Here is a 144,179-nt window from a genome sequence, read left to right on the forward strand (position 1 = left end):
GAGAGAGCAATTTACTTTGGAAGAATTCCCAGGATGAGTTGATGTCAGAGGTGGTAGAGATGGGAGACCAGTCCAGATGATTGATGGCTGCTTGAAGACCGTGCCAGTTGGCCTGAGTGAAATGCCAGACTCGTCGACGCTGAGCAGGCTCCCTGAGGATGGTCAGAGAGATGTCCACTTTAACAAGGACATGATCAGATGATCCGATCGGAGCAGAAGAAGAGCAGCAGACATTTTCAGGGAAGTTAGTCATAACCAAGTCCAGAAGAGAAGATGTTCCGTTGACTGAGATCCGGGTCGGGAAATTGACAGATTGTGTCAGTCCCAGTGAGTCGCAGAAGTCCTTTGCTGAGGAGCCATGGCTGGTGAGAGAGGTACCCACACCCAGCCAACTGGCATGATGACAGTTGAAATCACCACATATGAGGAAGAGAGAGTTGGGATGAGTAGATAGAAGTTGGTCCATATCATCAGACAGCGAGATGTAGATGGAGTCATCACTGTTTGGTGGACGGTACAACACACATATGAACAAGAGGTGGGAGCGAAGGGGAAGCCGTAGCCAGAGGTATTCCTGGGGGTGAGGTGGAGAGAGTGCAGTGCAGGGCGAGTGAGGAAGAGAGTTTTTGATAAAGATAGCAACCCCGCCTCCAGGACGAGGCTCAGGTCTATCATACCGGAGGAGGGAGTAGCCCGGGAGAGATACTATGGAATCAGAGACATCATAAAGGAGGAAAGTTTCTGTTAAGCAGATCACGTCTGGTTTGACAGAAGCAACCTGTATGGAGAGATCAGTTAAGTTTGAACGAAGGCCCCGGATGTTTGAGGTCCATACCGTTAATGAAGAGGAAGGGGGAGCATCAGATACAGAACAGGGGGGAGGAGGGGTAGGGTAAGATGTGGAAGAGGTGGAAGAGGTAGGGAGAGCTGTTGAAGGTGTGTCAGAGATTTCAGAATAGCTCGGAGAAAGGGAAGGATGGGGTGGACAAAAGGTTTGATGGTGATTGGGTGAGCCACAATGAGGTGTTATTTGAGGAGGGGGAAGAGCGAGGCAGAAGGTTGGGGGAGATGGAGGTGAGAGTTTGAAGGGGGAAGAAGCGGGGAGGACGCTTTGAGGAGGGGGAGTGAGCGGGGGGAAATTGAGAAGCAATGAGGGTGGGGAGATTTGAAGGGGAGGGGTGAGGGGGGAGTTTGGGAGGGAAGGGACAAGGGGAGGGATTTGAAAGGGATGGGATATGGGGGAGATTTGGAGGGGAGGGGTGAGGCAGGAGTCTAGGAGGGGAGGGGCGAGGGGGCGTCTTGGCGGGGAGGGGTGAGGGAGTAGTTTAGGAGGGAGGGGGCAAGGGGGGAGATTTGAAAGGGATGGTTGATGGGGAAGATTTGGAGGGGAGGGGTGATGGGGAAGATTTGGAGGGGAGGGGTTATGGGGAAGATTTGGAGGGGAGGGGTGAGATTGGATTTTTGAAAGTGTACGATTTATGGGAAACGAACATTTATTGCAAAATGAGTTTCTTGTGACCTTCGAGTTAAAAATACGTTTAAGGACGCTGGATGGAGGATGGAGTGCAGGAGAGTTTAGGGAATGTAGAACAAAGGCACTATAGGAGATGGATATTTTTTTTGGGATGAATTGATTTGGTGAGCAAGTCGAAAGCAGCCTTTTAAAGAAGAAGAAGAAAAAGGTGTTATAAAATATGACGGAATACATAACTTGAGGGGAAAGTGTAAACATTGAAGGTTAATGAGTGAAAACTATCTGGGGAAATGGGGGAGAAACACGTGGTCGAAGAACGAACGAACGAATAAGAATGAATAAACGAATGAGAACAGAGAAGGAAATGTTGTTTTTTTTTTTGTTTTTTTTTGAGTTGAGATTTACACAAGGAAGTAGGCTATGGGTGAAAAGACTGGGAATACAGAGAACGAAAGTTATTGGATCACAAACGACGGACCACTGAGAGAAAAACAAAGCCTCAAGGTTGTACAGTGCACACTGTACAAGGCCTTGCTCGCGACACGGCAAACAGACGATCAATTTATGAAAGATAAACACCGAGAAACAACCAAAGTTGCACACAATAACTTCACACGCCGAAAGATAAATACAGTTTCGACAAAATACAATTGTGGACAGACTTAACTTCGAAAAACGTAGAGACCGTGTGGAGCTTCGAAAATCCCTGCCGCCGTCTCCAAGATCTCGCGAGATCTTTGGATTCTAAAGCAATGAACAATGTTCTTTATTTAATGACGCTTGATTTAAGCAATATCAAGAAAGTTCGAGGAAGAAAATGCTGGAAAATTCTTTCTTCCCATTTCTACTTCTTCAAACTTAAAAGCCTTGAAAGACAGAATTGGAGGAAGAGGAAAAAAAAAAAAAGAAATACGTATTTAAAAAAGAAGAAAAGAAAGATTATGTTAGGGTTTGGGTGGGATTTTGAATGTGAGGGTTAGGGATGGGGTTGGGTTAGGGTTGGGATTTTGAATGTGAGGGTTAGGGTTGGGGTTGGGTTAGGGATGGGGTTGGGTTAGGGATGGGGTTGGGTTAGGGATGGGTTGGGTTAGGGTTGGGATTTTGAATGTGAGGGTTAGGGTTGGGGTTGGGTTAGGGATGGGATTGGGTTAGGGTTGGGATTTTGAATGTGAGGGTTAGGGATGGGTTGGGTTAGGGATGGGGTTGGGTTAGGGATGGGGTTGGGTTAGGGTTGGGGTTGGGTTAGGGATGGGGTTGGGTTAGGGATGGGGTTGGGTTAGGGATGGGGTTGGGTTAGGGATGGGGTTGGGTTAGGGATGGGGTTGGGTTAGGGATGGGTTGGGTTAGGGATGGGTTTGGGTTAGGGATGGGGTTGGGTTAGGGCTTGGGTTGGGTTAGGGTTTGTATATTATTATGACTCACTCGCACATACACACACACACAAAAGTTAAGCCCCAACTAAAAAGTTGTGGGATTCTGTGTTTGGGGTTCACAGATTTAAAAACGTATCCCCATTATACACACACAAAAGTTAAGCCCCAACTAAAAAGTTGTGGGATTCTGTGTTTGGGGTTCACAGATTTAAAAACGTATCCCCATTATACACACACAAAAGTTAAGCCCCAACTAAAAAGTTGTGGGATTCTGTGTTTGGGGTTCACAGATTTAAAAACGTATCCCCATTATACACACACAAAAGTTAAGCCCCAACTAAAAAGTTGTGGGATTCTGTGTTTGGGGTTCACAGATTTAAAAACGTATCCCCATTATACACACACAAAAGTTAAGCCCCAACTAAAAAGTTGTGGGATTCTGTGTTTGGGGTTCACAGATTTAAAAACGTATCCCCATTACATTTTATTTATTTATTTATTATTTTCAAGGGTATTATCTGCTTACTTGTGTTTTTTGTAATTCTTGTGAGTAAAATGAACCCAAGATTTCTTCTCCATTTAAATCATATAATTTGTAGGTCCAAGGGACTGTATCCATTACATCAATGATTTTAAATAATTCACGAGTCCATTTTTGTGTATAACCTTTCTCAAAATGACTTTTCCATTTGTATATTCTTACAATATCACCAACTTTAAACTTGGGCTTTCTCAAATTAATCTCCTTTTCATATTCTAATTTTGTAAATGTTTCTGATGGTTTTGATTGTGTTGATGAATGAACTGTATTATTGTAATTATCTACAATATCCTGAATTAAATACACCCATTTTTGAGAACCGAGTTGTGTGAATTTTTTATATAATTTCTCTTTTAAAGTACGATTAAAACGCTCAATAACAACTGCCTTTCCTTCATTAAAGGTGCTGTATAATTTAATACCCTTCCCCTTAAGAAATTTCATGAATATTTTGTTATAGAACTCTGTTCCCTCATCAGTCCATAACTTCTTTGGTTTCCTTTTATCCCGATCAAATATTCGCTTAAAGGCTAACATTAAAGTATCACCCCTTTTATTTTTTAAAGGGACAACCCAGGCAAATCTACTCCTCAAATCAATAACGGTTAAAGCATACCTGTATCCCCTGTCATTATTCAATTCAATTAAATCAGCGGACCATATGTGGTCGGTGTATTTAGAATAAACCTTCCTTCTTTTAAACTTTGTGATTATAGGTTTGTGTAATTCTTCAGCCAAAAGCTCCTCAGTCTTGATGACATCATTAGAGCCTAATAGTTTTTTGAGGAATAACCAAGACCAAGTTTCAATTTAGCATTTATCAAATTTCTCACAATAAACCTATCAACTTTCTCTCTCAACGTTGGATTTTGTATCAAAGACAAATTATACAACATTTCGCTGTCGGCTTTATGTTTTTCAGTCAACGTAGTGGTATCCCCATAAGCAATATCATGCTTCATACACACTTCATCAACCCTATTTGTAGGTTTAGACCAAGGTTTAGGATTGTTAGCCTCATCTAATCTTTTATCCAAGTTTGTTCCTGGACCACAGAAAGAATACCCTGGAAGGTGTAATTCCCCTGGAATTCCAGTTGTTGTAAATTTACTTCCTGACAGAAACTTTTGTATGTCTCCTCCTCTTTTAGGAGAGATGAATTGGCACTTTTTAGAGCCACACACTTGACATATTCCTTTTTGACAAACTCTATTATTTTTAGCTTTAACATAAGAGATATTTTTAGATTTAGTTTTCTTTTTACATTTGAGACAATAACTCATATTTATTTATCAGAAAAATTCCGACAGAGTATCAAAACCTTTTTGGTTTTCAACATATACATTTCAATCTTGATTTTTAAAACATAAAGAATCCTAAGGAATGCCTTCACTCTCTCCTCCATTTATTTACAAATAAAAACTAACTAAAGTCAATGACACCAACATCATCAATCACATAATCTTTTCCTTCTTCTTCTTCTTCTTCTTCACCACTTTCTCGTTTAAATCTCCTCCCTGAAATTGGAGACATTGACGTTCTTATTTTTGAAACCATTATCTTTATAAGAGTTGTTAATTCTTTAATTTCCTCTTCGGTGCGTTGAGATTGATTTATTTGCTTTAATACACTCAATCTTTTATGAATCTCACTGATTTCCATCTCCCTTTCCTCCTTCTCCCTTTTCTCCCTTTCCTCCTTCTCCCTTTTCTCCCTTTCCTCCTTCTCCTTTTTCTCCCTCTCCTCCTTCTCCTCCTTTTTCTCCCTCTCCTCCTTCTCCTCCCTCTCCCTTTCCTCCTTCTCCTTTTTCTCTCTTTCCTCCTTCTCTTCTTCAACTCCTTCCTCATCCCTTGCTACCCTTGAGTTTGAACCCCAAAGAATATTATACATATACTCATCTGGATTTTGAGATATTCTTGTATCTATAATTATTTTTCTCATAATAGGATACCAATAAGATTTGTTGACGATTTCTAAAAGAGTTTTATATTTCATAACTTTGAGAAGTTCATTTTTATTTAATATTTTAAACAAGTCTCTATTTGTGGGTTTAACAATATCAGTATAAGGCCAGTTTTTAATGACAAAATTCCCATGTATATGCTCCAAATCATAAGGTATGTAATACCGAGCACCCTTTTCTTGTAGGTATCCTTGAATACAAAAATTATAATTCTCTTGTAGTCTTCTTCCTGCCATTTATGTATCAGAAATATATGTGAGATTAATATTATGACAGGTAATACCACCCCATCTTCCCACTACCAAATCGGTTTGTATTCCTCGGCTTTCTATCCTTATCTCATTACCTTCCTTCTTTGTCATGCGAACCATCGCTATACTATCATATATTTTTATTTTCTTAAAATCACGTATTTGTTGTTTACTAATTGTACTTCCACATAAATCCTTATCTTCACCAAGTGGATAATATTCTTCTTTACGAGACTGATTTAAATCATGTAGGTCTTCTAAGTTTATTGAAAAAGACCAATTATACCCTAAATCAGGCATATCATACCCCCATTTATTAATTCGCATATTAACTAAATGTCCTTCTTTATAAAATTCAATTGTAAGCAGGTAGTTAAATTCAATGAGGAAAGGTGTATGGTCAGTATAACCAGGTGTTGTGGTTGTAAATTTTACTTGTTTCACAAAACGTGCTGTTTTCTTTAAAGATATATATTGTGATAAATCACTGAATCTAATCAAGTCATTCGCATCTGTAGGGTTTGGATAATTGATTAATTTATAAGTATTCTTCATATTAATATTTTTACTTACACTATATTTTTGTCGTTCAGCCTGTGCCTTTGTATAATAATTTGATAAATCAATATCCTGAGAGGATTTTCCAAAGATAGAACCATCTTTTCCAACATAGGTCATTTATATTAGATAAAAAATGATATCATAAAAATTTTCATTATTGTTGAGTTGAAATAATACATATAAACATAATTGACCACAACATTTAGAATTAATTTCTTGAACTTGAAATGTTTGATAAACACCATTCTGTAAGAATTGTATTACTTCAACAGGTGGTGGCATACCATAACTATCAAAATAATATTTATCCTGACTATTATGAATACAAACCCAATGAGAACCATTCTGTGTGTCTAAATTCATAATAATATTCTTTGTATTCTTATTTATATGTATTAATTCATCTCTCATACAAATAACCACATTATCAATTTTTAGTGTTTTACAATACTTAGCTAGTTCTATATTTGACGTTGTATTCTTTCCAAATTGTTTAAACCATTTATCCATTTATTTATGAGAAAGATACAATCCATTACCCCGTTTAGTTAGTTTAACACCCGCTTGAGCGATAGAGGAAAGCATATCTCCAACCAACAATCTAGCTTTATCAGGTAGACTTTCAAGTTTTTGAGCAAAATCTACAATTACACCACTTCCACTAATTTGTTTCTCCAACTCCTTGTTATGTCTTTCCAATTCTTTTTGAGCTTTTAGTTGTGCCTTCCTTTCGTTAGCAGTTTTTACCGCTGCTGAAATACCACCAGTCAATGCTCCCGCCGCACTTAAACCAGCAAATAAAGGAATTAGAAACGGGAGAAATCCTCCTCTTGACTCGTCTATTGAATATTTCTTTAACATAGGTTTCGTCATTTTAATTTTAAGTGATCCAACATCATTTAGTGTTTTTACTTGTGTGTGTGTGAGTAAAACATCAATTCTTACAGCTCCTTTTCTTTGAATTGTATTAACATTAATAATACAAGGCTTTTGATTTTGAATACAAGATGTTAATTTATTAAGATTGATTTGATTAACATATACCCCAACCATTTATTTATGAGAAAAAACCTATGTGATATTAATCATAACACCATTATCTGTATTAATCTGTAATTCTGTTTCCTCCAAAAGCAAACAATATGCATTAACCTCTTCACTCTCCCCTCTTTCAATGTATAGAGAAGTATCCACTCGATTAGACTTTATAGTTTCCTTTTGAGAACTCAGGTCAATTGCGTAGATTGTATAAAGTTTTTGAAACGCAACCATATCCAAAATAGGATCATTATTACCATTACTTTCACACACCTTTTGGTAGGACTTGTAGGCTTCCGCATAATCATTTTTTTCCCAATCAATTTCCAATCTATCTCGCGGATAAAATGTGCCATCAAGAGAAACCCGAAGTTGTTTCACCTTAGCATTATCACTCAGGGCATTATTCTTATTAGTACCGTCCTCTCCATCTGGTTTTTTAAAAATGAGCCAGAGGTATCGTGGCTTTCCTTGAAGAACACCCAAATTCCAAGTGTAGGTAGTGTGTTCCAGTTTAACGTGTTGACATCTTCTTTTAAGGTATGATACATTTAGCGGTTTCTTTGAGTTAAGTCTTCTATTTAACATCTCTTCCGTTTTAAGATTAGGAGTATATTCACTGATATACCAACACAAATCATTAATAACAAATTTATTATTTTCTCCAAAAGCATTTTCATCCCCAAAAAGCAATCTATTTACATTATCATTCCTTTGTAGTTGAAATCTAATTTTAAGCCCATACAAAACTTTATCATAATCACAAAATCCAAATATACCTTTCAGAGGTACTGCTACGGTAAAACTATTCTCAGCTTTTGCGTCATCATTATACATTGACTTCCTTTGACTATAACCAGGGTCTGCGTTTGTACCCGTTGACATATCAGGAATAAAACCTTCAACAGCTCCCTTACCCATTCTATCACTAAACGAATATAGTGTAAATTTCATCATTTCAGATGTAGCAGAGACATAATCAACCGCTTCAACCTCTTGTGTTCCAATATACAGGCGGACACTGTCAAACATTTTCCAGAAGAAATCATTTACGAGTGTAGCATTAGTATTATTCGCAGCCTTAGTGAATTTAAATTTACACAGCAAGAAACTATCAGCTATATTCAAGTAAGTTTGTTGATTATTTATTTCAAAACTTTTTGTTCCGTTTGAATTCCAGTCTGTTCCTGTTATAGCATTTACCTTAAAATAGTCTTCCTTTTTAGTGGAGTTTGAAATGATAATCGTATCATCCAAATCATAGATACTATCAATCGCTTCCATACTTGTATTTATATAGCATTAAAATTGTTGAAACCCTGACCCAAGTATTTTAATGATTTTTTGTCGTTCTTGTGAAGATAGTTGAGTTTTACCTTTTTTTATTTCTTTGATTGCTTGTAATTTATGAGACTCCTTTTGAGCATCTTTTATACTCTTTATAGCACCCGCAACGGAGCCCACGGCAGAAGCAGTTGAACCAATTAGGTCTTTATGTTTAAGGATGGTTGAACCAATACCCATTAGAGTATCAATTATCCCATCTCCTTTATTTCGAAATTGATGACCCACACCCCGTTGTCTCTTAGGTTTATAGTACCCTTTACCCACATACCTTGTATAGTCTGGTGAAAGGAACATGCCCTCCCCTGTAATTATTTTATATTTTCCCAACTCGTGTTTTCTTACAATAACCATTATTTATTTATTGAAAAACTTCACGTAGGTGAATTCTGATGGATATAATTTCATCATTAAAGGATATCATACGATTATCTTGGTCGGTTATCCTAAAATTTACTCTGTATATGGTTTTTCCTGACACAGGTAAATAGACAAGATTTTTTGGTTCCATATTAAATTTATAACCAATCGGGGTTGAGTATGCACTGAATGAAAATATTGTATTTGTTCTTATTCCATCGTTATAAGCACCATCAATCAAATCACAATGAATTAATACTGAATTTATACCGGAGGATATTTGGATAACATTATCACTGTAAAACGTCCCGTTATTTTCAATCTTTTTTGAAGAGAAACCCAATAGCTCTCTAAACGAATTTTCAATCGTGAAATCAACTTTATAATTATTTTTAAGTTTAATAGTTGATTTTGAAGTGTGTTTTTGAATATCTATTACAATATTTTTTGGTTCATCACCTTTTTCTTTCATAAGGCGAGAGACTTCTGAAGATATTTGAGAAATCTCGTAAGCTCCAGGTGAAACGGTTATAGTTTTATATCCACTTCCTGGATTATAACTAAACTTGTTGTTTTTCTCTGTGATATTAAAAAGGGTATTGTAAGTTTCCATTGACAACAAAGATGCCTCATATGAGGTAAGGGGGTCAAGTTGTAGTGGGTAAGGGAATGAAGCTGTGTAATCGCTCGTTGTGAAATTAAAACTAAGAATTGTGCTTCTCATCTTATTTAATATCTAATAAAATATCTTTGTATTGACATTTATTAATTATTTTCATGTTCATCAACTGATCTAAAATGGCTGAGGATTCATTAAAACAATTGTTGTTTCCAGCCTTCTTACTACCTAACAACAATAATAGCCTATTAACTAATTGTGATGGGTCATTTGGAAGAAAACTAACACCCGAACCAAGCTTACTTAAAGCATCAATAATATGTTTCTCCTTCTCATTCTTCTTACTTTTACCAGCAACAGAAACTCCATAATCAAGTGCATTTAGCAACTCAATATATACCCTATCTTCCTCTCTTTCCATATCAAGTGGTTCCTCAAAATATTTTGAACCGCTGAATCCGGGGTTTGTTAGAAGAAACATTAATCTTGGAGTTAATTTAACATTTGGTTGAGTAGAACTCAAGAACATCAATTCATCATTAAATATCAATACCTTTTCTTCCACAAGATGAAACACTGCTGGTTCTTCTGTTGGAATGAGACCTGCTCTGGTTTTTGAACCCGCCGAATATTCATTGTTTTGAAGAGCTTCCACAACATAATTAGGGGGTTGATTTACCTCCTCAAGTTTCCGAAATAATCCCTCGTCATCATATTCTAATTCACCAAGTTCTTGTTTTGTTATCTGACTAAAATCTTTGAGCATTTGAAGTTTTTTCGGAGTAAATTCTACCGTGGGAACTGTAGGTGAGTGTTGAGTTTTCAAAAGTGGTTTAAAGAATTTCTCTTGTTTTCTTTCAAAGGCTTCTTCACCAGTTAGTTTCTGTCTCCGTTTCTTCTTTATCTCTTCCTGTTGTTTAACAACTTTTGAAACTAATTGTTGATGTTCCTTAAACTTTCTTTCTCTTTCTTCGGTATTCATTTTCTGTATTTATTTATTGAAAAATATCATTTAGTATCTCATCTTGTTTCACAACAATATATTTATATTTTCCAATCGTGTGTTTCATATAATTTTCAAATTCTTTTTTACTACATAACGTAGAGCAATTATCTCTCCAAAAATTATTTACATCTATTGAATTTAACTTAAATAAAATAAAAGTATTGGCATTGTTTCTTATTGAGCGTCGAGGGAGTTGAAAATATGATTGACTAAGATATATACAATTACAAGAAGAATGTCTCCCTCTTGTATAGTAGCTATCCATTACTGTTTGGTTTCTCTCATTAACACAATCATCAAAGATGACGAGGTTCTTTTTTGATTTATCTAAATCTTGAGGTGAAGGTATATCATCCGTATTATCACTGAGAATACAAGTTATGGGTTTCGATTTTGATTTCTGTGTATCACAAAATAATTGTATTATATCTTCAATATTATAATCATTCAGTTTGTTTTGAAGTTTAAATAAACCGATAATGTCTTCCTTTTTAAGACCTGCATTAAAACCCTGTGAGAGTAGTTGATACTCGGGTTGAAAACTTGACTTTGTAAAAATTATTAAATTATCATAATCTAAAAAATTAGGACCAAGGAGCATCTTTAAAAGTAAACAGGTTTTCCCACATCCGCTTGAACCAACTATTAGACATCTCAATGAATTTGGAATGTTTTTATGGTTATTAAATTTTATCTTATTTTCCCAAACGGGTAAAAAATCATTCATTTATATATTTGGAAAACAAGTCATCCAACTTTTTTTGAGCTATTTTAGAAACTCTATATTTTATCCTGAGTTCGGGTTTAATTTCAAAATAATTCATTATTTTATTTATGTAGTATCTTGTATTAACATTTCCATTAAAATTATTTTGAATAATAAATATCATTAAACCCTTATACATTTCCTCAATACAAAGAGTCTCTTTCCTTGTAAGAAATGGTGTATTATCACCATAATGCTTAACATTCATCTCTCTTATTAATCTTGTAAAGTAATTCATTTTTGGTTCTAATTTAAAAGAGTTATATGTTTTTTTATATTTCTTATTATCATTAATTAGAATATAATCACAGAATAAACATTGTTTATATGAATCCTCATCATTAAGCCCCACTCTATCACAAGCCGGACAATTCTCTAATTTATCATATGGAGAGTCTGGAAATTCTAAATATCCTTCAGAACTTATCATATTTATGTGGTAAATTTTTACTTAAACTAAACGCAAGTTTATTCATTAATAAATACAATGTTTCAAAGCACAAAAGACAAATTTCAATCAATCTCTACTTCGGTGGAAGATATAGAAAAATATGTCAAAGATGTTAAATTGAACAAAGATAAATATGGAAATTTTTGGGTAAAACCAGTTATGGAAAATAACATGAGCCCCTCTATTTCATTTAAAGGAAGAGCTCTAACTATACCTGGAAAGACATCCATTAAAGTAAATCTAACAAAAGTTTCTCCTCTACTCCTGGCAATTTATTCAAAGCTTGAAAAAGTGATTGACCACGATACTTTGAAAAAGAATGATAAGACCATTAATAATTCTAGAGGAGACATTTGTATTTTCTTTAATAATCCAAAGGGTGTAGATCTAAGTAAAATGAATGATGTTAATATTTCTGGTGAAATGTCATTTCGTTCTATGATAGTTAGAGATTATTTAAAGATAACTTTTGATATAAAAATTGTAGAGATTGAATCTGTTAATGAAAGAAAGTATATAGATATTGATGGGAATATTTTTCTTGCTAATTAAATATGAGTCAATACAGCAGTGAAGATTTTACTATTTCATTGAACTCGGACGATAGTGATGATAGTATTTCATTGAACTTGGATGATGGTGATGATAGTATTTCATTGAACACAGATGATAGTTATGATACTAATAGTTTGTGCTCAAATGATAGTTATGAGAGTAGCTTTATTGATGACTCTGAGTATGATTCTGAGTATTCATGTGATAGTTATGACTTAGATGATTCTGAGTGAAAAAGTGTTTTAGTTTAAGCACAGTGATATATATAAAACGGAGCTGTAAAGCTCAAAAGTGTTTTATTTTAAGCACAGTGATATATATAAAACACCACGTTTTCTCACGCTATAAATATGGTTTATTGTGATACTTGCGAGAAGGAAGTAAAATATTATAAACAACATATTCTCACCGCAAAACATACATACAACATTTTAAACAAACTTTCCCCTCTTCCACCTGAAACAAAACACTGTTCTACATGTAATAAAAATATCCTCAAGAAAGGCTTCAAAATACATCTTAAAACAAATCTACATTTATCAAATTTTATCACAACTAAAAACTCTGATGGAGCATTCAAAGGACATATTAAAATAAGAGTCTTTAACTTCAAACCTCCTGAACCAGAGTCTATAGTTGATGCTGTAGAAATAGTTAAACCTGCTGTTCAAACGTTGATTGAAAAAACACTAAAGGAAATGAAACCACTTAAATTTTATATGGGAGTAAAATTAGAAATGACAAAGGATGAAGGAGTTATAGATGCACCATACATGAGAACTGAGCCACACTTTATATCTTCATATCAAGATTTTAAAACATCAGGAGTCTATGATGAACTTATTAAACAAGAGCAAGATGTGGATAATTCAATCGTAGGAAGTGGATTCAATATAGGAAAAATTATTTACATAGACATTCATATTCTTAAATCAGATCCTCTAAAAGCTTCTTCTTACATTGATTTACCCAGTGTTATCAAAAATAGAAAAGCAGTTATCAATATCAAAAATAAAGACAATAAATGTTTTCTCTGGTCTATTTTAGCACACTTACATCCTCCACATTTTCATGATGAAAGAGTATCTCATTATAAAAAATATGAGAATACATTAAATACGAAAGATCTAAAGTTTCCGATGACTTTAAATGATATTCCTAAATTTGAAAAGATGAATAATTTATCAGTTAATGTTTATGGTCTAACAGAAACAAACAACATTCAGGTTTTAAAGCTTTCTGACAATTGTAAACAAACTCATATTAATCTTCTATATTTTAATTCAGACGAAAATTCACATTATACATACATCAAAGATATTGCTAAATTAATAAAACCACAAGTCTGTAAGAGAACAAATAAAATATATATTTGTTTGCGTTGTCTTAACTTCTTCAATTCACAAGAAAGATTAGATAAACATTCAAATTATTGTGGCGAACATAAATCAACGGTAATCAATATGCCTAAAGAAGGCTCAAAGATCACATTCAAAGATGAAAATAAAAAGATCAAACATCCATTTGTTATATATGCTGATTTTGAAAGTATTTTAGAAAAAATTGATACTGCTTCTCAAGATCCAAAAGAATCATACACAAATAAATATCAAAAACATACTCCTTGTGGTTTTTGTTATTATATCAAATCATCCGTTGGTGATAAATATAACAAGTTAGAGATGTATAGAGGCTCAAATACCCCAGAGGAGTTTGTGAAACGACTAGAAAAAGACTGTGTTCGATTAACCAAGATAATGAGAGAAACCAATAAACCAATGTCCTTAACAAGTAAAGAAAAAAGGGAATTTATAAAAAACAATGTCTGTCATATTTGTGAGGAGAAAATTGGTAAAGGTCTAAAGGTTAGAGACCATTGTCATCTCACTGGTAAATATAGAGGTCCGGCTCATCAAAGTTGTAATATTAATTATCAACTCCCCTCTTTCATTCCTGTCTTTCTTCATAACAACGCTCATTATGATACACATCTATTTATCAAGGAACTCTCAAAGACTTCTGGAAGTATCTCAGCAATTCCAAACACGGATCAGAAATACATTTCATTCACAAAAACAATTCACACATCTCCTATTACTCATATCAGATTTCTTGATACATTTAAATTCATGGCAAGTCCATTGGTTAACTTGGTTCAAAATCTAAAAGAGTTTCCATGTCTTTCAGAGTATTTTTTAGATAAAGATTTTCTAACACAAAAGGGAATTTACCCCTATGACTATATGGACTCATTTGAGAGATTCAATGAAACACAACTTCCTTCAAAAGAAAATTTCTATAACAAATTAAATAATAGTCATATATCTGATAAAGATTATGTACACGCACAAAATGTTTGGGAAAAATATAACATCAAGAATCTTGGCGAGTATCACGATTTGTATCTCAAAACTGATGTGCTTTTATTGGCCGATGTATTTGAAGCCTTTAGATCTGTTTGTCGCACTGGATATGGATTGGATCCTGCTCACTACTACACAGCACCTGGATTGGCCTGGAGTGCGATGTTGAAAATGACAAAACAAGATTTGGATTTGATAACCGATGTTGATATGCTTTTGATGATTGAAAAGGCAAAAAGAGGTGGAATTTCACAAGTCTGCTCGAGTAGATACGCAAAAGCAAATAACAAATATCTTCCAAATTATGATCCAACGAAAGAGAGTTCTTACTTGATGTACTATGACGCGAACAACCTGTATGGCTGGGCAATGTCTCAGGCTCTTCCTTATGGAAAACTTAGATGGGTAAAGGAAAAAGACTACAAAAACGTTTTACAAGATGTATGTATCTCTACACAAAAAGAATTGGATGAAGAAAAAGTTGGTTATTATTTTGAAATTGATTTAAAATATCCAGAGGAACTCCATAACCTACACAAAGATCTCCCATTTGCTTGTGAGAAAGAAAGTCCAAAGAAAGAATGGTTGAGTGATTATCAACGATCGTTTGATATAGGTGAATCAACAGAAAAATTACTTACTACATTATATAACAAGAAAAATTATGTTCTACACCAAAGAAATTTGCGACAATATTTATCAAAAGGTCTAAGAGTAGAGAAGATCCATAGGGTTCTAAAGTTCAATCAAAGTCATTGGTTAAAGGGGTACATTGATTTTAATACACAAAGAAGAACAGAGTCAAAAACAGATTTTGAGAAAGACTTTTATAAATTGATGAATAATGCGGTCTTTGGTAAGACTATGGAGAATGTGAGGAAAAGACAAAATATCAGACTATCAACATCTTGGGAACAAGCATCAAAATTAATTAATAGACCGAGTTTTACTCGAGCTGAGGTCTTTACTGAGAACTTTTGTGCGATCCATTTGATTAAAGAGAGTATTGAAATGAACAAACCTATTTATATTGGAACAACAATTCTTGATTTATCAAAGTCATTAATGTATGATTACTTTTATAATAACTTGAGGAAGAAATATCAAAATGATGTTAATCTACTTTATATGGATACAGATAGTTTTATTTTGAAAATTAATACCAACGATGTTTATTCAGACATGAAAAGAGACATTAATATCTATGACACGAGTAATTACAGTCCAGAGAGTGAGTTGTTCTCTTCTAAAAATAAAAAGGTGATTGGAAAGTTCAAGGATGAATTAGGAGGAAATGTTATGAGTGAATTTGTGGGATTGAGGTCAAAGGCTTATGCTTATAAATACATTGTGAATAACGTTGAAAAGACTGATAAGAAGTTAAAAGGTGTAAAGAAAAATGTTATTAAAGAAACAATAAACTTTAAGGATTATTATAACTGTTTAACAACAAAGAAAGAAGAGTTTAGAAAGATTAATGGAATAAGAAGTTATAAACATCAATTATATTCAGAAGAGATAAATAAGAAAGCATTGGGGGCTTTTGATGATAAGAGGTTTATTTTAGAAAATGGAATTGATAGTCTCCCTTATGGTTATATAAGTATATAAGTGATAAGATATATATATAAGTGATAAGATATATATAAGTGATAAGATATACATAAGTGATAAGATATATATAAGTGATAAGATATATATAAGTGATAAGTTAAAAAGGGGGGGGTTGGGGATTTTAACGGGCTACCGCCGCCTTTTTTACTATTATATAAATGATAGAACCAAGTATCAACCAGACTAAAGAGTGGAGGTGTAATCAACCTTGGTATATAAATGGAAAACATAATGAATGTGAAAAATATCAAATAGGTATAATTGAAAAGGCAACTGGTAAAAAAGTTCACAAAACAAATAAGAGAATTAATTTAAATACCGGTGAATTGGGTAAAAAAGATGGAAATATTTTTGAGTGGACGGAAAACTTTGATGGTTGTCAGGAAAATATATACTTTAATTTTAAAATGGTATGTGGCACTGGAGGCGCTCAAGCAAGAACATTGAGGGAGGTTTACCATTTTATCTTAGCTCAGTTAAAATATCTTAATAAAGAACCAAACTCAAACATATTTTTTGTTAATATATTAGATGGTGAAGAGAGTTGTAGGAGAATTAAATTATTTCCCACGCATAAACAAATATTTGTAGGGTCGTTGTTTGAGTGGGTTATATTCACCAGATGATATTAAGAGTAAAAGGTTAAAAGGTCCATGAGGTCAGAAGGATCACAGGTGTTTAAGTGGTCTAATGAATAAGGATAACATGTCAAAAGGTTAGAAGGTTCGTAAAGAACAGGGTGAGAGAAATAGAGGTCTTTAGGGTCAATATGGAAGTGAATGGGTCAAAGATTAATCTGCCAGATGATATGTAGAAGAAGGATGATAGGTCTATAAGAGAAAACAAATATTTGTAGTGTTTGAGTGGTCTAATGAACAACATTAAGGATAGGTACTACAGACAAAAGGTTCATAAAGATGAGGGTGGGAGAAATAGAGGTGTTTATGATTTTTGAAAAAGACAAGGGGGTAAATGACATTAGATAGGGATTTCCCATGTTAAACGGAGGTGTCCCAGAAGCAACATTATTACACTACTTATATATATATATATATATATAAATTATATATATATATATATATACAGACTTGGCATTTAATATGGAATATTTTTTTTGTGGGGGTGAACTTGCTTTTCAAGATGTCTTAGAACCAAAAGTTCATTGGAATTATGTTTAAATTATTCTAGATTTTGTTAATGTGACCTTTAAAAGAAACAAAAACCACATTTGACATTTCGAAGCAAATAAATTGATCCTTGAAAGTGATGATCGAACTCAATTCATGGACAGTACTGTGTTAAACCTCTGTACGTTTTCCAGAAGTATCTCTTTATTTTGCACATTAGCCAAAAATTTTTTTTAACAAAAACAAAAGTTAAATTCTGACTGGGATTACGGACAGTAAAATTACAGTTCAGTACTTCGTGTAACCCCCACGAGCATTCAGGAGAGCACGTACACGTTGAGGCATGCTGTTCACGAGATTTGCCAAGGTTTGGACAGGAATCGCTTGCCATGCAGTGACAATAGCCTGCTGCAATTCACGCACAGAGGTCGGCTGCTGGTCCAAGTGGTCGATTTGACACGTTGATTCTGCCCACAAGTTCTCTATCGGATTCATATCCGGGGACAAGGCAGGCCACTCCATATGCTCTACACCACAGTCAGCAAGAAAGTGTTGGATCATGTGAGCACGATGAGGCCGTGCATTGTTATCTTGGAAGACAAAGTTTCCTCGAAAGGCTGCACGAGCAAATGGAAGCAATGTTTCTTCCAGAATAGCCCTGTACTTGAACTGGTTCAGGTTTCCATTCAGAACAACCAGGTCAGTTTTGGCCCCTGCATGGAAAGCAGCCTAAACGGTCACCCCACCACCTCCAGCTTGGACTCTTGGCACTATACAATCTTTGTTGTAGGCTTCATGCACTTGTCTGTGCACTCGGACGCGGCCATCTTGACGATAGACCAGAAATCTAGACTTGTCACTGAAGATCACGTGATTCCAGTGTCCTGGCTGCCATTGACGGTGCTCTCTGGCTCACTGCAATCGGCGCTGGCTGTGTTGTCTGGTCAGGCGTGGCTTTCTCAGGGGACACCTGGCACGATAGCCTGCTTGAACCAGTCGTTGGTTGACTAGCCTTCTGGATACAGGCACATTTGTCAGTTGCTGCCACTCAGCCCTAAGCCGATTAGCTGACTTGGTACGGCCATTGCGGACTAACCGGTGCAGCTGGCGATCTTCTCTCCTTGTGGTTTTGCGGGGACGTCCTGGCCTCGGTATTGGAGTAGGGACACCCCTCTGAGAATTTCGTTTCAGGATCTTTGACACCTGACCTTCAGTGATGCCATACTGCCGAGGAATAGCACGCTGTTTCATGCCGTAATTTCGTAAAGCCACCAATCCATGACAAACAGCATTGTTGAGTTGACGGACCATCTCCAGTGGAAGCGGCAATAACTTTTGGAGATGTGCAGCAGTTGTTTTCCACTAATACAGAACGCAACAACTCTTGTATACCGGACTGTGAAGCCAATCATCAAATGCACCTGTCCGTACATTTTGCCACGCCACCTGTGATATAATCCTATTGTTGACTTCTTGCTGCGACAGACAATCAGTGACATGGTTCTTTTAACAAATAAATCACCAAAGTGTAAAAGAAACTCACCAGATTGATATACTGAGTTAAGAAAGTAAACCCAAGTCAAGAAAAAAAAAAATTCCACATTAAATGCCAAGTCTGTATATATATATATATGAAATAGACTGCCTACCAAGCACCAGGAAGATGGTTTAAAGTGTCAAGTGTTACGGGGTCCTCCCCTATCCCCTGGTCTCGGTAAACCTCCGAAACCCGAGAGGGTCCCCGGCAGAAAGATATGTTATCCTTGGTTGAAATCAATCAAATCAATAATGAAACCACACCAAGGGTTATGAACAAACAATAATATATTATAAATCACACCGGAATCAGGACACAAATAATCTATCTATAATTCCAGTAATCTCTGTGTGTCTGTGTGTGTGTATGCGACCGCTGTTTCTCGACAACCACGGGTCCGATATACTTGAAACTTGCCAGGTATATTGCTGGGGACCCGAGGATGTGCCTTTTCAAGGTTTCATATTAATCGGAGAAGTAGTTACCGAGCTATGGCGATTTCTTTACCAAACTCCGCAAGCCGTTCGCTTTGGACCAAACCATTTCATGTAAATAGAGGGGGGGGGGGGGGATTGTCACCGTACTCGCAAGCCGTTCGCTTTGGACCAAACCATTTCATGTAAATAGAGGGGGGGGGGGATTGTCACCGTACTCGCAAGCCGTCCGCTTTGGCTTTGCGAATGGACCAAACCATTTCATGTAAATAGAGGGGGGATATAATTTTGTACGGGCATGCCCTAGTAATAACAATTCGCCCTACAATCAGTATTTTAAAGATGGTACCACCTTATCTCGTCCTTTAACCCAAACTCACAGTACTCCCCCAATGTCTCTGTACCCCTCCAAGGCGAGGTCGATTCGCTCCAGCGATAGTTGGATCAATGTCCGATCACAATCAATTGAGGCGTGGACGATCGAAGCAACCCACAGGTCACGTGATCCACACCCAGCACAATAGCGGTGGAATGGGAAACCTCCCAAAGACGTGCTCCGACGTACACGTTTGCGGTTCAATCAACGAGTCTCCGTATAATCCTCAAAAGCCCCTTTCTTGCACAGCCGTCCCCGGCAACCCACCGGGGAATAATGTCCGGCCAACGCGACAAAAACCTGTTCACTGCAGGTTGCGCGCTTGGCGAAGATGGCGGACGGCTTTCACTCGAACCGGGGCTTTGTGGCAGGGATACTCCGGAACCTCAATGAGGATACCCGACTACACAGGCTCCACAGCACTCTGGCGATATCTCCTATTGCCCGAACTTCCTTTCAAGGACGCAGGGTCCACTCGCCCTGTACGCTCCACCAATCGGTCCGGAGCTTCAACCAAAACGTCTCTTCACGATCTCCTCCCGCCTCTTCTTCTTCGCTCCACCTCTTCCGGTCACGATCCGGATTTCCGGCCACATTTTACCAGGAGCGCTTTTAAACCTTTTAACCACAATAACCCTTTCCCTTAAGCCACAATAAGCATAATATCTAGAACCAACAATGATAACAATAACAACCATAATTAGGGCCGAATCCGTAACACTTCCCCCCCTCAAGAAAGAAAGTTTGAACACAGCGAAAACTTTCTTTGTAGACAAATTCTTGAAACCAACACAAGTAATCAATGTTTCCCCAAAAATAAAGCAACAAAGCTTCGAACAACTTACAGAGATTTCCAAAGTTAATTCACTCTGGACAAAGCATCAGCAACGACCTTGTCCCTGCCCTTTACATGTTCCATTTCCAAGTTACCCCTGCAAAGCCAAACTCCATCTCATCAACCTCTGATTTTTACTTTTAGTTTATTTTGGAATGAAGGTTAAGGGGATGATCAAAAATCCCAAAGTCAAGCAAATCGATAGCACTTTTTCTGGGAGGCCGTGCTGAGTGAGGGCCAGGTTCCATGGTGGTTGGATGGTGAGGCCTGGACATATTCACTACATGGACGCCTTTAGGAACGTGGAGTTCACGGTTAGTCTGTGTAGGAAAGTTCACTACATGGATGCCTTTAGGAACGTGGAGTTCACGGTTAATCCATGTAGGAAAGTTCACTACATGGACGCCTTTAGGAACGTGGAGTTCACGGTTAATCCGTGTAGGAAAGTTCACTGCATGGACGCCTTTAGGAACGTGGCGTTCACGGTTAATCCGTGTAGGAATCTTGGCTCGGCTGCTCCGCAGCATTCAGTGCTTCAACTCTTTCTAACTTTCCTAACAATCACGGTTGGACCAGTTGTCACAGTAGTCACCTGAATGGCGGTCTCCCTCTCGGCCACTGCTCTGATAATCCTTCCTTCGGGAGCTGTCATAACTCTGGAAGGATCCAAAATAATATCGATTGCGGCCACCACCACTACTACTCTGTGGTCCTCCTCTGTAGCCCCCTCGACCCCTAGGAAATGCCTTCCCTACTGTGATGGTCCGACCCTCCAACTCCTTGCTATTCAGATCGTTTTCTGCCTCTCTGGCGTCCTTTGAGTTTTCAAACGTGACAAACCAAAAACCCTCTTGACTTTCGTGTCTCCCTGTCTTTTATCAGCAGCACTTCCAAAAGCGGTCCATATTTGCTGAAGGCAGACTCCAGAACATCTTCCTTTGTTTTGAAGTTCAGTCCACCTACAAATAACCTGCTAAATTTGTCGCCATCCCTAACTGGTGTGGTGTTATTTTCCCTACTGGGCTTTTTAACAACCATCGGGTTACCATAAACTTGACCAGCGGCCAAATCATTCCCGATAACAACAGATACTCCCTCTACAGGAAGCGTGGCTTGTAAACCGACGGTGACCGGTTCTGACACCAAATCACACTCCAACTGGATGACATGAAGTGGAGCACTAACACAGCCCCCAATCCCCTGTAAACGAACACCATCCCCAGTTGCTGTCTCCTCGGACAATGGCAAGATGCCTTCAAGCACTAAAGATTGATGTGCTCCTGTGTCCCTCAATATCCTAACAAGTCTCCGGTTAGTCGAGGCTCCATCCAGTGACACAAACCCCTCTGAGATAAATGGTTGGTAACCCTTTTGAGGGCAATTTCTCACACTGGCCATTGCATTTGGAGTCGTACTAGTCGAACTCCGCTCCTGATTTTCCTTTCCCAGAGCATAACAGTTGGACATCAAGTGTCCAGGTTTATGGTAAAAAGTGCAAGTAGGCCCGGAGGAGAACCTCGTGGTCTGCCAAGGCATGGGGGCGGCGGTCTGCCTCGAGCCCCCCGGACGATAGGTCTGTCTTGGAACCGCAGTCTTCTGATTTCGAGAAGTCGTGGTGTCAGAGTGGTCCTCAATTTCATCTCGAGGCCGCCCCCATGGATTTTCATTCTCCGCCCCTGATGTACCATAGCTCCCCTGGCTAGGTCTGGGCGAGAAGTTCGGTTTGTGGAACCCCATCCTGTGTGTTAAGGCATAGTCATCTGCCATGGTTGCTGCCTCATACAGCTTTGGTACTTTCCTTTCCTCCATATGAACTTTAATGTCCTCGTCACACACTGTTGGAATTCCTCGACCAGGATCAATTGTCACAATAGTTCGAAGTCTTTTCCAACTCCTTTTGAATCACACCACCTATCAAACATGGTTTCTTTCAATCTGGCAAACTCCACATGGGTCTCACTCTCCCTCCTCCTGGCATTCCGGAATTTTTGCCGGTAAGCTTCCAGGACCAATTCATAGGCTTTGATAATGTGTTTCTTCAATACCTCGTAATCTGCACATTGGTCAATCGGTAAAGCCGAATAAATCTCTTGAGCTTTACCCACCAGAACACTTTGCACTAGTATGGACCAGTACTCCTCAGGCCAGTTTAACAGTCGAGCCACTTTCTCAAAGTGCGGAAAAAACTTGGCTACCTCCTTTTCATTGAAGGGTGGAACCAGCCTCACATGTCTGCCAACATCCCAGGTGTTCTGACTAGGTGTCGAACCAGTCGGCATGGATGGTACCTCTCCCCGTTCTTTCAGTACATCCAGCTCCTTGAGTTTAATTTCCTGCTGAAGGGCCATTTCACGATCCCTTAACTCCCTTTCGGCTTTTCTCTCCTCTGTTTTTTTTTTCCTCCAACCTTTCCTGGAGTTCTCTTTCAACTCTCCTTTCCTCTGTTTTTTTGTCTTCTAACCTTTCCTGGAGTTCTCGTTCCTCTGCTTTTAATCTTTCCTGGAGTTCTCGTTCCACTCTCCTTTCCTCTGCTTTTTTGTCTTCTAACCTTTCCTGAAGTTCTCGTTCCACTCTCCTCTTCTGCTTTCCTTTCCTCTGCTTTTTCCCTTTCCGGGCTCTGTAATTGCATCTCCAGTTTCCGGAGCTCCACATTTTCTTGTTCTTCTGGTAACCAATCCCAAGCTACCTCTTCCCATGTTCCTAATCCCTCCATAGATTGTATCACCACTGTCTGCAACTCTGCCTTCTTCATATTATTTCGGACCTCCAAGCTAAAATGTTTGGCCAATTTCAAGAGGTCCGATTTTACTAACGCTCTGAACTGTGCTTCACTAGGGGTCACTGTAAACCTCACTGCGTCAAACTCCATGGTGACTACTGTTAACACCTGTGAACCTTCACACAAGAAATTTAAAAAAAAGATATTTTTTTGGGGAAAAATTTGGGAATGTTGGAAAAAGTTCCAAATTTGGGAATTCTGGGAATGTTAGGGAATTCTTTCCCGGACTAAATTTAGGAAATTTTATATCCCGGACGCAGACCCAATTTCGAGCCCATGAGTCAATTTGACGGGCCCCCAATTTCTGTAACGGGGTCCTCCCCTATCCCCTGGTCTCGGTAAACCTCCGTACCCCGAGAGGGTCCCCGGCAGAAAGATATGTTATTGTTACATATTTATGTGAATGTATGTGGATTACCATTCAGGTCTTTGCTTATCCGTGTGTAGTATATTAAGGGTTGTTGTGATTGGAGGGTCAGGAGCCCTTCTGAACCAGTGGCCGGAAACGGAAGTGACCGGAAACGGAAGAAGAAAAGACACGAGGAGAAAAAAGGACGGTTATTATTCTTCCTCGCCCCGCTCCGACAAAAGGTGGAATCGACCTTGCGCGGCGTGGAAAACCGCGGCGTTCCGAAACCTGTCCGGCGAGAGGAATTCCCGGGACGTGTACCGGCCCGGTGGAGACGTCAAGTTGACGTGGGGCCGTGCTTCGACCCCGCGTCTGGAATCGTTCGCGGCACCGTCCAAACAGACGCGTGCGGGTCGCACGTTGGGGCCTAACGCGCCTTGCAAGCGGCGTGGGGTTTGGCTTGCTCTACCGTACCCGCTCCGCGTGGCCACGAGGGGCTGCAGCCCCGGTGCCTGGTACAATACCTGCCCGGTGGAGAAACGTCCACCCGGGGTTCGTTCAACCGCCCGAGTGCGGAGACGCCGACCAGTAGCAGTATCTTGGTCAGGAGGGGCCCAGAGACATTGTGAGTACTCACCGGGACACACATGTATAAGATGGCCATCTTAATCATAGGGAATTGATTGTGAATTGGGAATTGGTGATGATTATGTATTGTTGATTGCTCGGGGAAAATCTCCGTGGTGGTGTCCTTGAAATATTGTTGATGGTAGTGTCATTGAAATTGTTTGGTATCATTACCATTGAAATATATCCTTGAACGTCAGTTGTCTCTTGGGTGAAATTCATCTGGCTTGCGTGGCGAAAGCGCATATATAATACAGCTTTCTGGCGAAGTTCCTCTCACGGTCCGGGGGTCACTGAGACCAGGTATTCACCGAGGGGACCACGTAACAGAATTGGGGGCTCGTCCAAATTACGATTTGCGGTTTCGCAATTGGGTCTACGTCCGGGATTTAAAATTGTATAAAATAATAAAATAATAATTTTTATTAATTAAAATTTATTAATTAATTATTAATTGGTAAAAAAAAATTTTTTGAGAAATTGGGGTAAAATCTTGGGTGAAGGTTAACAGGTGTTAACGATAGGCACCATGGCGTTTGTGGCACAGAACTTTGGGGTAACACCGAGTGAGGCACAGTTCCGAGCGTTGCTAAAGTCGGACCTCTTGAAATTGGCCAAACATTTTAACTTGGAGGTCCGAACTAATTTGAGGAAGGCAGAGTTGCAGGCCACGGTGATACAATCTATGGTGGGATTAGGAACATGGGACGAGTTAGCCTGGGAGTGGCTACCCGAAGAACCAGAAGACGTTGAGCTCCGGAAAATGGAGTCCGATTTGGTGTCAGGACCGGTCACCGTCGGTTTACAAGCCACGCTTCCTGTAGAGGGTGTATCTGTGGTTATCGGGAATGATTTGGCCGGGGGTCAAGTTTATGGTAACCTGAGGGTTGGTAAAGAGCCCAGCAGGGAAAATAACGCCACACCAGCTCGGGATGGCAACAAAAGTGCCAAGTTATTTGTAGGGGGACTGAACTTCAAAACAGAGGAAGAAGTTCTGACCTCTGTCTTCAACAGATATGGGCCGCTGGTGGAAGTGCGGTTGGTAAGAGACTGGGAAACGCAACAGTCAAGAGGATTCGGCTTTGTCACGTTTGCCAGCACAAAAGACGCCAGAGAGGCAGAGAAGAATTGGAATGGCAAGGATTTGGAGGGTCGGACCATAACAGTAAGGAAGACATTTCGTAGGCGTCGAGAGGTCTACAGGAGAGAACAACTGGGCGGTAGTTTTGGTGGTGGCCGCAATCAATATTATTATGTAGGCTACCGGAGTTACGGCCGCTCCCGAAGGAAGGATGGGCAAAGTAGTGGCCGAAAAGGAGACCACCATTCATGGGACTACAGGGACAAGTGGTCCCACCCTAATTATTAGGGAAGTTCTGAGAAGTTGAAGCACTGAATGCGGCGGAGCCGCCGAGCCAAGATTCCTACACGGATTAACCGTGAACGCCGTTCCTAAAGGCGTCCATGTAGTGAACTTTCATGCACTGACTAACCGTGAACTCCACGTTCCTCAAGGCGCCCGGGTAGAGAACTTTCCTGCACGGACTAACCGTGAACTCCACGTTCCTAAAGGCATCCATGTAGTGAATACCCGGCTTGGCCTCCCAGAAAAAGTGCTATCGAGTGGCTTAACTTTGGATCTTTGATCAACCCCTTAACCTTCATTCACAAGAAACTGGCGGTCAAAGTCAGAGGGTCATGAGATGGAGTTTGATTTGGCAGGGACAATGTCGTTGCTGGTGCTTAGTCCAGAGTGAGTAATCTGGAGGGGTTGTGGTGAAATTTTGGTTGTTTTAGTTTTAAGTGATAACTGTGCCCGGGGGCAACTGATAATGTGGGGGGGTTGAATTATCTGGTTTGTTTCTCCAAATTGGCCGGCAAAGAAAGTTTTCGCTGGGTTCAAACTTTCTTTCTTGAAGGGGGGGAGTGTTACATATTTATGTGAATGTATGTGGATTACCATTCAGGTCTTTGCTTATCCGTGTGTAGTATATTAAGGGTTGTTGTGATTGGAGGGTCAGGAGCCCTTCTGAACCAGTGGCCGGAAACGGAAGTGACCGGAAACGGAAGAAGAAAAGACACGAGGAGAAAAAAGGACGGTTATTATTCTTCCTCGCCCCGCTCCGACAAAAGGTGGAATCGACCTTGCGCGGCGTGGAAAACCGCGGCGTTCCGAAACCTGTCCGGCGAGAGGAATTCCCGGGACGTGTACCGGCCCGGTGGAGACGTCAAGTTGACGTGGGGCCGTACTTCGACCCCGCGTCTGGAATCGTTCGCGGCACCGTCCAAACAGACGCGTGCGGGTCGCACGTTGGGGCCTAACGCACCTTGCAAGCGGCGTGGGGTTTGGCTTGCTCTACCGTACCCGCTCCGCGTGGCCACGAGGGGCTGCAGCCCCGGTGCCTGGTACGATACCTGCCCGGTGGAGAAACGTCCACCCGGGGTTCGTTCAACCGCCCGAGTGCGGAGACGCCGACCAGTAGCAGTATCTTGGTCAGGAGGGGCCCAGAGACATTGTGAGTACTCACCGGGACACACATGTATAAGATGGCCATCTTAATCATAGGGAATTGATTGTGAATTGGGAATTGGTGATGATTATGTATTGTTGATTGCTCGGGGAAAATCTCCGTGGTGGTGTCCTTGAAATATTGTTGATGGTAGTGTCATTGAAATTGTTTGGTATCATTACCATTGAAATATATCCTTGAACGTCAGTTGTCTCTTGGGTGAAATTCATCTGGCTTGCGTGGCGAAAGCGCATATATAATACAGCTTTCTGGCGAAGTTCCTCTCACGGTCCGGGGGTCACTGAGACCAGGTATTCACCGAGGGGACCACGTAACATTATCCTTGGTTGAAATCAATCAAATCAATAATGAAACCACACCAAGGGTTATGAACAAACAATAATATATTATAAATCACACCGGAATCACGACACAAATAATAATAACAATTCGCCCTACAATCACTATTTTTAAGATGGTACCACCTTATCTCGTCCTTTAACCCAAACTCACAGTACTCCCCCAATGTCTCTGTACCCCTCCAAGGCGAGGTCGATTCGCTCCAGCGATAGTTGGATCAATGTCCGATCACAATCAATTGAGGCGTGGACGATCGAAGCAACCCACAGGTCACGTGATCCACACCCAGCACAATAGCGGTGGAATGGGAAACCTCCCAAAGACGTGCTCCGACGTACACGTTTGCGGTTCAATCAACGAGTCTCCGTCTAATCCTCAAAAGCCCCTTTCTTGCACAGCCATCCCCGGCAACCCACCGGGGAATAATGTCCGGCCGACGCGACAAAAACCTGTGATTGTTGGGTTGGCACGGCAGGTGGGAGGCGAACGCTTTGATGGCATTCCGCCTGAGGAGTTGTAGGATCTCATTCCCTCACATGGCGACAACCTCACCGAAGAGGAGTTGGAGGCCATTATAACGGTTTCTGAGGAGGAGGAGGCAGGCAGTGATGAGGAAGAGGTGCCGAGGTCTAACCTCACAGTCAAGTTCCTGGGTGAGTTGCTGCAGGACATGCGGGCGATTGTCGACAGGTTGGAAGATGCTCCCTCCACCTCAAGACCATCAGCACCCTCTACTGCCACTCTCAGTGTCCTCACCAGCGTCCTCACCAGCGTCCTCACCAACACCCTCAACTGCTGCCTCTTCTGCCTCTCCCTCAGTGCCCGACGTTGCAGCACCATCATTTGGGTCATCCTCAGTGTTCGAGGAATTCATGGGATTTTAATTAATCACTATTATCATCATTTGATAGTTGCGTGTGTTTGTATAATAAAATTTTTAAATGCTACATGATGGTGTTGTGTTTTTTTTTGTTTCATGGAACGGTATGGTTAAGCTGGTTAAGCACTTTTAATAAACTGTAAGCGCATTCCTTCAATAAATTGGAAATGGTACCTGGTGTTGTCGTTTTTTAAAATGTGTAAGCATTTTTAACGAAACTGTAATCATATGCATTTGCGGTCGAAAACATTTTAAACTTTAAAATTTTTCCTCTGAATCAGGATCCGCCAGGAACCTATAACGAACACCCATTTCCCCATTGAAACAATGCCGTGGCATAAATTCACGGGATTTTTCATCGACCTTCGTGGGTTATCGTTGACATTCACGAGATTTTCCTCGCCATTTGTGGGATTATCGCCGACATTCGCGGGTTTTGCCTCGCAAATTTCCGGGACTTTCTTCAACCTTCGTGGATTATTGTCGACATTCGCGAGATCTGCCTCGCAATTTGCGGGATTATTGTCGACATTCACGAGATTTGCCTCGCCATTTGTGGGATTATCACCGATATTCGCGGGTTTTGTCTCGCAATTTTCAAGGGACTTTCTTCGACCTTCGCAGATTATCATTGACATTCACGAGATTTGCCTCACCATTTGTGGGATTATCGCCGACATTCGCGAGATTTGCCTCGCCATTTGCGGGATTATTGTTGACATTAGCGAGATTTTCCTCGCCATTTACGGGATTATCGCCGACATTCGCGGGTTTTGTCTCACAATTTTCCGGGACTTCCTTCGACCTTCGCGGATTATTGTCGACATTCGCGAGATTTGCGTCGCCATTTGCGGGATTATCGCTGACATTCGCGAGATTTGCCTCGCCATTTGCGGGGTTATTGTCGACATTAGCGAGATTTGCCTCGCCATTTGCGGGATTATCGCCGACATCCGCGGGTTTTGTCTCGCCATTTGCGGGATTAGTCTCACAATTTTCCAGGACTTTCTTCGACCTTCGCGAATTATTGTCGACATTCGCAAGATCTGCCTCGCCATTTGCGGGCATTCGCGAGATTTGCCTCGCCATTTGCGGGATTATCGCCGACATTCGCGTGTTTTGTCTCGCAATTTTCCGGGACTTTCTTCGTCCTTCGTGGATTATTGTCGACATTAGCGAGATTTGCCTCGCCATTTGCGGGATTATTGCTGACATTCGCGGGTTTTGTCTCGCAATTTTCCGGGATTTTCTTTGACCTTTGCGGATTATTGACGACATTCGCGAGATTTGCCTCGCCATTGGTGCATTTTGCCTTGCCATTTGTGGTTTGTTTCTCTCTTTTACCTTTCCAACAGTAGTTAGGGCAGTAATTTAGAATTTATTCTAAACATGGCGACAGAGCTCACCTACTCTTTGTGAATGACCCCGTGGTATCTTTAATATCGACTAAGTAATGTTGGCATATGGGATGTCAAGCTTAACGTCCATCTGAGGGACACGGCACACACATTAATGAATCCCACTACCTGTCAAACACAGGGATGTTCGTTTATAGCTCGGTCGGGATTCAAAATTGGGCTAGACAGCTTGTTTTTTTACCCCTCACCTGATGTCCAAAAAAGTATTTTTGGCCCCATCTCCCAATGGTGAAGAATCACTTTAAAAATTCTAGTAGCCGGATCCGAATCCCGATCTTCACCAAAATCTAATCATTTCGTCCCCACATACGCTACATCTCTGTCAAATTTCGGCCGAATCCGTTCACAACTTTTGAGATATTTTGTTTACAAACAAACAAACAAACAAACAGACAGGGGTGAAAACATAACCTCCATCCACCTTTGGTGGCGGAGGTAATAATGTCATTGGAAGGAACTCGCAAAATGAAAACCCATACATATACTCTCAGAGGTCTTTCCTCCTTTTCACACACACTGGATGGGGAAGGGAATGATAAAGGAGGAAGATAATGATGAATATGTACAGATGAGGTGGGAAACAATGCTCCAGACTGAGACATAAGCTAGGAGTTAGCGTTGTTTTGTTTTGTGTGATATGTTTTGTCATTGTATTTGTAGAATGTACATTCACATAAAATAAAAAAATTCATTTTCAGTGTTTTTGTGTTTGAAACTTTGCTAGGTGAGACATTGACATTCCATGGAATAAGGAATTTGTAATTACTGTAGTAAATCACATTAATATTTCAGTTCGTGCCTCTAGTTATTCATTAAGTTTGTGTCCCGTGTCTTTTGTCTTCGGTGTGAACAACGGTGTTCATTAATCGAATGGACTGTCTACTGTTCATTAATCGAATAGCCATATGTATAGACCATCCATTGTGTTAGGAGTTAGGGACAGGTGTAGATGTGAGCACGGATAGGCATTGGCGAGCTCACCTCATGTCCATGGGGTAAATGCCATCCTCAAGATGCAATGTACTTGCAAATTACCATGCTCGTTATGGCCAAATCTGGCGATGCTCCATTGCGGTGGAAACTACCATGTCCGGCTTTACTCTGCGACAGGGGAGCAGCCACCTGACCCCTCCCCCTCCCTCCCCCCCACCCCAATCCCTGAGAACACACTCATCAGCCAAGGTATATAGTAATTGCACATCTTTTGGTGGTGTTGGAACAGAGGAAGAGAAGAAGAACCACACATTTGAAGCGATGTTGGATGCAGAACCACAGGCAACAGAGAGGAGATTGAAGAAGGAAAGTGAGGCCTACACGGAGCAACCAAAGTCTCCCGTTGTCCCTGTTTTCTGCTGTTGTGCTTGTGTGCTTCCCTCTCTCTCCCCAACTTGTCTCCCTCTCCCTTTATTACATGTTTAATGTGTCGGTTTGTTTTTTTGTGATTAATGTTAGCTCTTACACGAGCCTCGATCTTGTAAACAACAACAACAAAAAAATACAGTGGCCATTGGGAGGAGGTCCAATCGGGATTGAACATCACCAGCGGAGCAGCATAACCACCATGCCTGAGGCTGTGCCAGTTACGACGATGCGATCGTGACCTACAGCACACACCATTTCCACATATCATGCAGGAGGAATTGTAAACAACCTTTCCTATCATGGGTCTTCGGTTTAACATCCTTCAGACAGATTGGCGTGCACGTTGATCCATCACCTTGCATTTGAAACACCAGGGGAGACCGTTTATAGATGTGTGTGCCCACCTACCTCGCTATATCGTGCTAAGCCCCGTTTGCAAACACATGACTAAGATATTTCTGAACTGTGAATCCATCATTTGTTTCGCAATTTTAAAGTGGTTGCACTTCTTGGTGAGGAGTACACAAGTGTAGTGCTACGTTGCCAAACAACTCGTGTGCCTCCGAACTATTTTAAATGCACGAATCCCAAGCTAAATGACTCGTATCGGATTGACTATTGAACTGGGTACCATTCATGACTCTGATTGTAGCATTAGATCGTTTAATAAACACGTTTACATTCTAGTTGTGACTGCACTCGGCCGTGGTGCAAAGTTCACTGTGATTGTCGTCGTTGGATAATTTCAGGAAATCACAATTGGTAGGAATAATCAGCTCGGCCTTTTTTATGATTCCATCGCAGCGAATGGGACATTTGGGACTATCGAGGCTGTGGTGCACCCTTGCCCAAGATTGCCAATTGCACAGACGGCTGGACAATGCCACATACAGTATATCATATATGCCACGCATATTAATAATCTAACATCATTATATTTTGCATGGCATGTATGATATCTTGCATATATGCTATGCATAATCGAACATGCTAAACAAGTATGTGCTTCATGTGTACCCAATAAAGAAGTAAATAGGTAAGAATCCATCTGTTTATTCCTTCTTTATTAGTCCCCTATCGGTGTACACCGAAGGGGACTATAGGTTTGCACTCCGTCCCTCCGTCTGTCCGTCCGTCTGTCAGTCCGTCACGCAAAGAACAGCTTTCCGGACTTTTATTTCTAGACTCTTAATGCTAATGATTTCAAACTTGGTACATGGTTTCCTAATGATAAGCTACAGATCAAGTTCGAACTTCACGACGTTTCGATCATTTTTGACAAAGTTATGGCACTTTGAACTTTGGTAATTTCCCCAACAGTTTTCTGGACTATAATTTGGAGTGCGGTAAGTCAAAGCTGTTAATATTCCTTGTTTTAACTCCAATTTACATTCTCTTTCCACTTTTAGTGAGAAGTAGGGGGTCTGTGCAACCATTCATGAACTTTATTTGGTGCAAATCGGATAATTTTTAGCCGAGTTACCTCAGACCGTGAGTTGGTAATTATATAATTCACACTGCCGGTACCTGGTAGGGGACATGTATTGCAGCGCAATACTCAGAATGCTTGTTTATACGGAATCATTTCTGACATGTCAGTGCAAGCACTGGCTTGAATTGCCCACCTCCAATGCAAGGCATCAACGAGGGAGCTGTGTAACATTTACCTGAAATGTCACAGTGAGATGTTATGTTATTTCATTAAAACATGTGTATCAGGAAGTTGCGAGCCTTTCTATGCAGGGATGGTACGAATGACACTCCATATGTTTAATACAACACAAATCCTAAAAAAAAAAAAAAAAATCGACAGAGAACCACACATACATGGACATGGATACTTTGAGGCCTGATATGTCCCCATTCCATCTTTTGAAACCCACCCATGTGTACAGCAACTTTGAAGCACACACAGTCACACCCATACATATGTATATATATATAATTTTATATATATATATATACAGTCACGTGAAAAAGTAAGTACACCCCATCTAAAGTTTTGACTTTTTCAACATATTTCATCATACAGCTATTTGATCTTCATTTCAACAATATTGACAGATAAAGGTGATATAATACAACAAATATCATGAAACATTTACATTTTGTAGTCCATTGTATAATTTAAATAAACATAAATGCAAATTTCGCATGTGGAAAAAGTAAGTACACCCTTGGCTCTAATAGGTGGTATTGCCCCCTTTGGCAGAAACAACCTCAAGTAGGCGTTTCTCATAACTGTCTACCAGTCTCTGACATCGACTGGAAGAAATTTTTGCCCACTCCTCCATGCAGAATTCTTTCAGCTGTGCGATGTTTGAGGGGTTTCTTGCATGCACAGCTCGTTTCAAATCCCCCCACAACATCTCGATGGGATTTAGTTCCGGGCTTTGACTTGGTCATTCCAGAACCCTCCATTTCTTTCTTTTCAGCCATTCCTTGGTGGATTTACTGGTATGTTTAGGGTCATTGTCATGTTGCAAGGTCCACCTTCGGTTGAGCTTCAACTTTCCGACAGATGGCCTCACATTATCCTCAAGCACCCTCTGGTACAATGAAGAATTCATAGTGGATTCTATGATGATGAGCTGCCCAGGCCCTGATGCAGCAAAGCTGCCCCAAACCATAATATTTCCACCATCATGCTTTACAGTTGGTATCAAGTTCTTGTGGTCAAATGCTGTCTTTGGTTTTCGCCAAACATGTCTTCTGGTACTGTGGGCAAATAGCTCTACCTTTGACTCATCTGTCCAGAGCACATTGTTCGAGAAGTGCTGGTCTTTGCCTAGGTGTTCAATGGCAAACTTTAGTCTTGCCCTGATGTTCTTTCTGGACAGCAAAGGTTTCCTCCTGGCACACCTCCCATGTAGATCAAATTTGTGCAGCCTCTTTCTAATGGTAGACTCATGCACTTTGACATCAACAGTGGCAAAAGCTACCTGAAGGTCCCGTGATGACATTCTGGGGTTCTTAGAGACTTCTTTCAGCATCTTGCGGTCTGCTCTCGTGCTGAACTTGCTGGGGCGGCCTGGCCTGAACAAGTTGGCAGTTGTTTGGAATCTTCTCCACTTATAGATGATCTTCCGGACAGTCGAATGATCGATTTCAAATTGTTTGGAGATCTTTTTAAATCCCTTCCCAGACTCGTAGGCATCTATAACCTTCTTTCTGAAGGCCTTGGAGAGTTCTTTTGATCTAGGCATGGTGATGCCGCACACTTCAACAACAAAGAGAAAACCAAACTAAATGTCTGAGGTTTAAATAAGACAGGGTCCTCCAATGTCCTCTCTAACGATGTTCTAATCATTTGCACCTGAGCTGGTGCACCTGATTCTAATTTTAGGTATTTGAAGTAGTGATAAATGTAGGGGTGGACCTACTTTTTCCACATGCAAAATTTGCATTTATGTGTATTTAAATTATACAATGGACTACAAAATGTAAATGTTTCAAGATATTTGTTGTATTATATCACCTTTATCTATCAATATTGTTGAAAAGATAAAATAGCTGTATGTTGAAATATGTCGAAAAAGTCAAAACTTTACATGGGGTGTACTTACTTATTCACGTGACTGTGTATATATATATATATATATATATATATATATATACATATATATATATATATATATATACATATATATATATATATATATACATATATATATATATATATACATATATATATATATATATACATATATATATATATATATATGCATATATATATATATATATACATATATATATATATATATACATATATATATATATATATACATATATATATATATATATATATATATATATATATATATATATATATATATATATATATATATATATATATATACAGTATATAGTTGTGGTTTTGAGAATAAAGACAACCCACCTTTTAGTTAGTTGCACCGCAACATGTAGCCTCGCTTTAGCCAGTTATTTCTTATTAAATGTGACGTATAGTCTCCTTCCCAGTGTTCGTATGCGTTGAGGCAGGTAAGTAAGGGTATGCCTCATTGGGCCTGTAATGCCATGTGCTGGGCCTAGGACAAGTCGAGGAGGCCTGAGGGAGGAGTCGGAGGGCATGGTGGTAAGCAGCAACAGCCAATGGGAGCTAAAGGGGAGTGGCCAACAACGGCGGCCAATGGGAGCTAAAGGGGAGTGGCCAGCAGCAAGCGGGCAATAAGAACTAAGGGGAGTAACTGACAGGGGGGCTATCACGACACGTGACCCCCAGCAGCCAGTGGAGGCCTTTGGAACATTCTAGTGGGGCTCCAGGGGGATATAAGATCTGCCCCGGACCCCCGAGGAAGGTCTCGCTGTCTCAAGTCTAAGCTCGAAGCTCTCAGCGCTCTGCCCAGGCTCCCTGCGTTCTGTCCCCGCTCTCTTCTCCCTGGCTCTGCCCTCTTCTTTTGCCCTCGCTCTCTTGGGAAACGCTCTCACAGGACGATCTCTCTCGTGGCCCTATACTCCGGCGATCTCTTTGCCTGGACTCCCTGCACGTGCGCTTTTGCCTCGCCGACTTCGGGACACACTGCGGAGATTCCCGCATGTGCACGGCTGGAGCTGACGTCCCTGCCGCGAACATCACCAAGGGGGAACGCCCAACAAGCCATCCGGCGCGAGCTGCACCAAGTGGCCACGCTTTGAGCGCGTCCTCTTCTTCCTCCCTTTCCCCGAGTGAGTCAGAGGGCCCTTGTCTGGGACCCGTAAGTAAGAACGGTTAAGTTTCTCTCCTGTGTCTCTTTTCTCTGACCATTGTACAATTGTTAATAAACCAGTGTTGTATCCGACTTGGCCGTTGACGTCTCTTCACCATTGGCCTCGCATTGCACGAGATAAAACCGCTCATTCGGGTTAATAGTGATTAGCGGCACAAGTTACGTGACACGCAAACCGCTCAGACATATCAGACCAGCGTGACTCGTGTGAGGTTCAGCCCCCATCCTTGTGGCGGCGTGTGTATCGAAGGTACGCGGGTTATTGACCGGAAACCCTTCCACGCGTTCGCTGCGGGTTTGGCGGCTGGAATTGCTCAGCAATCCGCCCCCACGAGTGCAAAGTGGGTAGTGGCTTCGTGGACACGAAGCTCGAGGGGGAGAAGGGCTTAATCCCCCCTCAGTACGTCGACGGGCTCGAGATCCGCAACAATATATATATATATATATATATATATATATATATATATATATATATATATATATATACATACATATATATACATATATATATACATATATATATATATATATATATATATATACATATACATATACATATACATATATATATATATATATACATATACATATACATATACATATATATATATATATATATATATATATATATATATATATATATATACAGACTTGGCATTTAATATGGAATATTTTTTTTTCTTGACGGGTTTACTTTCTTAACTCAGTATATCAATCTGGTGAGTTTCTTTTACACTTTGGTGATTTATTTGTTAAAAGAACCATGTCACTGATTGTCTGTCGCAGCAAGAAGTCAACAACAGGATTATATCACAGGTGGAGTGGCAAAATGTACGGACAGGTGCATTTGATGATTGGCTTCACAGTCGGGTATGCAAGGGTTGTTGCGTTCTGTATTAGTGGAAAACAACTGCTGCACATCTCCAAAAGTTATTGCCGCTTCCTCTGGAGATGGTCCGTCAACTCGACAATGCTGTTTGTCATGGAGTGGTGGCTTTACGAAATTACGGCATGAAACAGCGTGCTATTGCTCGGCAGTATGGCATCACTCAAGGTCAGGTGTCAAAGATCCTGAAACGAAATGCTCAGAGGGGTGTCCCTACTCCAATACAGAGGCCAGGACGTCCCCGCAGCACCACAAGGAGGGATGATCGCCAGCTGCACCGGTTAGTCCGCAATGGCCGTGCCAAGTCAGCTAATCGGCTTAGGGCTGAGTGGCAGCAACTGACAAATGTGCCAGTGTCCAGAAGGCTAGTCAACCAACGACTGGTTCAAGCAGGCTATCGTGCCAGGCGTCCCCTGAGAAAGCCACGCCTGAGCAGACAACACCGCCAGCGCCGATTGCAGTGGGCCAGAGAGCACCGTCAATAGCAGCCAGGACACTGGAATCACGTGATCTTCAGTGACGATTCTAGATTTCTGGTCTATCGTTAAGATGGCTGCGTCCGAGTGCGCAGACAAGTGCATGAAGCCTACAACAAAGATTGTATAGTGCCAAGAGTCCAAGCTGGAGGTGGTGGGGTCACGGTTTGGGCTGCTTTTCATGCAGGGGGCAAAACTGACCTGGTTGTTCTGAATGGAAACCTGAACCAGTTCAAGTACAGGGCCATTCTGGAAGAAACATTGCTTCCATTTGTTCGTGCAGCCCTTCGAGGAAGATTTGTCTTCCAAGATGACAATGCACGGCCTCATCGTGCTCGCATGATCCAACACTTTCTTGCTGACCATGGTGTAGAGCATATGGAGTGGCCTGCCATGTCCCCATATATGAATCCGATAGAGAACTTGTGGGCAGAATTAATGCGTCAAATCGACCACTTGGAACAGCAGCCGACCTCTGTGCGTGAATTGCAGCAGGCTATTGTCACTGCATGGCAAGTGATTCCTGTCCAAACCTTGGCAAATCTCGTGAACAGCATGCCTCAACGTGTACGTGCTCTCCTGAATGCTCGTGGGGGTTACACGAAGTACTGAACTGTAATTTTACTGTCCGTAATCCCAGTCGTAATTTAACTTTTGTTTTTGTTATAAAAAAATTGTCTAATGTACAAAATAAAGAGATACTTCTGGAAAACGTACAGAAGTTTAACACAGTACTGTCCGTGAATTGAGTTCGATATCAGTTTACATCACCTTCAAGGATCAATTTATTTGTTTTGAAAAGTCAAATGTGGTTTTTGTTTCTTTTAAAGGTCACATTAACAAAATCTAGAATAATTTCAACATAATTCCAATGAACTTTTGGTTCGAAGACATCTTGAAAAGTAAGTTCACCCCCACAAAAAATATATTCCATATTAAATGCCAAGTCTGTATATATATATATATATATATATATATATATATATATATATATATATATATATATATATATATATATATATATATATATATATACAGTGGTACCTCGGCTTACGAGTTTAATCCGTTCCGTGACGGAGCTCGTAAGCCAAATCGCTCGTAAGTCAAAGCAAATTTTCCCATTCAAATGCATTGAAATGCTATTAATCCGTTCCAGCCTAAAAAAAAAAACACCAATTTTTTTTGTTAGGTGCTTTTAAATAACAAAAATGTACTTTATAAATAACAAATAATGTATAAACAAGCACGACCTCGTATATACTGTACATAATACAAGAGAATGTAAAGAAATAAACTGGTTTTATTAAGCAGAGGAGAAGAGCATGCCAGGTGAGGTGTGCGTGTTGTCGACTTGGCGAGGCAGTACGATCGTACTCCTTCTACGATATGTACGATTTTGAAGCAGAAGGAGTCCATAAAGGCTATAACGCCAGCCAAGGGCGTTACGATTATTTCAAAGCTCCGGACCTCTATCCATGAAGATATGGAGAAGTTGTTGTTTGTGTGGTTGAAGGAGAAGCAGCTCGCAGGAGATACCGTGACCGAGAGCATCATGTGTTTGAAAAGATTGAAACTCGGATATCGAGCACGGACCACGAGGTGTTTTTTCTTTTTTCTTAATCTCGGTTTCAGTGAACTTTTGCTCTGTGCTCACGTGTACTGTACCTGTACCTGTAATGGTACGTCAGAGGATGGCACCTGTTGTCATCATATTAAGTGCAAGATGTTCTGCATCGTAAGTTGGTACACCGTGGTCTTTCGGCGGTGTTTAAGCCGGCCGTCTTGGCTTCTGTCACCATTGGCATTGAGTCTTTCGATGTAGGTAGGTCGTTGTGTGCCGGTGCCTTGGCCGAATTCCTTCATTGCTGCATTGTTAGCTCACCTGGTTTTTTATACCACATCTTTGGTTATCGGACCAGCGAATGACGTCATCTCCAAAGTATGGCTTATTCTCACTTGTCTTGGACGATCTTCTACTTCTAGCCTTCCACCGTGCATTTGGTGTCCACTGTACTTACTGTACAGTGCCTGGTAAAATTGATGTAATGGGTTTTTGACCGTCAACGCCATGAACCGTCATGAACCGTCATGAACCGTCATGAACCGTCATGAACCGTCATGAACCGTCATGAACCGTCAACGCCATGAACCGCTAACACTCAAAAGCCCATTTATCGCGCCTTATAAAGCAAAACGCAAACCGAAAGCCATGCCTCTCAAGCGAGGCGTGCTTCCGTGGTCACGTGATCCACAGGTGTAGCTCATTATACCCGCACGCGCGACACGCTTTGGCGGTCACGTGACCAGCCACTCTGGAGGCGGGGATCCCCGCCGATGACGTCACCGGCTGGAGCAAGGAGATTCCTCGCTCATGTATTTCGACGATTGCGTGTTTTATATCCAAGCAGAGATGCTTTCACGGCAAGATAACCACGTGACCGGAACCGGAAGCCACAACCGGAAAATTCAAAAAAATAAATTTTTTGAGCTCGTACATCGGATCTCGGCTCGTATCCCAAAGCAACAAACCGCCCGAGCGACGGCTCGTATCCCGAAAAACTCGTACGTTGGGGCACTCGTAAGCCGAGGTACCACTGTATATTGTTACGGGTCGCGGACAAGATGTTACTTTGGGCCGAGCGGATGGTCAACCGCGACCGTTACAGGATCCCCGATTAGCCCGACTCCCCCAACGTTGACCAAATCGCGCCACAGATATTCAATATGGAAACCTCTAAAGCGACCGAAAGAGAAGGAAGAGAGAAGAAGACAGAGTTCGGAGGAATAACAGGATTTATTATACACACAAGCAAAAAGAAGGAGCGATCAAAGTTATTTACAAGCAATGGATGGAAGAAGCAGTCACACAGTGAATTGTTAGCTTATCTATGCAGTTTACTTAACCCCAGGACAACGATTAAGACAGACGACGTTCACACTTACACGGGGGAAATTGCAGGCAGGAATGGCAGAGGTGGGTTGCTGGAGAGGGAAGCAGGGTCAGGTCCCTGCAACCAGCAGGGCTGGAGGTGGCAGCTCCCACTCTTCGCGTTTTTGGCGGGAAAACCCTCGGTCGCGTCGACGCTGCTGATACTGTGGACGTCACGCGCTGGCTCGGTCACACCTGCTCCTCTCCTTCTGGTGGAGCCGTCTCCCTCCTCTCAGCGCGTCTTTCCAAAGCTTGTTTCATCTCCAAGTACCTCTCCTTTTTTGGAGCGTCTCTCATCTCTCATCTCACAGCTCATCTCTCCTCTCATCTCATTTCTCCTCTCATCTCATCTCACAGCTCATCTCTCCTCTCATCTCACCTCATCTGCCGAAGCAGTCCCTCCAGTCGCTTTTATTACTCGGGTCGGAATCAAGCCGCCGGCTGCGAGGGCACGCCTACCGGGTCGCTCACCGCGGTGCTGGTTGGCTGTTAGGGCTGTCCGATTCCCCCCTTTGATCATGACGACGTGCCACGCCCGTGAGTTGGCGGCTCCTACCCCCCTCTTCTCCGAGATTAGCACATGGGCAATGGCGGCTTGCGGGATGGAACACCACTCGCACCGCTTTTGAAAGGAACTTTGGAGAGCGGAGATGATTGGGGAAATTGAAAGGGGCCTACGCTTATTTCGTTTGATACAATGCAGAGTCAATCTAGTGGGAAACACATATTTAGCCTACATAGAATAAGGAAATAAGCTATTTAAAAAGATATATCGTGGCCTGTGTGTAAGTTTCATGGAATTAACTAGGGGGACGTCCTTCGACCTTATTTACTTTACGAGGGTCAGTTAAAACACAGCAAACCAGTTCTCACATTCTTTACACTTTCCAAATTCGTTACAATATATATAGTCACGGATTCGTCACTTCCGTTGTTGTGGTTTTCATCCACTTGAAACATTTCTGGTTCTATGTATTATTATTATTGTTGTTTGAGGGAAATAGCAATTATTATTGTCAAAAGGTAAAAAGGTTAATGTTTTAAATGAAACAGGAACCGGACGGCGACGAAGAGGAGAGAAAGAAGGCGAAGCGAGTGAGTCGGACAAGAAAGCCGAGCTGCTCCGAGCTCTGAAGCGCACGTTGTCGAACGGGAGTCACTCGCGAACTTTGTGGTTTCCCGGGTAAGGGATTCCTGCGACAGAGTTGTCATCGCTGTAACCGATCAACCTGCGTGTCAGGTTTTTGGCGGTGGATTCCGAGGGGAATTATCGTCGGGCCGTTACGTCTCAAGAACCTGTCGTCGGCCATTTTGACTCGTGCGCTTCGCGCGTCGAGCTAGGTTTCTTTGCTTCGTCAGCCGTTTTCACCGCTTTCAGACGTATCTGGTGTGTGTGTGTGCACCGTGGCTTTTGAAGATTAATTTGCGGTTCGCCGACTGTGAGCCGTGAAAGTCCATACCCGAGGGTGTGATTTTCCCAGTCGCCTTGAGGGCGCCTTTGTGCAGCTTTGGCTGTGTGACTGTACTTGCCATCCGCATGGGATTCTGGTCTCGATTGGACATTGATCTGACGATCGCTGGAGCGAATCAACTTTGGCTTGAAGCTGGGAATAAGAGACATTGTGAATGTTCTTGGTTCACTCACTTGGGGGCACAGTGAGTTATATATTACGAAACTGATGGTACCATCATAGGACATATTGATTGTACTTTTGCTTACTATTATTGTTGCGCTGTTATTCTTGTGTGATCTTAATACAATATTTGTTTGTGAGTAACAATTGGGGTGGCTTCTCCATTGATCTTTGACATACAGAATAACACATTTTTCTGCCGTGACTCCTCTCGGGGCTCAGAGGTACACCGTGACCAGGGGGTTGGGGGGGGAGCACGTACAGAAATTGGGGGCTCGTCCGAGAAATTGGGAACTCGTCCAAAATTGGCCCAAATTGAAATTGGGGTCCTCGTCCGGGATAAAATTCCCTAATAACATTCGTCCGGGATAGAATTCCTTAACATTCCCAAAATTCCCAAATTTGGAATTTTTCTAACATTCCCAAATTTTTCAAAAAAAATTAGAATTTTTTTTTGTGTGAAGGTTAACAGGTGTTAACTGGTAGTCACCATGGTGTTTGACGCAGAAACGTTTGCGGCGTCCCCTAATGAGGCACAGTTCCAAGCCTTCAAAAGATCGGAACTCTTGATATTGGCCAAACATTGTAACTTGGAGGTCCGAGCTCATATGAAGAAAGCAGAGATGCAGACATTGGTGGTAGAATCTCTGGTGGGACAAGTAACATGGACAGAGGTAGCCTTGGATTGGTTACCTGAGGAAAAAGAAACTGTGGAGCTCCGGAAAATGGAGATGCAACTGCAGAGCCAGGAAAGGTTAAAAGAGTTGGAATGGAAAGCCGAGGAAAGAAGAGCAGAACAGGAACGAGAACTCGAGGAGAGAAGAGCAGAGGAAAGGAGAGCCGAAAGGGAGTTAAAGGAATGTGACATGGAGTATCAGAAGGAAGTTAACCTCAAGGAGCTGGAATTGATGGGAGAACGGGGAGAAGTCGTATCCATGCCGGCTAGTTCGACAACTAGTCAGAACACCTGGGACGTTGGTAGGCATGTGAGGCTGGTGCCACCCTTCAATGAAAAGGAGGTAGCCAAGTTTTTTTTTACACTTTGAGAAAGTGGCTCAAATGCTAAAATGGCCTGTGGGGTCCTGGACTATGTTAGTGCCAAGTGTTCTGGTGGGTAAAGCTCAAGATATATTTTCGGCTTTCCCGATTGACAAATTTACAGATTATGACGAAGTGAAGAAAGCCATTCTCAAAGCCTATGAATTGGTCCCTGAAGCTTACCGGCAAATATTCCGGAATGCCAGGAAGAGGGAGAGTGAGACCCATGTGGAGTTTGCCAGAATGAAGGAAACCATGTTTGATCGGTAGTGTGATTCGAAAGGGGTTGGGAAAGACTTCAAACTGTTGCGACAATTGATCTTGGTGGAGGAATTCAAACAGTGTGTCCACGCGGACATTAAAATACATCTGGAGGACAAGAGGGTACCAGAGTTGTATGAGGCAGCAACCGTGGCAGATGACTATGCCTTGACACACAGGATGGGGTTCCACAAACCTAACTTCCCACCTAGAGTTCGCCAGGGGAGTTATGGTACATCCGGTGCGGAGAACGAATATTCATGGGGGCGGCCTAGAGATGACTATGAGGACAAATCTGATACCGTGACTTTTAGGGATCAGAAGACTACAGTTCCATGATAGACTTATCTTCTGGGGGGCTCGAGGCAGACCACGACTTTTTCCTCCGGGCCTACTTGCGCTTTTTGCAAGAAACCTGCACACTTGATGTCCCAATGTTATGCCCTGGAAAGGAAAAATCAGGAGCGGAGTCAGACTAGTACAACTCCGAATGCATTGGCAAATGCGAGAAATCGTCCTTGGAGGCCAGTGCCTTGTGAAGGTTCCCATGCCAAAGTTACGGCATCACAGAACGACCTTGTTCAAGAGGGTTACAAACCTTTTATTTCAGAGGGGTTTGTGTCACTGGATGGAGACTTGACTAACCAGAGACCTGTTAGGGTATTGAGGGACACAGGAGCACATCAATCTTTGATGCTTGAGGGCATTTTGCCATTGTCAGAGAAGACGGCAACTGGTGTTAGTGTTCTTTTACAGGGGGTTGGTGGCTATGTTAAAGCTCCACTTCATGTCATCCATTTGAAGTCTGATTTGGTGTCAGGACCGGTCACTGTAGGTTTACAAGCCACTCTTCCTGTAGAGGGAATACCTTTTGTTATCGGGAATGATTTGGCCGGTTGTCAAGTTTCTGGTAACCCGATGTTTGTTGAAATGCCTAGTATGGAAAATAACACCGCACAGTTAGAGCAGGAGAATCCGGGTATCTTTCCATCCTGTACCGCGACTTGTGCTATGGGTAGGAAGCGCTCTGAAGAGAAGAGGAAGGTACTGACGTCATGCTTTGCACAGACACTTCTTGTCAAGTACCCTGAAACTAAGTGTCAGCACACACAAGTCAGGGATGGAGGCAATATTGGCAAGCTCTTTGTAGGTGGACTGAACTTCAACACAAGGGAAGATGTTCTGGACTCTGTCTTCGGCAAATATGGACCACTCTTGGAAGTGCTGCTGATAAAAGACAGGGAGACGCAAAAGTCAAGAGGGTTTGGCTTTGTCACGTTTGAAAATACAAAGGACGCCAAAGATGCAGAAAAGGATTTGAATGGCAAGGATTTGGATGGTCGGACCATAACAGTCGAGAAGGCAGGCCAGGGGCGTCAAGGGGGCTATAGAGGAGGAAAACGTGGAGGTAGTTTCAGGGGTGGCTGTGGCTCCCGGGGTGGGAGTAGTAGTTTTGGTGGTGGCCACAGTCGAGATTACGATGGAGGCTCCCAGAGTTACGGCAGCTCCCGAAGGGATGATTATCAGGGTAGTGGCCGAGAAGGAGACCGCTATTCACGTGACTACAGTGACAAGCGCTCCAACCGAGATTATTATGAAAGTTAGGAAGACTTTGAAGCACTGAATGCTGCGGAGCAGCCGAGCCAAGATTCCTACATGGATTAACCATGAACTCCACGTTCCTAAAGGCGTCCAGCCGTCCATGTAGTGAATACTTCCAGGCCTCACCACCTAACCACCATGAAACCTATCTCTCAGCTCGGCCTCCCTAAAAAAGTGCTATAGATTTGCTTGACTTTGGATTTTTGATCACAACCCCTTAACCTTCATTCAAAAAAATGAAAAATAAAAATCAGAGGTTGATGAGATGGAGTTTGGCTTTGCAGGAGTTCAACTTGGAAATTGAGCATGTAAAGGGCAGGGAACAATGTCGTTACTGATGCTTTGTCCAGAGTGAACTAACGTTGGAAATCTCTGTAGGTTGTTTGAAGTTTTGTTGCTTTATTTTTGGGAAATATTGATTATCGTTGCTCACGGGAATTGATGATTTGGGTGTGAGTTTACTTTTGTTTGTTGGGAGAGATTTGCCGACAAAGAAAGTTTTCACGATGTTCAAACTTTCTTTCTTGAGGGGGGGGGGAAGTGTTATGGATTCGTCACTTCCGTTGTTGTGGTTTTCATCCACTTGAAACATTTCTGGTTCCATGTATTATTATTATTGTTGTTTGAGGGAAATAGCAATTATTATTGTCAAAAGGTAAAAAGGTTAATGTTTTAAATGAAACAGGAACCGGACGGCGACGAAGAGGAAGAGGAGAGAAAGAAGGCGGAGCGAGTGAGTCGGACAAGAAAGCCGAGCTGCTCCGAGTTCTGAAGCGAACGTTGTTGAACGGGAGTCACTCGCGAACTTTCGGGTTTCCCGGGAAAGGGATTCCTGCGACAGAGTTGTCATCGCTGTGACCGATCAACCTGCGTGTCAGGTTTTTGGCGGTGGATTCCGAGGGGAATTATCGTCGGGCCGTTACGTCTCAAGAACGGGTCGTCGGCCATTTTGACTTGTGCACTTCGCGCGTCGAGCAAAGTTTCTTTGCTTCGTCAGCCGTTTTCACCGCTTTCAGACGTATCTGGTGTGTGTGTGTGCACCGTGGCTTTTGAAGATGAATTTGCGGTTTGCCGACTGTGAGCCGTGAAAGTCCATACCCGAGGGTGTGATTTTCCCAGTCGCCTTGAGGGCGCCTTTGTGCAGCTTTGGCTGTGTGACTGTACTTGCCATCCGCACGGGATTCTGGTCTCGATTGGACATTGATCTGACGATCGCTGGAGCGAATCAACTTTGGCTTGAAGCCGGGAATAAGAGACATTGTGAATGTTCTTGGTTCACTCACTTGGGGCACAGTGAGTTATATATTACGAAACTGATGGTACCATCATAGGACATATTGATTGTACTTTTGCTTACTATTATTGTTGTACTGTTATTCTTGTGTGATCTTAATACAATATTTGTTTGTGAGTAACAATTGGGGTGGCTTCTCCATTGATCTTTGACATACAGAATAACACATTTTTCTGCCGCGACTCCTCTCGGGGCTCGGAGGTACACCGTAACCAGGGGGTCGGGGAAGAGCACGTAACAGAAACAATATATATATATACACATGACTTAAAGTCTAAGTCCTGTTTTCCCTTTGGTTTGAGGTGGGACAGAGATCGAGAGTATGTCTGTGTACATGTGCGGGGGGCCGGGGGAGGGAGGGGAGGAGGAGGGGGAGTACACATCTGTGGGTTTTGAATGGGGAGGGAGAGGAATAGGGCAAGAGTGAAGGTGTGTCTGTGTGTGTGTATGTTTGTGCGGTGTGTGTGCGTTCGCATGATAATGTAAAGCGCCATGAGGGTCGTTAACTCTGCTTGATGGGGCTATTTCAGACTCTATTATATTATTATATATATATATATATATATATCTATAAATATACATATACATATACATATATAATATATATATATATATATATATATATAATTTCTTTTTTTTTCATACATATTCAAACCTGTATAAAACGACCACTCAAGAAGACCTGAGAAAGTGGCCTTTATAGGCAGGTGGTCTTTCTGTGCAGATTTGCGACAACCATTTTGTCTACAGGAAAGAGACGACATTCAAGCACAAATACCTAGAATCCTAGATGTATGCAATAAGCAAACCTGCCTTGGTGATCTTTATTACCTACACCACCAAAGGTGTCGGGAGTGGTGGCTTCAATCTGCCCATTCTCCCAAAAGCACTGCATGACTAGATTTTTAAAAGCACTGCAGAGACTGTTGTCCTTTCGGCAGGTTCTCCCATCTCAGCTGAGGAACTGTAGTTGTGTCAAGTAGTCATTGGGTTCTTGGTCTCCTCCCTGAACAAGGTCCTTCTTGCCCGGTTGCTCAGTTTGGTTGTTCGGTCAGCTCTAGGAAAAGTCTGGGTAGTTCCACATTCTTTCCATTTCCTAATGATGGAGCTCACTGTGCTCTTGGAAACGTTCAACACTCTAGAAATTGTTTTCTATCCTTCACCAGATCGATGCTTCTTCACAATTCTATCTCGGAGTTTTACAGACAGTTCCTAGGACTTCATGGTAGAGTTTCTGCCCTGAAATTCACTGTCAACTGTGGGACCTTATACTATAGAAAGGTGTGTTCCTTTCCAAATCATCCCCAACTAGAACGGCACTCCGTAGAGGTCATACATCCGCCAGGCTGAAGAGTTTACCTTTTGTATCCCTCTGATAGGCCGGATCTGGATTCGGACCTGAAACAAAATCTAATCGGCTTGTTCTTGTCACACGCACAACCTCTCCACCACGTTTAGTCATAACTCGTCAACAACTTTTTGAGATATCCTGTTTACAAACAAACAAACAAGAAGACGTCATGCGGAGCACGATACTTGCAAAATCCACCCCCACCCCCAAGAAAAAAAATTCCATTGATACAGCAAATTGTCCATTTCATCAAGATTAAAATTGACAATGTTGATCAAAGCTCGGGTCAATAGGAAGAAAAGTGACGATTTTTCAGATGAAAAATGATGATGTAAGGTTGACCTTGAGATAACCTTTGACCTTTGACCTCAAAAATATTTCGTTTCCCTATTTAGTGACTCAATGTGCAAATGCTGTTCAATTTTCAAGTCAACCGGATGAAAATTGAGGATTTTAAAAACTTGGCCTATGTTGACCTTTTGTTCTATGTTGACCTCAAAAATAGTTGGTGGTTGAATTAAGTGACCATATATGTAAATCCTCTTAGAATTTCTAGTCAATCAAAATAAAATTGCTGATTTTAGAAATTCAGCCTATGTTGATCTTTTGGTCTATGTTCACCTAAAATATATTTGGTGGTTGAATTCAGTGACCAGATATGCAAGTCCTCTTCAAATTTCAAGTCTATTGGATGAAAATTGAGGATTTTAGAAATTTGGCCTATGTTGACCTTTTGGCCTATGTTGACCTCAAATATATTTGGTGGTTGAATTCAGTGAGCAGATATGCAAGTCCTCTTCAAATTTGAAGTCTATTGGATGAAAATTGAGGATTTTAGAAATCTGGCCTATGTTAACCTTTTGGCCGATGTTGACCTCAAATATACTTTGTGGTTGAATTCAGTGACCAGATATGCAAGTCCTCTTCAAATTTCAAGTTAATCGGATGAAAATTGACGATTTTAGAAATTTGGCAAAGTTGGTCACCTTTGGCCTATGTTGACCTTTTGACCTTTTGACCCCAAAAACAATAGGCTTCTCAATTGGGACGACCTATACAACTTGAAGTTTTGTGACGATCGGTTTAGAATTGTGACCTGTAGGCCGGTGACAAGCAAACAGACAAACAGACAGGGGTGAAAACATAACCTCCATCCACTTTCAGTGGCGAAGGTAATTAATTGAATTGGCCACAGGTGAGTGAAGTTGGTGAGATATCTCAAGGATGATCACAGGAAATTTGATACACCTGAGCTCAAGTTGGAGGGTCAGAGCAAAGGAGTTAAATACTTATTGACTCATGAGAGTTCAGCTTTTCTTTTGTAATGATTTTGGACATTAAAAAAAAAAAATTCGACTTTGACATTATGGGATGTTAAGTGCAGATCAGTGCACTTAACATGTACAAAATATCTCAATTTATTTCATTATAAATTCAGGCTTTAACAACAAAATGTGAAAAATGTCAGGGGTGTGCGAATACTTTCTGCAGGCATTGTAGGTATGCATCTGTGTTGTTCCAGGTTGTCCTGTTCTTGCTGAATGCAGCCTATGGTGTATGAGTACAAATTAATTAAGCCTGATTCTTCGACACTCCCTTCGGCTTATTTCAACAATGCATGTTTGTGCACATATACAGCATACATACAATATATATATATATATACATATACACCAGTGGGGTCACCCGTGGGACTCCCACGGGCAGGGACGTGTGTGAGACGTGATGGTTGTCCTTCTGGAAGTTTCTCCCATCTCCACACAGGACCTCTGGAGCTCAGCCAGAGTGACCATCGGGTTCTTGGTCACCTCTATTACCAAGACCCTTCTCCCCCGATTGCTCAGTTTGGCCGGGCGACCAGCTCTAAGAAGAGTCCTGGTTGTTCCAAACTTCTTCCATTTAAGAATAATGGAGGCCACTGTGCTCTTGGGAACCTTCAATGCAGCAGATTTTTTTGTAGGCTTCCCCAGATCTGTGCCTCGACACCACAATCCTGTCTCTGAGCTCTGCAGACAGTTCCTTCGACCTCATGGCTTGGTTTTTGCTCTGATATGCATTGTCAGCTGAGTGACCTTATATAGACAGGTGTGTACCTTTCCCAATCATAGCCAATCAATTGAATTTACCACAGGTGGACTCCAATCAAGGTGAAGAAACATCTCAAAGATGATCAAGAGAGATGGCAGGCCCCTGAGCTAAATTTCAAGTGTCAAAGCAAAGTGTCTGAATACTTTTGTCAATGTGATATTTCTGTTTTTTCTTTATAATAAATTTGCAAAACTTTCTAAATTCCTGTTTTCTCTTTGTCATTATGGGGTATTGAGTGTAGATTGATGAGGGAAAAAATGAATTTAAACGATTTCAGCAAAAGGCTGCAACATAACAAAATGTGAAAAAAGTGAAGGGGTCTGAATACTTTCTGAATGCACTGTATACACAGATATACACATACAGACACACACATACACACACACACACACACACACACACACACACACACACACACACACACACACACACACACACAATTAATTGTACTGTATCGGTTGTTTCAAAACTTAAATATAAATAATTTAAAGGATTGCTGTAAATGATGTTATTTCACAACATCCCATATTCAACTTTAGTTAAATTGTAAACCTCAAACATAGTTTCTCCACCTAAAGCATGAACCTTAACCTGTAAGCAATTGACTAGTTTCCCGATTGCACGGATCATCAGCTGGGCACCGTTCTTCCTCGAGGTTTCAATCCTTTCAGCCCAGAGATACTGTATCACACACACACACACACACACACACACACACACACACACACACACACACACACACACACACACCCCACATGTACAGTCACGTGAAAAAGTAAGTACACCCCATGTAAAGTTTTGACTTTTTCAACATATTTAAACATGCAGCTATTTGATCTTCATTTCAACAATATTGATAGATAAAGGTGATAAAATATAACAAATATCATGAAACATTTACATTTTGTGGTCCATTGTATAATTTAAATAAATATATGTATAATTTCAAATCAATAAATATAAATATATGTATAATTTCAAATCAATAAATATAAATATCATTGCACCCTTGCCACACAAACTTGTATTTCTGTCCCTGCCTACCCTTCACCATTCTCACACCACTTCCCTTCCATCTCGTCTCTTGCACACAACATATGTCCACTCTTCTTCTGACCAATACTTCCACCACTTCTCCTGATCTCCCTGTCATTGTCCCTACATTCCATGTCCCAAACCTCAGAAACCGATCTCCACTTCGGGCTGTACCCTGCCCATATGTAGTTGTAATTGTCATGGTTCTCTTTTTGAGGCAATGTTTTTATGGCCGGATGCCCTTCCTGACGCCAACCCTCTTAGTCGTCTCTTACGACACGCAGGGATACGGTGTACCTATTCTAATCCAGGGTACACACTGGGAAACGTTTAAAACATGGAAATTCTGGGGGGGGGGGGGGGGGGGGTCATCACGGCTGCGGGGGCCCCGTCGGCACCACGCCACGTTTGTCCGGTCAGCACCACGGCGGCCCGGTCAACACCACACCCTTGGAAAGGACTTCGATGCACGTCGGCCCGGTCGGCCCAGAGCCTGGCGCGAAGTCCAAGGACATCAGCACGTCATCCGAAAACAGCTCCGGTTAGTGCGAATCACTCGGTCAATGGCACGAACCAGGTCCCGACACGCCCTTGCTCGCTTGGCCCCGATGAAGGCCTCGCTGGGTGTTCTCCAAACAGGGGCAAAATCGCCCAAGCCGCGCTTGATTTCGGCAGCGGAAGCCTTGCTCGCTCGGCCCCGATGAAGGCCTCGCTGGGTGTTCTCCAAACAGGGACAGAATCGCCCAAGCCGCGCTGGATTTCGGCAGCGGAAGCCTTGCTCGCTCGACCCCGATGAAGGCCTCGCTGGGTGTTCTCCAAACAGGGGCAAAATCGCCCAAGCCGCGCTGGATTTCGGCAGCGGAAGCCTTGCTCGCTTGGCCCCGATGAAGGCCTCGCTGAGTGTTCTCCAAACAGGGGCAAAATCGCCCAAGCCACGCTGGATTTCGGCAGCGGAATCCTTGCTCGCTCGGCCCTGATGAAGGCCTCGCTGGGTGTTCTCCAAACAGGGGCAGAATCGCCCAAGCCGTGCTGGATTTTGGCGTGGAAAGCAGCCACGAAGCGACGATATTCGGTCGGGCTGTAATGCGAACACCACGGCGGCCCGGTCAGCACCACACACTTGGAAAGGACTTCGATGTGATCAACGGAATGTCCAAGGTACTCGGCTCACAGGGAACAGAGTTCAGAACGACGAAGAAATACGTGCAGAGGGAGGTGAAGAGGTACGGCAGAAACTTTGTTTGGAAAATCATTTTCACCGCAACACCAAACAGAGGCCCAGGGATAACCAGCATGCACAGTTCGTTTCAATTCCCCCCACAACATCTCGATGGGATTTAGATCTGGGATTTGACTTGGCCATTCCAGAACCCTCCATTTCTTTCTTTTCAGCCATTCCTTGGTGGATTTACTGGTATGTTTTGGATCATTGTCATGTTGCAAGGTCCACCTTCGGTTGAGTTTCAACTCTCCGACAGATGGCCTCACATTATCCTCAAGCACCCTCTGGTACAATGAAGAATTCATAGTGGATTATATGATGGTGAGCTGCCCAGGCCCTGATGCAGCAAAGCTGCCCCAAACTATAATATTTCCACCACCATGCTTTACAGTTGGTATCAGATTCTTGTGGTCAAATGCTGTCTTTGGTTTTCACCAAACATGTCTTCTGGTACTGTGGCCAAATAGCTCTACCTTTGACTCATCTGTCCAGAGCACATTGTTCCAGAAGTGCTGGTCTTTGCCGAGGTGTTCATTGGCAAATGTTAGTTTTGCCCTGATGTTCTTTCTGGACAGCAAAGGTTTCCTCCTGGCACACCTCCCATGTAGATCAAATTTGTGCCGCCTCTTTCTGATGGTAGACTCGTGCACTTTGACATCAACAGTGGCAAGAGCTACCTGTAGGTCCCGTGATGACATTCTGAGGTTCTTAGAGACTTATTTCAGCATCTTGCGGTCTGCTCTCGGGCTGAACTTGCTGGGGCGGCCTGGCCTGAACAAGTTGGCAGTTGTTTGTAATCTTCTCCCCTTGTAGATGATCTTCCGGACAGTCGAATGATTGATTTCAAATTGTTTGGAGATCTTTTGAAATCTCTTCCCAGACTCGTAGGCATCTATAACCTTCTTTCTGAAGGCCTCAGAGAGCTCTTTTGATCTAGGCATGGTGACGCCGCACACTTCAACAACAAAGAGCAAACCAAACTAAATGTCTGAGGTTTAAATAAGACAGGTTCCTCCAAGATCCTCTCTAACGATGTTCTAATCATTTGCACCTGAGCTGGTGCACCTGATTCTAATTTTAGGTATTTGAATTAGTGATAAATGTAGGGCTGTACTTACTTTTTCCACATGCGAAATTTGCATTTATGTTCATTTAAATTATATAATGGACTACAAAATATAAATGTTTCATGATATTTGTTTTATTATATCACCTTTATCTATCAATATTGTTGAAATGAAGATCAAATAGCTGTATGTTGAAATATGTTGAAAAAGTCAAAACTTTACATGGGGTGTACTTACTTTTTCACGTGACTGTATATACATGTTTAAAGTGTACATGCACATAACTAATAAAAAAAAAACGAAGAAATATCTCGGTAATTTCCTGAAACATATAGTCTTTGGGCGGTGTATAATCGCTCTGACCGAAACAGGCATTTCCTTTGCCTAAGTTGTAATGAAAATGTACGCCTGCTCGTTCATTTTGGAAATGGGAGTTTCCACGCAACGCATGAATTGTCACGATCCTCAAGAGGAAGCGTCTCGTAATCATCACATGGCAAGTAAATTACATTGTGAAAATTAAAGATTTCAAATAAACCTATTTAAAGTGTATGCGCACATAACTATTAAATTTAAAAAAACGAAGCAAAACGAACGAACGAGGAACGAAGTCCTGGGAGCGTTCTCCCCTTTCTCCTTCCCCTCTCTCCTTCCCCACTCTCCTTCCCCACTCTCATTCCCCACTCTCATTCCCCACTCTCATTCCCCACTCTCATTCCCCACTCTCATTCCCCACTCTCCTTCCCCTCTCTCATTCCCCTCTCTCCTTCCCCTCTCTCCTTCCCCTCTCTCCTTCCCCTCTCTCCTTCCCCATTCTCCTTCCCCACTCTCATTCCCATCTCTCCTTCCATGTGTCGACATAACAGTCATAAAACGGCTGTTGGAATACATGTCTCCGATTTTCTCAACATTAGCTGACACTGAGACTTGAACCATCCCAACGACTGCCCCAGGTGAATTAGTCGAGATAAAGCCGTGAGGGAGACTCAATGAATGGGCTTTATGTTAATACAGGCCTTCGAAAATGCATTTTGTTCTATAAACGGTAACTTTCATGGAATTTTATTCCTGTTTTTTGCAGCCGAGTCTAAAACCATGTAAGCGACTGTGAAAAATGAAATGATATATCGAATTAGAGTTGAAATAAAACTGAGAGAGAGCAAGACACCGCGGGCCTAACAAAAGGGCCTCTAAGCTATGCGAGTAACCAAAATGGTGGATATTTGTTGTTGAAGTGTTACGTGCTCCTCCCCGACCCCTTAGTCATGGTGTACCTCCAAGCCCCGAAAGGAGTCACGGCAGAAAGATGTGTTATTCTGTGTGTCAAAGATCAATGGAGAAGCCACCCCAATTGTTACTCACAAACAAATATTGTATTGAGATCACACAAGAATAACGGTACAACAACAATAGTATTCAAAAGTACAATCAATATGTCCTATGATGGTACCATCAGTTTTGCAATATATAACTCACTGTGCTCCAAGTGAGTGTAACAAGAACCTTCCCCAATGTCTCTTATTCCCGGCTCCAAGACGAAGTTGATTCGCTCCAGGGATCGCTAGAACGATGTCCAAACGACCAGAATCCCGTGTGGATGGCCAGGGCAGTCACACAGCTGAAGCTGTACAAAGGCGCCCTCAAGGCGACTGGGAAATCCAACGGCGCCCTACAGGCGACCGAGAGATCACACCCCCGGGTATGGACGAATTAGCGTCACAAATCACAATCCGCGTCACACACACGCCCCAGATCAACGTCTGAATGTGGTGAGAATTGTCAAAAAGAAACGAAACCGCGAGCAAAGCACAAATCCTGCGCGAGTCAAAATGGCCGACGACCCGGTCTCATGGCGCAAGGCACGGCGATGATTCTCTCCTGAATCGATCGCAAAACCTGACATGCAGGTTGACCGGTCACAGCGATGACAACTCCGTCGTAGGAATTCCTCTCCCGGAAACCCGAAAGTTCGCTAGTGACTCTGGCTCGCCAACGTTCGCTTCAGAACCCGGAGCAACTCGGCTTTCTTGTCCGACTCATTCGCCCCGCCCTTTTTCTTCTTCCTTCCGGTTCCCGATCCGGTTTCCTGTTTCATTTAAAGTTAACCCTTTTACATTTTGATAATACTAATGGCCATTTCACTTAAACAATGATAATAATAATACATAGAACCAGAAGTGTTTCCAGTGGATGAAAACCACAACAGCGGAAGTGACGAATCCGTAACAGAAGCTTCTTCCAGAATGGGTGGAGCTACTCTCTCAACAGAGTAAGCCACACCCCCGGACAGACACCCGACAGGATCACCTACGGCTAATATAATATATACATATACACATACACATACACAATATACAAAAGTATATATTATAAAATATGTATTTATGCAATACCTCGCAGTATTGTAAAATACCTAATTCAGTAAAACCTCACCCTCCATGGGGATTATGCTCATGTAAAATTCCATGAATGGGGAAATCGCAAACAGCTTGAAACATGCAAATCAATAACATACGTTTCAGCCTCACAAAAGTAATTTAAAAAATCATTAATAAGTTTAAAAATACGACTTTTAAATAGAAAATAAGAACAATTGAGTAAACTAGGATCAAACAAGAAACATTTGCCATTAATAATCAGGCTTTACTGATTAGTGTACCTATACAGTACAGTACAGTATAGTATTGTGATCAATCTCCCAGGAGTGACCCTTGGTGACAATTTGATCTTGCCTTGGTGAAGACAGGACCACACAGTCTTCCATAACAGGTTTTGTTGTGCAGACACGGCCTAACAGAGGTTGCAAGTGAGGTCTGAGGCATCCATCCCCAATAGCAATCTGCAACGTAACAGAACGATGAAAATGAACATGGGGTCCTTCTTCTTCACCAGATTTTTTTCTTCTTTCGATTCACCATGATTCAAGTTCCTCCTCCTTCTGATGTGTGTGTGTGTGTGTGTGTGTGTGTGTGTGTGTGTGTGTGTGTGTGTGTGTGTGTGTGTGTGTGTGTGTGTGTGTGTGTGTGTGTGTGTGTGTGTGTGTGTATACATACACTATATAAACAGTTTATAAACTGTGGAACCGTTGTACACGCCACAGGTGAATTTCACACAAGGTGAATGAGACTTTAAGAAGAATGAGACGTTAAAGAAGAACCTACCTTGGCCACCGATAAACAAGACCAATTCTGATTGGATCATTGCTGTTGAGAATGAGATAATCACCTACCAGTGCTCTAGGTTGGAGAAGTCTGTTCAGTGTTCAGCACTCCAATTGGAGGTTACAGAGTCTGGGGCGGGGCCAATGCAGAATCCTCCTCATCAACATCTGTGAATGGTAGACGAGTTTACGTTTCTCTTCTTCGAAGAATTAAACGATAAGCTTTGAGGTTATTTTTTAAAATGTTTATGGAAATGTCCTTAATATGTCTGTTTAAGTCTACTAGTACCCGACTGCAACGCCGCAATGAGCCGGCTAGGCCAAAGCCTCTTGCCACTATTTTACCCATCACTATGGCATCAGCAGGTTAGGTAGTTGGTAGTAGGTAGGTGTAATAGGTACCGTACCTAGATCAAAATGACACCATTTGCATTCTGGATGAGATTATAATTTATAAAATTTCCTTCTTGATTAATTCGGTGAATTCCGTCTCAACTTCGGATATTTCCGGCCGTGAAAAACTATCCCCTACGGCCGCGAGATTTCTAAAAAATAATTCTTCGTCAATTTTAGAATATTCGACGCTGTTTTCAGCCTCCGAAACGTGGTAAAAAGCTTTTTTGAAATATTTTTTCAAATGCTCGAATCTCATTGGTTCTGGTGTTTGGTGACGATTTTCGTTGAAGTTAACCAGGGCCCGGGGAACGAGGTTGGTCTTAAAGTATTTTAATTACAAATTAGAGGTGCATAAGATTGTGAATCAAACAAAGACAGGTGAAACAAGCTCCTATTGAACTTTTTCTCAATTTCTTATGCAAATTTCCGCATCCGGAAGATGGCGGCCTCCATGGAGCGATTTGGTTTTTGAAATATTTTTTCAAATGCTCGAATCTCATTGGTTCCGGTGTTTGGTGACGATTTTCGTTGAAGATAACCAGGGCCCATGTGGGCCCAGGGAACGAAGTTGGTCTTAAAGTATTTTAATTACAAATTAGAGGTGCATAAGATTGTGAATCAAAAAAAGATGGTGGAAACAAACTCCTATTGAACTTTTTCGCAATTTTTTATGCATACTTCCACATCCGCAAGATGGCGGCCTCCATCGAGTGATTTGGTGCGTCAAAGCTTGGAATTCTCAAAGGATCCAGCAAAATCTGGCTTTTCAACATAATACGTACGCGTTCATTCACAACACCGGCTTCGCCAGCTACTAGTACCCGACTGCAAAGCCGCAATGAGCCGGCGAAGCCAAAGCCTCTTGCCACTATTATACCCATCACTATGGCATCAGTAGGTTAGGTAGTTGGTAGTAGGTAGGTGTAGTAGATACCGTACCTAGTTCAAAATGACACCATTTGCATTCTGGATGAGATTAAAATTTATAAAATTTCCTTCTTGATTAATTCGTTGAATTCCGTCTCAACTTCGGATATTTCCGGCCGTGAAAAACCATACCCTACGGCCGCGAGATTTCTAAAAAATAATTCTTCGTCAATTTTAGAATATTTGACGCCGTTTTCAACCTCCGAAACGGTAATAAGCTTTTTTGAAATATTTTTTCAAATGCTCACATCTCATTGGTTCCGGTGTTTGGTGATGATTTTCGTTGAAGATAACCAGCGCCTGTGCGGGCCCGGGGAAGGAGGTTGGTCTTAAAGTATTTTAATTACAAATTAGAGGTGCATAAAATTGTGAATCAAACAAAGACGGGTGAAACAAACTCCTATTGAACTTTTTCGCAATTTGTTATGCATACTTCCGCATCCGCAAGATGGCGGCCTCCATGGAGCGATTTGGTGCGTCAAAGCTTCGAAATTCTCAAGGGATCCAGCAAAATCTGGCTTTTCAACATAATACGTACACGTTCATTCACAACACTGGCTTCGCCGGCTATAATAAAATAATAACAGGACAAAAATAGGCAGTACAGTAATAAAAAGAATAACGTGATTCTCCCCCTGACATTCTCCCGTCGATATATTATTTCAAATTATTTTATGCGATTAGAATAATCGGTGACACCCTAATCTCATCTGACACTGCCAGCCGTAAACACATTCTCAGGCAAAAAGCTGATCCAGGTGTGACCCATCACCAGTCAGCTTGCTATCGCTTGCCAAGCCAGCCATCCCTTATCAACCGTAGTGTTGGAGTGCTTGCTTGAGTACTTAAGCCACTTGGCAAGCTTGGCGTTTTAATGGAACACACCCCTGCACATGTGCTAGACCAAGCTTGGTTTAGCATGCCCCTAACACCGCCTCTGGATATAGAAGCAAGACCGCGAGCATGCAATATACACACATAGCATTGTTAGCCGCATTATTGAATGATCTAAATTCTAAAGCATGCATGCGGCATGGGCACACGATTGCGCAATGTCCAAATGTATAGCGATATAGTGCCAGAGATCAGTGTACATTGCGCGACTTCCGATTGGCCGTCTCATTTTTGGCGAGAAAGGAATGACCCATTTGATCACATTGGTGCTGCTCAAATGATCGTATGGTGATGAGACTCATTCTCAGAGAAGACGTGCACTTCAGTTAATTTTTTTGGACACAAGATCGAGGCTAGTGCAAGAGCAAACAATCACAAAAAAAAAAAACTGACATAAAACATATCATAAAAGGAGCGGGAGACAAGATGGGGAGAGAGAGGGAGCACAGAAGTACAACATTAGAAAACAGGGACGTCGGGAGATCTGTGGGAGGGAGAGAGCTTGGGGGAAGGAGGCATGGGAAGGGGGGGGGGGGGAGGTATAAAACAGATGGATACTGCTAGGACTTCCAGGAAAGAAGTTGGTATTTCAAAAAGGTGGATCTGGGGTGAATTAACAGGGGTAGAAAAGATCAAGGTTTTGGATGGGGAAAGATAAGAGATGGTGGTGAACAGCTGTTTTAAAGACCTGGAGGGAGGAGTGCGATTGAAGAGAGTGAGGGAGTTTTTCTAGAGGCAGGAGAAAAGACGAATGAAAGAGTGAAGGTGAATAGAGAGTCTTGATGTTGGCAGTTTAACCATAAGAGGGTTGCTGCCAGATCTTGTGCGACCTGTAGGAATATTTGGGGGACAGAGCACAGACAGAGTTGGGGGAGCTAGGCCGGAGAGGAGTTGTAAGAAGACACAAAGACCACCAACCTGCCTGCGGTGAGTGATTGAAAGGCCCTCGGAGTTAGCTTCATCGTGGGAGATTCCAATGATTCTGAAAGCTTTGGTTGCAACAGCGTGAAGCCGAGCTAGGTGTGAGGAAGGAGCACCAGACCAGAGGGGAGAACAGTATTCCATTGACCTGCGGATGAAAGCCTTGTATGTGGTGAGGAGCTCAGGTGTGCCAAGGAAGGACTTCGCACGACGGATGATGCCCAGTCGGCAACTGGCTTTGGAGGCCAGCTTGGAAAGGTTTTCCCAGGAAAGATCTTGGCAGAGAGCAAGACCCAAAAGCTTGAGTGACAGAACTTCTTGGAGAGGATTGTTCAGAAAGTAAATGGGAGGGTTGTCCAGGCAATCTGTTCGGAGAGACATAGTAGGAGTGTGAGGTTTGTCAGGATTGAAAGACATGTTCCACTTGTTTGACCAGTCTATGATTTAGTCCAGGTCTGCTGAGAGTGAGGAGGCTGCAGACTGCCGATCTGAGGGATGAGGTACGGAGCGGCAGGGAGTGGAGTCATCAGCAAAGAGATAGAGAGGATTTTCCAGAGAGTCGGAGAGATCATTGATGAAGACCAGAAAAAGCACAGGGCCCAGAACACTGCATTGGGGAACTCCAGCCTGAACAGGAAGGGGGAGATGCGAGATATCCATTCAGGGCCACACGTTGACTGCGACCAGAGAGGAGGTCCACAAGCCATGCGTGGAGATTTCCATGGATACCATAGGAGGAGAGTTTGGAGAGCAGAGCGGGGAGCCGCATGTGATATGTCAAGGCATGTGATATCGAAGGCATGTGATATGTCAAGGGAGACAGCTCTGATTTCCTGTTTGGCATTGAGGACCTCCATCCATTGTTGAGACAGCAGAAGCAGCATGTCCAGAGTAGAGTAACCTGGTCTGAAACCAAAGTGATGATCAGAGATCAAGCCATTGGAGAAGAGGAAGGATTTGATATCAAAGCAATGATGGATTCCATGACTTTGCTGATATTTGGGAGCAGGCTGATTGGTCTGTCATTGCAAGGATCTGTTTTTGCACCTTTTTTGTGTAAAGCGTTAATGTTTTCCTGATTCTAAACAGATGGCAGATGACCTTGAGCAAAAGATTGGGTGAAGAGAACAGAGAGAGGGTGAGATAGAGCGGCAGAGCAGGATTTTAGGACCCGTGGGCTGATGCCGTCTGGTCCAGTTACAGAATCAGAGTCGAGGTTTGACAAAAACTTCTCCACCTTGTCAGGAGAGAAGGACAAAGAGTCCTGGAGCAGCTGGGTTTGACTGGGAAAGGTGGATACAGAGAGAGATGGGTTTGGGACACAAGAATTTGAGGCAAACACAGAGTTGAAGCATTCAGCTTTTTCACGTGCGGTGTCAGCTGTGTAGCCGTTTGAGGTAGGGGAGGGGATGCAAGGTGAACAAACACCAGAAACAGATTTGACCAGCCACCACCAAGATTTGGAGGAGAGAGACAGGTTTGAGAGTTCCGTCTTGAGAGTAGAGAGATATCGTATCCTGGCACTCCTGAGGGTACACACACACTTGTTCCGAGCTTTGTGAAAGGAACTGAGATTTCCTTCAGTTGGATTAGCCTTCCATGAGGTAAAAGCAAGTTCCTTCTTGGCAATTGCCTCACCACAAGATTCAGTGTACCATGGACGGGAGGAAGGGTATGACAACTGAAGACGAGATGGGATAAATCTGTGCATGAGAGAGAGCAGTTTACTTTGGAAGAATTCCCAGGATGAGTTGATGTCAGAGGCACTAGAGATGGGAGACCAGTCCAGATGATTGATGGCTGCTTGAAGACCGTGCCAGTCGGCTTGAGTGAAATGCCAGACTCGTCGATGCTGAGGAAGCTTTCTGAGAATGGCCAGAGAGATGTCCACTTTAACAAGGAAATGATCAGAAGTACCGATTGGAGCAGAAGAAGAGCAGCAGACATTTGCAGGGAAGTTAGTCATAACCAAGTCTAGAAGAGAAGATACTCCATTGACTGAGATAATTGACTTACCTCCAGTGCAGGTAGTTGCAGGTTGGTCGGGTCCAAGAGTACCATCCACCCTACTGAATCCCAAATTTATCCCATGGGGCCTACCAAATTTGCCAAATCTCTCCTTTTATCCTGACAGGTATGTGGATGCACCTCCTCCGGTGACCTTTACTGCACTACTACTAACCCATTCACATTTCCAAACACATTTCAATTCGTTTTGTTTTGTTTTCAATCCCAAATCCCAAAATTTATCCCATCGGGCCTATCACATTTTCCAAATCTCTCCTTTTATCCTGACAAGTATGTGGATCTGCCTTCTCCGGTGACCTTTACTACACTACTACTAACCCATTCACATTTTCAAACACATTTCAAATGTTTCAAAACATTTTTCCTCCATTCCCCTCAATAAATTTAACATGGCCTGAGAAGACATTGGACCAATCTCCTGGGTCGATCGCTCCGGAGCGGGGGAGATTTCAATCCTATTCTTGAATAAATCTATGCCCGGCCCGCTTCCAATTTCTTTGGGATCCCCAACCCACTCGGCCATCTCACTCACTTCCGCCATCCGAGGTGAGAAAGCAGTTCTCCCGCCTGCATATTACCTCAGAAAAGAAAAGATTTTGAATTTTCCAAAAAATGCGATGTTGCACTTCGTACCTCAATCGACTTTAAAATTTGGACACCCCAGTACTACGATTACCTCCCCCTCGACGAGAGAAAGACAATCATTAAAAAAGAAAGACATTCCGAAAGCTGAGCGCAATTTGCCCTCAGCGGGTGTCGAACTTGCAACCTTCAAACACAGAGTGTCCGAGGTTCGAATCCTACACTCCTGACACCATTTGTCACGTTACTGGTGATTAAAATCTTTCAAGGAAACGGATTTCCCAACGGGCTTTAACTCCGAGGCGTTCAGTCAAAATACAGCGGAGAATACGCGTAGGGGCAAGTGGGGGAGAGGCCGGAGCGCTTACCTTCACACATTCCACCCGACGTCCTCGACCCTGCAATAAATCAACTCAAATGACACAGGATTTAAAAGGTACAAATAAATTCCGGCTTTATTAAGAAATGCCGGAAACCAAATGAAACACGATAACACTAAATTCCTAAATTTAGTGTTATCGACCCTCCACACAGACTTGTATACGGAGAAAGGGAAAAAGAACTGAAAATAAATATGTGTCTGTGTGCACTTATCTCTGAGCATCTCCAAAATCTCGTCAGGGATTGTCCGAGGCTTTGGCGGGAAAATGCACTCATTCGCGCGGGCTCGGCTTCACTGCGCGTCTGCTCACTCCTGGCCTCGTCGCGCTGCAGCGAGCAGGCAGCACCTGTCCACTCGTCGTTCTTGCTTGGACAACTGCAGCTCTTCCTTCTCACGACCACCAGCAAGATGCCAGAACATGGCCGCCCGCGATGAAACCTCCCCGCGTAAGAGCAAAATGCAACCGTCCACTATGGATCCAGGATCAGCAGCCTAAGGAAGAGAGAGAAAATGTCCACCAGCACGTTCCTTTATCGTCCAGGCTCTGACATCATCTGTCGTGCTTCACCAATCAGCGAGTCCTTTCTTACCCGTCCTTCCCGTCAATCAAACCCTCGACCAATCACTGCTTTTTAAGCGCGTCTCCACGGCCGTGCCAGTCCTGCCTGCTCACCAAGTCGGTGTTGTCAGCGGTAGTGCTTGGTGCATGGTTTCCGGTGGTTTTTATTAATTAGTGTGTTTAATGGGTGATTTTGGCTCAATGTGTCTAGCGAATAAATACATACATACATACATATATACATATATATATATATATATATATATATATATATATATATATATATATATATATATATATATATATATATATATATATATATATATATATACACAAAGAATTAAGTTAAGCACCCCCCCCCGTTTTTTTACAACCTCGCACATTACAAGTTTGTTGTCGTCAAAACAGTGTAATATACCCATGATATTGCTATATTTTCTGGAGAAGTGATATTATGGTCACATAAAAACATAACAATCATGCCGTTTTCAATATTTTATTCTGCATAATTTAAGGTGAAATTTTTTGGGAATTTTAGGCATATTTTCACCTCAATTTAAGTATGGAGCTATAGGTCCATCACGGACAGTGTGGATGACGTTTATGTTTTCTAACGTACAGTCATTGTTCTGAGAAGACCTCTAGCGATCTTTGTGTCAATAACGTCAATAACGTCAATAACGTCAATAACGTGTAATGTCAATAACGTGTAAGTGACGTCAATAACGTCAATAACGTCAATAACTAATGTCATACCAATCATTATTTGATCTCACATACCTTAGAATATATGCCAATGTATACATATACACAAAGAATATATATTAGGGGGTGCTTACCTTAATTCGTTGTGTAGGGGTGCTTAACTTAATTCATTGTGTATATATATATATATATATATATAACGACCGCTTAAGGGAGACGGAATAAGTGGCCTTTTGAGACAGGTGGTCTTTCTGTGCAGGTTATTTAGCACACGTTTTCTCTGCGGCAGAAATTTAAATTTAGTTTAGAAATTTAAGTGGCCGCTGTGAACAGGTGGTTGCTAAGGCAGGTTTGAGTGTGTTTTTTCTATATATATATATATATATATATATATATATATATATATATATATATATATATATATATATATATATATATATATATATATATACACACATACACAATTATGGGACTGGGAGTATACATGAAACAGTTATTAAAAGCATTTTAAAGTTGAAGTTGATGTTTGACTGACTGCAACTTCACATTGGTTTGCTAGATTAGTTTGCCCACTAAATATGATTTCAGTTATCAATTTTCATTCAAGACGATATTGGACAGTGTGTAAACAAATCCAGGCGTAAATACTTCTCCTTTTGGGTATGAAAGTATGTAGTTGTTATTTTTTTTCAAGCGGCAGAAAGGTGTGGACTTTCTTGCAGCTCCGATCAGGAAAGTGCGGAACTCTCACGTCGTCGCAACGGCAAGAAGAGCTTGCGCTCTCCTCGTTTTGACGTTAATTCCCATCGACGTTGAGCAAGCGCAGGTGCTCGAGGCGGAGCGCACGCGGCGCTGCAGGACCACGGGTAGGTCGGGTCGCGTCGCGGACCGTCAGGGACGACGGCCTCCGTGATTACGGGCGTTAGGGAAGGAGAGTTTTGGGGTGGCTCGCACGGATAGTACTTGCTGTGCTCCAGTGTTAGCCGCGGCGAGCTATAAACAGCGTACTTGCCAGGAGATGCGTTACAAGACGTCCCATTAGTGTCATTCACTCCCCCCACGTGAGCTCGTCCCAACTGGCAGCTGAGGTCCCGCTAAGCTGCTGAACACCAAACTCAAGCCGCTCTGGCGCTTACACTCTAAGCTTCTGTTAAACACACTTCTCGCAGCTGTCGGTCCGTGTTGGCGTCTTGTATGTCGAGAGCTCCCGAGGCTGCATGCACTTGCTCTGTTAGCAGACTCCATGAAAAGCCACCTTTACAACAAGTCAGTTCGTCAAATTTCTGTCCTGCTAGAGCTGCCCCGATCAACTAAGTTCTGTTATTGTGAAGTGGAAACGTCTAGGAGCAACAGCAGCTCAGCCATGAAGTGGTAGGCCACACAGGCTCACAGAACGGGACTTTCATTTGGGACTTTCTTTAACCCAGTTTTCATTTGGCACACGTACCCATGAGATCAGAATGGATTTGCCCAAGTTTTGAAAGACAGACTGAATGTTCCATTATTTGTGATCTTTTTCGTTTTCTCTGCATTTGAGGGTGGTTCAAAGCCTACCTGGACATTGGTTTGTTACCCTGCACTCGCGAAGCGAAGAGCGGGGTTAAGCAATCGGTTCTGTACATGTGCCGTATGTGTGCCGTGTGCCGTATGTGTGCCGTGTCTGCATTTTTAAAATTCATTTTCTTGGCAACCGTTGGCCCGATTGACATGAAATTTTACCATAGAAGCGCCTCTGCCTGTAGATTTTTTTGCTATTAATTATGAGTCATAGGTCACGTGGTACGGACGCCATCTTGGAAAAACGTTACACCTCTATATCTCCCAAACTGCTTAATGGAAAATATTGAAACATGGCTCATTGTCAAGTACTCCCCATGGGGAATAAGATATGTTAATGATGATATCATAGGTGCCTCCATTATGACGTCATAATTCGACAAGCACACTGCTTGATCTGATCAGTATGGAAAAAAAAAATCCTCTGCAACTGTTAGTCCGATGAACACAAAATTTTCAGAATATGAGTGGCTCCTCCTGTAGAATTGTTCTAATGATAATTATGACGTCATTGGTCACGTGGTGCAGGCGTCATCTTGGAAAAATCGAAAAAAGTTGCAACTCTATATCTCCCAAACTGCTTAATGGAAAAAATTGAAATATGGCTCATTGTCAAGTACTCCCCTTGGGGAATAAGATATGTTAATGATGATGTCATCAGTACCGTAATAATGACATCATAATTCGGCAAGTACAACGCTTGATTCAATCAGTATGAATTTTTTTCTCTGTAATTCTTGGAACTATTGACACGAAATTTTCACCATAGGAACGCCTCCTCCTGTAGAATATTTTAATGATAATCATGACGTCATAGGTCATGTGGTACGGGCGCCATCTTGGAAAAACCGAAAAACGTTGCACCTCCATATCTCCAAAACTGTTCCATGAGAAAAAATTGAAACATGGCACATTGTAAAGAACGCCATATGGGGAGTAGGTGCTGTTAACGATGACGCCATTTGTGCCGTAATTATGACGTCATCATTTGACAGGGACAACGCGTCTGATCGGTTTGAAATTTATTGAGCGTGATCTATGCAACAATTATATTAGAGAATATAAATTTATGACGTCATTGCTCACGTGGTCTGGCAGCCATATTGGATCAAAGAAAAAAAAATGTTCAAAAACAGAAGAGTTGGCTCGCACCAAGTTTACTGCAGGTAAGTGTTCTATGAATACCATCTAGTTTTTGGAGGGATTTGGTATTAACCAAAAGCCAAGATGCACATGCTGCAAATCAAGATGGCGATGAGCAGGATGGATAACCCAGAAGGTGGACCAAGGAATGATGATGGAATTTCTGATCCAAGAGAGCAATACAGGTGAAGGTTGTGCACTAAGGAGACGATTACCTGAGAAGTTTGTGTGCACGAGCTTACCTGTAAACAGATGCCCAAGTCTCATATCGCTCACCCTCGAAGACCCCGAAGGCATATCTGTTGTTGCTGCAGCCCATATCGTGGTTGGGATTTAAAATGGATGACAATGCTGGCAGACATGTGTTCCTGATTAAATCATGTTTCATACTCAGGCTACGTTCGCTCACTGTTACAACTCAACCCTTGGCGACGTGTGAGTGCGGGTGATGGAAGCTGTGTGAGTGTACGTTCTTCTAGGTCGTTCACGATGACGACCCCAACAATATCCACTCACAAACTCGTCCCAGAACTCGCACGCAGACGCTCGACCTCCCACCCACCCGGGAAGAGGAAAAACAAAACATTGGTTGCGCCAAACTCGACCCTTCCAGAGCGCAGCCTTTGATTTAACCTGCTAGCTTTTCATCCGAAGCCCGAAGCGAGCACCTCACGCCATGGGGGCAATGGGGACAAGCTGTGCCATGAAGGGGGCAATGGGGACAAGCTGTGCCATGAAGGGGGCTTGCTTGGCAGGGTCTGTGAGAACTGCCTCGAGCACGTCGGCTGCCGCCGGTTTCAAGTACCGAGTCGGAGTCGCCATATCTCGGCTCCTGGAAACATCGCATCTCACGGCGCAGCAAGGCACCGCGACATGTATTGGGGAGGGAGATGGGAAGGGGGTGAGGGAGGAGTGGGTGGGAATACAACCAGCCCGGGTGAGGGGCACAACCTCCTCCGGCGGTTTTTCCCCGCTTTCCCTGACACTAGTATTAAGGAACAGCAGTTGCCACGTATACACCTAATGTGGGTCTCACCGGATCGCTTGGAGGAAACTGAAATAAACAAAATAAATAACTATTCCGCTTTGTAGTCCAGCTTTGGCTCGGTGCATCGCGGCCCCTTCGTGCATTCGGGTTCACATTTACCCTGAGAGCTATTGACATGTCGAGTGTTGTGATTGTGCTCTGTATATATGAGGTTAACACCCGCTGACTCTCCCCCACTTGGATCGCCATTGATACAGCGTCGCCGAGGATCTGGATACGCGGCTCAGTCTGAGAATACTCAGATTTCGCTTTGCTCCAAATACTACATTACACTACATTACACTACACTGCACTAAACACTACACTGCATTGAATTGCATTGCACTACACGACACTACACTGAGATATACCATGCTCTTTATATAGCATGGCTGCTGCTGAAGCTGTTTCTTGGCAAGGGATACTGGGTGGTTTGCCATTACGTTCCCAGCATTCAGTCAGGCCAGGAATTTGTCGAGAATGCCGAGGATCTCTACCACCAACTAATTCCGGCAGACCATCCAGTATAACCCTCACCAAGATGGTGTACGTGTGCCAAGTCCTAAGACGCTAAGATCTTAAGCCAGCCACCTTAACCGTTAACCAAACACCAGGCTGCCCAACGTTGGCCAATGCCCCCAATACTCTTACAGCACGTCGATGACGTAATTGACCGACGTTTGCAAACACGTCGCTGTTCCGACGTTTATCCAACGTAGAAAATCCTCTTACATCCAACGTTTACCAACGTTCGTGTGTTTGAGCTGGCTCGTCCTTGTACAAAGATATACGGTGCTCTCGTTGGACACAGTGAAGGCTTTTTGGAAGCTTTTCCACTTGGCTGGTGGAGGCATGGGTCGTCGAGGGTAACAATTGGACCGGCATTATCATTTCTGAAGAGGAGGAGCGTTCCTGTGTAACGGTAACAGTCGCTTGGGGAGTCAACAAGCAGATATATTCTCGATTGTAAAGATCTGCAGCTGTGATGACTCCCAAGCGAGTAATTCTGCTTTGTGTCGGAAGAGAGGAGTATATAGATGGTGTTGAGGTGGTGGGGGTGGTGGAGTGGGATGTGTGGGCTGATAAAGCAAAACAGGAACAAAAAACAACAGTGTTATACTGTTATCAATATTAGCTTCCTGTAGTTTGTGCTATGACACTGATGTACAGAGAAGCCCAGTGATTCATGTTTGTCAGCATAAAGCACCTGCTCGTTGTTTGTTTTGTGGCGGATGTCACAAATGATGTGAGCCTTTCGCTAGTCCAGCAGAAAATATACAGTTGTCACTAGCAAGGTTATATGGATGACCAGGTGTTTGACCAAAGGTTGAGTCCATACTATTGAGTAACCATATTTGGTTTTCTTGGGTCACCAAAAGGTTTTCTTGTAACAACTTGGGTCACCCAAACGACATCGGGTTATTTAGACTTTAGTAAACCATCAAGAAGATTGATGTTTAAAGCTGCAGCAAAAATGAACCAAAAAGAGCACCATGGCCAAAATGGCATCATTTCCTTGCTTGAGGTCGTAAAGGATCGTGCATAGACTACTTAGTCTTGCACTCAGAGTCGTCCTGTGATGTGTGGACCCTTTGTATATTAATTTTCATTCGGCATACGGAATACAAATTGTTAAATGGAATTGGTCCCATTCCCCACAAATAATGAATCTTTGAACTGGCAAGGAAGGACTGAGGCATAGGCCAAGCTCCACGTCCCTCCCCATGGTCGTCTAGAATGGCTAGGATGCTGATCGGCTAGAATGGCTAGGACACTGATCAGCTAGAATAGCTAGGACACTGATCAGCTAGAATGGCTAGGACACTGATCAGCTAGAATAGCTAGGACACTGATCAGCTAGAATGGCTAGGACACTGATCAGCTAGAATGGCTAGGACACTGATCAGCTAGAATGGCTAGGACACTGATCAGCTAGAATAGCTAGGACACTGATCAGCTAGAATGGCTAGGACACTGATCAGCTAGAATAGCTAGGACACTGATCAGCTAGAATGGCTAGGACACTGATCAGCTAGAATGGCTAGGACACTGATCAGCTAGAATGGCTAGGACACTGATCAGCTAGAATAGCTAGGACACTGATCAGCTAGAATGGCTAGGACACTGATCAGCTAGAATAGCTAGGACACTGATCAGCTAGAATGGCTAGGACACTGATCAGCTAGAATGGCTAGGACACTGATCAGCTAGAATAGCTAGGACACTGATTAGCTAGAATGGCTAGGACACTGATCAGCTAGAATAGCAAGGACACTGATCAGCTAGAATGGCTAGGACACTGATCAGCTAGAATGGCTAGGACACTGATCAGCTAGAATGGCTAGGACACTGATCAGCTAGAATGGCTGGGACACTGATCAGCTAGAATAGGTAGGACACTGATCAGCTAGAATGGCTAGGACACTGATCAGCTAGAATGGCTAGGACACTGATCAGCTAGAATGGCTAGGACACTGATCAGCTAGAATGGCTGGGACACTGATCAGCTAGAATGGCTAGATTGCTCATCTGCTAGAACGACTAGGACGCTGATCGGCTTGAACAGCTATGATGCTGAGTGGCTAGAACGGCTATGACGCTGATCAGCTAGAACGGCTAGGACACTGATCAGCTAGAATGGCTAGGACACTGATCAGCTAGAATAGCTAGGACACTGATCAGCTAGAATGGCTAGGACACTGATCAGCTAGAATGGCTAGGACACTGATCAGCTAGAATGGCTGGGACACTGATCAGCTAGAATAGGTAGGACACTGATCAGCTAGAATGGCTAGGACACTGATCAGCTAGAATGGCTAGGACACTGATCAGCTAGAATGGCTAGATTGCTCATCTGCTAGAACGACTAGGACGCTGATCGGCTTGAACAGCTATGATGCTGAGCGGCTATAGAATGGCTAGGACACTGATCAGCTAGAATGGCTAGGATGCTGATCAGCCAGAATGGCTAGATTGCTCATCGGCTAGAACGGCTCGGACACTGATCAGCTAGAACGGCTAGGACACTGATCAGCTAGAATGGCTAGGACACTGATCAGCTAGAATAGCTAGGACACTGATCAGCTAGAATGGCTAGGACACTGATCAGCTAGAATGGCTAGCATGCTGATCAGCTGGAATGGCTAGGATGCTGATCAGCCAGAATGGCTAGATTGCTCATCGGCTAGAACGGCTATGATGCTGAATTGACGAGAATGGCTAGGACGCTGATCAGCTAGAACGGCTCGGATGCTTATCAGCTAGAACGGCTAGGACGCTTATCAGCTAGAACGGCTAGGACGCAGATCGGCTAGAACGGCTAGGACGCTGATCGGCTAGAACGGCTAGGACGCTTATCAGCTAGAACGGCTAGGACGCTGATCGGCTAGAACGGCTAGGACACTGATCAGCTAGAATGGCTAGGACACTGATCAGCTAGAATAGCTAGGACACTGATCAGCTAGAATGGCTAGGACACTGATCAGCTAGAATGGCTAGCATGCTGATCAGCTGGAATGGCTAGGATGCTGATCAGCCAGAATGGCTAGATTGCTCATCGGCTAGAACGGCTATGATGCTGAATTGACGAGAATGGCTAGGACGCTGATCAGCTAGAACGGCTAGGACGCTTATCAGCTAGAACGGCTAGGACGCTTATCAGCTAGAACGGCTAGGACACTGATCGGCTAGAACGGCTAGGACGCTGATCGGCTAGAACGGCTAGGACGCTTATCAGCTAGAACGGCTAGGACGCTTATCAGCTAGAACGGCTAGGACGCTGATCGGCTAGAACGGCTAGGACGCTGATCGGCTAGAACGGCTAGGACACTGATCAGCTAGAATGGCTAGGACACTGATCGGCTAGAACGGCTAGGACGCTTATCAGCTAGAACGGCTAGGACACTGATCGGCTAGAACGGCTAGGACGCTGATCGGCTAGAACGGCTAGGACGCTTATCAGCTAGAACGGCTAGGACGCTTATCAGCTAGAACGGCTAGGACGCTGATCGGCTAGAACGGCTAGGACGCTGATCGGCCAGATGCTTTAACAGCTGGATCGCTGTTATTTTTACCCCATGCACGCGAAGCGAAAAACGGGATCAAACAATTGATTCATGTCTATCTGTCTGTCTTATCAGTATCAGTATGAGTATGATCATCAGTTCATGATTGAAGAACAACTTATTTAAATCAAATGTTATCTTTTGAACACAAATTGAAACATGAATAGAGAGACGAGTTTGCCATTTTACTGAAATTTGGCTCTGAATTCGTCCTGACCCCACATGCGCAGAGAGGAGTGACATAATATTTTCACTGTCTGCCTGCCTGGCAGGCAAACAAAATTGGAAATAAATGCAAACAGGAAATTTGCTGTTTTTAAGGACGTCATAAAGGACACAAACAACAGGTACATAGAATTTATGTAACGTGTTAAGCAAGGTGATCTAATAGACGCCAGGGAAACGTCAGTAAAACTCGGAATTAATTTATTTATAACCTTTAAACATCTTTAAACCTTTTATTCAAATTGAATTATACACTTGAAGACTATATAAAAGAAATTGCCTTAATAATACTTCCAAGAACCATACTTTCTATCGATATGTACTATGAGAGGGCGTGTCATGTGAGACGGTCGGGGTAAAGAAGAGGCCGCCGATATGGCTGTATATGATGCTGCTTTCTGTGGTGTTCAAAAAATCCTCCATCTCCTAAACTGCAACTCAACGTCCCCTTATTACAGTTTATAAGGGCGAGGTATATATACACACACACACACACACACACACACACACACACACACACACACACACACACACACACACACACACACACACACACACACACACACACACACACACACACACACACACACACACACACACACACACACACACATTGTTGCGGTTTTGAAATAAAGGTTAATTTCCCCTCTTAGTTAGTTACACCACAACATGTAGCCTCGCGATAGCTCAGTTATTTCTTAGTAAATGTAAGCGTAGTCCTTCCTGTGTTTAGTTTTGCGTTGAGTAGGCCAGTGAGATTAGGTGTTCTTTTGGCGCTTTGGTTTTGGTTTGGCGCTGAAATACCACACAGCAGGTCTGAACAAGTCGACCGAGGCCGAAGGAAGGCGGGGTAGGAGGAGCCATCGGTAAGCAACAAGCCTCCAATCAGGGCTCGAGGGGATAGGCTAACCACGACGACCAGAGGCGGGGTTTGGAACATTCGAGTCGGGCCGGGGCGAGGCCATATAACTCTGCTTCGAGCCCCCCCCCCCCCCCCCCCCCACCTCAGAATATGGCAGAGAGTTCTGAGTGCAGTTTGCAGGGGAGAGTTGAGTTCAGCACAGGAGGAGGATCGAGAACGCGGCAGATCAGGAGCTCACGAGATCAAGACAACGAACGGCATGAGAAGGCAGAACGAATTGAATTGCCTCGTCATACACGAACTTTGCCCTGTTCCCCGCGCTCTGCGCAGTATTAATCGCGCGCTGTAAAGAACGACCCGCGCCGGGCCACAGAAGCGCGATTTTCCTCCTGCCTGCCTTCGCCTGGATATGTGCCGTGACCGCCAGAGGGCCACGCCGGGTGAGCTGTTCCCGGAGTTACCGAAGCAGGCGCGTTTGGCGCGCGAACATCCTTCCTCCATCTCCCCGTGTGTGTAAGTGGGCCCATTTGTCTGGGATTAAGTAAGACTGACTAAGCTCTGCTCTATGTCCCTTTCCTTCTACAAATCCTTGTACATAGTGTAAATAAATTCTGTTCTTCCTTCTGATTTGACCGTCCTGTCTCTTCCATCATTGGCTTCGTATGGTATGAATAAAACCGCTCTAATCGGGTTCCAATATAAAAGTAACAGCACGAGTCACGTGATAGGCATTCCGCTCGGGCGTACTCAATTAAGCGTGGCTCATGCGAGGCTCGATCCCCGCTTCCGTTGCGGCGTGGGTACCAACGGTACGTGTGAATTTGTCCCGAAACCGTTTTCCACGATTGCCCAGAAGTGGCGACTCGGTCTCGCGGACTCGAAGACCCAAAGGGGGAAAAAGGGGTTTAATCTCCCCTTTGTAACGGGAACGGGCTTCGGGGAATCCACAACAATATATATATGTATTGTTGCGGTTTTTAGAACCCACACTTTTGTAAATAATTCTTGTAAATATTCCATCATTTAAAAGGTTAAAGGTTGCACCCTTAGTTAGTCCATATGCAACACGTAGGCCACCATAGGAACTTTAGTTATTTCCTTATTATGCGTCAGATAAGGAAGGCTATGTTCCCAATAGTTGAATCTGCGTTGTATCAATTAAATAGGAATAGGCCCTTCTGTTCATTTTGCAGCCACTCTCTCCAAGCTACGCCATAATGCGCCCCTACAGTCGGGGCTTGTCTCTCCCCAAATTGTCACGTGGTTTGATTAGCAGCGTTCGCTGCATTGAGCCTTCATCGCCTTAGCGCTCGCTCCAAACGCCATTGAACATGCGGTCTCAGGCCGAGGAAAAAGGGGGCGGGACACAAGAACGAGGTGTGGCCACGTCAACTCACCATCAAGGGCAGAGCCGGTGAGCCCTCGCCAACCAACCAGGGCTGAGGTGAGCTCACTGGCGGGCATGGTTTGATGAAGCGCGCATTGATCTGTGAGCGCATTATATAAGCACACGCGCCAAGCCCTTAAGAGGACTGCGCCACAGACTGCTTATTATAAGGGACTGCGTGGAGAGAGCTCGATTACCACGGACTTGGGGACTTGAGGAACTGCGTGAGGGAGCTCGTTTGATACGAACTGCCTTTGATACGAACTGCCCTTCGATACGAACTGCCCTTTGATACGAACTGCCCTTGATAAGAACATTGATCGGGAGAGAGAGAGCGTTGGCACAAAATACATATTACGTACGCCGCATCCCAGTTCCCCCGACAACGACGTGCTGCCGGCCCGCTTGCCTCACCACCACGGCACGAGTCGGGACCGGACGAGGAGCCTGGACATCTGCTTGGACCTTCCTCCCCTACCACCTTCCATCCCATGTGAGTGTGTCTGTTTGTCCTGGGGTCGTTAAGTTAAGACTGTATAAGTAAGCCTGCCCTGTGTCCTGCTGCTTCTTCTTCTTCTTCTTCCTTGTATATTCCTTCCCTTTCCTCTTCTTTTGATTGTAAATAAATTCACCTTGTTATTTCTTGGTTTTTCCCTAATCCGATCGCCTCCGTCCTTTCTTTCCATTGAGTACCTGTGGCACGATTTCGGAACCGCTATAATCGGGTTTAGTCTCTTGGTTAATGGCTCGGGCCGCGGATTGCTAACCGCTCGGCAATTTCCATCTTATCCATGGTTCATGCAGGAGTTATTTCCCTGCTTTACGGTCGGGTTAGTAAGTAGGTATTTGAGACTTCATTGACCAATGACCCTAGCTAATACCGACCGGAAGGAACGTTATAACTTCTAAGGACTCGGGTCGGTCAGTCACGGACAAGGGGATTAACACCTCCTTGATAAGGGGAGAGCCGACCCCCAAATCCGCAACAATTGGTAGTCAGGAGTTGGGATTTGGAACCCGGGACTAAATTTAGCAGAACAAATTTTGGACACCAATTGTGCATATTGGCCGCAACAATTGGTGTCAGGAGTAGGATTGGACCCAAACCAAATTTTATATATCTAAAAAAAAAATTGGGTCGAAATTACGAGCGGCCGAAATTTTATTTAAGATCCAAATTGTATCGTGCCATGGATAGTCAAGGCGATCGGATGCCGGTGGGGGAAAATGAAGAGGTAGAGGAAGGGGTAGAGTTAACCCAGGACCCCAGGGAAGAAGTGGGAGAGATGGAGGAGGAAATTAATGAGGATGCAGCAGTCGGGGTTGCAGGTGCGCAAAATGGCGGCACCTCGCACATGGCGACGAGGGCCGCGCCCACGGCGCAGGTGGGAGGGATGGACATGCAGGCCCTCATTGCGCAGCTCCAGTCAGCCATGCAAATGGGGTTGGGAAACCAAATTGAGGGAATGGAAAATAGATAAAAAAATGAATTGCGAAGTCAAATTGGGGGGTTGAGAAATGATATGGGAGATCAAATTGGGGGATTAGAAAGTAAATTTGGGGATTCGAAAATAAATTGGGAGGATTAGAAGATAAATTAGGGGGCCAATTGGAGGACGTAAATGGCCAAGCCCGGGAAGTAAACGAGGGGCTAGCGAGGGGGCAAGCCAGGTATGAGACCAAGGAAGTTGAGAGGGAAATTGACCGCAGGGCGAGTGAGGAGGTCGCATTCGTACGCGACGAGGTAACGCTGCTAGAGGAGCGCGGGTTGAGCGAAGTTGAGAAGGGAAAAGTCACGTGGACGGGTATAGAAATCGCGACCCGGGGTATGGGGAAGTCGGCGACCGCCGAAGTAAAAAATTTGATTTTATTAGCACCAGTGGTCGTCGAGAAAGAAGAAAGGAAAAGCGAAGCAATAGTGGAAATTGGGATTAAGAAGATGCCGGACTTAGAACAGCACTCGTGGAAGGAAGGAATGGAAATTGTGCAAAGTCCATGTTCACATCGTGATGCCGTGCTTAATCCCAATAAAGATTTGCAGGTGGTGGAGCGAAGAGGAGGAAGCGCTAAGGTGAGAAGGGTAATATATGGCGCGAAAAGATTTGGCACGAAAGGATTCTTCGCGCGCTTGGGATCCAGACGGCACCCGGGCGTTCATGGAGGGTCCTTTGTGCGCTGTGTAAGAGCGAATGGCTCGCGTGTGAGAGAAAAGTGTGCGTCGAAGAGTGAGTGTGTTACAGAGTGTGAAAGTGGGTTGGAAGAGAGTGACAGAGTGTGAGTTGGTTGTGGAGCGTGTGCGGGAGAGCACACCAGAGCACATGATTGGGTGTGCGATAAGGGATTGCACACCCGTGGGTAAGTGTGCGCTGAGTGGGTGTGCAACAGAGTGCGCACCCGTGAGTGGTGCGGAGTACGTACCGGGAGGGAGTGTGCCAGGGTGTGCGCGAGAGAGGTGTGTACCGGAGTGTGCGAGTGTGCCTGGGTGGTGTGCACGAGAGAGTGCGGTGGCGGAATTGACAGAATGCATGGAATGCATGGAGTGTATGAGAGGCGTTGGAGCACCACGTTTTGTGAGTGTGGAACGGAACGCGTGGTGTGAGCATGCGAGTCGGGCATCGACGTTAACCGGGTTAGCGTTTAGGCCGACGTATAGCCGACGCGAGCTCTCGGGGCATGGTACGCTTTGTGTACTGCGGGGGCCGGCCGGGATCGATGCCGCGTCGCTCCTGCACGGAACGCCGTGCACGATTCGGGCCGGGCTCCACCCTGTATGGTTGGGGCCGTGCCGTAGTGGCGATCGGCGCGATTCCGGGGGAGAACGGCCAGGTCGGACCTGCGCCCGTGGCGGGGGCGGTGTTCCGACCAGGTGAGGTTGGGTCATCGGGCTGGAGACCGCAAGGCTCCGCGCTGGGATGGACCATGGAATCTCGGTCCAACAAATCCTCCTCCCCAGAATCATAAATGCCGGACGGATCCAACCTACAGTAGACCAACCATCCGCACGGATAGCCGGCTTTTCGAAGTCGAGCTATGGAAATGCATTTTCCCCGAGAGGCTCAAGTATAGTGGACATTTGATAGTGATAGTAATTGCGATAGTGATGTAGAGGGATGGTGGCTCGACCATCCCTCACATCATTTTGGGCAGAGGAGCTATAGGTTTATGGGGTGGCAGTACAAACTAGCCCGGGAGGGTTAGGATAATGTATAGGGAACTAGAGATGACTATAGGTGACTTGAGATTTAAATAGTGACAATTGTAAAAGTAGTGGGGACGTAGAGTAGATTAGGTGGTGGACAACGACGTGGGATGTGCATAGTATAAGGGATGACGGGGAGCACTAATATTAGAAGGGGGTAGATAGTCAGATGATGCAGTGTGTTTGTGGTATAGTTTAAATGAGAAAATGAATGAGATTCCTTGTAGTGCTGGTGAGGAAATGAGGACTTGGAATGGAAGTTCCCGGTAGTGCTGAGCAAATGAGGCAATGCTCGAGAGAGATGTGTGTGTGTGTGTTGAGTGATTGACTTGCAAAGTGTGCAAGTGAAGTACAGGTGTGTGTGGAATGAATGGTGTGGAGTGAGTATTGTGGGATGAGTGGAGTGGAGTGTATGGTGTGAAGGAGTGGATGGGGGAAGGATGGACCCCTTCACGAGTACCCGGGGAGGGTAGTTAAAGAGTAGGTAGAGGGAGTCGGTAAATTGTGGTTGGAGATTGACATCTGTGGTGCGGGTAGTAGGAAGAAGTGTTTTGTTTGGTGCATAAGTGTATGGAATGGCTGGGCATGTGGCCTGTTAGGGCGTATGGTTGGTTGGGCACTCCGCCACTGGTAGTCTGTCGGCCAGGTGAGGCCGCAGGTAGGCTCTTGGAGCCAGGTAGAGTTCAATGGGGCCTGAGGATCCGGAGAAGGACCCGGGTAGCCCGATGCCATGGAGGGCAGTAGTGGGGGTAAGCGCCAGGGAGGGCCTTCCCCAGGTTAGAGTGAGGAGCTAGGTAAGCTCGGGTGGCGACGTACAGTGGCGGAGGTGTGCAGGTGAGCGGACCTGCTGGTGAGCCACACGACCCAGCCCCGAAATTGGGCGAGGGCACAGGTTGAAGAATCGGGGGAGTGAGACCCCAAATTGGTGAGCGCCACAGTATGTTCAATGGGAATTGGTTTTTAGAACCACATCGTGTAATGATGGCCAATGGATTGGCAGGGCAAGACCCCGGGTAGTTTAATGTGTTAATGTCAATTAGAAGGATAGGATGAAAATCTCTTCGCACCATCCGCATCCACTCACCTAAGGTGATAAAACTCCACACCAGTTTTGTGCAAATGTTTGGAAGGTAAAGACGCATCATGACGTGGGGGGACATTGTTTTATATTCCATCCCTTCCTCCTTGGGAGGGATTGATGACGAATTTGGAATTAGAGGGAATGGGAAAGACAAGACGTTAGCGACGGATTTGTAATTTGTAAATTGTGTAAATACGGGTAAGGGCAAGGGTAGGGTAGGTGACATTGGGGGTGACGAACGGTTAGGGATGAGCTTTCTCGGCTCGCTCTCCCACGCCCTTCATGTCTGCATTGCTTTGTATTGATGTGTGCCCTTGCGAAAGTGTACAGGTGCTGCAGTTGTGCGCCTGCACCCTTGCTGCCTGCCTGCCTGCACTGGTACACCACATATGGACCACACGTTCTGTGGCCTGGCATTTGGCTGGAGCGGACCATTGCTGCCAGCCGCATCTTGTTTGTGGACCACGGTTTTAAGTGGCACCTATGCCCAGCGGTGGACCACCTGAGTTGGCCCTGCGGGCTATAACTAAAAAACGGACACGGTTGGTGCAATCCTTTTTATTAAATAGACAGCAAGCAAGAAGACAGCCAGAAGCATTGGCCCAGCGGCCAGCCCAGCAGAAAAGAAGAAGACACCATTTATTATTTTTTGAAATGTGTTTTGTGCATTTTCATTTGTTCGGTGCATTTTCATGCTTGGTGCTTTTCCTGCATTTTTTGTATTTTGGTGCTTTTGGTGCCTTTTGTTTATTGGTGCATGTGGGTATGGTGTATCGGTGCAGTGCAGTGCAGTGATTTTCCTCTTTTCAAAAAGTTCTGTTTCTCTTCCCAATAAAGACAGGTCCTGGGTTGCAGTGTAAATAATTAGTAGTGTTTTTTGTAAATAATGCTCCCCACCGGCTTAAATGTGTAGTTTCAAAATAATTCCGCAATTCGGTTAGTCTGTGGGCATGAGTCAGTTAGGGAGGATGCAACGCAGCAGGCGGGACATATTTAGTGTTAAAACTGTCGCACTCAGGGTGAGGTTAAAAGTAGAGGGTAACCACACCTAAGTGTCACACTAAGTTAAAGTTGTTTCGGCCCGGGAAGGGCCTGGAGGAAAGGAGGGTGCTGTGTTGCGGTTTTTAGAACCCACACTTTTGTAAATAATTCTTGTAAATATTCCATCATTTAAAAGGTTAAAGGTTGCACCCTTAGTTAGTCCATATGCAACACATAGGCCACCATAGGAACTTTAGTTATTTTCTTATTATGTGTCAGATAAGGCTGTGTTCCCAATAGTTGAATCTGCGTTGTATCAATTAAATAAGAATAGGCCCTTCCGTTCATTTTGCAGCCGCTCTCTCCAAGCTACGCCATAATGCGCCCCTACAGTCAGGGCTTGTCTCTCCCCAAATTTCCATCTTATCCGTGGTTCGAGCAGGAGTTATTTCCCTGCTTTACGGTCGGGTTAGTAAGTAGGTATTTGGGACTTCATTGACCAATGACCCGAGCTAATACCGACCGGAAGGGGCGTTATAACTTCTAAGGACTCGGGTCGGTCAGTCACAGACAAGGGGATTAACCCCCCCCTTGATAAGGGGAGAGCCGACCCCCGAATCCGCAACAATATATATATATATATATATATATATATATATATATATATATATATATATATATATATATATATATATATATATATATATACATATACTGTTATAAATTTTGGGGTAGGGTATATATAGATTCAGGTAGATCTGCATAAGTAGGTGCTTTGATTGTCGTGATAGGGAATCTCGATGTAATAAGTTCTGCTTCGGCAGTTTATTCGGATTAAGTGCATCTTTGTGATCATACAAGGATGATCGTTGTGTTAGTTAGGGTAGGTATTATGTTAATTCGCCGGTGTGTCAAAGCTGTGATCATACCTGTATCCTGTATGGCAACGCACCATAGACATTAGTTAGGTCCAATAGTTACACCACACAAACACTACTTAAATTCCTCCTCCGCCACCATAATAATAAAACTTACCGGAAGAACAGTCAGGAAGCGCCAGTGCATTGCGCACCATGGCGATGGGACATCGAGCAGGCAGGCAATGGACATGCTCAGAGGGGGCAGCAATTGGTCAAGGAAAAGGGCGAGGAAGAAGCAGGTCGCCGATTGGCAAAGTAAGGAAGGACTGGTGTTTGGCTAGGGGCAGGGCATGAAGCTTCCCTCGGATTGGAGTACGCGAGGGGCGAGCAAGAAGTGAGAGAGAGAGTGAGAGAGTGAGAGAGTGAGAGAGTGAGAGAGTGAGAGAGAGAGAGCGAGCTCTGACGTGACAGGGCGGCCGATAAATGGACGGGCAAGCCGACATTTTCTTCTTCTCGTTTTTGGCTTCCTTCCTGCCGGACCTCTTCCCTCTGCTGCCTCGTGATTCCTCTCCCTCGACCGCTTTCTCATTTTGCCACCCTCGCCCTCGACCCTCTCTCCCTTCTGATCCAAACATTGGGTGCATCGCAGTCCCGTGCCGAACCCGGGAGGACATTGCACGGCTGAGGAGGCGGGTTGCATGGCTGAGGAGGCGGGTTGCATGCACGCACGCCCGCCCGCTCGCTCGCTTTGCGCGGGAGGCCTTGTCAAGGCCTAGTGAACGAGGGCACATCGAGGCCTACTTCCCGCCAACACCAGAGCCGCGTCGGACAACTGCGCTCGGAGCTTGACGATCCCTGACACACTGCAGACAGAGATAAGCCACAGCAAACACAATGGTTCTTTTAAATGATTCTCTTCATTTGTCTGTTGTTAAAGTCTGTGTGTAGGAGCCCTCATTAGGGGTTTTAAATATCGTCGCGTTCTTTGTTCTTGGGGTCCAGCAATAAAGCCGTGTATATTTTTGTACCGAGATTCCGTCTTGTTTGAGTTTATTAATTTGCAGGGTTGAAGACTGCATGCGGGACCGACAGGTAAAAGCTCCCGCTTCTTCTTCCTCTCCCTTCTGCCCGCGCATATATCGTGAGTCAGTGTTTGAATAAAGCCTCAAATAACGCTTGATTTGCTATCCGTGATTCCCCAGTATTTACTGAGGGGAATTACACGACAATACATATACACATATACACATATACACATATACACATATATATATATATATATATATATATATATATATATATATACATATACATATATAGTGTTGCGGATATGAGGACTGTATATTTTTTTGATTGTGTGAATTATTATTATTGGTTATTCTGCGCCTCCTGCCTCCGGAGCTGTGTAAAGATCAAAGGGCATCCCATAATTAGTCCATAAAGCATCCACACCACAGCCAATCATAGAATACCCCTGTTCAATAGTTATATCTTATTCTGTGTTTTAGGGTAAGGCTGTGTCTCCCATTAATAGAAGTACTCCATTGCACCAAGTGAAAGAGATAGATTCCCTTCATTCCCATTCCCAAAACCTCCATTCCCCCTTTTCGTCGATTAGAAACTACCTCCGCTCCAATTACCGCCATTGACCACGAGGCAGGGTCGGAGAAGAAAGGCGTGTCTCCACCTCGTCATAGAGGGGAGGAGTGAGCCAGCCCCACTCGACCAACCATGAGACAGGGGTTTGGCTAGAGAGGGCGGAGGAAGAGCGATCGGGGAGGTTCGCAAAGGTTGAGGGGCGGGGCCTATATAACCCAAGGCAGGGCGTGTCCAAAGGAGATGAGCTTTGACGGGATAAGCTACGACAAGAGCGGAGTGTGTGGTTTTTTTGGTCAGAGCTGGGTTGGTCGTCAGTGGTGGTCAGTGTTTGCGGAGAGTGGAGGGGTTGCGTTGTGTTGTCGGTGGTGAGGAAGAGTTGGACTTACAAAGAGTCCTGGAGTTAGTAAGAGAGAGAACCCGTCACGCGAGAGAACCCGTCACGCCAGACCCCCCACCAGCAGCGTTGGCTTGGCTCCACCAAGCAGCTCCGACCCGCTACCCCGCGCACACGACAGGATCGGTGGCATCGGCGGCCGTCGAGGTCCAGCCCGACGTCCCGTGCGGGATCAAACTCCAGCCAGCTCCAGGCCTTCCTCCAGCCACCCACCTCCTGTCATAAAAAAAAAAAAAAAAAAAAAAAAAAAAACCTCCTGTCATTCCTGCCTGCAATTTCCATCCATTTGCGTACGTGAGTCTGTCTTTTGTTTGTTCTGTCCCTGGGTTAATTAAGACTGTAGGTAAGCTAGCGTTGCACTGTGTATCTAATCTCGTCTGTAAATAAACGTGACTGCTTTCTTTTTGCTTGTGTGTATAATAAATCCAATTACTCTTCTGTCCGTCTTCTCGTCTTATTCCTTTTCCTCTTTGCATTCGGTCGTTTTAGAGTTTTCCAGATTGGGCAGCTGCGGTGCGATACGGCCAAAGTTTGGGGTGAATCGGGTAAGTTGGGGAAGAATCGGGGGAACTGTTAGGTCGCGGTAATACACCACCGCTCGGTCAAAATAACATCTTGTCCGCGACCCGTAACAATTGGTGTCAGGAGTGTCGGATTCGGACCTGGGACTAAATTTGTTAGGCCCAAATTTTGGAACACCAATTGTGTTATTACCGTAACAATTGGTGTCTGGGAGTGAGATACGGACCCGAAGCGCGCTTAACGCGCTCAAAATTACAAGCTGCTGGAAATTTGTGTTGTTTTACAAAAACCCGAATTTTGAAATCGCGCCATGGCTGGTCAAGGCGATCGGATGCCGGTGGGTGAGCTAGAGGAGGGGTTAGGAGTAACCCAGGACCTCGGGGTAATGTATATGGAGGAGGTGGTTGAGGGGGTATCAGACGCACAAAATGGCGCTATCGCGCACGTGGTTGTAGCGGCACCAAATTTTGCCGCGCCTGTGACCGTAGCAGCACCAAGTTGCGCTGCGCACTTGGTCGCGGCAGCCGAGCCAGAAATGCCGGTGTACATGCGAGTCTTTATGATTCAAATGATGGCAAAAATGGATGCCGAAAATGATAAGTCCACCCGAGAGCGAAGAGAAATGGGTGAGCGGTTGGGAAACCAAATTGTGGGATTGAGGGCTAATAGTGAGCGACAGAGTGAGCAAATGGGGGGCAAAGTGGGGGAAATGGGGGGCAAAATGGGAGAAATGGGGGAACGGCTAGAAGCTAAATTTGAGGGATTAGACAAGAAATTTGAGGGATTAGACAATGGGTTAGAGGGGGTGAAAAATGGGTTAATGGGGTTAGAAAATAGGATGGAAGACAAATTGCGGGAAATAGGGGAACAATCTGCCAGGGAAATCAAACGAATGGGGAACCAGATAGAGGAGGTGCAAATCGGGTTAGAAAGTAAACTGGATGCTCAGAGGGATGAATTGGGACAGATGAGGGTGGCATCTACAAAAGAGATGGAGGAGATGAAAGAGGGGATACGACGAGGTGTAAGTGAGGAGGTTTCGGGGCTACGCGAGGAGGTAAAGCGAGGTGAGAAGCGTATGGAGAAAGAGGTGAGAAATGGGACGGCAAAGTTACAAGGGGGAATAGAAGATCTGACGGAGGGAGTAGAACAGCTGACAGTAGGACAAAGGGAATTAGCGGACCAAGTGGAAAAGAACACGGCAATAATCGGGGGGTTAAAAGCGACACAAAAAGACATTAAGAACGAATTAATAGCGACACAAAAGGAATGTCAGATGGTACACGAGGGGTTGACGAAGAAGTTGGAGGAGGTGACAGAAGTAATGGAGACGAAGGACCGAGAGGTGAGGATGCACATAGAAACGGTTAAAGTAGCGATGGAGGAAGAAATAGAGGGGGCGCACCGGGAGCTGAAGGAGGTAAAGGAAAAATTAGAGGAAGTGGAAGAAGAGGTGAGTGAAATTAAGAAGAGACGGACAGAAACTAAGAGAGAAATACAGGAGGAGGTGATGGAATTGGTGCAAGGTCGGTGCTCAACTCATAATGTGATGCTCACTAACCAAATAAAGAGTTTGCAGGTGGCGAAGGAGGTGCGGAGACGAGGTGCCAAGGTGAGTGGCGATATAATCGGAAATGTACATGATGTGAGGAAAGCTTCAGTCGGCTTGGGGGTTGATTTAGACCCGGGTGTTCGTGAGAGGCCGTTGGTGAAGTGTGCGACAGGTCTGGTGTGCGAAAAAAGAGGTGTGCGAGAATGTCCGACTCTGGGATGTGTGAGGAAAAAGTGCGCGCCGACCAGTGAGTGTGCTGTCGAGAGTGAGTCGGTCGTAGCGCGTGTGCGAGGGAGCACATGGAGGCGCCGTGTGGCGAGTGTTACGGAGGAAGTAACGAAAGAGTGTGTGCAAGAGGATGCACGAGAAAGGTGTGTAACGGACAGGTGCATGGGGAAAGAGTGCGCTGTCAAGAGTGAAGGAGAATGCACGCCTGTGGTGAGAGTTACAGAGGATGTAACGAAAGAGTGTGCGCAAGAGGATGCGCGAGAAAGGTGTGTAACGGACAGGGGCATGAGAAAAGAGTGCGCTGTCAAGAGAAAGGGTGAGTGCGCGACCGAGAGTGGAGGTGAAAGTAGTGAGAGTGACACGGAGCGTGAGTTGGTTGTGACAGGTGAGAGAGGATGTGCACCTGGAATGGATGGATGCACACCTGGAATGGTAGAGCGTGTGTGGGAATGCACACTTGAGTTGGTCGCGAGGCACGTGGTTGGGTGTGCGAGTGAAAGCACACCTGTGATTGTCACAGAGGAGGTGACCGAGGAAGGGACGCGAAGAGGTGTGTTGGTGAGGTGTGCGAGCGACGAATGTGTGCCAAGGTGTTCGGTGGTCAGGTGTGTGACCAAGTCTGTGAGCGGAATGAGTGTACCGAGGTGTGTTAGAGAAGGTACGACGAGGAGCATGGGAACAGCTGGATGTATGGGCAAGAAAGGGGTAGCGTATGCATGTAAGCATGCAGGTGAGGCATCGACGGTAACCGGGTTAGCGGTTAGAGCGACTTTTAGCTGAATCGGGCCCTCGGTGCGCGCCGGGCAGCTTCGCGTGCCGCGAGAACCAGCGGGGATCCGAGCCACGGCGGGTTCGAAAGGACCGCCTTACGCGATCCACGCTGGGCTTCGCTTGGAACGGCCGCGTCCGTGCTCCACGAGGCGGAGCGGGCAGCTCGATAGGAAGGGTCGTCATGGCGACCACTTTTTGTTGAGACGTGCCGGCAGGTCGAGATCGGGACATTGGATGGCTCTACGCCGAGGTGGTGCGTGGGATCTCGGCCCGGGTAAGCCCCCGTCCCTGCCCCGAATGCGGGACGTATCCAGCCGCTGGCACAAAACAACCCGCATTCATTGCTCGGCTGTACGAAGCCGAGCTTTAGAAGGGAATTGGCGCACCGAGAGGATCTAATAAGTAGACGAGTGATGAGGTTAGTGTTTTGGACCCAAAATTAGAAAAAGGCAAAATTTGATGATTGGTACAGTGATTGGCAGATGATTGGCAAAATTTGTGATTGGCTGAAATTTGGTGTGCCAAATTGATAGTAGGACCTCCCCGATGTGGTGGGATGGCAACTCTGTCATCCCTCACAGACGGGGGGCAAAGGAGCACTAGATTATGGGGTGTATGGCAGTGAAAACTAGCCCGGGTGGGTTAGGATATTGTGTGTAGGGACCGAGAAGATGACATTAGGTAACGTTAAGATTAGTTAGTGACTGATACCTGTAGTGGGGATGCAGGTAGTTTAGTGTGGATGATAATGACGTGGGAGCGCAATAGTTTAAAGGGACGACTGGGAAGCGCAAGTTTCAGAGGGGAGTAGTTAGATGAGATGATGCCGTGTGTTGGAGGATTGAACAGGTGTGATTGCACAGGTGTGCAACTGAACAGGTGGATGGAGCAGTGTATGAGTGAGTGAAGGTGATTGTGTGTGGTGTTGACCAAATGGTCCAGGAAGGAAGGAGGGTGCAGGTGGCACCAGGTGTGAGTGCACAGGTGTGCACCAACAGGTGTATGGAATAAATGGTTGTGTGGAAGACATGGAGTGTGGAATATATGGAGTATTGGAATGGATGGTCGTGGAGTGAGTAGGATGGAAACTATGGAGTGGAGTGGATGGTGCGAAGGTGTGGATGGGGGAAGAGTGGACCCCTTTCACGAGTACCCGGGGAGGGGAGTTTAAAGAGTAGTTAGAGGGTATAGGTAAATTGTGGTTGGATATTGGCATCTGTGGTGCGGGTGGAAGAATGGTGATTGGATGGGTGCATTAGTGCTGTGGAAATGGCTGGGCGTGTAGCCTGTTAGTGTGTGTAGTTGGTTTGGGCACTCCACCACTGTGAGGATGTCGGCCAGGTGAGGCCGCAGGTGGGCTCTGGGAGCCGGTAGTAGTTGTTGTGGATGGGGCCCGAGGATCCGGAGGATGGACCCGGGTAGCCCAGTGCCAGAGGGCACCAAGTGGGGTGACAGAGCCAGGAGGGGCCTTCCCCAGCTAGATAGGTTAGGGTGAGGAGCTAGGTAAGCTCAGGTGGCAACTGCAGTGGTGGAGGTGTGCAGGTGGGTAGACCTGCTGGGAGAGCTACACGTCACAGCCCATAAATTGTGCAAGGGCACCGGGAGATGAATCGGGGGAGTGAGACCCCAAATTGAGAAGCACCACAGTTTGGTCAATGGGAATTGGTTTTTAGAACCCATAGTGTAAGTTGGCCAATGGATTGGCAGGGAGAGACCCCGGGTAGTGTAAAGTGTGTTAAAATCATTTAGAGGATAGTTAGGATGAAGGATCTCCTCGCACCATCTGCATCCACTCACCTGAGGTGACAGGTACTCCACACCATGCCAGGTTGTTTTATTATTTTTGATGCAAATGTTTGGATTGTGAGACGCATCATGACGTGGGTGTGACATTGTGCTTGATGTTCCATCTCTTCCTCCTTATGAGGATTGATGATGAATTGGGTGATTGCAAATTTTGGATAGTGGGGGAGTGAAGACGAATTTGGTATAAGGCAAATAAGGGGAAGACGTGATGGTAGCGACGGATTGGTAATGTGTAGATTTTTGTACATATGGGGTAAGGGCAAGGGTAGTGTAGGTGACAGGGGGGTGACGTACGGTAGGGACGAGCTTTCTCACTTGGCTCTCCGTATGCATTTCGCCTTGCATTGCCTTATTGACGTGTACCCTTGTGACCTTACCCCTCGCTCATTTCTCTTGTCCCCCTTTTGTCTCCCACATGACCTGTGCGCCATTGGGCACCGAGGGGAGCGTGCGTGAGTCGGCCATTGTGCGCCCGGAACTCTCAGAACCAGCTGTCTGCATCGATGCACCACATTATGGACCACATGTCTGTGGCCGAGCACCACTTATGGACCCCATGGGTTGGGGCATGGCCCCTCTGCTGGAACCGGCCATGAGGGCCCAAAATCTTGCTGGCGGACCTTGGCCACAGGGCACCGATGCCCCACAGGTGAACCACACGTAGTCGGCCCTGTGGGCAATAAATAAAGAAAAATAAAATGGACACATTGGGTGCAAGTTTTAATACAAATAGGCCGCCAGTAAGCAAAGCAAAGGAATGACAACAACTGGAAGAAATGATAATAGCCAGCAGAGGGAGCCGAAGAGCAAGAGATCACCTGCAGGGTTAGGGGTTGTTTGGTTATTTTTATTATTGAACATTGATGAACTGTGGTGACTGCACCGATTGGTGCTTGGGGGTGTGTTGGTGCGTTTTTGGGTGTTTTAATGGTGCATTGATGCAGAGCAGACTGTCTCCCCCCCAGAAAGAACAATTACAGGTCCTGGGTTAGGGTTGTAAATAAAAGCAGAGTCATTGTAAATAATGCTCCCCACCGTCAGTGTGTAGTTTGAAGACCATTCCGCAATTCGGTTAACTGTGGGCGTAAGTCTGTTAGGCAGGGTGCAATGGAGCAGCGGGACACATTTATTTATGTTTTAAAAACTCGCACTCAGGGTCAGGTTAAAAGTAGAGGAAACTACACCTACGTGTCACACTAAATAAAAGTTGTAGGCCCGGGCCGTGCCTAAGAGGAGGAGGGTGCAGTGTTGCGGATATGAGGACTGTATATTTTTTTAATTGTGTGAATTATTATTATTGGTTATTCTGCGCCTCCTGCCTCCGGAGCTGTGTCAAGATCAAAGGGCATCCCATAATTAGTCCATAAAGCATCCACACCACAGCCAATCATAGAATACCCCTGTTCAATAGTTATATCTTATTCTGTGTTTTAGGGTAAGGCTGTGTCTCCCATTAATAGAAGTACTCCATTGCACCAAGTGAAAAAGATAGATTCCCTTCATTCCCATTCCCAAAACCTCCATTCCCCCTTTTCGTCGATTAGAAACTACCTCCGCTCCAATTACCGCCATTGACCACGAGGCAGGGTCGGAGAAGAAAGGCGTGTCTCCACCTCGTCATAGAGGGGAGGAGTGAGCCAGCCCCACTCGACCAACCATGAGACAGGGGTTTGGCTAGAGAGGGCGGAGGAAGAGCGATCGGGGAGGTTCGCAAAGGTTGAGGGGCGGGGCCTATATAACCCAAGGCAGGGCGTGTCCAAAGGAGATGAGCTTTGACGGGATAAGCTACGACAAGAGCGGAGTGTGTGGTTTTTTTGGTCAGAGCTGGGTTGGTCGTCAGTGGTGGTCAGTGTTTGCGGAGAGTGGAGGGGTTGCGTTGAGTTGTCGGTGGTGAGGAAGAGTTGGACTTACAAAGAGTCCTGGAGTTAGTAAGAGAGAGAACCCGTCACGCGAGAGAACCCGTCACGCCAGACCCCCCACCAGCAGCATTGGCTTGGCTCCACCAAGCAGCTCCGACCCGCTACCCCGCGCACACGACAGGATCGGTGGCATCGGCGGCCGTCGAGGTCCAGCCCAACGTCCCGTGCGGGATCAAACTCCAGCCAGCTCCGGGCCTTCCTCCAGCCACCTACCTCCTGTCATTCCTGCCTGCAATTTCCATCCATTTGCGTACGTGAGTCTGTATTTTGTTTGTTCTGTCCCTGGGTTAATTAAGACTGTAGGTAAGCTAGCGTTGCACTGTGTATCTAATCTCGTCTGTAAATAAACGTGACTGCTTTCTTTTTGTTTGTGTGTATAATAAATCCAATTACTCTTCTGTCCGTCTTCTCGTCTTATTCCTTTTCCTCTTTGCATTCGGTCGTTTTAGAGTTTTCCAGATTGGGCAGCTGCGGTGCGATACGGCCAAAGTTTGGGGTGAATCGGGTGAGTTGGGGAAGAATCGGGGGAACTGTTAGGTCGCGGTAATACACCACCGCTCGGTCAAAATAACATCTTGTCCGCGACCCGTAACAATATATATATATTGTTACGGACAGCGGATAAGGATGTTGGTTTGCCGAGCGGATGGCACCGCGGCTGTACAGTTGCCCCGACTAACCCGATTCCTGAACGTTGGCCGGATCGCGCCACAGATATTCAATAGGGAAAAGACTAAGGCGACACGGATGTGAAGAAGAAGAAGACAAAAAGGTTGGAAATACGAATATAATTTATTTACTATTTACAGGCTCAAAATAACCAAGGAAGAAGGAAAGATAAGAAAATAATATACAGAAGATATTAGAGACACAGTGAAAATCGCTAGCTTATCTAAACAGGCTTAATTAATACCCAGGACAGAACAAACAAAACAAACTCACGTACACAAGAGGATGGAAAGGGAGGAGGTGGATGGCTGGAAGGAGAGGAAGGTCCAAGGGTACTGCAGCACGATCGGCGGTGCCGTTTCCTCTAAACTGCCGTCAAGGCCCCAAGCTGCTGTTGAGTGTTGTTGCTGCTGTGGCCGCCGCTGCTGCTGCTGCTGCTGCGGTGGACGTCGCGCGCTTTGCCAGGACTCGTCTGACTCAACCACACAACTGAACAACGTGCCTGCTTCTTGCCCAACTCTCTTGCTTGGTCCAACTTTGGCGAGCAAGGCGACGAATAGCAGGTGTTGTGCTTCCCTGGATATCTTACGCAGGCTTTTTGCTTCCCTGGATATCTTACGCAGGCTTTGTGCTTCCCTGGATCTCCTCTTTTATTGTTCTCTCAGTACCTTGCGCGCGCTTTTATAGCGCCTCCGGCGATCAAGCCGCCGGCCTTCAGGACACGCCCATCGGTGTGCTCACCTCGGCCCTGGTTGGTCGCGCGACCCTCTGGCTCCGCCCTTGATGACGACGGGCGGGCACGCCTTTCTTCCCCGACCCGAGCACATGTTCAATGGTGGTTTTGGAGGGGATGTAATTGGCAATCGAGGCTTGGCAATGATGAAAGGGGAATGTGAAAGGAATCTACTCTATTTCACTTGGTGCAATGGAGTGTCATCTTAATGGAAGACAAGGCCTTACCCTAATACACATAATAAAGATATAACTATCAACCAGGGGGAAATCTATGATTGGCTGACGTGTATGCTTTATGGACTAATTATGGGACGCCCTTTGACCTTTACACAACACTGGAGGCAGGAGGGTCCAGAATCAAGCAATATTAATAAAACACACAATAAAAAAAATACAATCCTCATATCCACAACAATATATACATACTAGACGACCCATGACCCGTTGGGTCAATGTTATTATATATAATTAAGGGGTTACCATGGTTACAGTGGGGGTCAAAGGTCAACCTATGGCGAAGATATATAATTTTCTCACACTTTCTAATAGAGAGGCAAAATGCCATATAAAACGAAATTTACTGGTTCTAATTGCTTTTATTTATCAATCCTCACATAGAGGAGCAGTTTTTAGTAATGAGCAGTGAGGAGAAGACCCCGCAGCCAATGATGTCGCCCCTCAGCCAATGATGTCGCCCCTCAGCCAATGATGTCGCCCCTCAGCCAATGATGTCGCCCCTCAGCCAATGATGTCGCCCCTCAGCCAATGATGTCGCCCCTCAGCCAATGATGCCGCCCCTCAGCCAATGATGCCGCCCCTCAGTCAATGATGCCGCCCCTCAGCCAATGATGTCGCCCCTCAGCCAATGATGCCGCCCCTCAGCCAATGATGCCGCCCCTCAGCCAATGATGCCGCCCCTCAGCCAATGATGCCGCCCCTCAGCCAATGATGCCGCCCCTCAGCCAATGATGCCGCCCCTCAGCCAATGATGCCGCCCCTCAGCCAATGATGCCGCCCCTCAGCCAATGATGCCGCCCCTCAGCCAATGATGCCGCCCCTCAGCCAATGATGCCGCCCCTCAGCCAATGATGTCGCCCCTCAGCCAATGATGCCGCCCCTCAGCCAATGATGCTACCCCTTAGCCAATGATGCTACCCCTCAGCCAATGATGCTACCCCTCAGCCAATCATGCTACCCCTTAGCCAATGATGTCGCCCCTCAGCCAATGATGCTACACCTCAGCCAATGATGCTACCCCTCAGCCAATGATGCTACCCCTTAGCCAATGATGTCGCCCCTCAGCCAATGATGCTACACCTCAGCCAATGATGCTACCCCTCAGCCAATGATGCTACCCCTCAGCCAATGATGCCACCCCTCAGCCAATGATGTCACCCCTCAGCCAATGATGTCACCCCTCAGCCAATGATGCTACCCCTCAGCCAATGATGCTACCCCTCAGCCAATGATGCTACCCCTCAGCCAATGATGCTACCCCTCAGCCAATGATGCTACCCCTCAGCCAATGATGCTACCCCTTAGCCAATGATGTCGCCCCTTAGCCAATGATGCTACACCTCAGCCAATGATGCTACCCCTCAGCCAATGATGCTACCCCTCAGCCAATGATGCTACCCCTCAGCCAATGATGCTACCCCTCAGCCAATGATGCTACCCCTCAGCCAATGATGCTACCCCTCAGCCAGTGATGCTACGCCTCAGCCAATGATGCTACCCCTCAGCCAATGATGTCACCCCTCAGCCAATGATGCTACACCTCAGCCAATGATGCTACCCCTCAGCCAATGATGCTACCCCTCAGCCAATGATGCTACCCATCAGCCAATGATGCTACCCCTCAGCCAATGATGCTACCCCTTAGCCAATGATGCTACCCCTCAGCCAATGATGCAACCCCTCAGCCAATCATGCTACCCCTTAGCCAATGATGCAACCCCTCAGCCAATGATGCTACACCTCAGCCAATGATGCTACCCCTCAGCCAATGATGCTACCCCTCAGCCAATGATGCTACCCCTCAGCCAATGATGCTACCCCTCAGTCAATGATGCTACCCCTTAGCCAATGATGCTACCCCTCAGCCAATGATGCTACCCCTCAGCCAATGATGTGACCCCTCAGCCAATGATGCTACACCTCAGCCAATGATGCTACCCCTCAGCCAATGATGCTACCCCTCAGCCAATGATGCTACCCCTCAGCCAATGATGCTACCCCTCAGCCAATGATGCTACCCCTCAGCCAATGATGCTACCCCTCAGCCAATGATGCTACCCCTCAGCCAATGATGCTACCCCTCAGCCAATGATGCTACCCCTCAGCCAATGATGCTACCCCTCAGCCAATGATGCTACCCCTTAGCCAATGATGTCGCCCCTCAGCCAATGATGCTACACCTCAGCCAATGATGCTACCCCTCAGCCAATGATGCTACCCCTCAGCCAATGATGCTACCCCTCAGCCAATGATGCTACCCCTCAGCCAATCATGTCGCCCCTCAGCCAATGATGCTACACCTCAGCCAATGATGCTACCCCTCAGCCAATGATGCTACACCTCAGCCAATGATGCTACCCCTCAGCCAATGATGCTACCCCTTAGCCAATGATGCTACCCCTTAGCCAATGATGCTACCCCTCAGCCAATGATGCTACCCCTCAGCCAATGATGTCGCCCCTCAGCCAATGATGCTACCCCTCAGCCAATGATGCTACCCCTCAGCCAATGATGCTACCCCTCAGCCAATGATGCTACCCCTCAGCCAATGATGCTACCCCTCAGCCAATGATGCTACCCCTCAGCCAATGATGCTACCCCTCAGCCAATGATGCTACCCCTCAGCCAATGATGCTACCCCTCAGCCAATGATGCTACCCCTCAGCCAATGATGCTACCCCTCAGCCAATGATGCTACCCCTCAGCCAATGATGCTACGCCTCAGCCAATGATGCTACCCCTCAGCCAATGATGTCGCCCCTCAGCCAATGATGTCGCCCCTCAGCCAATGATGTCGCCCCTCAGCCAATGATGCCGCCCCTCAGCCAATGATGTCACCCCTCAGCCAATGATGCTACACCTCAGCCAATGATGCCACCCCTCAGCCAATGATGCTACCCCTCAGCCAATGATGCTACCCCTCAGCCAATGATGCTACCCCTCAGCCAATGATGCTACCCCTCAGCCAATGATGCTACCCCTCAGCCAATGATGCTACCCCTCAGCCAATGATGCTACCCCTCAGCCAATGATGCTACCCCTTAGCCAATGATGTCGCCCCTCAGCCAATGATGCTACACCTCAGCCAATGATGCTACCCCTCAGCCAATGATGTCGCCCCTCAGCCAATGATGCTACACCTCAGCCAATGATGCTACCCCTCAGCCAATGATGCTACCCCTCAGCCAATGATGCTACACCTCAGCCAATGATGCTACCCCTCAGCCAATGATGCTACCCCTCAGCCAATGATGCTACCCCTCAGCCAATGATGCTACCCCTCAGCCAATGATGCTACGCCTCAGCCAATGATGCTACGCCTCAGCCAATGATGTCGCCCCTCAGCCAATGATGTCGCCCCTCAGCCAATGATGTCGCCCCTCAGCCAATGATGCCGCCCCTCAGCCAATGATGTCGCCCCTCAGCCAATGATGCCGCCCCTCAGCCAATGATGCCGCCCCTCAGCCAATGATGCCGCCCCTCAGCCAATGATGTCGCCCCTCAGCCAATGATGTCGCCCCTCAGCCAATGATGTCGCCCCTCAGCCAATGATGTCGCCCCTCAGCCAATGATGTCGCCCCTCAGCCAATGATGCCGCCCCTCAGCCAATGATGTCGCCCCTCAGCCAATGATGTCGCCCCTCAGCCAATGATGCCACCCCTCAGCCAATGATGCTACCCCTCAGCCAATGATGCTGCCCCTCAGCCAATGATGTCGCCCCTCAGCCAATGATGTCGCCCCTCAGCCAATGATGTCACCCCTCAGCCAATGATGCTACACCTCAGCCAATGATGCTACCCCTCAGCCAATGATGCTACCCCTCAGCCAATGATGCTACCCCTCAGCCAATGATGCTACCCCTCAGCCAATGATGCTACCCCTCAGCCAATGATGCTACCCCTCAGCCAATGATGCTACCCCTCAGCCAATGATGCCACCCCTCAGCCAATGATGTCACCCCTCAGCCAATGATGCTACCCCTCAGCCAATGATGCCACCCCTCAGCAAATGATGTCACCCCTCAGCCAATGATGCTACCCCTCAGCCAATGATGCTACCCCTCAGCCAATGATGCTACCCCTCAGCCAATGATGCTACCCCTCAGCCAATGATGCTACCCCTCAGCCAATGATGTCACCCCTCAGCCAATGATGTCACCCCTCAGCCAATGATGCTACCCCTCAGCCAATGATGCTACCCCTCAGCCAATGATGCTACCCCTCAGCCAATGATGCTACCCCTTAGCCAATGATGTCGCCCATCAGCCGATGATGCTACACCTCAGCCAATGATGCTACCCCTTAGCCAATGATGTCGCCCATCAGCCGATGATGCTACACCTCAGCCAATGATGCTACCCCTCAGCCAATGATGCTACCCCTCAGCCAATGATGCGACCCCTCAGCCAATGATGCTACGCCTCAGCCAATGATGCTACCCCTCAACCAATGATGATGATGATGATGATGCTACCCCTAGACGACCCATGACCCGTTGGGTCAATGTCAGTTTGAATAGATATGAGAATAGAACTAAAGCGAACGCTGGACATCATCAGGGAGATTATTTGGGCCAGCAAGCCATAAGGCTCACCTCTCCAGCGTTCTAAATAGTCCGGCAGATATGTGAAGAATTGTGGTAGAATTGTGCCTTTGATGATACAAGCATGAAACTTGGCACACAGTTAGGGCATACCCTTACAGTGAAATTTGGATGTAGGGGCATTCCAGATTTCTCCTTGGCCCAAAATGGCGGCCATTTTACAAAATGGCGGCTAAGAAGGACATATTTACCTATTATTTCAGACTTGTCATTTGTGCTGCTATTGAAACACAATGTAATGAGCATATTATAAATTGTCATGTACATGCTATGCAATACCTTCATACTGGGTTCAAAATTGGAATCTACGGTGGCCTATAAGGGGCAGAACAAATGGTTTACCATTGCAATAGACAGGACTGGTCTAGCGGTTTAATTATTTAACTTTGCATGACTATCTGATTTCTCCTGGGTGTAATTTTGGTTCAATACCTTTATATGAACAACTTTGATGTAGCTTTATGAACTTTCCTATCATAGACTAGGTGACTATAAGGAACAATGCAAGGCTAGTGAAAAGTTACGAAAGCGAATTACTATATTTATGATAATAATGTATGTATTTCTTTTTCAGATGATAACTCGACTGCACTGCACCTTCGCTCATTGACTGTAGTAGCTACCTAGATTTGGTTCCCAATTTGTATATTGATTGGATGGTGGTGGTGGATAATGCTTAATTGACAATGGCCAACAAAAATTTCAAGCTATTAGACCCCCAAAGCCCTAGTACATCTGGAACAAACATGCCTTATCTGACAGATTGGGAGAAGTGTGTGTTATGTCAGGAGGTCACCGATGAGGCCCTTGCCTGTCCAGCTGATTCCAAGCGAACCACAGGGTCCGGATACCAAACTCTTGCAGATTATCTCCTCACCTTCCGCCAGATGGGCTGCCTGCCAAAATCTCTAGAACTGTCCCGCCTGGACGATGGTGAAGGTATCCAGTCAACCTTCCAGAGCCACAAGGCTAAGTGGCATGATTCATGCAGACTGAAATACAACAAAACTGAACTGCATCGGGCACAAAAAAGAGAAACGTCTAGTGAAGAAACCGCAAGTGTCTCAAGAAAGTACACCCGTCACAGAGTACATGTAGACCACACACAGCCACAGCCTGAAAAGTGTTTCTTTTGTGACAAACCAGCGGGTACTAATTCTCTGCGAAAAGCTTCCACCTTCGACCTCGATAAACATGTCAGGACAGCTGCCCTGAAACTAGGAGATCAGGCACTTCTTGCTAAACTGAGTGCAGGTGACCTTATAGCACAAGATGCACAGTACCACGTGAAGTGTCTGGTGTCACTTTATAACAAAGCAAGGGCCACAAGCACAACACTGAATGAACAAGATGATATCAATCACGGTATAGCACTTGGAGAGCTAGTGTCCTACATCGATGATGCCCGCACAGATGCTCTTGTGACACCAGTGTTCAAGCTGGTAGACCTAGCAAGACTATACACCACCAGGCTGGAACAGCTTGGAACAGTCTTGACCAGGCGTGTCCACTCCACCAAACTCAAAGATCGAATCATGACATATTTTCCAGACCTAGAGGAGCACATGTCCGGTCGAGATATTCTGCTTGCTTTCAACCAGGATGTTGGCTCAGCCCTTCAGAAGGCATGTGATCACGACACTGACAGTGATGGAGTTTGTCTTGCTAGAGCCGCAAATATAGTTCGTAGAGACATGTTGAAAATGAACTCAACATTTAGTGGTTCATTTGAAGCCCACTGCCAAGAACATTCGGTACCTAATTCGCTTGTATCACTAGTTTCTATGATCTTGAATGGTCCTAACATCCAAGAGCAGTCAAGCCACTCGTCGGTATCAACACCTACTCTCACAATCTCACAACTCCTTATGTTCAACAGTTACTCACGCCGCAGAGAGAGTAGCAGTACTACCACGTCCACGAGGCACAGTCACAATCGGGAGACTCCCCTGCCTGTGTACCTGGGCACCCTTATCCACACAAAGACTCGAAAAAGAGACCTGGTTGATACTATGTTCAACCTGGGTCTCTCGATCTCCTATGACAGGGTGCTTAGCATCTCCACGGACTTGGGGAACAGAATCTGCCGTTTCTTCCAAAATGAGGGTACAGTTTGCCCCCCTGAGCTAAAAAGTGACCTCTTCACAACTGGGGCAGTGGATAACATTGATCATAACCCCAGTTCAACAAGTGCCCACGACTCCTTCCATGGCACTGGCATTTCACTTTTCCAGCACCCAAATAGCGATAGCCGTGGAGTTCAACGGGTAAACCCAGATGACACATCAACAACAGATGCACACCTGCCACAGTCATACACCATCGTACCTCCTGTTGTTCTGGGTAAATGTGACCCACCTGTACCCAAGCTAGCGGGTCCCAACAAAAGCAACTGCCAACTCATCCCTGAAGCAATGCAGATTGAGTACAGGTAACTGATTATTGTGTTTGAACTGTGGACAGTTATATGTGTACCTAAATAACCAAGACTTGTTAACTTGTGTGGACTTGTTTGTTCTTAATTGTGTTCATTATCTTGCATTTTGACAGGTGGCTGGAGCAGATGGAGAAGACAGTGCTATCTGACACACCACTTAAGGGAGACGAGACAGTATCATGGGCTGGATACCATGCCAGCAAGCAGTCTATTCCAGAAGAACCAGAGTGTAGTGTGGCCTTAACTTCATTGCTGCCTCTCTTCTATGACCAGGCAAAATCTGTGGCAATGATTCGTCACTCCATGGATGTCATCAAGAAAGCAATCGATATTCTGAATCCAGGTCAGATCCCTGTAATCACACTTGATCAGCCACTGTACACACTTGCCAAACAGATCCAATGGAGATGGCCAGAAACACACGGAGAAGATCACTTCGTCATGGTCTTTGGTGGACTCCATATTGAGATGGCAGCATGGAAAACCCTCGGTGACCTTCTGGATAGCAGTGGGTGGACAGGCGTTCTGATGCTTGCAGGGGTTGCTACAAGTGGTACTGCTGATTCCTTCCTGAAAGTGACCCATGTGACACGCACACGACGAGCACACCAAGTCAGAGCCAGTACTCTCTATCTTCTCCTGAAGGAAGCCTACAGCCAGTACACCAGTGGACTAGATGAGGGACAGGATACGATACCACTAGATGACTGGTGCGGTGAACAAGCCAATGCAAGTCCACAGTTTCAGTTCTGGTTCCTAATTATGCAGCTAGAACTGGCAGTCCTGATCTATGTGAGATCCGTCCGTGAAGGAAACTTCCAACTGTACACTGATGCTCTGACCAAGCTTGTACCATGGTTCTTCGCCTTGGGACATACAAACTATGCCAGGTGGATCCCAGTTCACTTGCGCGACATGGTGACACTTGCAACAAAGCATCCAACTGTATACGCACAGTTTCTGGCAGGAAACTTCACCATGAAGAAGACTACACGTGCATTCTCTGCCATAGCCTTAGACCAGGCACACGAGCAAAATAATGCATTGGTGAAAGGTGATGGAGGGGCTGTAGGTCTTACGGAGAATGCTGCAGCTTTGCGCCGATGGATGGTGTCTGGTCCAGAGATGGCCAAACTGATCTATAAGTTCGAGGCCACAACAGAAAAAAGAATTAAGAAAACTGAACTAAAACACCATGAACAGACAAAGCACACGCAGGTAGCCTTTGCTCGAGATGTGAGAGCACTCACCCGTGTCATAGGAGAGATGGGGAACCCATTCTGTGACGACAGCAAAGATCTCTTGGTGCTAGACAGCAGAGACCTGGCAGACCCAGCAGTCATCAACACCCTTTACCAGATCGAGAAGCTGGGAAAAGAACAGTATGACACATATGTGAACGAGAGGCTTGTACATCAGACAAAGCCTATCACTGACCCAATAAAAAGAAACAATCTCCCTCTCTTCAGCCGACCCCCAGTCAGAGAGAAGTCAAGAACAGAGTTGAAGGTGGTATCTCTGAAGAATGACTGCGTTCTGTTCTCCAGGCTGTTTATTGCATCCCAGACACGGAATGGAGATCTTGATGAATTCTTTGCACATGAAAACCAAGCTTGTCCCCCTGCATTGTCACAAATGGGCAAAATCCGGCTTGGAACCAAGTCTGATCTGGTTGGGTGCTTAGAAGATCTGATCACCTCACGGGAAAATGATGATGTAAGCCCCCCTGTTGAAGTCATGATCCTGGATGGAGCAGCCATCGTGAACATGCTGGCACCTCGTAATGCGAAGACCTTCTCTGAGTATGCATCACTAGTATTCTTGCCATACATCACATCTCAGATACAAAATAAGAGCAGGGTTGATATTATCTGGGATGAATATTTCCCAGACAGTTTGAAAGCCGACACCAGGAAGACGAGGGGTAAAGGCACCAGGAGACGAGTTGAGCCATCTAGTTCCATCCCTCGAAACTGGCAGGCCTTCCTTCGCATAGACGAGAACAAGGTGGAGTTGTTTGACTTTCTAGCAACGAGGATAGCAAACATTGAGACTGACAAGCAAATCGTCACCACAAACCACAAAGAAGTTTTTTGTACACAGCCACGAGATGTTACTGGTCTTTCCCCGTGTAGTCACGAGGAGGCAGATACAAGGATACTACTCCATGTCCAAGATGCAGTCAGACAGGGCTATACCAAGGTGTCAATCCGCACAGTGGACACAGATGTTTTGATCCTTGCAGTGGCAGCAACTGGATATCTTGACATCGATGAACTCTGGGTTGCTTTTGGCACAGGGAAGAATTTCAGGCACTTGGCAGCCCACGAGATGGCTGTGGCACTGGGACCAAACAAGTGCCGAGGGTTGCCATTCTTCCACGCCTTCACTGGGTGTGACACCGTGTCCTGCTTCGGCGGAAGGGGGAAGAAAACAGCATGGGAAACATGGAAAGCCTATGATGAGGTCACCTCAGCTTTCTGCGCACTGGCTGCCACACCAACCATTTCAACTGCAAATGACAACATGGATCCACTGGAGCGTTTTGTTGTTCTGCTCTACGATCGAACAAGCAGCCAGGAACATGTTAACGATGCCCGCAAGCATCTCTTCACCCAGACTGGTAGATCAATAGAGGCTATCCCACCAACGCAAGAAGCCCTCAGACAACACATCAAGAGAGCTGCCTACCAAGCCGGCTTTTGTTGGGGCCAGAATCCAGATGATGATTTGCGCACCTGAGCTCCCATCGCCAAGTGAATGGGGTTGGAAACAGAGTAATAACGGCTGGGGGATATATTGGACAACCCTCACAGAGGCAACTGAGGCATGCCGACAATTGATTAGATGTGGATGCAAGAAGGGTTGCAGGAAACTGTGCAAGTGTGTTAAGGCCGCACTCCAGTGCTCAGCTCTGTGTCACTGTGCAGGGGAGTGCACACGATAGTATACAGGAGGAATAACACACCTGTTACAAATACACAAACATGTGGAAGACTGTTTTGTAGACTGTTTTATAGTGAAAGTCACTTCCACAGCGTTAATGTGGCATTTTCACTTCATTTCCATTGTGTTTCTGGAGTTTGCTCAAAATAGCTCAAAAAGTAATTATTTTTGTAAAGAATAAGGACCAAATAAATGTTATGTGAGTTTGTTGACATTTAATTATGATCTTACAACCTGTTTACGTGAAAAAAACATCATAGGTGTGCTTGAGCAATAAGTAAATCTAGTTTTATAGACATCGGTACTGTGTATCTTATTATCCGTAAACGGCCATTTTTTAAATGGCCGCCATTTTGTCCCTAGGAAAAGATTTGAATGCCCCTATATCCAAAAATCTTCCTAGTAGTATGCTCTATCAGTGTTCAAAATTTCATGCTTGTATCACCAAAAGCACAATTTTTTCACATATCTGCTGGGCTAAAATCACTTACCTGTGACACGTGATTTCGGCCCTTATCTCCGATCACGTTGACGGAAATCACCACAGCATATCGTCAAGATCCCTCCAAAAGGCTCGTCTTTGTCACATACATCACGCAACGTGCGATCCACAGCCTCGAAACTCTCTCTCCTGATCATAGGACACTCATCCCACACGATGAGTTTTGTACTTCGAAAGAGGTCTGCGATAGTGGAATTTTTATCGATGTTGCATACGCCATCTTCCCTCGGTGTCAGAGGGATTTGGAACCTTGAGTGCGCTGTTCTTCCACCAGGCATGAGGGTAGCAGCGATGCCAGATGAGGCCACCGCAAGGGCAACTTCTCCACTCGCTCTCACTTTAGAGAGAATCAGGTTAATAAGAAACGTCTTCCCTGTGCCTCCAGGCGCGTCAATGAAAATCATTGATGACTGATTCGTGCGGATGTGGCCATTCGCGTCCATAGACGTGAGGTGTGATTCGTTGTCCGCGTCCGTAGCGCCGTCGGAGGGTTGATACGACATTCTTCCTGCAAATAGTATTGTGTTTGTGCTATCGTTTTGCCGATCATCAAATGACAAATAAATTACATTGTGAAAATTAAAGATTTCAAATAAACCTATTTAAAGTGTATGCGCATATAAATAATAAAAAAAATCGAAGAAATATCTCTCGGTAATTTCCTGAAACATATTTTACTTCCGGGTAATAATGTTGAATGAAATAACGAAGATATATACTGTATGCCTGTTATTTTAGGCGGTGTATTTTCGTATATCAACGTGGCGCGATTTTTAAAATATATCTCTGCAATTTCCCGTGTGTGCGTGAATGTTCTCAATTATTTATTTTACCGAGTCTAAAACCATCGATAAAAATGAAATCAGATGGCGACTTAGATTGAAGATAAAGGCGTGAAACAGACTCAATGGCCTTGAAGATACAAGCCTTTCTAGTCTAGTAGGAAGACTAGGTCCCCCTGCACCCCCCGGAGATATACTTCTAATCAGTGTTTCTAGATTGGAAAAAATGTGTAGAAAATGACTAGCTATGGCCCCAAGCTGAAAAAATGTCCCACATACCATTTCTATGCAAATTACTGCTGCAAATTTTATGCAAAATTATGCAAATTTTATGCAAATTTATGATGAGGAGTAGAGTTGAGGGGTCTTTGAGGGCTTCATCGAGGTGCTCTCGGTTGCAAGACTGGGTCATTCTGAGAAGCACAGCAGGGTCAGAGATCATGATGTTCTCCTCCTCAGTGAATCTCTCCATCAACAGCCTCTCCATTGCCTCACACACTGTTTTGAGGCAAAAGAGGGACTTTGCGTAGGCCTTTCCACTGAGAACACCTTTGAGAGATCCACTTGTTACTAGTTGTGCCTCAAAGAGAATCTCTGCATATCCAGAACCACGCATCTTGTGTCCAGTGAGCATCCCGATGTAGTTCATGGATGTGTGGAAGGGTCCAATCGTTACTACATGACTAGCAAATTCATTTGGCCAGCGCCAGATGATGGGAAGGGCTTTCATGCAGACACCCAGATCAAATGTATTCAGGACCCATCTCTGACCCACCTCAGCAGTTGCTGCCTCGGAACGCTTCAGTAGCTCACGAACAACTGCGTTGTCTGTGATCGGTTGGTGGATAGGCGTGCAGTAGTCGACTGTTGATTTGCTGGGTGGGGGAGAACCAGTTGCAGAGGTGAAACCCCCGAGCCCAGGCACAGGCTGCAGGCCATTGCCATGCCATGCAGGCACCAGGCACAGACCGATCACAGACAACGCAGTTGTTCGTGAGCTACTGAAGCGTTCCGAGGCAGCAACTGCTGAGGTGGGTCAGAGATGGGTCCTGAATACATTTGATCTGGGTGTCTGCATGAAAGCCCTTCCCATCATCTGGCGCTGGCCAAATGAATTTGCTAGTCATGTAGTAACGATTGGACCCTTCCACACATCCATGAACTACATCGGGATGCTCACTGGACACAAGATGCGTGGTTCTGGATATGCAGAGATTCTCTTTGAGGCACAACTAGTAACAAGTGGATCTCTCAAAGGTGTTCTCAGTGGAAAGGCCTACGCAAAGTCCCTCTTTTGCCTCAAAACAGTGTGTGAGGCAATGGAGAGGCTGTTGATGGAGAGATTCACTGAGGAGGAGAACATCATGATCTCTGACCCTGCTGTGCTTCTCAGAATGACCCAGTCTTGCAACCGAGAGCACCTCGATGAAGCCCTCAAAGACCCCTCAACTCTACTCCTCATCAAAAATTTGCATAAAATTTGCATAATTTTGCATAAAATTTGCAGCAGTAATTTGCATAAAAATGGTATGTGGGACATTTTTTCAGCTTGGGGCCATAGCTAGTCATTTTCTACACATTTTTTCCAATCTAGAAACACTGATTAGAAGTATATCTCCAGGGGGTGCAGGGGGACCTAGTCTTCCTACTAGACTATTCAGAATTCATTTCGTTCTATAAACGGAAACTTTCATCGGATTTTCTTCCCGTTTTTTTTCAACCGAGTCTAAAACTATGTTAGCGACTGTGAAAAATGAAATGATATATCGAATTTGATTTGAAATAAAACTGAGAGAAAGAGCAAGACACCACGGGCCTACAAAACAGGCCTCAAAGCTATGCGAGTTAATAAAATGGTGGATATTACTACTCTCTCAAAGGGGTAAGCCACGCCCCCGGACCGATCGAATGTTACATACAAACACGCAAGATTTCAATTTTATAATTATATAGATAGATAGATATAGATATATATATATATACATATACACATATATGTATACATATACACATATATATTGTTGCGGATATGGGATTTGCATCCATCCATATCCGCTTGTAAATATTCCCCTATTTCCTCAATACTTCCCAACTATCCCCAATCCCCCATTCCCTAGTCCCATTTTCTGTAAACAACACTCTGTAGACCCGACCTCCCCCTATTTCCCCCATTAAATGTCGTGCCCAGGTTCACCGCATCTCATGTAAGACAACTATAGGACATCTTGCTAGTTATTCTTAGTCTATGTCAGTTAAGGACTCGTTTCCATTAATTCTGACCCTTCGTTGCACCAGAATGTGATTGTATGGCACCGTTAGGAAGTTTAGGACCTCCCAATACCTCCCCGCAGCTCTTCCTCACGGTTCAGCAACAACAACAACAACAACAGCAGCAACGGCGGCGGCGTGCACAGGGAGTGCGCGTCCTCACTCTGGCTTGGTTGGTAGGGGGTGTTGGGAGGGCATGAGGCCTTCCCAATGAGCCGCCATCGAACATGTGCTCGACGGGGTTACCAAATAGGGGCTCCCTGTCAGCTCCTCGTCAAGGGCGGAGCCCGGTAACCCCCGCACCCAATGGAAGCGGCGGACCGGTCCCATCTGGGGCGGAGCCAACCAGCCGAGGGCGTGTCACTCCCCGCTGAGCATGCGCAGGAAGAGGGAGGTGACGTCAGATGCGCGCTGAGCTTGGAGCAAGCAAGACGTACCCTCCGAGCGCTGTGAGGCCTCCCCGCATCTCTGGACTGGACCGTGCTTTATCCTGTCCCCGAGCCAAGGTGCACCTTGTGCTATCGACTGCATGTCCCTTCCTGCCATCAATCCCTGTGTAAGTCAGCCTTGTTCCGTTTGTCTGTGGTCTGTCTGGGTTAAGATAAGACGGTATTTAAGTGCCTATCTCTTCTGTGTCTTTACCTCACTACCGTGTAATCTATCCCCTTTTCTCCACCACTGTAATTATACCCTCCTCCGGAGGTCTTGAGAACTGTACCCCTTGCGTCGTTTCATCTATCCCAGTCGTTGTGTCCTTTCCATCATTGATTTAGCATAGCGCGATTTGGTCAACGTCTGGGTGGAATCGGGGTCTAGTCGGGGAATAACTGTTCGGTCGCGGTCATACCAACCGCTCGGTCAAAATAACATCTAAACCGCGTCCATAACAATATATATATATACACATATATACACATATATATATACACACATATATATATATACACACACACACACACACACACACACACACACACACACACACACACACACTCCTTTTTACATATAGTTATAGTTATAATTAATCAGCATCTCAAGTGTCCAACTTGTACAATGGGTCCTGAAATGAGCCAGAATTCACCAAAACTTGGTGAAACGAGTCGAGATGTAATATTAATATATATATATTGTTGCGGTTTTGAGTTTTGTATAATAAAGGTTAAATTTCCCCCTCATAGATAGTCACACAAACAACACGTAGCCTCGCGTTAGTTCAGTTATTTCTTAGTATTTGTGAGCTTAGACCTTTTCCTGTGTTAGTTCTGCGTTGAGTAGAGTGAGGAGAATAGGTCCTTTCATTGCTTCCATTGTCCTATGCCGCCTCCATCGCCTTACGTCTCTTAGGCTGCCTTTGACTTTTTGGCGCGAATTAACACGAGGCCGGCCAGGAGGGTCGGGGCGGGACCGAATGAGGGCGGCAGAGAAGCTGACGGTAAGCGCGAGCCGCCAATCAGGGCTCGCAGGGTGTGGCTGCAGCACTGCGTCACAGGGCGTGGTTGGAAGGTTCGAGAGGGTTTGAGAAGGTTCAGGGCATGTCGATATAAGCCATTGTGCAAAGCCACCAGCAGGAGTAAGAGGAGTTCAAGGCGCACGCGGTGAGCAGTGGAGTTCGAGCAGCAATTGAGGTACGAGGACTGAGTTGGCATTGAGTGGAGAAAGACGCGCATGAACCAGGATACGCGCTCATATGAAAGTGACGCTCGGTTGAGATCGAAGCCAAGCCGCATATAGTGCATTGAGTTATGCGAGTGATAACGTGCTGTGTAACCGCCAGCCGTGCTGAGAGACGCGTACTTTTCCTTCCTACCTCATCAGCTGCCTTTTGTTCGGGAGACGCGCTCCGAGGATCCTTCCACCGCCTGCTTGCCTTCTTCGCAGGACGTGCTGGGACCATGGAGAGCCGGACGGAGCCGTTCCTGGACGACCAAGTCGGTGCGTTTTGGCCTGAACAGCATCCTGCCTGCAATTCCCTGTGTGAGTGTGCCGGGCCCGAGTCTGGGCGTTAAGAATAAGACTGATTAAGTGCTGCTCTGTGTCTACCAATCATTGTACATAATTGTGGGAATAATAATTAAACCTGTGTTCTTCCTTCCATTCGATCATTCTTGTGATTTTCTCATTGACTAAGCGTGGTATGAATAGAACCGCTCGAATCAGGGTCCAATAATTAACGGTGACTGCACGGACCACGTGGTACTCAATCCACTCGGTGTACCCCAAATTACACGTTGCTCGTGCGAGGCTTGCTTCCCCGCTTCTGTGGCGGCGCAGGGATTTAGGTACGAGCGAGGATTGTCCCGAAACCCTACCTTGCGTTTGTCCGGAAGAGGCGTTTCAAGTCTCTTGGTTCCGTCAAGCCCAGAAAGAACAAGTGGGCTTAATCCCCCCCTTGGTAAGGGTACGAAGGGTGGCGGAGAACCATAGCAATATATATATATTATATATATATATATATATATAAACGGGAAAAGCCACCTGAATAATCCTGATGTAATTCCTATGAAAAGCACTGACCAGAAAATTTATTAACCATAAACGATCGGATTTAAGGGAATTGTGTAGCAATTATAGGGTCAATCTTAGCCCGCGGTGACACCACAATAAAGCATAAGTGAAGTCCATGTCGTAAAGTCAATGGTGGTGCGGTCAGTGTCTGTTCCTGTCACAGTACATGTCGTGTCTCTGCTTGTACGCCCTTTCATATCACTATTTGGTGATCGGTAAGTACATGGCCTGGCACATTGGTTTACTTGTGGTTACAAGGCTCCATTGCTTGGGTTGTTTGCGGTTCACCTGCACCACCAGTCACACTTGTCAGTGTTGTGCAAACACCTTAATGCCAGAGGGTGTACATGTTCACGACAGGTACACAATGTCATCACTCCTTGAGTAGTGAAAGGTTTGTGAATCAGGTGTGACATCTGGATGGGGTGTGGTGGGGAAGCTGGGTGTAAGGTGGTGTGGTGTTGAAGATTATCCATCCTAACTATTGTCTGATCAAACGACCTTTCTTTTAGAACTTCCTAGGTGCTTCTTTTATTGCTTGCCAAGTGCTTTCTCTTTTGCTTCACAGTTTACCTCCCAGGTGCTTAGCAGACTTGCACACATGAGTTCTGCCATTCAATATAACGAATTAATTAATTAAATGATTGCTCAAATTCCATGATTCAAGTTTGATTTATTTCAATTAATTAATTTAAATTCGAGTAATCTTTACGGGACTTACAACACTCGCTCACCTTGTCAAACACCAAACCTGTCCACCATGTTTCGTCAGAATCCGTCCACAACTTTGTGAGATATCGTGCTCACACATAAACACGGGTGCGAACACAACCTCCGTGCTCCGTCCACATGCGGTAACGCAGGTAACGCAGGTAACGATTATCCACACACCCATTCGTCCTCCATCTTGCTCTTTTGCTCGAACGGTCACGTCAGAGGACACACATTTATTGATCAACCCGAACAAGCTTTCATGCAAGTTAAAGAAAAAGAAAAAAAAAGATGTGTATATATATTTAATTTACCTCAATCGTAACACTTTTCATCCACCGTAGATAAATAATGGATGCGCAGGTACAGCGTGTTCCCGGCTTAGTCGCTCCGTCACGACGCCGTGCAGAGATCATGTTTCCGGGACAATCGAGATTCTCACCCCGAGGTCCGATTCTCTTATCTATCTATAATTCCAGTAATCTCTGTCTGTACGTTTGTACGTTTGTTTGTTTGTCTGTGACCGCTGTTTCTCGACAACTACCGGTCCGATATACTTGAAACTTGCCAGGTATATTGCTGGGGACCCGAGGATGTGCCTTTTCAAGGTTTGAAATTAATCGGACAAGTACTTACCGAGCTATGGCGATTTAGCCGTTCGCCGTTCGCTTTGGCGTTGCGAATGGACCAAACCATTGCATGTAAATAGAGGGGGGGGGGGGTTCTGTGGTCGTTGCGAATGGACCAAACCATTCATGTAAATAGAGGGGGGGGGGGGGTTCTGTGGTCGTTACTGCCACGTGGTTTCAAAGTTTTTTTTTGTTGTTGTTGTTTGCACGCATGTTTTTTTGCACCCACGTAAGGGCACGCCCTAGGATGTTTACACACACACACCCCTACACAAATTTTTTTTTTTTTTTTTTTTTGGCAAGGAACGGGCACCCACGTACGGGCACGTCCTAGCTTATATATAGTACGGGCATGCCCTAGTCTATCTATAATTCCACTAATCTCTGTGTGTTTGTTTGTACGTTTGTCTGTGACCGCTGTTTCTCGACAACCACGGGTCCGATATACTTTAAACTTGCCAGGTATATTGCTGGGGACCCGAGGATGTGCCTTTTCAAGGTTTCATATTAATCGGACAATTACTTACCGAGCTATGTCCAAAAAACGATTCAACCAATCAGAGAGCAGCGAGCTATCGCGTGTGCCGAACGTGGCGAACACACTCTGCCTCGGATGGCACATTTGAGAGCGTATTCATTTATTTCACGTTTGCAAACTATGTTGCCGCTATGTTGGCGTTAAACTATGTTTTAAAACTAATAAAAACCATTTCATGTAAATAGAGGGGGGGGGGGGGGGGGTTGTCACTGTACTCGCAAGCCGTTCGCCGTTCGCTTTGGCGTTGCGAATGGACCAAAACATTTCATGAACCAAACCATTTCATGTAAAGCGTTCGCCGTTCGCTTTGGCGTTGCGAATGGACCAAAACATTTCATGAACCAAACCATTTCATGTAAATAGAGGGGGGGGATATAATTTTAGATATATATATAGTACGGGCATGCCCTAGTATTCACAAATGGAAGCTCGAAGTTTACATCTCCGCGACATCCACGTGGCTTCTTGCTTAACGTCTCAAATTCCCGCCAAAACACCACCACGTGAACATCCTTGTAATAAACAGCGCGAACGTTTTATACTGAAACAAAATATTATTTTTAAAAAAAATTGTGATTATAAATGCGCTTTCTGTGCCAAATTCTCTACCCGTTTAATTTCCTCGTTATTCTAGTCAACGATGCTCGAACTTTATTGGTCTATTAACAGCAGCAGAATGTTTACGTACACGTGCGTATGCATATGGAGTATGGGCGAGATCTACGAGACTCTATACAGAGCGCGATGCCGCCGAAGCATTTTGTTGGAACAGGTTATGCTGGGTGGTTTGCCATTGCCTTCCCAGCAGTAGTCAGTGCAGGATTTTGAACCTCATCTCCAATCCCTAATGATGGCTCCTCCATTCTGCATCGCTTGCTCGTCCAATCACGTCACGGATTGCACGGCTCCGCTGTCTACCCTACATTGCACACTTATAGGGTCGTCGTATATATGCACATTACCCTGGGTCTGATTACTTATTGCATGGGGACCATGCCACCCACCATCCCTCCGAGTCCGAGCCAACGCGCTGCATTTAAACGCTTTGCACCGATGCGCAGCTGAACCAAGACCGCTGGTGATGTGAGTGCCCAGGGTTGCGGCAATGATCCACAGGTTAGAAGGTGCACGGGTAACTTAGAAGGAGCAGAGTTCAGCGGTGCACGGGTAACTTAGAAGGAGCAGAGTTCAGCGGTGCACGGGTAACTTAGAAGGAGCAGAGTTCAGCGGTGCATGGGTAACTTAGAAGGAGCAGAGTTCAGCGGTGCACGGGTAACTTAGAGCAGAGTTCAGCGGTGCACGGCTAAGTAACTAAGAAGGAGCAGAGTTCAGTGGTGCGCGGGTACTTAGAAGAAGCAGAGTTCAGCGGTGCATGGGTAACTTAGAAGGAGCAGAGTTCAGCGGTGCATGGGTAACTTAGAAGGAGCAGAGTTCAGCGGTGCACGGGTAACTTAGAAGGAGCAGAGTTCAGCGGTGCATGGGTAACTTAGGAGCAGAATTCAGCGGTGCACGGGTAACTTAGAGCAGAGTTCAGCGGTGCACGGCTAAGTAACTAAGAAGGAGCAGAGTTCAGTGGTGCGCGGGTACTTAGAAGAAGCAGAGTTCAGCGGTGCACGGGTAACTTAGGAGCAGAATTCAGCGGTGCACGGCTAAGTAACTAAGAAGGAGCAGAGTTCAGTGGTGCGCGGGTACTTAGAAGGAGCAGAGTTCAGCGGTGCACTTGTAACTTCGAAGGAGCATAGTTCAGCGGTGCACGGGTAACTTAGAAGGAGCAGAGTTCAGCGGTGCATGGATAACTTAGAAGAAGCAGAGTTCAGCGGTGCATGGATAACTTAGAAGGAGCAGAGTTCAGCGATGCATGGGTAACTTAGAAGGAGCAGATTTCAGCGGTGCACGGGTACTTAGAAGGAGCAGAGTTCAGCGGTGCACTTGTAACTTCGAAGGAGCATAGTTCAGCGGTGCACGGGTAACTTAGAAGGAGCAGAGTTCAGCGGTGCATGGATAACTTAGAAGGAGCAGAGTTCAGCGATGCATGGGTAACTTAGAAGGAGCAGAGTTCAGCGGTGCACGGGTAACTTAGAAGGAGCAGAGTTCAGCGGTGCAAGGGTAACTTAGAGCAGAGTTCAGCGGTGCACGGCTAAGTAACTTAGAAGGAGCAGAGTTCAGCGGTGCACGGGTAACTTAGAAGGAGCAGAGTTCAGCGGTGCATGGGTAACTTAGAAGGAGCAGAGTTCAGTGGTGCATGGGTAACTTAGAAGGAGCAGAGTTCAGCGGTGCATGGGTAACTTAGAAGGAGCAGAGTTCAGCAGTGCACGGGTAACTTAGAAGGAGCAGAGTTCAGCGGTGCATGGGTAACTTAGAAGGAGCAGAGTTCAGCGGTGCACGGGTAACTTAGAAGGAGCAGAATTCAGCGGTGTACGGGTAACTTAGAGCAGAGTTCAGCGGTGCATGGCTAAGTAACTAAGAAGGAGCAGAGTTCAGTGGTGCGCGGGTACTTAGAAGAAGCAGATTTCAGCGGTGCACGGGTAACTTAGAAGGAGCATAGTTCAGCGGTGCACGGGTAACTTAGAAGGAGCAGAGTTAAGCGGTGCATGGGTAACTTAGAAGGAGCAGATTTCAGCGGTGCACAGGTACTTAGAAGGAGCAGAGTTCAGCGGTGCACTGGTAACTTCGAAGGAGCATAGTTCAGCGGTGCACGGGTAACTTAGAAGGAGCAGAGTTCAGCGGTGCATGGATAACTTAGAAGAAGCAGAGTTCAGCGGTGCATGGATAACTTAGAAGAAGCAGAGTTCAGCAGTGCACGGGTAACTTAGAAGGAGCAGAGTTCAGTGGTGCACGGATAACTTAGAAGGAGCAGCAGAGTTCAGCGGTGCACGGGTAACTTAGAAGGAGCAGAGTTTAGCGGTGCACAGGTAACTTAGAAGGAGCAGAGTTTAGCGGTGCATGGGTAACTTAGAAGGAGCAGAGTTTAGCGGTGCATGGGTAACTTAGAAGTCGCAGAGTTCAGCGGTGCACGGGTAACTTAGAAGGAGCAGAGTTCAGAGGTGCACGGGTAACTTAGAAGGAGCAGAGTTCAGCGGTGCACGGGTAACTTAGAAGGAGCAGAGTTCAGCAGTGCACGGGTAACTTAGAAGGAGCAGAGTTCAGCGGTGCACTGGTAACTTAGAAGGAGCAGAGTTCAGCGGTGCACGGGTAACTTAGAAGGAGCAGAGTTCAACGGTGCACCGGTAACTTAGAAGGAGCAGAGTTCAGCGGTGCATGGGTAACTTAGAAGGAACAGAGTTCAGCGGTGCACGGGTAACTTAGAAGGAGCAGAGTTCAGCGGTGCACGGGTAACTTAGAAGGAGCAGAGTTCAGCGGTGCACGGGTAACTTAGAAGGAGCAGCGTTCAGCGGTGCACGGGTAACTTAGGAGGAGCAGAGTTCAACGGTGCACGGGTAACTTATAAGGAGCAGAGTTCAGCGGTGCATAGGTAACTTGGTGAGTGGTTTTAGGGTGGTGACCGTGCTGCCTATTTGAAAACCACTCTGGAAGACTGTGTTACCCACACGAGTGAGAAGTTTCCTGATGAACTGTCCGGTTCTATTGGAAGCGTCGTGGAAACAATTCCCCATGTCGAACATCTGCTTTTCCTTACAGTGTTAAAGTGTAACTTACGTTGAACATGTAAATCGAACACCAACGCTGCGAGGTTACGTAGAGGGCTGAGGGGTTACGTAGAGGGCTGAGGGGTTACGTAGAGGGCTGAGGAGTTACGTAAGGTATTGTGGGCATACACAGGGCACTATGGGATTATGTATAGGGCACTACGTGGTTATCTAGGACGCTATGGGTTTATTTGGGGTGATATTACATCGGGTGCTCTGGAGTTAAGTATGGTGCTTTAGGATTACGTACGCCACGACGGGGTTACCTTCGATGCTGTGGAGTTACGTATTGTGCTGCGGGGTTATGTGAGGTGAAGTGGCATTATTCATTGACACTATGGGGTTATCTAGGATGCTGTGGACTTATGCAAGGTTACATAGGGTGCTATGGGGACTGGGGTTATGTCGGACCCTGCGGAATTATGTGGGGTAGTGGAGGAGGCTAGGGGTCACGTAAAGCACGTGGTTCTGTAAAGGGATGTGGGGATAATTCGGTAATAGAGTTACCTCCGGTGCTATGGAGTTATTTAGGGCTCACTGTCGGGTTACATAACGTGCTGTGACTGTGGGGTTATGTAGGGGGCTGTGGAGTTATCTAGGATGCTGTGGGGTTATGTAGGGTTTACATTTGACGTTGTGAGGTTACACAAGGTGCTGTGGACTTATATACGGCACTGTGAGGTTATCTAAGACGCGGTGGCATTATCTAGGATACTATGGAGTTATCTACGATGCTACGGTTTTAAGTAGGGGGCTGTGTGGTTACATATAGAGCTGTGAGGTTACATAGGGTGCTGTGTGGTTAGATATGGCACTGTGGGATTACGTAGGATCCTGTGGGGTTACGGAGGGCGATGTGTGGTCAAATTGTTTTACATTGTATCTATACATCATATAATTATATTGTTCAAGGATTATTTAAGAATGACATTTCCTCAATTCAAAATATGGATGATAATATAAATTCAATGTTCCATATTGTTAATTTTTCATTGTTATTGAACTCACTAATATGACAAATGCCCTAAATTAATTTGCAAAACGTGTCATTAAGTCTTAAGCCTGCAGCGGCGGAGATATATTTCAGTTATATCGAGAAGCCATCTATTTATTACATATGCACAAGGGAGAGTTATGAAAATGATGGAGGTTCGGAGACTGTAGTAATGTGGTGGGAGGGGGTGGTGGCAAAGTGAAGGTAATGAGCATAGCATGATGATGATGGTATGACTTAAGCCATGATGTCGTCCTAAACAAAATTTTCAATCAGAGCCATAAGGAGCGCCTTCGGACAATACGGGGCCTTTCAAAATGATGTAATCCTACATCCAAAATGATGTAATGGGTACAACCGTCCAAAATCGGACATCCAAAATGATGTAATGGGTCGGTGTTTTTTTTACCTCAACACTTCCCACGCCTCCCCCCCCCCCCCCCCCCCCCAAGCCCTCTCCCTCCCACAGATCTCCCGATGTCCCTGCTCTCAAATGTTGTACTTCTGTGCTTCCCCCTCTCTCCCCATCTTTTCTCCCGCTCCCTTTATGTGTCCTTTATGTGTTTATGTGTTTTGTATTATGTGTACGAACAAACACCTTTATGTGTTTTGTTATCTTGCCAAAACGAAGTTTTTGCAAGATGTATTAGTCAGCTTGTATGTTTGTTTTTTTGTTTGTTTTTTTGTTTTTTTGTTTTTTTGTTTGTGGTTAATCATTTTTTTTCACGTTTAGATCACTCTGTAGACCACAGTTATTATTGGAAACTCCTGTAACTTCGCATATCAGAGTCCTATAGAGATACCCTTCAGCACACAAAATTTTGAAGGTCAAGGTCAAAGGTCAAGGTCACTTTGTGGTCAATCATGGAGGTCGACGAAACCCTTATTTTTTGAGTAACTTTGATCGGATCGTCTCCAAACTTCATGGGAATCTAGTATATGGTCCGGCGCTCAGCTGATTAGTTTTTGGTGGCGATCGGCCTTGACCTTCATGGTTAGCGCTGGAGGTCGAAAATTATTGACCCCAAGGTCAAATTACGAAACCCTTATTTTTTGAGTAACTTTGATCTTATGATCTCCAAACTTGGTGGGTATATAGGGTGTGGTATGGCGCTCAGTTGATTAGTTTTTGGTGTCGATCGGCCTTGACCTTCAAGGTCATTTTGAAGGTCATTCAATTTTGACCAAAAGGTAAAATTTTCAAGTTTCAGTTACCATATCGAGTCATTGGAAACTCCTGTAACTTCGCATATCAGAGTCCTATAGAGATACCCTTCAGCACACAAAATTTTGAAGGTCAAGGTCAAAGGTCAAGGTCACTTTGTGGTCAATCATGGAGGTCGACGAAACACTAATTTTTTGAGTAACTTTGATCGGATCGTCTCCAAACTTCATGGGAATCTAGTATATGGTCCGGCGCTCAGCTGATTAGTTTTTGGTGGCGATCGGCCTTGACCTTCATGGTTAGCGCTGGAGGTCGAAAATTATTGACCCCAAGGTCAAATTACGAAACCCTTATTTTTTGAGTAACTTTGATCTTATGATCTCCAAACTTGGTGGGTATATAGGGTGTGGTATGGCGCTCAGTTGATTAGTTTTTGGTGTCGATCGGCCTTGACCTTCAAGGTCATTTTGAAGGTCATTCAATTTTGACCAAAAGGTAAAATTTTCAAGTTTCAGTTACCATATCGAGTAGTACCTCAAATTGAAGCCCTTGTTGAGTGCTTTCCAAACATATAACTAGTTTGACAATGTGACGTCATTTGACGGCGTTATGACGAAAAACCTGCACTTTTCATGTATATTGTATTGCTTTAGTTCGCATTGTTTAGGTCACTCTGTAGAGCACAGTTCCCTTTGGAAACTCTTGTAAGTTCGCATATCAGAGTCTTTTAGAGATACCCTTTAGCACACAAAATTATGAAGGTCAAGGTCACTTTGGCAAGATACGGTTCACCCTGTGGGTGATGTTTTATCTTATGTGTCCGTTTGTTTTTTGTCATTAATGTTAGCTCTTACATGAGCCTCGATCTTGTATACAAAAAAATAATAAAAATCCTCCCAGAATGCTCGGTGCGCATGCTCAGTAACCCCGAGGAACAACGGGGCATCCTAAAGTATACTGTGTGGGCGAGATAAGGATTGTAACTTAAAACGGCTCACAACTTCCTAAGGAAGCTGAAAATACTTGGAAAAGTACCGAAGAGAAAGTGCTGTGCCTCCGCATAACGACAGAGATGGAGAACTTTCTCAGCCCGCCGAATGGGCGGCTGCCCGTATTGCAAACTGCAGACTATGTGGACAGGTGCAAGGCCCGAGTGAAAGAGCTTGTGCTACACAATCCCCCGACGGATCGCTACCAATCAATGGACTTTGATCCTTGTGGGAGTACCTCCTGTTAACATGGCAGGCTTAGGTATTTATCCAATAGACGTCTGCAATTTGGAAAGACGATGCTGTGCGTCATTGCCAAGTAACAGTAAACAACTCTTCGACAAAGGACATCTTCACGACGTGGAAATACACTATTCTAGTGCCAGATATGTTTATGTGGGAGCTGCATGTATCAGGTAGAAATCCCTGAGGAAGACACCGTATCTGGTTTGGGTGTTTCTGATTACCGATGGGAAGGTCATATCTGGGGCTTGTACATGCAGACGGTATCTTTAAAAATCAAATTTAAAAACAATGTTTACTCTCTCTTTGATTTCCCTCTCACGCCTTCAGGCAAGTAGAGCTGCCAAGGCAGTTTCATTGGCTAGGGAGCACAGTCATGGTCAGGTTGCCATTGCGAGATGCAGGAAGTCAGGGTATGAATTTGGAAGATGTTCAGGGTGCCGTAGGTAGCTTGCCTACTCTTTGCGAAGGACACCATGGGATCTTTAACATCCACCAACTAATGCTGGCATCTCGGGGATATCTGTTTGTCGTACATCCGAGAGACGGCACACACATTGATCCACCCTGCTGCGGAACACCAGGATGACAGTTTATACCTGGACTGAAATTCAATCCCATGCTAGACCGCTGAGCGGCGAGTGTGCAACGAACAACCTCATCTCAAGATCATCAATTTGGTTTCAGACCAGGTCACTCCACCTTGGACCTGCTGCTTCTACTCTCCCAACAATGGATGGGGGACCTCAATGTCAGACATGCGTTCAGGGTCGTCTCTCTGGACATATCTCATGCTATTGATAGTCCAGCATTCCACCTGGCTCTCTAAACTGTCTGCTTATGGCATCTAAGGCCAACTCCACACATGGCTTACTGACTTCCTCTACTCTCAGAGCCAACGTGTGGTTCTGAATGGAATCCTTTCTTCTCCTCTCCCTGTCAAGGCTGGAGTACCCCCAAAGCAGTATTCTGGGCCCAATCCTATTCCTAATCTTCATAAATGATCTCTATGACTCTAGAAATCCTCTTTATCTGTTTGCTGATGACTCCACCCTCTGCAGTGACTTTCACCATCCTTCAGATAGGCAGGCTACAACCTCTTCCGTTTCTTCAGACCTTGAAAAAAATCACAAGCTGTTCAAACACTTGGAATATCTTTCAATGCTGACAAATCTCACACTCTCACTATCTCTCTCTGAAAGGACCATCTGACAACCCTCCCCTCCTCTCCCCCCTCCCCCATCCCCAATATACTTTCTTAACAATCCATTTGAGGAAGTTGAGTCACTCAAATTCCTGGGTCTCACTGTCAGCCATGATCTTCCTTGGACAAATCAAATTTCAAGTTGGCCTCCAAAGACAGCTTCTGACTGGGCATCCTCCACCGTACAAAGTCCTTTCTTGGCACCTGAACTCCCATCCATCGGCAAGGCCTTCATCCTCAGCTTTATGGAGTAGTGCTCTCCTCTCTGGGCTGGCCCTCCTGCCTCACATCTTGCTCAGCTTGATGCCGTGAAAATCAAGGCCTTCAGGATTATTTGAATGTTCTGCGATGAACCTGATTCTATCCGTCTATCACTTTGTCATCACAGACAGCTCAGTGGTCTCTCTATCTACTACCGCTTCCTTTCTGGTCTTGCACGCTCTGCTCTTTTCATGTTGTGCCCTGTCCCTCCTCCTCCCCCCAGGTTTCTGCAGGGCACACACAGTCCACCATCAAGAGGTTGGAGATAAGGTGTGGGAGGAGGTTTGAGGTCTTGGAGTGGAGAGTAGATTGAAGCCTTAGAGATGGAAGGCGTAGTTTGAGGACTTGGTGTTGGGAGAGAGGGTTGCTGATTTGGGGTTTGTGAGAGGAGGGAGGGGAGAGGGGAGAGTTGAGGACTTTAAGTCACATTTGATGTTGCACGGGTCCCTGTTAGGATATAATATTACACAGAATGTTCGATACTGGCTTTAGAATATACTAGTTAGCATTATTTGCCCCCGTTGGACTTAGTTGGATTTGGTCTCATCTGTCCGTGCGTCCGCAACCATATCTCGGAGATGTATGGACCGATTTTGTTCATACTTGGAAAAAGACAATACATGACTGTATACATATGCACATCATTTTGTTTCGCGATGCGATGAAAAATGGCCGACTGGCGGCCATTTTAGTTGTTTAAAAAAACGATATTGAACACGCCCACAACCCTTTCTCAGAAATGTATTTACCGATGTTGTTCAATCTTGACACACAGATAATGAATGATGCCTTACATATGCGCATCATTTTTTTTCGAGATCAGATCCAATATGGCCGACTGGCGGCCATTTTGTTACTTAAACGTGTCCCCATCCATTTATCGGACATGCATGGACCGATTTTCTTCAAACTTGGCACAAATACGATACATGAGAGTATACATACGCAGAAGATTTTGTTTTGTCATCCGACCAAAGATGGCCGACTGACAGCATTTAACTCCGTACAGCAAAATTATTGAAACCACAGTGGGGGCTATGACATTTTGTTTTTTTCTTCTTGTTTATTCTTATACTATAGCTTCATAAATTTTCAAATGTTTGGGAACCACAACTCAGGTAACAAAACCTGATTATTGAAATTTTCACCCTACCTCCAATGTTAAATCATGCACAATTGGCAGAAAAATAAACATAAGAAGAACACCTACTCGTACATCGCCACAATGAGTAATGTAATATACACAATCTTCCGTACTCTAGTATAATCCCAGACTTCCCTGCACAATGCGAGAGGTATATGACTCCATTATCACTTTGTAGGAAAATTTGCTGCTTCAGTATGACTCAAAAGTTTTAAGAGGCCAAATTAACTCTGCGTGCATTTATTAAGAAAGAAGGAAAGAAAGAAAGAAAAAAAAGAAAGATGTCCAAGTATTCGCTAATACATGAGCGATTAATAGTTAGATAACAGCTGGCTGAAAATAATTAATGAATAAACGACTACCCCTCCTTGTTTAAAGACTCTGGTGCTCATGGAGATTTGGCATGCAGGAGAGTTTAAAGAATAATTTGAGTGAATGTGTGAGGCTCCATCTTCAAACAGATTGAATTAAACCAGAAGAAGGGTGCTTAACATTTTATAGAGATATGTAGGTGCATTCTGGTACAGTATAGCTTTAATTGTTATAGCTCTTTGAGCCTGCCCTATTACCATGGGGGTGCAATGACAGAGAAGCTGAAAATACCAAAAAGTAAAAGGGACGTCATTGCGGATGGATCATGATGGCTTCATGTTTACAGTCATAAGATTGCTGCCGGAGATTCTCAATATAAGCTGTACAGAAGAGAGAGAGAGAGAGAGAGAGAGAGAGAGAGAGGGGGGGGGAGAGAGGGGAGAGGGGGGAGGGGGGGAGGGAGGGAGGGAGATTTAAAGCGATGCCTGGCAGAGAAGTGCATGAAAACTTGGCAAGATGGTTATTTTCCTAAGGCAGACTGCCCCAAGGTTTGGCTCGAGTGGGTGTAGTTGGCAGATCGCCTGGTAACTACCCAGCACAAGCTTGTGGGATAACAACGTGGTAGGGGAGGGGGTGGAGAGGTAGAGAGAGAGAGAAAGAGAGGCAAAGAGAGGCAAAGAGAGACAGAGAGGCAAAGAGAGAGAGAGGGGAAGGGAGAGAGAGAGAGAGAGAGAGAGAGAGGGTAAGGGAGATAGAGAGAGAGGGGAAGGGAGAGAGAGAGGGGAAGGGAGAGAGAGAGAGAGAGAGGGTAAGGGAGAGAGAAAGAGAGGGGAAGGGAGAGAGAGAGAGGGGAAGGGAGAGAGAGAGGGGAAGGGAGAGAGAGAGAGGGGAAGGGAGAGAGGGAGAGGGGAAGGGAGAGAGAGAGAGGGGAAGGGAGAAAGAGGGGGGAGGAAAGAGAGAGGGGAAGGGAGAGAGAGAGGGGAAGGGAGACAGAGAGGGGGGAGGGAGAGAGAGAGAGAGAGAGAGAGAGAGAGGGGAAGAGAGAGTGAGAGAGAGGAAGGGAGAGAGAGGGGGGAGAGGGAGAGGGAGAGAGAGAGGGGAAGGGAGAGAGAGACAGCTTCACTATCTCTGCAGGAAAACACTTGGCCCGGATCAAATTCCCGCCTCGAACAGCGGGATTTCTGGAAGAAGGGAAAAAAATCCAAATGCGAATTTTCAACTAATTGCCAAACGTACAGGGCTGCAGCACTTTCTGTCTTCTGCTGTCCCTCCTCTCCACGGGAGGGTATCTTAAGATTATGGTGTCTTAAAACAGAATGCGGCCATTAAGCGAATGCAATTACCGCAATGTAATTAGCAATTGCTTTCGCCATAAAGCCTGCACACAAAAAGGAACAGCTCCCCATCATATGAACTGAGAATTAAGTCCTCAAGTGAAAGCAGAGCTCTATTGACTGCTGTTCTGGAAGCTCGAAAGCGGTTTGTAATGAGAGGGGAAAAGCTTTCAGGGTTAATTAAAGGGAGTCTAATTAAACAACACGAGGTTATCAAGCTATTAACGTGCAGTAAATGTTGCACGCCATCCCAAACCATCGAGCGATATGCTGGACATGAATTTTGCACGGAAGCCAGTGAGGTTGCACACGTGCTCATTGTCGGCAGGTGAAAAGCCAGGAAGTGATACGAAAACCTGTGTATAAGGCTGTTCGAGTGGGCCTACTGAGTTGGATTTGACGTCGATGTAAACTCTCAGACTCCGGGTCAATGCACTTGTGTTCCTAGTTGTAGTCGGTTTCAAATATGGCAAGCTGCTCTCCAGATGCTCTTCGAGTTAGAAGCCTGCGACACCTGTAAAGGAGATGTTAACGCCGACTGTTTCAGGGGATACAAAGGTAGGTACCTCAAATTTTGCTCGCCTAAAGATCCAAATTCACTGCCGGGTAAGTGAAAGGCATCTTTCTTTAGAAACCTCTCTAGGAATAGCAAAGCTTTTGAAATCAAGTCCGTGGCTGCGGACGAGTCTGCCACCGACTATATAGAGCAAAGATGTCTGGGTGGAGCTTCATTAAGCCACTGAAGCTGTTTCAAACCATCATGGGATGGGACGCAATGGGTTGAAAGAATCTGATCAGTATATTCCCACTGAGTCGCAGACATTTAGTTACGGCAAGGTGCGAGCGAAAGGTATTTAGCAGTGTTCGATGAATCATTATCGTTGTATCTACCCCTGGCAAAAGCCTGTTGTTGGCTTAGCAGTTAGGGTGCCGGCTTGGGATCCTAGAATCCTGGGTCCGAATCCCGGTCGATCGCTGAATTAACGGGTGGCGGCAGGAAGGGCATCCGGCCGTAAAACATTGCTTCAAAAAGGGGGCCACTGTGCCTGAAAAAGGCAAACTCAAAAAGGGGACCAAGGTACCCAAAAAATGCGACCAACAGGGTTGGTGGCAGGAAGGGCATCCGGCCATAAAACATTGTTTCAAAAAGGGGACCACGGTGCCCAAAAAAGGTCAACTCAAAAAGGGGACCAATGTGCCTGAAAAAGGCCAACTCAAAACGGGGACAAAGGTGCGCGAAAAAGGCCAACTCAAAAAGGGGACCAAGGTGCCCGAAAAAGGCCAACTCAAAAAGGGGACCAAGGTGTGCGAAAAAGGTCAACTCAAAAAGGGAACCAAGGTGCCTGAAAAAGACCAATTCAAAAAGGGGACCAAGGTGCGCGAAAAAGGCCAACTCTAAAAGGGGACCACGGTGCCCGAAAAAGGCGACCAACAGGGTTGGTGGCAGGAAAGGCACCCGGCCATAAAACATTGCTTCAAAAAGGGGACCACGGTGCCCAAAAAAGGTCAATTCAAAAAGGGGACCAAGGTGCGCGAAAAAGGCCAACTCAAAAAGGGGACGAAGGTTCCCGAAAAAGGTCAACTCAAAAAGGGGACCACGGTGCCAGAAAAAGGCCAACTCAAAAAGGGGACCAAGGTGCCTGAAAAAGGCCAACCCCTGCTCTGCGGGGGAAAATGGCCTCTAAAGGTGGTTCTTCTACCCCTGGCAGCAGTGATGGGATTACATTCAGCAGCGAGGATGAAAAGTACCAGGGAAGGGGAAAATTGCACGCAAAAACGACTACCTCGCATATTCAGGGAATATGAACCGGTTGGCAGGATCTGACGTTCAACTCAAACAGATTTTATCAGGAATTTGTAAAAAAAAAAAATCAGGGTGCCAGAGATAACTTGCGCCTACTCTTCGTGGAAGACAGAGTGGGATCTTTGACGTCCACCAACCAGTGGTAGTAGACGGGGACACCTGGCTTAAAGTCCATCTCAGGTAGGGGCTGGAGCAAATTTTTCATCCATTGAATTGTTGATAAATGTCATCCAGCCAAGCACAATAATGGCATCACCTGTGAAGCACTAATTGGACAGTTTATCTTCGGGTGGCGAATTTAACCCGGACTTAAACGTCTCAAAGTCTGCTACCTCTGTGCCATCCTGTTGGAGACAACTTCTGTCTCTACTGCGGATTCAAAAACTTTTTTTTTCAGAAGGAAATTATGTTTGGAGATTTTGTTATCGATGACGTGCCGGTTTCCAGTAGGTTGATGAGTATAAACCAGCATTGCACTCAACTTTCCGACTCATTGTAGCCATCAGACGAACTTGCGCACTCGGTCCTCAGGGTTCACTTGGCATGCATTACATTTCTTGCCCACTCATCCATCTCTCGGCACGCTGCTTTGCCAGCCTGCTCCAGTAATGTCCATATGCAAAGCTCTATGCCGTTTGCTTTGGCCGTCCTCCAACATGGTGTGCCTTTGGTCGCGTTCCGCTCTGGGCAAAAACCTGGCTGGTTCAGGCGCTCGCTGCAATTAGGGGCCAAACATTTTCTTTGAGTCGGCAGCGACGTGACGTAGAGACTCAACTTGATTTGTATTTTGGTGGTTGTTGGAACGTAATGGACACATATTTCACTCCAACCCGCGGATTCTGAATCTCACAAACAAACTTTCAAACCACAGATGTTTCCTTTGGTACACAAATATCGAGGGTTATGGAAGAATAAGGAGACAGACCTTAAAAACTCTTACAGTAGGGGACCACTGCAAGAACAACATGGAGGGGCAGTAAAACAACATGGAGAGCATTCAAGGAAGGGAATTAATGGCCAGGAGGAAGAGAGAGGAGAGGCAAGGAAACGATGGAACCTGTAAGCATAAATGCAGTGAACGTGAGTGGGGTTAATGGGGATAGAAAAGGAAATGGGTGAGGATGGAGGATGATCTGAGGTGGTGGTGTACTGACAACTTGGAAAACATGCGAAGAAGAGTGAGATTGTTCTGACTGAGGATGAAGGTTCCACGAACAGAAGGGAAAAAGGAAGGTCTAGGTCTAGCCTAGGTCAAGCCTAGGTCAAGCGTTATGCCTAGGTCCCCCGTCGGTGAAGTGATGCGAGTTGACAAAGTGGAAGACGCAAGGCCGCCATCTTGGATTTTGAAGTGGCGACCCAATTTTCAATAGCGTTCTCCCTTATGCGTCGATACACCCACACACCAGATTAGAAGTTAGTAGTTCGTTTATTTTTCAAGATATTTTGCTCACAAGGTTCAGACATATATATGGTGGCGGCCATCTTGGATTTTGACGTGGCGACCCAATTTTCAACAGCGTCTTCCTTATGCGTAGATACACCCACACACCAAATCAGACGTTAGTAGTTCGTTTATTTTTCAAGATATTTTGCTCACAAGGTTCAGACATATATATGGTGGTGGCCATCTTGGATTTTGACGTGGCGACCCAATTTTCAATAGGGTTCTTCCTTATGCGTAGATACACCCACACACCAGATTAGAAGTTGGTACTTCGCTTATTTTTCAAGATATTCTGCTCACAATGTTCAGACATACATGGCATCAGACATACATGGTGGCGGCCATCTTGGATTTTGACGTGGGTTGCACCCACACACCAAATTTGAATGCGGTCCTTCGCTTACGCATGCACGTACGCACGTACGCACGCACACACGCACGCCCGCACACACGCACACACGCACGGACGGACGGACGGACGGACACACGGACGGAGGGGAAAACCATAGTCCCCCTTTCGCTCTGCGGTGCGACGAGGGACAAAAAATGAGGAACAAAAATATGCCATGATGTGTTATGATCGATGACGATATATGATATAACAATATAATATGATTTAGCAGTGTTCTATTGCAGTCGTCACATTGAGGCGACACCTTGAACAATATTGTTGCGGATATGGGATTTGGCCTCCATCCATATCCGCTTGTAAATATTCCCCTATTTCCCCAATACTCCCCAACTATCCCCAATCCCCCATTCCCTAGTCCCATTGTCTGTAAACAACACTCTGTAGAACCGGCCTTCCCCTTTTTCCCCCATTAAATGTCGTGCCCAGGTTCACCGCATCTCACGTAGACAACTATAGGACATCTTGCTAGTTATTCTTAGTCTATGTCAGTTAAGGACTCGTTTCCATTAATTCTGACTCTTCGTTGCACCAGAATGTGATTGTATGGCACCAGTAGTGAGTTTAGGACCTCCCCATACCTCCTCCCATCTTCCTCATGAAACTACAACAACAACAACAACAACAACAACAGCGCGCGGGGAGTGTGCGTCCTCACTCCGGCTTGGTTAGCCGCCATTGCCCATGTGCTCGACGGGGTTACCAAATAGGGGCTCCCTGTCAGCTCCTCGTCAAGGGCGGAGCCCGGTAACCCCCCGCACCCAATAAGAAGCGGCGGGCCGATTCCATCTGGGGCGGAGCTAACGAGCCGAGGGCGTGTCACTCCCCGCTGGATATACGCAGCCACTTACCGGACGTGACGTCAGATGCGCCCCCAGCTTGAAGAGAACCAGACGCCACCTCCAGCGCGACGATACCTCCCTGCATCTTTTGGACCGCGCTATCCTGTCCCTGAGCCAAGGTGCACCTTGTGCTATCCATCGACTACCTGCCCTTCCTTGCCATCAATCCCTGTGTGAGTCAGTCTTGTCCCGTTTATCTGTGGTCTGTCGGGAATAAGATAAGTGTGTCTAAGTGCCTACCTTCCTATGCTGTACCTCTTGTCCTTGTAATCTAAACGTTCCGCATACAAATATTATAACCTCCTCCGGAGGTCTTGAGAACTGTACCCCTGGTGTCGTGTCATCTAACCCAGCCGTTGTGTCCTTTCCTTAATTGATTTAGCATCGCGCGATTTGGCCAACGTTCGAGTGGAATCGGGTAAACTGTGCAGACGCGGTCATACCAAACCGCTCGGTAAACTAACATCCAAAACCGCGTCTGTAACATTTGGTGTCGAGGAGTTGGATTCGGACCTGGGACTAAATTTGTTAGGCCCAAATTTTGGAACACCAATTGTACTATTAGAGTAACATTTGGTGTCGGGAAGTGGGATTCGATCCGGAGCGCGTTTGACGCGCTCAAAATTATAACAGCGAAATTTAATTGTGTTATACAAAAAAAAATAAAAACCCGAATTTTGAAAGTCGCGCTATGGCAGACCAAGACGGCTGGGTTCCGGTAGAGGAGAGGGAGGCAGGGTCGATCCAGGACCAAAATGAGGGACAAGAGGAGAGCGAAGCAGTGAGGGTAGCAGATTCGCAAAATAGCGTCGTCGCGCACGAGGTTGCGGGCGCGCAAAATGGCGCCTCGAACATAGCCACGACGACCGCGCCCGCGACCGTAGTAGCGCCGCTGGTAGATTTGGACCTTTTTTTCATACAAATGAAGGCCCTTATGGCCCAGAATAGCGAGAAAATGAGGGAGGAAATGAGGGCTCAGAGTGAGCAATTAGGGGTAATGGGGAAGCGGATGGATGCTCAAGGTGAGCGATTGGAGGGCCAAATGGGGGTAATGGGAAACCAAATGGGGGTAATGAGGGATGAAGCGAGGGGTACCGGTGAGGGATTAGACAAGAAATTTGAGGGGTTAGACAATGGGATAAAAGAGGTAAAGAATGGGTTAATGGGGGTGGAAAATAGAATGGCTGCCCAGGAGAATCAAATGGAAGGGATGCAAAAGGGGTTAGAGGGGTTAGAAAACAGGATGGAAGGCAAATTGAGGGACATGAGGGACCAAGCGGAAAGGGAAGTTAAACAAATGGGGCAGCAGATAGAGGAGGTCAGAATGGGGGTAGAAACCAAACTGGATGCTCACAGGGAGGAAATGGAGCAGATGAGGGTGGCATCTGGGCAGGAGATGCAAGTGATGGGAGAAGAGATCAGAAGAGGTGTGAGTGAGGAGGTCGGAGGTGTGCGCGAGGAGGTGAGGCACTGTAAGGAGCACATGGAGAAGGAGGTGAGAAAGGGGACTGTAAAGTTACAAGTAGGCATAGAGGACCTGACGCAGGAGGTGGAACAGCTGACGGAGGGACAAAAAGGACTAACGGAGCAGGTTCAAAGGAACACAGCGGTAATAGGAGGGTTAAAAGCGACACAAAATGACCTAAAAAATGACTTGGTAGCGACGAAGAGGGAATGTCAGATGGTACGTGAGGGACTGACAACGAGGTTGGACGAGGTGATAGAGGTAATGGAGACGAAGGACCGGCAGGTGAGGACGCACATGGAAACGGTCAAGGTAGCCTTGGAGGACGAGCTTGAGGAGACGTACCGGGGAATAAAAGAGGTGAAGCAGAAATTAGAAGAAGTGGAAGAAGGGGTGAGCGAAATTAAGAAGCGACGGAGAGAGGATAAGAAAGAGATAAAAGAGGAGATAAAAGAGTTGGTCCAAAGTCTGTGTTCGGGTCATGATGATGTGCTCATTAACCGGATGAGGGATTCGCAGGTGATGGAGGAGAAGCGAAGAGAAAGAGGACCCGGTGTAAGTGGTGACCAATATGGTCGTGCGTATGATGCGCCAGGTGATTTAATAAGCTTGGGGGTCGAGATAGACCCGGATGTTCGTGAGAGGCCAAGAGTGAGGTGTATGGCTGGTCCGGAGGGTATGGAACGAGAGGTGCGAGGTGTGGGTGAGCAAGGTTGTGGTGGTATGGAATGGGTAGCGGGTTGCGGAGGTGTGACCCATGCATCGACACCAACAGGGGTAGTTGTTGGAGGGACCGGGGAGGCACGAGAGCCCCTTGGGGGTAATGTACTGTGGGGGCCCGGCCGGTTCGGCCCCGCGCTAACCCCGCAAGGGGCGACGCACGGGGTCCGGCAGGCGGGCAACGACTCGCATACGAGGTGGTCCCACAAGGTCCCACTCGCGCCGTATGACGGTGGGTAAGGGTGGCATCCCTGCCACCCTTCCCATATGGGGGCAAAGGAGCACTAGATTATGGGGTGTATGGCAGTGAAAACTAGCCCGGGTGGGTTAGGATATTAGTAGGGATCTAGCGAAGATGACATTAGGTAACGTTAAGATTAGTTAGTGACTGATACCTGTAGTGGGGACGCAGGTAGTTAAGTGTGGATGATAATGACGTGGGAGCGCAATAGTTTAAAGGGACGACTGGGAAGCGCAAGTTTCAGAGGGGAGTAGTTAGATGAGATGATGCTGTGTGAGGGCTGGACAGGTGTGTGGAGCAGTGGATGAGTAGTGAGTGTTGTGGATCAGCGCGAATGCGCTTGGGGAGAGAAGGGTGCAGGTGGCACCAAGAGTGAGAGCACAGGTGTGCAAGTACAGGTGTGTGGAGAGAGTTGGAGTAAGTGGTACGGAGTGGTGTGCATGGTGCGAAGGTGTGGATGGGGGAAGAGTGGACCCCTTTCACGAGTACCCGGGGCGGGTAGTGTAAGTGTTAGGTAGAGGGTATAGGTAAATTGTGGTTGGATATTGGCATTTGTGGTGCGGTTGCAAAATGGTATTGTGGATGGGTGCATTAGTGTTGTGGAAATGGCTGGGCGTGTGGCCTGTTAGTGTGTGTAGTTGGTTGGGCACTCCACCACTGTGAGGATGTCGGCCAGGTGAGGCCGCAGGTGGGCTCTGGGAGCCGTTAGTGTCAGTGGGGCCCGAGGATCCGGAGGACGGACCCGGGTAGCCCAGTGCCAGAGAGGGCACCGAGTGGGGAGAGCGCCAGAGGGCCTTCCCCAGGTAGTTAGGTTAGGGTAAGGAGCAGGTAAGCTCGGAGGCAACTGCAGTGGTGGAGGTGTGCAGGTGGGTAGACCGGCTGGGAGAGCTACACGTCGCGGCCCAGAAATTGTGCGAGGCCACCGGGAGATGAATCGGGGGAGTGAGACCCCAAATTGAAAAGCACCACAGTTTGGTCAATGGGAATTGGTTTTTAGAACCCATAGTGTAAGAGGGCCAATGGATTGGCAGGGAAAGACCCCGGGTAATGTAAAGTTGTTAAAGTCATTTAGGAAATAGTTAGGATTGATGAACCTGTCGCACCATACGCAGCCACTTACCTGTGGTGATGATGACTCCACACCTGTGTTTCTTTGTTCTGTGTGCAGGAAATGAGAATTGCTGTTGGATTTGTGAGACGCATCACGACGTGGATGAGACATTGGGGTGATTCCATCTCTCCCTCCTTAGGAGGGACTGATGATGAATTGGTGATGGCAAATTATGATGTTGAGTTGGAGATGGCAAATTTTGATGAGAGTTGAAAATGGCAAATTTGATTGGTTAGGAGGGAGAGAAGACGAATTTGGTTTATGGGAGGAACGGGGAAGACAGTAGGGACGTTTGTTGATTTGTAAAATAGATGTTTATGGGTAGTGTTGTGTTTTGTGGATACAGTAAGGGGTAAGGGAGGGGCCATGTAGGTTACCTGGTTGGGGGGGGGGCGTACGGTAGGAACGTACCTGTCTCACCTGGTTTCCATGTGCCCCCAGTGTGCATTACCTTACATTGCGTGCACTTTTGCGCCCTTACCACCTTACTCACTTGTCTTTTCTTTTGTCTCCCACCTCCGAGGATCTGGCTTTGGGGCAGAGAGAGAGGAGAGAGAGGTGCTGGCTCCGCAGTTGTGGGCCTGCACTTTCGCTGCTTGCTGCCGGGATCGATACACCATATGGACCGCAATGTTTGTGGCCGCCCACCATGGACCGCAGTCTTTTGCGGGCAAGCACCACCCGTTGATGGACCTATGGGTCAACGTGGCACCTATGCCATACAGGTGAACCACTAATAGTTGGCCCCCTGACGGCCACAATTTAGAAATGGACGCGGTTGGCGCCTTTCTTTATTTTTGAAAGAAGCCAGAAGGCCAAGTGCACCACATGAAGGCAAGACCAGCGGCAGAACATCGGCCGGCTGCGACACCACCGGTGATTTATAAACGCTTTATTGGTGCACCGGATGGTGCTGACTGTACATGATGGGGTGGTGCTTTTGGTGCTTGGATGGGGTGCTCTGCACATTATTAAAGGCCGTAAGGCCACAGAGCACTCGTGGGTTGGTGTATCGATGCTGGCATGCGTGCTCTCTCTCTATGCATAACATCTGCATGTGTTCCTCCAAAAACAGGTCCTGGATCGTAGTGTAAATATCAGCGTAGTCTTGTGTAAATAATGCTCCCTACCGGCTGTATGTTTAGTTTGAGGATTCTTTCCGCGATTCGGTTATCCTGTGGGTGTGTTTCTGTGAGGAGAAGGGTGCAACGTCGCAGGGGGACATATTTACTCATTTGTGAATATCTGTAAAACTGTCGCACTCAGGGTAGAGTTAATAGTAGAGGGAACTACATCTGAGTGCCACACTAACGTAGGTAAAGATTTATCGGGTCGGGACGCCCCGAGGTAGAGAAGGGTGCAATGTTGCGGATATGGGATTTGGCCTCCATCCATATCCGCTTGTAAATATTCCCCTATTTCCCCAATACTCCCCAACTATCCCCAATCCCCCATTCCCTAGTCCCATTGTCTGTAAACAACACTCTGTAGAACCGACCTTCCCCTTTTTACCCCATTAAATGTCGTGCCCAGGTTCACCGCATCCCACGTAGACAACTATAGGACATCTTGCTAGTTATTCTTAGTCTATGTCAGTTAAGGACACGTTTCCATTAATTCTGACTCTTCGTTGCACCAGAATGTGATTGTATGGCACCAGTAGTGAGTTTAGGACCTCCCCATACCTCCTCCCATCTTCCTCATGAAACTACAACAACAACAACAACTACAACAACAGCGCGCGGGGAGTGTGCGTCCTCACTCCGGCTTGGTTAGCCGCCATTGCCCATGTGCTCGACGGGGTTACCAAATAGGGGCTCCCTGTCAGCTCCTCGTCAAGGGCGGAGCCCGGTAACCCCCCGCACCCAATAAGAAGCGGCGGGCCGATTCCATCTGGGGCGGAGCTAACGAGCCGAGGGCGTGTCACTCCCCGCTGGATATACGCAGCCACTTACCGGACGTGACGTCAGATGCGCCCCCAGCTTGAAGAGAACCAGACGCCACCTCCAGCACGACGATACCTCCCTGCATCTTTTGGACCGCGCTATCCTGTCCCTGAGCCAAGGTGCACCTTGTGCTATCCATCGACTACCTGCCCTTCCTTGCCATCAATCCCTGTGTGAGTCAGTCTTGTCCCGTTTATCTGTGGTCTGTCGGGAATAAGATAAGTGTGTCTAAGTGCCTACCTTCCTATGCTGTACCTCTTGTCCTTGTAATCTAAACGTTCCGCATACAAATATTATAACCTCCTCCGGAGGTCTTGAGAACTGTACCCCTGGTGTCGTGTCATCTAACCCAGCCGTTGTGTCCTTTCCTTAATTGATTTAGCATAGCGCGATTTGGCCAACGTTCGAGTGGAATCGGGTAAACTGTGCAGACGCGGTCATACCAAACCGCTCGGTAAACTAACATCCAAAACCGCGTCTGTAACAATATGCTATGGTGTGGTACATGATGTCAAATAAAATGGTAGGATGTGATACAATGCTCTACCTTTTCAAGCAAGGAAGCAGCACGTACCATTTTTATAGTCTTTGCTATTTCTTGAACCGGTCCAATCTGGATGGGTGTTTTCTTAGGAGACACCATATCCTTACTGGATGGCCGTTGGCTCCTTATGGGAGCTCATCCACCCTTTGCCAGATGTTGTTTTTGGTCCTGGCATGGTGTCGCAGTCACCCTCCCCACTAGCAAAGCCAGTGAGGGGTGTCAGTTTAGTCACCGACCACCCGACCAAGCGGCAGGTAGCACTGGGTTACATGTCACCAGTGGCAGTCCCAAAAGACTGATCAAAAGTCTTGAGTTTTAGCCGCTGTCCTTCCGTTGAATTAACACCAGGTGGGTTGACTCAGCCTGTCATCTTTCCGAGGTCGGCAAAATGAGCACTAGCTTACCAGTAACAGGTACACTGCATCAGCGACACAGCCGCACTTCCAGTAATGATGCAACCAGCAGCCACAGGCTGCATAAAAATCCACCACCACCAAAAATAGTATGACGTAATATCGGGCTGACATGGTGGCCTGTAGGTATGCACAATCGCCTCTAAGCTGCCTAGCCTGGGTTTGAATCCCGACACAGCTATAAACTGTCATCCTGGAGTTTCACATGAAGTGTGATTCATCAATGTGTGAGCCGTCCTTCGAATGTGGATGTCAGTAGTACTCCATATGTAGGGACAGCATGGGGAAAAAATGTCCGCCCAACCAAATGCGTACAAAATGATATACATTCAGACGAGCTATTATAGAGTGAAATCATAAGCTTTTATAAGCCATACATTTTATTCTCCACCTTTTTCATAACTCACAACAATGAAAAAGACAAAATCACCAAATTGCTCATCCATTGAATTGTTGATAAATGTCATCCAGCCAAGCACAATAATGGCTGGAGCAATTACAATGATTCCAATGGAAAGAAGCGACATTCTATCCTGGGGTGTATTGAACCCTTTCTATCCTGGAACAATTTTTTTAATCAGATTTTAAAAAAATGCAATCACTGAACCACAATACACCACAACCTGTGGAACGTGGTTTACGCATGCGCAGAGTGAGAAACTCTGCCATGAAACTCATCGTCTACTGTAAAGTCTCTGGCGTGGATTGCAAGGCCACGTGGATTGTGGATTGTAAGGTACGATAAAATGCTGAAGTTACGAAGGAAAAGGGCCGTGGTGTTTTCGGTCTGCTGATGTTTTCATTGTGGTTCACAGGGGGATCATACCGGTTTTTGAAAAGAGTATTCTAAATTCACCTTTCCATATACCATAGATATATATCCCAAAGAAGATAATAAATTTAGGATAATTTATTGCTGCAATCAGGGATACTCACAATCACTTGACTGTGGCAATTCTATGGAATTTCCCCTGGACATATGTCGAGAGATTGGACGTTTCAACTGTCACTTCACACCTGGCACCATTATAATGAGGTGATGAAGAAATAATATGTAAAGATGTAAGAAATGCCCTCTTGGTTTGAAGAAAGGGGGAGGGGAGTATAGAGTTGGGTGAGGGTCGGGGGTTGTTGAAGACTTGGACATCGGAGGGGATGTGGGGGTTTGAGAACTTTAAGTTTGGGGTGGTGGGGGTGGAGTTGAGGACTTGGGGTGTTTTTATTACTCCCTGGCGGGAGTAATGCATTCGATCGTGTCCGTGTGTGTGTGTGTGTGTGTGTGTGTGTGTTTGTGAACAAGATATCTGGAAAAGTTCTGAACGGATTTGGATGAAAGTTGGTGGGATGATTGCCCTTGGGATAAGGAAGAATTGATTAGTTTTTGGTGAAGCTCAGGATATTATTCCCGATCCAGGAATTTTTTGAAGGATATTTTTACCATTGGAAGACAGTGCTCATTTTTTTTTTACATTATCTTCTATATATTCTATATTCAACATTGTGATATGAAAATAGTTTTCATATTTGTTGTAAATGTAGTTTAAACTCGTGGTTATGCGTTAGAGCGGTGTATTTCTTTAGCAGCGTCGTCTTCAATGTTCATTTTTTTTCTAATAAAGACATATTCTGTCATTTTAAAACCAACAAAGTGTGTATTAGGATTCCCCGTTTCATAAAATGTATCGTTTGATACGTATAATGCTTTAAAACTGTTTTTTTGTTTTGTTTTTACCTCAGATTACAGAAGAGATATCAACATTTACCTCAGTGAATGTCAATCGCGGTGTCAGTATTTGATGAACTTATAAAGACTTAGGTGAGTTATAACTTATAAGTGTGACAAGCATGTGCACGGGATTCTTCCCAGAAGAATGAGTGGTCGCATTAGCTTGTACGACTTAAAATGAGCGAGCTTTGTTTTGACGTTTGGGCCAGTTTTACATGTTGTATCCCTAAGGAATGAAACGAACGTTTTCCTGGCTTACAATTTTATTTGAAGTCACACATGCCTCAAAATACACTCACTTATATAGAATCGAACGCTGCATCCGAAAATGTAAGTGAAATTGCCTTGTTTTTTTTTACATTATCTTCTATATATTCTAAATATATATCTGTGCAGTGTCTGTCTTGTGTTGTCTTGTCTTGTGTTGTCACTGAACTACTCCCTCAAACTTTTGTGAAATCGTACTATTCCAACTTGACCCACGTAGGGAGTATGCGCTCTACTGAGTGGCGTTCTACTTTAATCAAGTAACTGTCCCTTGCATAATATTGTTGAGGTTACATTTTACATTATGTGGAATTTCTGCAGGTATCTCCTTGTATCAAATAATACAATATACCATGACATTTTAGGAGTCGCGGAAGGCGAGAGAACGAGGCCATTCGTAGGGTTCGAAGATGGTTTATTGTAACAGCAAGATCCAGCACACTAAACTTGAACGGAAGTCGGCATGCTTATATAAAGCCGAAAGCCCTCTTCGGAGGGCGTGGCTCCGGTAACCGCGCGTGCGTCACGTCCGCACAACCACAAGTCCAACAGGCCCGTGCACGTGTATTATGCCCAAATAAGGTAATCACATAAGGTAACCGCCACATGCGGTTACCTGCACATAAGGTAACCGCCACATACGTCCCCCCAGAATGCACTCCACGGGCCTATGCGTAGGCTGAGGCGACCGAGGGTCTGGTCAAGTCCTCGGGGGAGGCTGCCGAGGTTCCTCGCGGGCCTCCCGAGGTTGCTGGTGAAATCGAACCGAGCCGCGGGTGTAACAGAGCTGGGCCACGGGTGGAACAGAGCCGGGCCGCGGGTGGAACAGAGCCGGGCCGCGGGTGGAACAGAGCCGGGCCGCGGGTGGAACAGAGCCGGGCCACGGGTGGAACAGAGCCGGGCCGAGGGTGGAACAGAGCCGGGCCGCGGGTGGAACAGAGCCGGGCCGCGGGTGGAACAGAGCCGGGCCGCGGGTGGAACAGAGCCGGGCCGCGGGTGGAACAGAGCCGGGCCGCGGGTGGAACAGAGCCGGGCCGCGGGTGGAACAGAGCCGGGCCGAGGGTGGAACAGAGCCGGGCCGCGGGTGGAACAGAGCCGGGCCGCGGGTGGAACAGAGCCGGGCCGCGGGTGGAACAGAGCCGGGCCACGGGTGGAACAGACCCGGGCCACGGGTGGAACAGACCCGGGCCGAGGGTAGGCTGCCGAGGTTCCTCGCAGGCCTCCCGAGGGTGCAGAGTCGAAGTAGTTGCAGCTTTGGACACGCGGACTGTAGCTGTAGTTGCGCGAGGGTGACGAAACGGCCGTGCCGCTAACGTCAGTGCGCGCGAAGGTGACGAAGCAGCCGTGCCTTCGGAGGGTCTTGGAGTAGGTTCGCCCCTCCGGTCGTAGAGGAGGAGCCGAGCGCGGTGCGCGAACCTCATAGTCATGGCCGTCGTCGTTACCGAAACTCCGGCATTTCGAAACCGCGTTCGAAACTGCGCCCGAAGCCGTGCGGGAGAAGCCGGCGTCACCAGCTTAGGTGGCTTCCCTGGCTCGGGCGCGCTTGCCATGTTCGTTTGCAGCCCCCGAATCCGTTCGGGGGCAGTCGGAGGTCACCAGTTTAGGAGTCGCGGAAGGCGAGAGAACGAGGCCATTCGTAGGGTTCGAAGATGGTTTATTCAAACAGCAAGATCCAGCACACTAAACTCGAACGGAAGTCAGCATGCTTATATAAAGCCAAAAGCCCTCTTCGGAGGGCGTGGCTCCGGCAACCGCGCGTGCGTCACGTCCGCACAACCGCATGTCCAACAGGCCCGTGCACGTGTATTATGCCCAAATAAGGTAATCACATAGGGTAACCGCCACATGCGGTTACCTGCACATAAGGTAACCGCCACAACATAGTATTTTGGATGATATGTATTATTATATGATTTTTTTGATATACTATCATGTCACATCATATCATATCATATCAACGCTTGTATATCATAAGCTATCTCATGAACTTTGACATATTTGTGGAAACCACCATTTTACATATGAGGTGAGTGAAGGATGTTGTTTTGGGGAAGAGTTGGGCGGAGAAAATGTTATATGGGAAAAGGAAAATAGGGAGGTAGTGTCGGCACGAATAGGGAGGGTAGAGAACTGCAGTGGAAGCTGGAAGATAATGGTAAGGAGAAATTGGCAGGAAATATAAGGATTGGGTAAGGAATATATGGGGCATTTATGAAGGGGTCAATGATTCTGCGATTTGTGTTTCCACTCTCTGACCAACTGCAAACACTACATGTTATCAATGATTCATATAGGCCTCAGCTAATAGGCAACTGTGACCACTGACCTAGACCCAAGTACCTGCCATGCAAGTGTACCAGGAAAATAATTAATTTCGTTCATTAGGTATGTTAAGGGGGAGTGAGAGAGAAGACTGGGGGGATGAGAGGGAGACACCTGTGCATGTGTATGTGGGGTTTTGTCTTTGCTCCGTTGGTTGGTTATACCTTCCTGACACCGCGAGAGGGCCCAGGGAATGGTTATGCTGAGCAGAACAACAACAACAACAAAAAAAACGCTAAGGACGTTGTGCGACTCACCACTTGAGTTGCTGTTAAGCCTAATGAGCAGTGAGGCTGGAGAGGCTGTGCTTGTGGGTGGTTGAGCAACAATGGAAACCGCTGTTGGGAGTAATAAATGGAAAGTGTAACTCAATAGGCTGTGGTTTGGTATATTTTCTGGAGTCATTGATAGGTCACGATGCCCGATGAGCGTGGTGGTGAGCCAGGTGTGCGTTGGAGCTCTCGGCGGAAAGCCAACAATTCAAGCACTATTGAGCGAAGTGTTCATCCCACCAGTAAAACTACATTCAAGCTATCTATAGTCCACATCTGCCTGCAATCTACCGACATCCCAGAAATCGAGATCCTTCAGGTAGTCAGGTTGAATGGCCAAAGCATCTGTCATTGAGTCTGCTCACCATTCAGAAAGACTTTGAACGCAGCTACTGTATATGCTTCACAGCGTAGTGTTGCTGAACTTTCACCTTCACTTTTCCTTAGGCAACATTGTGGATGGCCTTCCAATCTCTCATAGAGTATCCACAACTGGCTACTGCTCTGGCTTCAGCTTCCCAAAAATGCAAGGCTACAGAAGTTACATAGTCATGTGATCTATAAAGCACATTCTGCTGTGGACTTCAGCTCCTTTCAACGCACTTTCCAGAGAACTTATATGCGAGCTCCGTCACCTTAAGGATAAACTTCCTCCACAGCATATTACACTTCATCAAAGATATTTTCAGGCAATCAGATAAAATTCATCGGAATGCCTAAATCAAAGCTGCGATGAAGTCCTCAAAATGTATTTTCAAGTCTTAAACCTCATAAATCTTATTGAATTATCCTGACATAATCTGTTACAGCATACATTGGTAGTAAATAAAAAGAAATATATATATAAAGTAAATAAAAAATAAATAATAAAATAACATAAAAAAATAATAATAAAAGAAAATAAAAAATAAAAAATAAAAGTAAATTTAAAAAATAATAAAATTAAGTAAATTGTAAATAAATTGTAAATAAAAATTTTAAATATTTACCAAAAGAGAAAGCAGAGAGAAATAGAGAGAGAGAGAGAGAGAGAGAGAGAGAGAGAGAGAGAGAGAGAGAGAGAGAGAGAGAGAGAAAAAAAAAAGGAAAAAAAAGAAAAAGAGAACGAGAGATGCTTTTATTCCTACTTTCATATAAAACTTCAGAAATTGAATTATGACAGCATCTCGGACAACAAAATAGGCCTCAGGCTCTGCAGCTCATCCAGACCAACGATCAAAAATCTCGATGCATCAAGTGCCCCTGTTCTTTTGATCTCTCAATGTCCCTTTTAAAATTTAAAAGATCATCACCAATTTGAAAAGAAACCCATGGATGGATGATCCTTTCCTAGGCCTGAAAGGAAGCTTTGGGCATTCTATTTCAGCTTTTACATTCTTATCCGTCAACATCATCTCTTGCGTCCCTCTTGCCTTCCCTCGCCGTAGCTGTTATGGGCTTTTGCCCGTAACTACCATATGCCACAAATGTTAAACGCAAACGCATGTAAGAGTCAATGCCTCTGCCAACCACTCTTTCCATATTTCATTGTGCACCCACGTCACAAAAATACCATCTTCTCCCATAGCTGGCCAGGCTAGTGGTCTTGTACATACACCTCAGGTTATGATGCATGTTAACTCCTCAGTCACATTTGCTCTACGGCTAGGATACGGCGGCCGTACCCCCCCCTAAATTGACAGAAACGTGCGGCGGCCGCAGAGTTTCTGAGGTGGCCTCAGGGTGGCCCTAGGGCGTATGGCTATCTTTTACAGGCCGTAGGGGTCGCCGTGGAATTATAGCGTGGAGTTATAACTTTTTTCATTTCTAGGTCGGCCGTAGCAATTCGACAAGCCGTAGCCATGACAACTGTAAGTGCTGTTATACATATGAAAAAGAACTGGTATATATACCCACTCGTTACCATCCGTCTGGCCGCACGTTCGCCTTAGGGCCCCCCTGCGGTCGCCTTGCGGGCACCTTGAGGCTACCTTGCGTCTGCCTTGAAAATTCTATGGCCGCCGCAGGGACGCCCTAAGGTCACCGTGCGACATCAAATCAAAGACCGTATGGCACCCCCACGTTTTCGGTCTCCACAATTTCTAAATACCCCGTGCGGCTACCCGAAAAATAAAAACATACAATATGTGACTGCTACATTGTGTGACCGTGGAAATACTGCGGCCGCCCTATAATTGCTAGTGGCCGTATATTTTTTAGACCCTACGGCCGCCGAGCCAAATGTGACTGAAGCATAAGGAGCCGTTCGCCTGTTTGGCATAACAACAGCCGATCTGTACTTAAAGGGTCATGGCATGTTTGCAGCAAGCCCCCAAAGATGGGGTTACGCTGGTTTCCTATGCAAACGCGAGACATACGTAACCCTGATCAATACTTAAAGGGATAAATCTGCTCAGTTATGATCCCCCATGCTCAGACAAAGCAACATCTATGTCTATGTTGATGTATTATATCAGAGGGTCTACTAATACAGGTGCTTTGAGCCAGAAGCCTAAGACCTAATGATGGAAATGATGTTGAATTCACTATGCTGCTTTGGGAATTGATATTACCATTTACGATTCCCCAATAATTGCCCAAATGCAAGCCAAAACTGGCCCCTCTTCACCTCCACTTACATCCACATAACAATGTGTAATGGCTGAAAAAGCTGCTTCTGACTTATTAACCTGATGATGACACATTTAATCCGTGAATTGGAAGGCGGTGACAATAAGCTCGAAGGAAATTTAAGCCAAATGTAGTGAAAATCGCAAGGTGGTTTTAGAGAACTTTAAGATGGTAACGCAGACACACTGACGGACAAAAACCATTAGCGTCTAAATTTTTGAGACAAATTATCCAACTGTGGCAGGAATGTTATAAAATGAGCAACTAATGTGGTCGAAACAATCAATCCTTGTAATCTGCGAGACTCTCTGTACTACTTGAGGTTTAATCTCCCGTTTGACCGAGCAGATGTCGAAGCATCCCTTTAACTCCGAGAGAGATTTATCTTCAGATAAAACCCGTAACTTTATGTACAAACACATTTAGCAAACAGGCTCACAAATTCATCAAGAAGGATACACCTGAAGCCTCACTCACCTGGCTTCTTCGCAGCCACAACTGACCTCCGTTAGTCTCGGTTATATTTGTTTTCGAATAAGCATGTTGCATTTTCCTTGGTCTCTGCTTTCGTTTGTCTGACATAATCAGCAGTGGCATAATCCACCATTTTAAACCTTCTGTTATAATAAAATCACCTACCTGAACATATCCGGCTATTCGAGTAAAAAAACAATTCTTTCATCAAAGCAGTAGAAGCAAAATGTTGTGGAACAATCGCATTTCAAAACTAGAACGCCACTCAGAAGAGCGCATACTCCCGCCGTGGGTCAAGTTGGAATAGTACGATTTCACAAAAGTTTGAGGGAGTAGTTCAGTGACAACATAAGACAAGACAACACAAGTGTAAGGTATCTCGACAAACTACGATCGATTGTAGCACACGTTTATTCACTCTGCCGATACAGGCCCGATTAACTGCAGCGCCATCCGAGCTGGGGCGTAGGGATACCATGCGGTCCCGGTGTAGGGATACAACGGTGAATGTTTGCAGCTTCATACATGACATCCTCCCCTTTAAGTCCAAAATTACCAAGAGCAATACGTGCTAGATTTCCAGAATTGACATTTAAAAAGCAACATTTCCAAAACATGTGAAAATATGTGTGCAAACGATTATGAGAATAATGAAAATACGTGAAAATAGAACATGTGTCAACGTGAAAATAGAACATGTGTGACCGTGAAAATAGAACATGTCACCGTGAAAATAGAACATGTGTCAATGTGAAAATAGAACATGTGTCAACGTGAAAATAGAACATGTGTCAACGTGAAAATAGAACATGTGTCACCGTGAAAATAGAACATGTGTCACCGTGAAAGTAGAACATGTGTCACCGTGAAAATAGAACATGTGTCACCGTGAAAATAGAACATGTGTCACCGTGAAAAAAAAACATCTTCAAAGATTCAACCGGTCGGGTGCTTTTCTCTCACGCATTGAGCGTCGAAACGTTCGCAGAGGGTGTAGCGTTCGCAGAGGTACCAGTGGATTCAGAATCCGAGGTGATCCGTTTGAGTGGCGGTGTACCAGTGGATACAGAGTCCGAGGTGATCCCTTTGGTCTCCACGAATGGTGTAGCGTTCGCAGAGGTTTTCGGGGCATCCGAGCCGGCTGGAGCGGCCACGACGATCTCCGGCAGTGGCGGGTCGAACTGTTGTCCTGACTGTGACGATGCTGCAGGCTCTATCGACTCACAGTGACGGTAGGTTATGTGGTCCTGATGTCGACGAATTTCGCGGCCGTCCTGCAGGCGAATCACGCAGGACAGTGGACCTGGCTCCTCGATGATAGGGTAGGGTGGGGCAAGAGGCCCATTAGGGGTCAAACGCCTACCCACAATATATACTAAACCACGTGATGCAACGAGCCCCATGATGCCTTGCGAGCTTCCTTCCGCAAACATCCTTTCCCGCCACGACGGCGACACAGGCAGAGAAAGCGGAACGTTTCTCAGATGTTTTTCTTTGTTTTCGTCCTGTTTGTTGTAAATTTCATACTTCATTTGTTCAGTACCATCATCTAAATAGCAGAAGAAACAGAACGTCTCTACTTTTTCTTGTTATAGGGATCTGTTAGCTATCTGTTGATGCCAGACTAAACTAGTTGCCTCCCTTGGTTTAAGTCAGATTTCCAAAGATAAGATTTGTAACAGATTGGGGGTCAAACGCCCACTGGGATGTTGGGGCAAGACGCCTAATGTGCCCCTCATTCCACTGAATGTAATACCGACTTGACTTGAAATGCTAGAGTACTGCATGTCTCTCTCTCTCTCTCTCTCTCTCTCTCTCTCTCTCTCTCTCTGTCTCTCTCTCTCTCTCTCTCTTTCTCTCTCTCTCTCTCTTTCTGTGTCTCTCTGTGTCTCTCTCTCTCTCTCTCTCTCTCTCTGCTATGCTAGTAAAAGTGACTATCATTTGAATATATTCCGCTAAGTTATGAATAAAAGAAATTATGATTTAGAGACTGAATCATTTTTAAACACTTGTCAACAGATACATGATGGTGAGAACATACAAAAGGAAGACAGAGAGGGGCAATTATGGCCAAAGCAACTTGTCTGCAGCCTTGACAGCAGTGAGCGAGGGACTTCCATTCATTCGTGCCAGCAAGGACTTTGGTGTTCCGGCACGTACCCTACGAAGGCACAGAGACCAGCAAGTAGCAGCACCTGGTGTGCTGAATTTTGGGAGATATAAGAACGCCCTTCCTCCTGAGATCGACGTGCAGCTGAAAGCACATGTAACGGAGATGCAGAGGCGACTGTACGGTCTGAGGATGCGGGACATGCAGCGTCTAGTGTTTGATGTTGCTGAGAAGGCTCAAATTAGCCACCCTTTCAACAGAGTCCCGGATGGCAGGAAAGGACTGGGTCCAGAACTTTCTCTCCCGTCACGACCTCACCCTCAGGCAGCCTCAAGCAACCAGCATAGCGCGTGTTGTGGGCTTCAATAAACCCAGGGTCCAGGGTTTCTTTGACCTCTTCAAGGAGTGTTTGACAGCTGAAGACTACACCCCTTCAAGAGTGTGGAACATGGATGAGACAGGGCTGACAACTGTTCAAAAGCCCAGGAAAGTCATGGCCACAAAAGGTGCTCGACAGGCTTCGAGTGAGGAGGAAGACTGGCCTTGTCTTATATGCTGTGAGGAGTACAGCCATGCCAGACCCAGGGAGGTGTGGGTGCAGTGCCAGTTGTGCCTTCATTGGGCACATGAACAATGTACGCCAGGACTGGCCCAGTTCCTGTGCCCAAACTGTGAGTCGGATGTCTCGGACTGACCGGTTCCCCTGACTGTTTGAATTTGACCAAGTCACAATTCATGACATTTTGTATTTACAGTGAAATTTCCTCTATGTAGGAGACTATGTTTTTCTAGTCAGACGTTAGTATTATCTTCTTTTTATGTAATTCGGAAGTAAGGGGCAAAACGCTCACTTCTCAGGGGCAACACACCCACAGTAAGCGTTTTGCCCCAACCTGGTGGGCGTTTTACCTCCGGCATGGGGCAAAGAGGCCAAAAAAATATATATTTTTTCACTTCTTGTTCTTTTTCGTTTTTTTCTATCTTGGTGTGCTTGTGCTATTATGTAGCGCTAATGTGTCATTGTTTGCATTTACTTTTAGTTCTCTATAGCTGCAACAGGAGCAGATATCAGCAATCCTGCTTAATGGGGGCGTCTTGCCCCACGCTACCCTATCCCCCGGTAGCCACGTAGCACCTGCACCAAAATTTCGGGCAGACACTGGATCTCCGATGTTGATACATCGACTGTTGGACGACTTATCGTGCACCAACTTTTGATTAAGCTGGCTCTGATAAACATTTGATGATATGTCTGGTTTGAGATTGTCAAGTGTCGATCTCAGGTGTCGTATAACTCAGACGGAGCTGCACCGGTTGTTGATTGTGGCGTGATGCGGTATTTGAACAGGAGACGAGACAGCTTTGTTTCCAGGATTCCCTCCTGAAGTTTCTGCAATCCGGATTTGATGATCCCCACGGATCGTTCGGCCAAGCCATTTGAAGCCTGGTGATGTGGGCTGACAAACTTATGTTTGATGCCGTTCCGACGTGTGAACTCGGCAAACTCGGCACTGGAAAAACACGAACCGTTATCACTCACGATCATCCTGGACAGACCATGAGTGGTGAAACAGCGTCTGAGTCTTTCGATGACAATGGCTGACGTAGTACAACGAGTCACATAGGCATCAATCCATTTTGTGTGCGCGTCCGTAATTATTAGAATCATGCTGCCGTTAATAGGCCCGGCATAATTGAGATGTAGGTGATGCCACGGTTCGCTGGGCCATTCCCAGGGATGCAGTGGCGCTTTCGCAGGTGTATTCCGGGTGCTCTGGCAGGGGTAACAATGTCGAACATGATGTTCGATATCAGCATCAAGATTCGGCCACCACACATAGTTTCTAGCGAGTGGCTTCATCTTCACAATCCCGGGGTGACAGTCATGGATTTCATCCATGACCCTGGAACGCAGATTTTCCGGGATCACGACATGACATCCCCAGAGTAGGCAACCATTTTCCACGCTGAGTTCGTTTTTACGTGCTTTAAAAGCCGCAAAATCTGGGTCACCCTTAGGTTGCAAATACCATCCAAGCTGCACAGCCTGGACAGTTCTGGACAGAACGGGGTCTCGTCGAGTATGAGTGCGGATCTGGCCGGAATCGACAGCACAATCTTCCAGATGATCCATCAGTGCGATAATGGATCCTGGTGTAGGCGAATCATCAACGGATTCTGGAAGGGGTAACCGACTCATGGCATCTGCATTTGTGATAGACGAACCGGGCTTATAACATATGGTGTAGTCATAAGCAGCGAGAAACAGGGACCAGCGGATGATCCTGGGCGGTAGTGTGTCAGATGTCGCCTTAGTTGCACCAAACAGACTGATCAGCGGCTTGTGATCAGTGCGAATCGTGAAATGATGTCCAAGAAGGTACTGGCGAAATTTGCTGACGCCGAAAACGATTCCCAATCCTTCCTTGTCAAGTTGGGAATAGTTCTTCTCTGCCGGGGACAACGTTCTGGATGCAAATGCAACAGGTATTTCCGTACCGTCAGGCATCACGTGTGATAATACACTCCCCACTCCATACCGACAGGCATTGCATGTCAGCACAAGATCCTTCTCTGGATCAAAATGAACGAGAACATTGGACGATTTGAGCAGATCCTTAGAGGTCTGGAATGCTGATTGTTCAGTAGACCCCCAGCTCCAGGAGACTCCTTTCCTCAAAATACATAAAGGGGGCCCAAAACGTCGGTCACATTCGGGATGTAACGACCATAGAACTGAAGCAAACCGAGGTATGACTTCAATTCGGTCACGTCTCGTGGAGCAGGAGCATCCTTGATAGCTCGGACTTTCTCATCTGTCGGGTGTAGACCCTCGGCATCAATCGTATGACCCAGGTACGTGACTGATGGCACCATAAACTTGCACTTGTCTCGACGCAAATGTAGGCCGGAGTCCGAAATCTTCTTCAGAACTCTATCCAGGTTTTGTAGATGTTCCGCGTCCGTATGACCAGTAACCAGAATATCATCCTGGTAACAAACGACGTTGCGTTCGGCGGCAAACAAACTGTCCATGACACGCTGATAAATTCCAGGTGCGGATTTCACTCCAAAACTGAGTCGGTGGTACCTGTACAACCCACGATGCGTGTTAATGGTAAGATACTGTTTCCAATTCTCGTCCAAGCAGAGCTGTAGATAGGCGGATTTGAGATAGAGTTTCGTAAAAGTCTTGCCTCCCGTGAGACGAGCATAGAGGTCTTCGATCCTCGGGATTGGATATTTATCCAATGAAGAACACTTGTTCACGGTCATTTTATAATCTCCACATATGCGGATGTACTGGTCCGATTTTATGACCGGAACGATGGGCGCCGCCCATTCGGCATACTGGATTTGCTCAATGATCCCCAGATTTTCAAGATGATCCAGTTCCTTGTCAATCCGCTCCCGCAGGGCGAAAGGGACTGGGCGAGCTCGGCAAAATATAGGATTGGCATCCCGGTCAACACTGAGTTTAGCCGTATGTCCTTTCAAGGTTCCAAGCTCATCCTTGAAGACATCCGGGTACGTATCCAGCACATTTTTGAGTGTGTATGCTGCGGTAGGAGAAACGTTCGCTGCCCGGAGTTGATGAATGCTTTTCCACTTCAGTCGAATTATGCTCAACCAGCTCCTGCCGAGTAAGGAAGAGCCCTTTCCAAGAATGACGATCAGGGGTAGGTGAAACTCACGGTTATCGTAGCCCACCGTGACGTCACATGTACCGCAGGGAACAATCTTCTCACCTGTATAGGTGGAGAGTCCATAGGTAGTAGGTTTCAGATGGGGTCAGTCAGCATCACTCCACAGGTTTGTGAAAACAGCATGGCTGATGAGCGAGACGGCCGCACCAGTGTCGACCTCCATTTGCAATGGTCGATTGTTGACGACAACAGTGGCAAGAAGAGGGTCCCGCCTATGGTGAGAATCAATATGAAGCAGGTCATACGATTCTGAGTTGTCGGAAACAGAGCTCACCTGGTCAAGCTCAGGTTCCTCTGAACCGATAAACTGATGAATCTTGTCAGCAGCTTTTCCTTTTCCCGATTTGCGAGTGATGCAAGCTGGAGCAATATGGCCAGTTTTCGAACAGAAATGGCAGGTGGCATCTTTGAACCGACACGTCTCCGGAGGGTGCTTTCTGTTGCACCGAAAACATTTGTTGTGTGTTTGAGACTGCACTGGCTTCTGACGAGGAGCCTTGTTCCAACGTTTTGGCTGAACATGATCCAACCGATTCACAGCAGGGCTGGTACCAGACGAGCGAGTGGCACTGATGCTTGTAGCGTTGCGTTCAGCACTTTCCATGGAAATGGCGGTGTCTCTGGCATTTTGGAACGTCAGTCTTCTCTCAGCAAGCAGGCGTCTACGAGTGCGGTCATCGGACA

The sequence above is a fragment of the Myxine glutinosa genome, chromosome 2 (genome assembly GCF_964187855.1).
Source record: "Myxine glutinosa chromosome 2, kmMyxGlut1.1, whole genome shotgun sequence".
In the NCBI taxonomy this organism is placed as follows: Eukaryota; Metazoa; Chordata; class Myxini; order Myxiniformes; family Myxinidae; genus Myxine; species Myxine glutinosa.